General features: G+C 60.3%; 4 protein-coding genes across 13 annotated transcripts; 2 read left to right on the forward strand and 2 right to left on the reverse strand.

The window, feature by feature from the left end:
• Positions 1 to 5,288: 5,288 nt before the first annotated feature.
• Positions 5,289 to 26,478, reverse strand: CTBP1 (C-terminal binding protein 1). Of its 3 annotated transcripts, none has more exons than XM_081147950.1 (10): positions 26,339 to 26,478; positions 20,035 to 20,230; positions 18,149 to 18,303; positions 11,516 to 11,660; positions 9,582 to 9,788; positions 8,710 to 8,924; positions 7,908 to 8,038; positions 7,095 to 7,222; positions 6,469 to 6,586; positions 5,289 to 6,152 (listed from the first exon to the last, which is right to left on the reverse strand). In XM_081147950.1, exons 2-10 carry the CDS (start codon positions 20,039 to 20,041, stop codon positions 5,969 to 5,971), a joined length of 1,290 nt encoding a protein of 429 aa, XP_081004076.1. In that variant the 5' UTR covers positions 20,042 to 20,230; positions 26,339 to 26,478; the 3' UTR covers positions 5,289 to 5,968. The 3 variants fall into 3 exon arrangements, with proteins under 3 accessions (XP_081004076.1, XP_081004075.1, XP_081004077.1); XM_081147949.1 differs by having other exon boundaries at positions 5,289 to 6,155; positions 26,339 to 26,429; XM_081147951.1 differs by lacking the exon at positions 26,339 to 26,478 and adding an exon at positions 26,116 to 26,162.
• Positions 26,479 to 36,068: 9,590 nt separating this feature from the next.
• Positions 36,069 to 58,482, forward strand: MAEA (macrophage erythroblast attacher, E3 ubiquitin ligase). 8 transcript variants are annotated; one of them, XM_081120321.1, is made up of 10 exons: positions 36,069 to 36,169; positions 47,520 to 47,702; positions 49,289 to 49,492; positions 50,628 to 50,750; positions 51,392 to 51,505; positions 53,783 to 53,859; positions 54,268 to 54,376; positions 56,470 to 56,603; positions 57,363 to 57,558; positions 57,707 to 58,482. In XM_081120321.1, exons 1-10 carry the CDS (start codon positions 36,101 to 36,103, stop codon positions 57,800 to 57,802), a joined length of 1,305 nt encoding a protein of 434 aa, XP_080976447.1. In that variant the 5' UTR covers positions 36,069 to 36,100; the 3' UTR covers positions 57,803 to 58,482. The 8 variants fall into 8 exon arrangements, with proteins under 8 accessions (XP_080976447.1, XP_080976448.1, XP_080976450.1 ...); XM_081120328.1 differs by lacking the exon at positions 36,069 to 36,169 and adding an exon at positions 36,303 to 36,369; XM_081120323.1 differs by lacking the exon at positions 36,069 to 36,169 and adding an exon at positions 46,471 to 46,667.
• A 3,836-nt stretch (positions 58,483 to 62,318) lies between these two features.
• UVSSA (UV stimulated scaffold protein A) lies at positions 62,319 to 84,619 on the forward strand. The gene is made up of 13 exons (XM_081148319.1): positions 62,319 to 62,786; positions 63,988 to 64,318; positions 65,036 to 65,156; positions 65,947 to 66,300; positions 67,087 to 67,199; positions 67,283 to 67,411; positions 73,881 to 73,980; positions 78,493 to 78,637; positions 79,000 to 79,125; positions 79,561 to 79,744; positions 80,082 to 80,193; positions 82,640 to 82,814; positions 84,366 to 84,619. The coding sequence occupies exons 1-13, from the start codon at positions 62,689 to 62,691 to the stop codon at positions 84,457 to 84,459; spliced, it is 2,082 nt and encodes a 693-aa protein (XP_081004445.1). The 5' UTR covers positions 62,319 to 62,688; the 3' UTR covers positions 84,460 to 84,619.
• A 9,613-nt stretch (positions 84,620 to 94,232) lies between these two features.
• On the reverse strand, positions 94,233 to 97,297 carry NKX1-1 (NK1 homeobox 1; the record flags this gene model as incomplete). Its single annotated transcript, XM_081141273.1, has 2 exons — positions 94,233 to 95,059; positions 96,844 to 97,297. 2 exons carry the CDS (start codon positions 97,295 to 97,297, stop codon positions 94,233 to 94,235), a joined length of 1,281 nt encoding a protein of 426 aa, XP_080997399.1.
• Between the last annotated feature and the right edge of the window lie 40,290 nt (positions 97,298 to 137,587).

Below are 137,587 nucleotides of genomic sequence, written 5' to 3' on the forward strand. Positions count from 1 at the left end.
ACCCACACATGGCAGATAAACTTCAGGAGGGATGTGTTGTCTGCAGAGGTCCCCCCCTGAGGAGTGAGGGGTCCCAGCCCCATGCCAGGCCCCCTAGCCTAGGGTCCCAGTGCCATAACTTCTGGCTGTGAACCAGTGGGAACAGAGGCTGACAGAGGCTCGGGCTGCTGGAGTCCCAAGTGTTCCTCTTAAAGGGCCCACACACAGACTTACTCGGACTCACGCCCTCTGAACTCCAGCACTGGTGCAGCAGGTCAAAAGGCACCAGGGACATATGGGGAGGAAATGAATTGTCCGGCATCAGGTCAAGAGCTCAAGGCAGCTTTCTCCTAGACAGAAATGCTGGCAGAGGCCACAGTTCCTTTGATGAACTGTTCCTCCAGCAGAGCCAGGAGGCGGGGTACCATATGTCAGTCTTCATCAACCTGGCTAATGCTGTTCGCCCTGCCCTAGTGATTTCCTGAGGCCCCGCCCTACCCAACTTGCAGGCCCATCCAAGCTGCTTTCAGTGGCTTTACCATAAGAATGGCCTATCTTGGCTCAGGCTTCAGATTTTCCTAAAATCTCAAATGAGCAGCATCTGGCCTCAGCAAGCACCATACCTCTCACTAAGTGGCCCCAGGCCTGGCGCTAGTGCAGTCTGCCTTGGTTCTCAGTTTGGCCTTACCTGGGCACCTCCAAGCCCGGCACAAGTAGCAGCCATCTGTAGATCGTTTTGTAGCTCGTGTCAGGTGGCCCCAGACAGAAGACAGGTGGTGGCTGGCCTTGGCCTGCACCTCCCAAGAGGCCCCAGAGCCAGCGTACCCAGTGGACAGCCTCAGACCGTGTCGAAGCAACACCACCAAACCACCTCCACAAGTAACACTCCCAAGGGGTGGACTCAGCGAGCACCAGAGCCCCACTGAAGTAAGTCCTGCTCTGTGGGGTGGACCCTTGCACAGCTGATCCTCCACAGTGGTCAGAGGTCAGTGGTCAGTCGTCGCAGCCAGTCCTTGCAGCTGATCGGCCTGAGGGAAAATCCCTCCCATTGATGTACCAACAGCAATTAAGGCTCAGCTACAAGAGGAGGGTGTACACAGCCCACACAGGGGGCACACCTGGAATGCCCAGCTCAGGGGATCAGGGAGGTTGTGCCACTGGACCCTGCAGGGCACCCACTACATTGGGTCATGCTACCAAGCCTGGGAGACATAGCAGCTCTACCTAGCATATAAAAACAAACACAGGGAGGCTGCCAAAATGAGGACACACACACGTCCCAAATGAAACAACAGAACAAAACCCCAGAGAAAGAACTAAAAACAGAGACAACCTACTAGGTACAGAGTTCAAAGGACTGGTTACAGGGATGCTCAAGGAACTTAATGAGACCCTCAACAGCATAAAAAAATGACATGGAAACCATAAAAAGTAACCAGTCAGAAATGAAAGCTACAGTAACTGAAGTGAAAAATACTTTACAGGAAGTCAAAGGAGAGTAGATAAGGCCGAGAATCAAATCAGTGACTTGGAACATGAGGAGGCAGAAACGCCCAAACAGAAGAGCAACAAGGAAAATATCCCCCAAATGAAAATAGTGTGAGGAGCCTCTGGGACAACTTCAACACACCAACATTCACATCATGGGGATGCTGGAAGGAGAAGAGAGAGAGCAAGAAATTGAAAACCTATTTGAAAAAATAATGACAGAAAACTTCCCCTACCTGGGGAAAGAAATAGACTTACAAGTCCAGGCAGCACAAAGAGTCCCAAACAAGAGGAGCCCAAAGAGGCCCACAGCAAGACACATCATAATGAAAATGCCAAAGGTTAAAGACAGAGAGAATCTTAAAAGCAGCAAGAGAAAAGCAGTTAGTTACCAACAAGGGAGCTCCCATAAGACTGTCAGCTGATTTCTCAACAGAAACCTTGAAGGCCAGAAGGGAGTGGCAAGAAATATTCAAAGTGATGAAAAGCATGGAACTACAACCAAGATTGCTCTACCCAGCAAAGCTATCATTTAGAATTGAAGGTCAGATAAACAGCTTCACATATAAGAAAAAGCTAAAAGAATTCATCACCACCAGACCAGCACTACAGGAAATGTGGAAGGGTCTTCTTTAAGAAAAAGAAAAAAGATAAAAATATGAATAAAATGGCAATAAATACATATCTATTAATTTAAAAAACAGAACAAAAATGAACCAAGCAGAACAGAAACAGACTCATAGATACAGAGAACATTTTAATGGTTGCCACATGGGAGGGCAGTTGGGGGCGGGGGGTAGGGATGAGGGGATTGAGTACATATTGGTCATTACAGAATAGTCCTGGGGATGTAAAATCTAGCACAGGGAATATAGTCAATAATATTGTAATAGCTGTGTGATAACTATGGTGTCAGATGGGTACTAGATGGCTACTAGATTTATTCGGGATGGTCACTTAGTAAGTTATATAATGTCTAATCACTGGGGTGTACACCTGAAACTAATATAATAATGTTGGTCAGCTGTAATTGAAAAATAAAAATGATATATATTTTTTTGTTAATCCTCGCCTGAGAATATGTTTTCCATTGATTTTCAGAGAGAGTGAGAGGGGTGAGAGAGACATTGGTTGCCTCCAGCACGGGCCTTGACCAGGCCGGGGATCAAACCTGCAACCCAGGTATGTGCCCTTGACCTGGACTCAAACCTGAGACCCTTTCGTATGCAGGCCAACGCTCCAACCACTGAGCAACACTGGCCAGGGCAAAATAAAATGATTTAAAAATGAGCCCTGGCTGGTGTGGCTCAGTTGGTTGGGCATTGTCCCATGCACCGAAAAGTCACCGGTACAATTCCTGGTCAGGGTATATGCCCCAGTTGTGGGTTCTGTCCCTAGTTAGGGTGCATATGGGAGGCAACCGATTAATCTCTCTCTCTCTTGAAAAATCAATAAAAACATAGTTTAAAAAATAATAAAAATGAAAAAACACACACGCCTGTACACGTTTTTCACTCACTGCACGTCTGCCTATTTGTTGGGAATATACCTAGGAGTGGAAACGCTGGGTTTAGGCTGTCTCGGTTGGGCTCCCTGGGAAATGGTCTCTAAGACGGGTGTTAGTGCAGTCGGTTCACGACAGAGCAACCTCAGCAACACCCTCTGAGGCCCCAAGGGAGCATCACTGGGCAGAGGGGCCTCTGAGCCGGGTCAGACTTTCCAAACTGTCAGAGTCAAGGGGCCAGATCTTTGTACCACAGTATTAGCTCCATGCTGCGTGCTGGCTTCCCCAGGAGTCAGCTCTGCTTGGCTGAGGCCAGTGCCCAGAGAGCACCCATGGGAGCCATCAGTACCCAGCACCTCTAGTGGCTACGGAATGAATGCCTTGGTCCCCAGGAGATGTGGGGTGGACGTGGTCGCGCTGCAGGCTGCGATTTGCAGAGGGCGTTTGCCCGTCTAGCACGTCCTGCAGGGGACTCTGGGCAGCCTTTTTATTTCGAAGGATCTGGAATCAGGGTTAACGTAACCTCACAATGTGAGTTGTAGCCTCTGGAAGTTTGTGTGAAATGAGTCATTTCTTCTTCGAATATCTATTAAGACCCACCACTGAAGCCTTCTGGATTTGGGATTTTCTTTAAGGGAGTGTTTTTTGGGTTGTTTCTTTAAAGCTGTAGAGAGCGGCCGGGCATGGCTCAGCAGTTGAGTGTCGACCTTTGATCCAGGAGATGGCGGTTCGATCCCCGGCCAGGGGTGTGCCGGAGGCAGCCGATCAATAACTCTCATCATTGATGTTTCAACTCCCTCTCTCCTTCTCCTTTTCTCTCTCTGAAATCAATAAAATAAAAAATAAAAGAATTATAAAGCTGTAGAGCCATTCTGACCTTTTACGTTTTGGGTCACCTTGGCATGTGGGGTTAGTTCCTCTAAATTGTCACCTGTTTGCCCTCTCCTGTCCCTCAGTGACCTCGGGGGCTGCAGCGGCAGCCTCTTCAGTCCTGATAGTGGGTATACTTCTTTTCTCCATTTATGTCAGTTTTTTAAATTCACTTTTTCAAAGAACCAGCTGTTCACTTGGCAGACCCTCTCCCGTTTGTTTTCTTGCCAGTTCTACTCTTAGACACTACTTCTGTCCCTCTGTGATTTTACATTTCATTTTGCCATTCCTTTTCTGGTTGCTTCAGACGTATAAATTTATCGTAATTTCAGCCTTTACTCTCTTCTACTTGTCCCTCAGTCTCTCACGTTTCTCCGAGGTTGATCACTTCAGCTATTTTCTGTCATCAGCACTGCCAAGGGGGGACAAGGGAAACAAGTGAGGACAGAGGCCGAGGACTCTCCAGAACCGTGTGAAGACACAAATCCACGGGCTCACGAAGTCCAACGAGTTCTGGGAGTAACTGGAAACAGACCCACCTGCAGCCACCAGCTCCAGCGACAGGACAGACGCAGAGCCCAGGGGTCTGGGAACAGCCACAAGAAGGGACCTCAAAGGGACGTGAGCAGGCCCGAGACTGAGAAGTGACAGAAGGCATGTGTGGAGTGGGGACAAAACAGCTCCTAACCTGGAATTCTGGGCCCAGCCAACAGCTAACCAAGTGTGTGGGCGAAACCAAGACATTTCCCCATAAACTTCCCACAAACTCTTCCCCCAGCAGAACACTGGAAAGACCACTAAAGGATGCGCCCGGAGGCACAGACAAGGGAGCAGAACCCAAGAGGTGACCCCAGGCACCACAGCCATGGCGGGGAGCTGGGAGGGAAACGCCAGGCCCGGAGGGCGCGGGCTGGCCGTGGCCCTGTCTGGTGGATGGATGAGTGAGCACGGCCCAGAGTCAAGGCCATGCCGGTCCACAGGAGGGCAGAGGACAGGAACGGGGTGGGGTGCAGGCCACGCGTGGGAGCTCATGGGCCTCCTGAGGTCATGGGGTACAGGGAGGGGCTCAGAGGGGTCGGGGTGCTCCCACATGCACGGCTCTGCTCGGCACACACGTGGTTTCTGGGGGAGCCGTGGAACCATCTGCCGTGGTTAGCAGAAAACAGCCGAGCTCGCCTTGCGCTGTGCGTCTGTCGTGGAACCGGGGCCTCTGCTCGCCCGGGTCACGGGCAGTCCGAGGGAGCAGCACTGAGCAGGCGGCCGCCGCGCTGGCCCCGGCTGGTGCTCAGACCACTCCGGCTCCCAGGCAGCAGTGGCTCCCCTCCCTCCCTCATCCCACGCGAGCGTGGGGACCACGGCCGCTGCCCGCGTCCCCAGGGCTGCCCGCTCCAGCCCTGAGTCCCACCAGGGTCCCGTGAGAGAAAGCCACTGAAACAGAGGCTGGGTGTGCCGGCTCTTTCTGGGACTTTTATTTCTTTAAAATAATTCATACAAATGGTTACAGTCACAAACATGATTTTAACCAAAATATTGCTAGCCTACCACATCAGCAGGACGGCACCCCCGGCGCCCCGGCCGAGCGCGCCGAGCGCTCCCGCCTCCCCAGCCGCGCGGTGCCGTCATTTGGAACAGGGGGGGTCATGCCAAAATTAGGAAAAACAGCCTGTTTTGTTTTTCTAAATTATTCTAAAAATAAGACAAGCAGGTAGAAAAAACAATGCACTGTGTGGCGTAAAAGAAAAACGGGAAGGATTCGTAGTCCTGAGAAGTTCGCCAGCGGCCCACTGGGCCTGCTCCGCCGGGCAGGGGGCTGAGCGGCCTGGCCGCCTCGGGGCTGGGTGGTGACAGCTAAGCAAACAAATCCTTGGCGACGTTCTAAAGGCTGCACACAGACGGGACATTCGTGATAGAACAACTACTAACTTCTCTTGCTTAACCAGGACGCAGGGAACACGGGCAGCGCGGGCCCTCAGGACGGGACTAGTCAACGTGGGGGAGGCCGGCGCCACCGCGGCCGCCGCCCGGACAGTCTCTGGAGCGCCGCCGCCACCCAAGGGCGCCTCCTCCGCAGGCGCCTGCCCAAGGCCGGGTGCTGGCACCGAGGCTGCAGAGCTCCGCCCCTCCGCGCTACAACTGGTCACTCGGATGGTCTCTATCCGCCTCGGGCTTGACGGTTTGGCCAGGAGAAGGGGCGTGGGGCGGGTGGGACACTGGGGGCAGGCCGTGGGACAGGGACATGGCGCTGGGGACAATGCCTTCAACTGCGGCCGGGATGCCGCTGGGAGCCACGCCCACCACACCTGGGGGGTACCTGCTGGGAAGAGGGAGGACTCGTGAGACCAGTGGCAGGGCAGGGAGCTGCTCCCCAAGGCTGCCTGCTGAGAGGGCCCCGCTCTGGCCTCCCCCCACCATAGCCAGGCCCCTGCTCCCAGGATGGCCTCCACCCAGATGGTCTCCTTTCCACCAGGCCTGAAGGCCACCCCTACTCAGACCTGGACCTTCTGTGTTCTCTGGGGCCCATGGGAGCACAAACATCCAGAGCCCCTGGCTGGGCCTCGGTCCCACCCAGAGTCATCATGGGGACCTCCCATGTCCCCCTGGCCCGCTGTCCCCACCTGCCCACTCACCTGTAGGCGGCCCCATTGAGCTCAGGGTGCACAACAGCTGGGTCCATGCTGGCCCAGTGGGTGGCAGCTGTCAGGTGGTCCTTGTTGACACAGTTCTTCAGGCTGTCGGGAATCCGGCCTGTTGATGCAGGGGACACGGCAAGGACAGCATCCGTGTTAAACAGCTGCCACTGAGGGGACCCCAGGAGTGTGGTGGCTCAGTCGAGAACACAGGGTCCCGCCGGTCTGGCAGAGTCACCCTCACAGCTCGGTGCCCTCAGCTTGCTGGTGCCCCCACCCCATCTGCTAGGCCTGGGGACTTCAGAGAGCAGCAACGGGGCCCAGGCCAGGTTTATGAGTGTCACACAAGCTGAAGCCCCTGGTGCATGACAGCAAACGAGGGTCATAAACAGGACATAAGAGAGGGGCCTGAGCCGCACATGCTGGACCAGAGGAGACCAGGGCCGACCTCCTCAGCCTCGGCCATGACCTCCGCCCAGGGCGGGTCTCTCCTCCCAGCCCAGGGCCAGCCCAGGCCGGACCTGGCTGAGTGAGTGAGAGGTGGGGGTGCCCCCCGCCACATGGTGGGTGCTCACCTCTGAAAGCCTCAGAGGGGCCCTGGGCCTGCTGGCGCCCACCCCGCCCACCTGTGATGGCTCTCCGGATCTCCCGGGCCGCCTCCTCGCGCATCTCGATGGACGCCTGCTCACTATACCAGGCCGCGTGGGGGGTGCAGATCAGGTTGGGGGCATCCTTCAGGGGGCCCTGGCTGAAGCTAGGACAGCACACTGCAGGTCAGTGCCATGCCCAGGCACCCACCCCTCCGTCAGACCCAGTGGGGCCCCAGGATGGTCACCCCTGCCCACGGCTCCTGACAGCAGCGGGAGGGGCCTCACCTGGAGGGAACGCTGCCATGGCCACCCCTGCAGGGGGCCCTGGCCCCGGGAGCTTCCATTCTCAGACCCCAGGCCCTCCTGTCACCACCATTTCCAGGTGGAAGACCCACCAGGGCTGGCCTCCTGCCCCAGACTAGTTTCTCAGCTGTGGGGCCCCTGGACACTACCACATGGGGGCCAACAGCCTTGCATACCTGGCAACCCATCAACATGGTGCCCTGGGCACTGGGCATGAAGCGCATATCTGAGCCCTGCCCCCTCTCCAGCAGGTACAGGGCACTGAGTTGTCCTGGCCCACATGCTGGCCACCTGCCTGTTGAGACTTGGCCAGGCCCTGGGGGAAGGTCCTGGAGCAGGATCATGGGCTGGACAGGGAGCCCAATTACGCCCTGCCCTTGGATGGTCAGCTGCTGGAGGCTGCAGCCTGGACATGCATGTGGGCACTGGGGCCTCACTTCCTGGGTGCTGATGCTGGCTGGTGGGCGGGGCGTGAGCCTGGGTGAGTGAGAGCCCGGCCAGGGAGAGGTGCTGTCTCGGGACCCCCAAAGTGCTGCCAGGAGTCACCTAAAGGGCTCTGACTCGTGCACGTCCAGGGCTGCACCGCGTATCCGCCCCTCCTTCAGGGCCTGGGCCAGCGCCTTCTCATCCACCAGGCCACCCCGGGCTGTGTTCACCAGAAAGGCCCCTTGTCTCATCTGGAAGATACCAAACAACGCCAAGAGCCCGTCAACACATGCCTCCTGCTGTCCCCTGGCTGGAGGAGGGCAGCAGGGATGGCGTACGCAGGCACTTCCCAGCCAGGCCTCCCAGGCTGCAGGCTCTGCCAGGGAAGGCCTCACGGTCCTGGTTCCCCTGGTCTGGCTGAGGGCGCAGGGCCTGTGTGGGCCCCACTCCACCACTGTGGGAAGTGGCCCTGGTTCCAGCTCCTGCGGGACACAGGGCAGCTCAGGAAACATGGGTGAGCGTGTGTGCTGCAAGCCCCATGCCAGCTGCCCAGTGCCAGCACCTCGGCTGTGATGTAAACCTCAACCCTAGGGCAACCCAAAGGCCCTCGGTCACTGTGTCCATCCCATTTGCTGGGAACTTGAAGCTGAGCGGCTCTGCCTTTGCCACAGGCACACGGCCTAGGAGCTTCTGGGGGACAGTCCAAAGCAGTCTGTGCGGTTGGCTTCTGAGCAGGACCAGGAGCTCGGCCATGGGAGGGGAAGGGAGCTGGCCCAGGCCCCAGACACAGCCCTGGGACCAGGGGGGACCTTGGTTGAGGAGAGACAGCCAGCAGAGCCCTCCTGTCTCACCAAGTGTGCCTTGTGCTGGCCAGAGCGGGCACCCCGCCGCCCGGGCCACAACCTCTGACCCCGGGCCCCACCTGCTTGACGGTGAAGTCGTTGATGAGGTGGTGGTTGTGCTCGTTGAGGCCACAGTGCAGGGTCACGCAGTCACTGTGGAACAGCAGGTCCTGCAGGGTGCTCACCCTCTGCAGCCCCAGCGCCCGCTCCGTGCCGTCCGACAGGTAGGGGTCATAGAAGAGCACGTTGAAGCCAAAGGCCTTGGCCCTCAGCGCCACCGCCTGCCCCACGCGACCTATGGGAGACTGGCGTCACCTCGGCCAGGGCCCCTCGCCGCCTAGGCACACACTCAGAGTGGGAGCAGACTCTGGGCTCCAGGGCTTCTGTCCCCTAATACTGAGCGTGGGGCCACCAAGTCAGTAGCCACAGGACCCCCAGCCGGCTGAGCGGGGGCTGGGGGCAGCCTGCAGGAAGCACAGATGGATGCTCAGTGGACACAAGGCACGAGGGGACAGTACTTGGGGTGGGACTGTGGTCAGGCCTGCTCCGTGTGTGTGCTGGACCCTGGACAGCCACCTGCCACTGAGCCAGTGGGTGCATGAAGGAAGGACTGTGTGGCAGGGGGTGGGCACTTTCCTCTACCCATGGCAGCTGTTGGTGACAAGCCCTGATGGGCAAAATGGGAAAGGGACCCCAGGGCCACCCGGCCCTCACCTAAAGGCCATATCCACTCAGTCATCGCCACAGGCGGGGGAGGACAGCAGGGTGGACCATGTGTGTGGGCATGTGCGTGACCTGTAGGCACCTGTGTGACGTCTGTGCGTGTGGCCTGCCTGGTGCTCCTGAGCACATGGAGGCCAGCACAGCCTCTGTGGCCGAGTCCCCTCCACCCCACGCTGTCCCTGGGTTGGAGGTGCCCTCATCACGGAAGGTAAAGGCAGAGCTAACTCACCTAGTCCGATGATGCCCAAAGTTTCCCCACGGATCCTGGCTGCTCCGGAAGCCACCTCCCGGATCTGCTCGACGCTCTGGACCCGCGTGCCCTCCCGCAGCGCCTGGTGCAGCCAGGTGGTCCTGCGGTACAGGTTGAGGATGTGGCACATGGTGGAGTCGGCCGTCTCCTCCACGGACGCCGCCGGCACATTGCAGACAGCGATGCCTGGGGACACAAGACACGCCTGGCGGTCACCACGGCACCCTGCTGCTCCACTGTGAAAGGCCGAGGACATGTCCCCAGGCCACCAGTAGACTACAAGACAAGCGTAGGTACGTGCTCCAGGCCATGTGGAAAAGCTGCTCACAGGCCCACTGGGTAGACAGGGAGGGGACAGGACGACCGGCCACCTGGGCAGATGTCATACCTGGTTCTGCCCTCGCTGGACCATCTGCCCCTCAACCTTCCAGGAAGGGGTCGTGGTCAGGATAGAATCCGGAGCCAGCCCCACAGTCACCCACACCTACAGGTCTGTCTCTATTGTCTTCCTGGGCTCCCCAGGCCAATGGTGGCCCCCATCTTCCCATCCCCCCAAAGCTCCTCATGGCCCTCCTCCCACTCCCCACGCTCCCATACCCCCCATCCTCCCAGCCCCTGCCCGGTCCCCTCAGCAGAGGTCACCCAGCAATAGAGTGACCCTGGAAAGGGAGCCAGCTCAGGCTTCTCCAGGCCGAGCCTTGGTCCCCAGTTCTCTGTGCAGCCCTGGCACACACGGGTTGGCTCCCACCCTGAGCTGACGCTGCCCCTGGGCTCCTGCCCCAAGGAACCTGCGCCCCCCCTTCCTTCTGAGCCCTGGCCCCTTTCACCCTTGTCCCCGACACCTGCATGACTGTCTCTGCAATGAGGAGGAGGCACCTGGTGGCCAGGCTGGGGCCTGGCACACAAACGGCTGCATGAGGACCCAGGAGGGCTGCACCCCGGCTCCCTGTGAAAGGCAGGATGGGGGGGCACAGGGAGACCCAACAGGAACCAAGCTGCCGCCCACTGAGAGGGCAGGACAGGTCCCTGGGACTTCCGCGGCCCCACCTGCCAGGGCCGAGGGGATGACAGCGGGGGGCCCCAGACTGTCCCTGGCTGCAGGACAGAGCCCAGCCTGTGACGTGGTGAAACGGGCAGACTCTGCACAGGCACGAGGCCCCGAGGACGCCCGGCTCGGCCAGTGTCTGGGCCGCAGCCCCACACTGCAGGGCCTTCCTGGAGACACGACCCAGGACGGTGTCCGCAGTGGGCACGAGGGGATCGCATGGCAACAGCGGCCCCAGGACGTGAGGTCAAACCCTCGGCTGCTCTGACCTCGTTCCCCAAGTGCACGGGGGGCCAACGCCAGGCGAGAGACCAGCCACCGCTGCAGCCTGCCCGGGCGTGGCCTCGCCTCCTGGGCTGGGGAGAGGCGGCACAGCACCGAGGAGACAGCAGATGCCTAGCACGGTACAGCTGGCTGTGTAACACTGCTTCAGTGTCACACGTGCGCACATGTACACGTGTATATGTATGTAGTCAGTGTGCACACACTCAAGCACGTCCTAAGTCACAACACACGGCCTCTCCACTGTGCCTGATGGGCAGGGCCGTGTGAAACCCAAGGATGTGCTAGCCGCAGGCTGGAGCTGACGTCCCTTCCTTCCCTGGGCCCCGGGAGTGTGGGAAGCCGAGGCTGGAGTGCCGGCTGCCCACAGCCAGGACACATGCCCGGCCAGGCTGAGGAAGGCTGCCGTGACCGTGGCCTGCAAGGGAACCGTGGGGCCCGACGCTGCGGCCCCAGGGTGCCAGCTCCTGGGTCACCGTCAGCCACGCCAGAGGCAGCGGACTGCAAAGCGGAACCAACTACAAAAGGAACGAGGCAAAGTCGCGCCAGGGACACAGGACGCTGCATGGAGAAGGGGACGTCTTACCTAAGTCCCCGGCTGACTTGATGTCAATGTTGTCGAAGCCACTGCCGATCCGGACGATTATCCGGAGGGCTTTGAACTTCTCCAGGTCCTCGCGGGTCAGCGTGATGGTGTGATACATGAGCGCGCCCACTGCCTCGTTCAGCACCTGCGGGGGGACAGCACCGTCAGTGCCCCAGTGCCCCAGGCCAGCCACCGGGCCCAGCGTGGAGGCGCCTGCTGCCCTGTGGTCCCGACTCCGGCCACCCAAAATGAGAGGCCACATGGAAACACGGCCCCCAAGCCCAGCCCTGGCTGGGGTGGCGAAGGTCCCGCAGCCTCCCGTGTGCGCTGCAGGCTTTCTGGGGTTGGAAGCCCCGACCTGACCTGACCTGGCAACTCAGCTCATCAAGGAAACCAGGGGTCCCTGTCCCCCTACCCCCTGCCACCAGCACAGAAGGGCACAAAGAAAACGCACCAAGGGCAGGTGTGGGCACCAGACGCTAAGTAGCTGGGAAATGCCAGGCGTTGGGAGGACATGCGTCTGGAACCCCAGCCCCACTGTGGAATGGAAGGACCCGGGCCCCTGACAGACTGCTGCCAGGAAGGGCGGGAGGCACGGTGCCATCCAGGGGCGTCGTCACTGGGGGACGGGCTTGTCCTTCCCTGAAGAACACGGCAGTGGCCGTGTAACTGAGGACACCTGCCGCTGAGCGCGGGGCCGATGGACCGTGGCTGCTGTCTGCCCCTCCCCAGAGCCTCCTGTGCTGACCCTGGGTCTCCTGCATGGGAAGGGAGGCCAGCCGTGGGCTGTGCTGACCCTTGGTGCCCAGCACAGGGAGGCCGAGACCCACTGCGCACAGCCCGACGCCGCCCAGGCGCCACGTGTGAGGAAAAAGCAGGGAGAAGCCTGTCCCAGCCAGAGGCCCAGACCTTGGGCCCGTTAGTGAGCACGCGGCGGTTCCCAGGTGTCGGATGCAGTGCTGCCACCTGCCTGCCTCCTCCCCCCAGAGCAACAGCCTCCGCCGCGGCTGGACGTACGGCCAGCCAGAATCATTTTCCCCGCGGTGGCCTAGAGGACGCCGCCCTGGGCGCCACTCTGACGGGGCCAGACGGAGATGGCTGGGTGGCCGGGCAGGGGCCTGGGCCCAGGACCTGCAGGCGCCGGCTGGCCTGGACTCCGAGATGGAGTGGCCCTCCCTCCACTCCTGCGCTGAGGACCCGGGACCCACTCCTGGAGGCAGGGCAGCTGCTGGGTAGCTGTGTGGCCGGGGGGAGGCATTAGGCGGCCGGGCACACAGACCTCTGGTGCCAGGACTGGACTGGGTGTAGGAGGGGGAGGAGCACTGTGTGACCGCAGAGTAGCCGCCAGTGCCCATGAGGGGCAGAGGGGCCTAAACAGGAGGGTGTGGGGAGGTGGACAGAAAGTGAACATGGCTTAGGCAGTGGGCATGGCGAGGGCCACAGGGTGCAGGGGATGGGGGAGGGCTGGGCCGGTGGGACCCCAGGAAGACCGCTCTGGACTCCTGTGCTGTAAGGACTGGTGGGGTAGCCACAGAGCTGGTGAGGAAGGGCCCTGGGGGCGAGTCAACTGGGCAGATCTGTGGGTGTCCACTGTGGGCAGGTACAGCCGGAGAGGTGGACACATCGATCACGCCTGAGGAGCAGCAGCCCCGGCCTCAGAGACGGGTCATGGAGGGAACAGCACCAGAGAGGTCCGGTGCTGGCCTGGGTGGGACACACGTGGGCCCCTCGCTGGGGTGAGCACGTGGAGGCGGCCAGACCGACAGGCCCTGGAAGCACAGCTTGTGCGCGGGCGGCATCTCGTTTCATCCCAAGCACTTACTGGTGGCAGTAAAGCCCCCAGCCTGTGCAGTATCACCCGTGCTCCATCCCAGCAAGGACAGTCCAGGGGGTCACAGGCTCCCACTGTGGGTGCTCAGCTGCCTCCAGTCTGTGCTCCTTTCCTTGATATCCATCCTTAGAAACGCAAACTAGAGGGTGGGCTGCAGCCACCCCAGGGGACTGACTCCAGGCACCTACCATGAAGTGCTGGGCACTGTTTAAAATGGTGAGTGTGAGCCTGGCTGGCATGGCTCAGCGGTTGAGCACTGACCTAGGATCCGAGAGATCACGGTTCGATTCCCGGTCAGGGCACATGCCCGGGTCGCAGGCTCCATCCCCAGTCGGGGGCGTGCAGGAGGCAGCCCATCAGTGACACTCATCATGGATGTTTCCCTCCCTCCCTCCCTCCTTCTCCCTTCCTCTCTCTGAAATCAATAAAGACATTTATAAATAGATAAGTAAAAGTAAAATAAAATGGGGAATGGGATGGATGGTAAACTGGTGTCTATGGTTTTAGCTTTAATTTGCATTTCTGAATGTGACTCGCCCACGTTTCTTGGGAAATTCTTTTTTCCTGTCCTAGTTGTTTCTCTAGCATATCTGTACCAGTGAAGTGCTCAGAATTAGGATTGGGCCAGCCGGGCGTGGCTCAGCGGTTGAGCATCAACCTAGGATCCAGGCAATCGGGGTTCAAGTCCCGGTCAGGGCACATGCCCAGGTTGTGGGCTCGATCCCCAGTCGGGGGCATGCGGGAGGCAGTCGATCAATGACTCTGTCATCATTGATGTTTCTCTCTCTCCCTCTCTCTTCCTCTCTCTGAAATCAGTAAAGACATATTAAAAAAAAAAAAAAATTAGGATTGAGACACTGCTCAAAGCCACTCCCCTGCCCCCACACCCTGTAGCAGGGAGGCCACGCTCAGATGCAGATGAGAGCCCACTGCAGTGTCAGTTCTGTCCAGAGATTCCTGGGCCAGGGCCACCACAGCCACACTGTCTGGCCTCCAGGTCCACTCTCCTTGCAGGCTCCCATATTCCCTTTTGTGGTTGCAAAGTGGCCGCAACACCCCTGGGTATCACATCAACCTCCCAGGGGGAAGTCTGGAGGGAGCCCCAGGACAGTCTGTCCCTGAGGTTGGGGGGGCTGTCAGCCGGCCCAGGAAGTGCCGTCAAAACCATGGTGTGTGTCCACTTCCAAGTGCCCAGCTGCCTCGGGCCACGGCCCCTTGTGTTCCCCAGCATAGGGTCCCTGAGTGCCTGGGGTGGGCGTCACCTGCTTCTTGCAGATGCTGTGTTTGCCTCCTGCCCATTTTCTGCTGGTCTGTCCTTCCTGTGGACCTGGGCATCATCCGACTGTTAGCGTCAGCCCTCCGCCCTGCAGGCCCTCCGTCTCCACCATCTCAAGGCAGCTCCTCTGCAGGTACTATCTCCCTGCCACCCAATCAAACAACCTCTCTCCCACCTGCGCTTCCTGCAGAGCGTACCAGTGCTGTCCCGCTCGCACCCCATGGGCATGGGACCCCTCGGGCGTGACTCCAGGGCTCACCAGTCCTTTGTCCACAGACTGAAAGCCATTTCCCATGTCCCTGGGCCCCCCAGGAAGGGGGCTGTTTCCGGCTCCTGTCCTGTCCACTCAGCACGGAGGCCGCCTGCCCAGCAGCCGCCCCACCACTCACTACAAAGCCCACGCCTGCGTTTCCCCTAGATTTTTATCTCATTTCTGACACCACCCAGCACCTTGCTCCCGGGACTGGACTCTTCACCACTGATCGCCCCGCCCGCACAGGCAAAAGGCCCCTGGGCGCGGGCCGGCTCCAGGCCGGCGGGCTCTCCCGGAGGGGGGACGGCGCCCCCTGCCGGCCCCTGGTGGAAGCACGGTGTCCTGGTTCTCCTTTCCCAGGGTCGCCTCTCAGCCCACAGGGGGCGTCTCTAAGGACCTGCCCCAGAGCGAAGGAAACCTGCCTCTGCCGCAGCACCTGCAGCCCATCTGGTGCAGCCCTGCACTCTCCCAAAGCTCTGCACACCCACCGTGGGCTGGGCTGGCTCTTGTCTCCGTAGGCAACACCCACCGGCACTGGTAAACCTGAACGTGCCACGGTGGAGTGTCCCAGGTTGGTGGCAGGGAAGCTGGAGTCTCCGTTAGCTCTGAGGTTTCCTTCACCGTATTGTGGGGATGACTGCAGTCTCTCCTTCCAAAGCACTGAGATGATGTCGGCTCCCAGCCGGCTGTGACGAGACGGAATCCCCGAGCCAGTGGCACACGAGGCAGGCTGTTTCCCTCCCACGCCAAAGCCTGCAGACGGGGCCCAGGGAGCCATCAGCTCCACAGCCACCAGGGTCCTGGGCTTCTGACTTGTCCCGTGCCAGCCCCAATGCATGGCTCCCTCCTGTTCCAGGTGGCTGCCGAGGATCCAGCCATCACGTCTGGTTTCCAGAAGGAGGGAAGGAGCTTTGCGCACGAAGTCCGCTCTCCTCTCCCTGGCTGGACTTGGTCACTCAGCCACCCCTGGGGGCAAAGCTTGGGGAAGGAAGTGCTTGCCCAGGACCGTGTGTCCACTGGGAAGGGGACACACCTGAGGGGACTTGGGGCACAGAGCTCAGGGGTCTGCGGGCCCCTCCTTCCTTTCCATTTTTCTTCTGGGGTTCTCTGGACTGTGTCTTCCAACTTTCCCACTAAACGTAGTTTCCCCACATTTTTAATTGCTAAGCTCGTCCTGGGGCAGGCTGGTCCATGTCTCGCTGAGCAGTGCTTGCTGCCCAGGCAGGAGTCTTCAGGTCTGAGGACACTGCTCAGCAGTCCCAGCACACCGGCCGGCAGCTGTGCTTCAGGGAGGCCGGGTGGTCGAGGGCAGAGGGGTGCCATCTGTCCTCTGCCGGGGGCGGGGCAGCGGGCTGTCATGCCGAGGGCCCTGTCCCTGCCCTCCCTGGTGGCTGTTCACGCGCTCACGTGGTAGCTCCCTGAGGTGGTTTTGCTAAATTACGATTTTAGAAGAATCCACCTGTTTTGTAGTCAAATTTATCGGGAAAACCTGTTTTAATACTCTCTACGATCTTTAAAAATTTCTACCTGCAGGACTCTTTTCTGTTCCATATACTAACTTTTTAAAGAAGTTTCTTAGTTTGATATAGTTTAAGGTTCACAAGAAATTGCCAAAATTGTAGAAGGTTCCCATGTCCCCTTGCCAGCTCCCTCGGGGACAACCTCGCACACGACCAGGACACTGCACCTCACCCACTGCCCCAGTTTCTGTGCCGCACGTGCGCACGCGCCCAGCTCCGTGTGATTTTACCACCTGTCCCTCAAGCAGCCACCACGGACGCAGGGCAGGGCTGCCAGCAGCACAGACACTGCTGTCAGATCCTCAGTCACGCGAGTCCCCACCACCAGCATCTTGTCACCAGAGAGTGACCGGCATCCACCCACACGACCCTTAGACATCACCCTGCCCCAGCACCGTGGCCTCAGGCCACGCACCCGGTCAGCAGTGGACTGATCAGCAGCTGGTTCCCTTTACTGTGTCCCCCACACGGGGGACGGCGTCCGAGTCTCTCTGGGCCCAGACACCAGGAGCGAGGCTGCTGAGAAGCTCCACACGCAGGCTCTTCTGTGGACGTGAGTGCGTTTCTCTGGGATAAACACCAAACTTGTGACTGTGTGGGCGAGACAGGCATGTGCCCAGCCTTGCAGGAACCACAGGTGTCCTCCAGGACCGCAGTGGGAGGCTCTGTCCACGCGGCACTGTCCTCCCACCTGCATCGTGTCCGTCAGCTCTGGGAACTGTCAGCGGCACCTGGGCGGACGTTGCTTCTGGCCACCCCCTACACCCCCGCAGTTCCAAGACTCTGTGAGAAGCATGTGGACTCCACACCACGGCCCCTCAGGTCCCCCGTCCTGTCTCCATCCTACCCACTGAATTCTCACTTTCAGCTTTGCTCTTTCCAGGTCTCGATCTTCTAAAGTGTTTGCCCGTGTCTGCGGTGCCCCTTCAGTCATGAGTTCCTTGTCAAACGTCACACTTCGCTCTCCTTTGGCCGTGGCTGTCCTGAGGGCCCAGGTTTTTGCTCAGCTTCTGTCTCCTCCATGCCTGGTTACCCTTGATTATGGACAGACACAGCACTACAAACGACTCACAGAAATGACGAGGCCTGGGCCAACAGCGTCCCTCCCGAGAGGATGGCACCATTTGCCGGGACAGGTGGCACAGCGTGGCCGACAACCCAAGTTCAAGGCTCAGTGAGTGCTGGGTTCCAGTTCGTGCTTCTCCAGGGTCTCACCCAGACCAGGGGCAGTCGGCATGGCCCCACCTCGGCAAGGGTGCCAAAGCCGCCTCAGCCCTCAGCTGCCTCTTCCCACACGGCAGGCTGCCCCGTGCAGACTCGGGCCTCTCCAGACCCACTGGCTCTTGAAGGCTGCCGGGTTTCTAAACTGTCCAGCTCCCCTCCCCTGTCTCAGTGGAAAGGCTGCTCTGAAGGACTTAGTCGGCCGAGACTACAAACAGAAAACCAGGTTAATGCACTTCCCATCGTGGGGACCCCGTGACCCCGAGCAGACACAGTGCTGACAGCTGCCACCAGCTGCCACCGCCCACCTGCAGGCTGCTGGGGACCTGGATGCTGCGGCCACTTCCCCAGGCTCCACTTTCTGGGGAAAACTGGTGGTAATGGAGGTGACTCAAGAAGCCGCAGAGTAAATCCTGTCTCCATTCTGGACAGCACCGGGTGCCCTGTTGTCCACTGAACCTGCCAGGTCCTGCCTGGTCGGCAGCTCCGATCCCACCCGCCTTCCCCCACCCAAGCACCGCTGTGCTGTTACCTTCTCGTGGATCTCCTGCGTGGACTGCGCATCACAGAAGGCCACTGTGGCCACGTCCTTCAGGATGGGCATCTCCACCGTGCAGTCCCGGCCATCCAGCAGTGCCACCAGGGGCCGGGGGTGCAGGGGCCCGTTCATGATCGGAGGTCGGACACCTGCAAACGACAGACAGGGCAGCTCAGCCTCCCTAAAGCTGGCCCCAGGACACCCACTGCCCTGCTGCCCCTACCACCCGACACTGCGGACCCGGGGATGAGCGCACTCAACATCCAGTCACTGGACCCCCATCAAATGTAAGTGAAAAACCCGTAGGAAAAGTGAAAGACAGCCCGGTGTTTGCGACAGCTCCTGACGCCACAAGGACACAGGCCAGTGGTGACCGGCACTAGCGCAGGGGGCAGGGCGCAGAGACAGCCTGGGGGGGAAGGGCGGGTCCCTGCAGCCCTGCAGGGTCGACACCGTGTGGCACTGGGACACTCCAAGCTTGGAGGTGCCCCATGTTTCTTCTCTGCCTCAGGCTGCAGCCCAGCTGCCCCAAACCCCGACAGGGACGTCCCCCAGGGCATCACCTCCCTGCTACAGGTGACCAGGCTAGAGAGTGCCGAGGCAGAAAGGGTGAACACAACAATGCAGCAGGACCTCCCTACACGGGACAGTTCAGAAGTACGAAAAACAGCTTCTTCCGGATATGAGGCAGCTACACCTCACTCTGGACCAAGATGGACACGGGTGTCACAGATGCCCCCGCCATGCTGGGCCCCACCCACCCTGTCACCACACGGCCTCGCAGACTCACTGGGGCCCCCCCCACAGGCCAGGGCGCGGGGCAGCTGCCAGGCTCAGGATGCGAAGCCAGAAGCAGGGTGACCATGCTAGACCCCCACTGCCCAAACCGCCTGTCACGGCCACTCCTCCCACTAGTGCGCTGCTGACCGACTGCCTTCGAGAACAGCAAAGATGCGGAGATGCTGAGACCCACAAGCCAGTGGCCCTCAGTGTGGGGTCTGCAAGGCCAGACCGCTGTGCCCAGGCCCGCCCGCCTGCCCGCCCAACAGCAGAGCTACGGAACGGGACCACGCCTGGCCTCCCTGGCTCTACCAGAAGAGCAGCCACCTTTTATCCCAGCATGAATCAGGTTCGTTCCCGTTACTTTTAAGTGACTTGATAAGTGCCTACTTTCATTTCCAGTAAATAAACCAATCGACACAACCACCTGACCAAGCGCATGGTCCTTGGTGGCCGCGGGCACAGGGCAGGTGGCAGAGCCAGAACCTCCTGCCAGGGACCTGACGCAGGCAGGCAAGGGCGCAGGGTGCTGGAAGCCCCAGCTGGGACCCAAGGGGAACCTCTGCCGAAGACCAGGACACCACGACTCAGGAGAAGCAGACGGAAATCCCACCAAGGGGCTACCCTAGCTCAGTGTCAGGGCTCCTCGCCGAGGGCCCTGCCGGGGTGGGTGGGGGTGTTGAAGGGCAGGCGGGGGGGGGGCAACTGCAACTGCGCAGTTGGTGCAGGAACAGGTCTTGGCAGCGAGATCCTAACCCAGCACCGAGTTCACAGCACGACCAGAGCAAATGTGACCTGTGGGCTGGGTAGCCAGCGGGGACTGCGGGCCTCCATCTGGCCCCCAGGACCCACCTCACTGCCGCACACGGGGCCTGACTGAGCACCCACCTCCCTCGACTCCTCTTGGCAGCAGCAAACAAGGGCCACTGGGCTCTATCCAACACCAGGAAACCTCGCTTGGGTGAGGGCAGCCTCACCCCCTAACCCAAGCACGCAGAGTGTGCCAGCCTCGGACGGCGCCAGAGGACTCTCCCAGGTGCAGCGCCTCCTGGTGGTGGCGGGGGAAGGGTTCACTGCCGGCACTCCTGCCCCCTACCAACCTGACATTGCCTAAAATGGGCTCAGCTTCCACGACCATGAATTCGACTTTTCAACGCGTTCTATCTTCAGAATCCCCAGGCAGAACCGCGTCCTGTCACTGGATGCTCATCCCACGTCTGTAATTGTCTCGAACCAAAGCTCCTAGGCTCTCGATCCACAGCAGCCACTGAAGCCTGCACCGGGCTCAAAGTCTGACTAAAAATTAAACACAAGAGACACGTTAAAATGCCATCGAGGGTTAACCAGAACTCAGACTCCAGCACGTCCACGAGGGCAGAGCTTCTCACGTGACCCCATGCCCACAGCGGCAAGGCTGGGGCTGGCCCGGAACCTGGGGCCCTGCCCTGGCGTGGGAGTGACCGCAGGGACATGGCCAGGACAGAGACACAGCGAGATGCCTGCCCTACAGTCCAGCACCAACATCCCGTCCCCTCCATGTCCTCGGGACCCCAAGGGCTCTGTCCCCACCCAGACGCCCCCAGTGTCCACGAGCCAGAGAAGGCACCGGGAGCAGGTCTGCAGCCCATTCTGGAAGCTTCTAGCTCTGTGACTTCCTGCAAGGCCACCCTGGAGGGGCTGCAGGTGCAGACCTGACAGGGACGCCAGTTTCCTGCTTCCCACAGGCGAGCCCAGGGAAGCCTTCCCAGGACCAGCACTCGACGCAGGCACAGCTCCCCCAGTGCTGCGCAGCTCTTCCCAAGGGCAGGACAGGGACAGCAGCCAGGGCCGGAACAGGCTCTCCATGGGGCAGGCGGGCCCAGGGCGGGCAGGGGCTTTCCCAGCTGGCCAGGAAGGGGCATGCCACACCCTGCCCAGGTCAGAGGCACCTGTCCCCCGCCACACCCACTCCGCATGGACAGCGGCTCCAATGTGAAGGACTCATCACAGGAGGGACCCGCCTCCTGAGCTCTGGACAGACTCACAGCCACCTGGCCCTCAACTCTGTGAAGTGCGCATTCCAAAAACACAGAACACGGGACACTGAACGTTTGGGACATTGAACGTTTTCCGTTGCAAATGACGGACCTCCTTTAACTGCATTTCACAAAGTGTTCAGTGAGCCACAGCACAGCAGCTATCACCCCACAAACCAGGACACGAACGCCCGGGGACTGCTTTGGGACAGGGCAATAGACCAAAGAGCCCTCGGGGGCCCTCAGGGAGAGTCCTCAGGCCCCTGACCAGCGGTCAGCAGGTGGCGGTGGGTCAGGATGGGACAACAAGGCAGCTTCACCCTCCACTGGATCTCCACAGGAGGAGCCCGGGGACAGCGTGGGGGGGTGGGGGTGGGCAGGGGCCTGGGGCAGCGCACCGTCCCCCAGGACACACGACACAGGCCGCCTGACGCAGCCGCCCAAGGACACAGGCCACCGGAGGATGCCAGGTGCCCCAAGGACACCTGCCTCAGGTCAGCTGATGGTCAACAGCAGTTGAACCAGCCCCCAGGTCTCAGCTCGCCCAGCAGGGCTTCCTCTGGGCCCCTAGGCCTAAGCGTCCCAGCAGCAAACTCGAACGCTGGGGGTGGGTGGGTGGGCACAGGCCTGCGCTGAGTTCCCTCCTGTGATGTGACTTCCATAGACCCCAAAGACCTGCAGCCCAAGTCGAACTAATTCCTTCACTTCTCGTTCCCGAGATTCCCAGAGTTGCCACTAGCCTATTCCAAAAGGCAGCGCCCCCTCCCGGGGTCACCTTGGCTGTCACCAGTGAGTAGCGTCCTACACATGGGCTACACGCCCGATGGCCAGGATGGGGCCCTGCCCTCGTGGGGCCCAGGACTCAGCCCCACGCATGACAGCTGGCACTGTGCACAGGTCCCATGTCCTCTCAGCCCTGGGAGGTGAACCAGGCCCCTTGGGAGCTCGGGCATCGCGCCCTGTGGTCTCCTGTGCCCATCAATTTTTCTGTGAAAACAATTTCAAAAGGAAGCTCTGCTCCGTCAACAGCTGGCCAATGGTTCCAGACCCAGGAGTGGCTCTGAGGCCCTGTGTGTCCCCTTCATTAGGTGGCTGGGATGGCCCCAGCCCCCCTGGTGACCCTGGTTCAGGAGTCCACATTGGGGAGTAGGTGGCCAGTTCCCCAGGACACCTTCCAGGGCAGTGACTCGGTCCCCTCAGCAACAGGGGCCAGCGGGGAGCATGAATGGGTCACCTCACTCACATTGCATTAGGGTGCCCAGGGCTTTTAGGTGTGAGGCCAACCTGGTCAGGCCGACCCATCCAGTCTCCCACCAACTCACAGCAAAGCTGAACTACCCTCACCCACACTCCCACTGCACAGATGGACTGGGTGGGAGGGGGGCTGTCAGAGTGCCTTCACCCGCCCTGGGCTGCACCTGCCTGTGGGCTGCACCTGCTGAGGCTACATCTGCCCAGGCTGAACCTGGGGAGGGGGACTGCACCTGCCAGGCTGCACCTGCACTCTCAGTACTTGAAACTCCCAGGCTCCCAGCCTCACCTCCTTCCAGTCCCCAGTGTTCACCTCTGTCGGCACTCCCAGGACAGGGGTGTCTGTGTGCACCCACCTCTGCACCTGGCAGGCGTCCCACACACGGGGCTCTGGCGTTCAGAAAGCACGTGGGGAGTGAATTCTCACAACCACCCTGACACGCACCTGCTGACCCCCATCACATGGCCAGATCTGGTCCTCCAGGGACTTGTGACACCATCCACACACCTGCATCCAGTGACTCAGCCAGGTGACAGAGCTGCAGGCATGTGCCAGGCGTCCCACACAGAACTCCAGGACGGGCAGGTGACATGCTTGTGCCCTGTGCTCACCACGCGGCACCCATGAGCTGGCCCGACCAGGACAAGAGGCACGGCAGGGTCTTTAATTGTGATGCCAGCACCACACTAGTAGGACACCAACAAGGGGCCTGTGCAGGGGACACGCCGCCCACCATCTCCCTCATTTCCCAGCAAGTCTGAAAATGGCCTGAAGTCATTTATTTTAAAGGAAATGGAGGAAGAGGAAGGAATGCAGGAGGATGACCAGGACAGCTCTGGCCAGTGTGGGTGTCACACAGCTGTCTCAGGTGGGGCCTGAGGCTGCAGCTGGCACACTCTGGGGTTACAGGAGGCGCTGAGCCCCCAGACCAATCGCAGCAGGTCCGTCGCTCCTTGCAGTTCACCCAGAACTCAGCCCCGAACGTCCTGCTTCTTCCCCAGCCTCAGTAACCGCAACCCCCCAGACCCTGGAAGTGAGAACTTCATGCTCATGGAAAAAACACTGGGGCAGCAACTGCCCCCCCCCAACATGTTATAGCTGCTGCAGGGACACACCACAGGATTCTCAAGTCAGACTCAGAAAAACCTTGTGGTTAAGGGCCAGCCAGCCAGAGTCACAACCTCTGCCACAGACAGTGCCTAACAAATCACCGTGGACACCGAGCCGACCTACAACAGGCCACAGTCCACACCTGGGGGTCCGGAGGGCTCCCCTCGGGCTGCAGCACTGGCCCCCGCCCCCCACCAGCCAGACCAGCTGGGATTTCTTCCAAACCACCCCAGGTTCCAGTCCCACCAGGTCATCACCCTTCTCCACCGAGTAGATGGCAATGCCAGGGCCACCCAAGGCTTTGAGCCACGTGTCTTCACAGAGTGAGGGCCAGGACCCGGCCCAGCAAGGGTCCTCCATGCCACCAGGAGAGGGAAACTGGGTCCTCTAGGAGAGCTGTCCCAGGATAAAAGCCTCACAGCGCCATGCCTTTGACCACCATGACCACAGCACCAGCTACCGACCAAATGCATCAGAGCACCAACAAGCAGATGGCATCGCTGGTGGGCATCGCCCCGACGCTGCTCACACAGGAAACTCAGCAGGTGAAAAGCCATCAGCAGAGAAGTCCCATCAAGGGCCCAATGCTCTGGATGCAGCCAGCTGGCCCCCAAAAAAGGCCCCAACAAGCATCACCGGCCAATGGGCTGGTGGGGAGCTGAGGCAGACCCACCTCTGAACCCTCTCCTGCTGGTCTGTGGCTGGGGTTGCTCAGGGAGACATCTGGGGACACTTACTACATGACAGGGTCTCTGGGATGCCACCACGCAGGGGGGATGGGCTGCAGTTCCCCTCAGGGGCCCAGATGCCCAGCTCCCTGCTGTGTATTTCTATACAAATGAAGGTGCTACCCTGAAGAGAAGGGTGGGGTAGTCCTGGGGAAGAGAGAGAAGGCGCACTGTCCAGGCCGTTGGCCCTCAGGAGGAGCCCGACCCTAGCCCTAGGGGTGGGAGCGGGTGAGGGCTGGTTCAGCACACCAGAACAAAAGCCATCCTGTTCCCCTCTCCATGGCGGTGCCCACTCCCCCAAGAGAAGGGTGAGCCTGCCGAAACCCTAACGAATCACAGAGGTCATCGCTGTGAAGGGGTCTGGCTCCTGGCCGGTTCCGGCTGCTCCAGGAACTGCCAGCTTAAAGGCCAGTTCTCAGGCACCCTGGTTTCTCAGCAGGCAGGCAGAGGGCAGGGCCGGGCACCCCGCCAAAGAAAGCTCCAGCCTCCACCTGCTGGCTCAGGTGTGGCGGTGGCCCCTCCCTCCCAAGGGCCAGAGCCCCATCCACAGCCTCCAAGGGCACGGGGAAGGGCAGTGGAGAGGGAGCCGCAGACCCTGCCGGCGGAGGGGGCCTCCCTGCCCCACCCTCCACGCCCCTCCCTGGAGGAGGCCCCAGCCCGGGCGCTGGGCGCCGCCAAGGGCTACAGAGGGTGCAAGATGGCCACTGACAGCCGGGCGGAGAGCAGGCTGCCTCAGGCCCCCCGCCCAGGGGCGTCCCACCCGGCCCCAGGCTCAGGTCCCCAGTGTGGCCTCCTAGAGCCCTTGCGTCTGATGCAGACACGAGGGGAAGGCGCCTGGTGGCAAACAGGACCGGGCCCAGCGCTCTGAATTATTAAGGTGGAAAGAGGCCGCTCCGGGAAGGGGCTGCGGCCGGCGGCCTGCTGAGTTCCGTGGGCAGGGCGGGCGGCCGCAGGGCTGCAGGGCTGCGCCCCAGCTGGACACTGTAATTTTATGCATTTTCAGATGTGGACAAAACACCCCCCCCTGGCAGCACAGTCGGCTCTGGAACAGCCCCTGCGGCCCACAGGCCCGCGGCCCAGCGCGGTCACCCTCCCCCTGAGCCGGTGCTCGCCCTTCATCTCGTCTGTGCCACTCAAGTGAGCGACATGCCCAGGCCACCGACGCCCGGGCGCAGCCACGACGGGAAGCGAGGGGCACGGCCGGGCGCTGAGGGCTGCGACCCCGGCCAGGCCCTGGTCCGGGATCTCCCCGGGGACCGGACACCCGAGATCTGAGGGCAGGACGCCCGAGGGCTGGGCAGAGGGGACATGGGGGTCTGGGAACCTCAGGTCCAGGCGTCGGGACAACCAGGTCTGGGGAGGGACACCCGGGATCTGAGGTCTGGGGGAGGGACACCCGGGGTCTGAGGTCTGGGGAGGGACACCCGGGGTCTGAGGTCTGGGGAGGGACACCCGGGATCGGAGGTCTGGGGGAGGGGACACCCGGGATCGGAGGCCTGGGGGAGGGGACACCGGGGATCGGAGGCCTGGGGGAGGGGACACCCGGGATCGGAGGCCTGGGGGAGGGGACACCCGGGATCGGAGGTCTGGGGGAGGGACACCCGGGGTCTGAGGTCTGGGGAGGGACACCCGGGATCGGAGGCCTGGGGGGGGGGACACCCGGGACCTGAGGCCTGGGGGAGGGGACACCCGGGATCGGAGGCCTGGGGGAGGGGACACCCGGGATCGGAGGCCTGGGGGAGGGGACACCCGGGATCTGAGGTCTGGGGAGGGGACACCCGGGATCGGAGGCCTGGGGGAGGGGACACCCGGGGTCTGAGGTCTGGGGGAGGGGACACCCGGGGTCTGAGGTCTGGGGGAGGGGACACCCGGGATCGGAGGTCTGGGGAGGGGCACCCGAGATCTGAGGTCGGGGGGGGCCGGACAACCGAGGCCTGGGAAGCCGGGCACCGCGGGTCTGGGAGAGGCAGGGCCGGGGCACCTGACAGGCCCGGGGCTAGGGGCGCGGGGCCCGGATGCCCGCGGCGGGCGGCGCGCCGGGTCCGAGGGGCCAGGGCCCGCGCCCCTTTGTGTCACCTGCGCGGGCGGCGGGCGTGAGGGCGGCGCCGGCGCACGCGCACTCGCGCGCAGCCGCCCGCGCCCGGGCCCCGCGCTCCCCGCCCGGCCCCGCCCCGGCCCCGCCCCCAGGCCGGCGGCGCGCGGACGCCGGCGCGCACGCGCACTCGCACACAAAGCGGCGGCCCCGCCCGCCGCCCGCCGCCCCGCCCCCGCGGCCGGAAATGCGCGCGCGCGGCCTTACCGAGCGGCAGGCCCTTGTTGAGCAAGTGCGAGCTGCCCATTGAACGGCGCGGCGGCCGCGGGCCCCGACGAGTCCGGCGCGCTCCGCCGCGAGCCCGGCGCCTGGGGCGGCCGGGGCGCCGTCCGCTGCTCCGCCCGCTCGCCTGCGCCGGGCGCCGCCGTGCCGAGCCGCGCCGCGCCGCGCCAGCAGCCGCTCCACCGGGCGGGCGGGGACAGGCGCGCGCGCGCGCGGGCGGGGCTTCCGGCCCAGCGGCCTCCTGTTTCCCGGCGCGGGCGCCGCGCAGCACCACGCGGGCGGCTGCAGAAGGCGCCCGCGCGCCCCGCCCGGCCCAGGCTGCCCACGTCGGCGGCGGCCCCGCGGCGGCCGGGTCCGCGCGCTCCCCGTCCGCTCGCGCCGCACCTGCCGCCCCGCACGCCTCGCCTCCGCGCCCCGCACGCGCTCGCCGCCCGAGCGGCGGCCTGGACGGGCCCCGGGCGAGCTGCCCTCGCGCGCTGCGCGCGGCGCTGGACACCAGCCCCCAGCCCGGCGCAGGGGTCCCGGGCTGGCCCGGGGGGGCCGGGACTGGCTGCAGCGGGCTCCCCGCCCCAGCCCGAGAGGGTGGAGCGGCCGGTGCTTAGTTCAGATGTCCAGGAGGGACCTGGCCCCAGGCGAGGTGCCCGGTGATGGGACGCACCGGGCCAGCCCCGGGGACCCTTGCGCCCGGACGGGGCGCACGCGGAGCTGTGGGGCAGGTCCGCGGCCCAGGCGGGCAGTCCTGAAGTCCTGTCTGCTGTCCGCTGGTCTTTGTAACCTGTAGGTCAGCGAGAGCGTGGGGGGGCCCTGGGGGCGGCGGGGCACAGGGCGTCTGACCTTCCCGCGGCGCTCACCGATGAGAACACCGCCCAGGTTGGATTAATCAGAACATTCGGGTCGCGAGAAAACGGGATGTGCGTGAGCATGAGGCAGACCTCTTGGAGAACCTTCCTAAAGACAGACGCAGAAGGAGCCTGGAGGGAAAGGTTAAAATCCCAGAGCAAGGCGCATGTCTCAGCACATCCATCTTCTCGGGGCAGGTTACTCACCGAACTTTGTGCGGGACCAGAACCCCTGACCTGCTGGGACCAGCTCCTCTCTTGTCCTGCCCCAGCACCTGCAGGGCTGAGGCCCAGGGTGCCCCCCCTTACGTGCTTTTGCCACCTCACAGCCACACCGTTTTGTCCCTGTGAGTGGCCCTAGAATGTAAGTCAGATTCTGTCATCCCCGCTCAAAACCTAACAGGCCTCCCATCACGAAATCAGGGCCCTCCCCGGGCAACCCCTCTCCCCTGGGCCTCCTGGTCACTCTCCAGCCACGTGGCTCTCCTTCCCACCTGTCAGGTGTGCTGGTGTGCCAGGTGTGTGCTGAGGTGCCAGGTGGGTGCAGGTGTCCCTTGGTTTGACCCAGTGTGGCTGAGAGCAGAAAGTGGCCAGGTGTTCCATTTGCCGGGTGTAGAGCCTGGGGAAAAGCAGAATTCGAAGGACAGTGACTGAGGGTTCCACCTGATGGAAGGCGTGAGGCCTCACGTTCAGGAATAGTGCGAGCCTTACACTGGGGGGGAAATGAATCTAATTTCCACATTTGGGAATGAAGCCACAGAATACAAAAGACAAATTTAAAGGAGAAAAAGAAAACCCAGATTACCTTGAAAATAGTGCCTCTCTCACATTGATGTTTCTTTCTCTCCCCCCTCCTCTCTCCCACTCTCTCTCTAAAAAAAAAAATCAATGGATAATGTCCTCAGAGGAGGATTAACAATAAATAAATTAATTCATTAAATAAACAAATTTAAAATTTTGCATTGAAAAAAGAAAAACAGGGTCTTGAGATACTGAGGAGCTAGGACAGGGGAGGTGATGGGAACTGAAGCGCTGAGTGAGCTTATACTCGAGTCAAATATGTGTTGTTAAAAGGTGAAAGGTAACCACTCAGATAACACAGAGCTTCCAAATCCGAGGGGGGTCAGGAAAAACCTGACCGGTCAGCAGGGGTCAGGCAAGGGGATAAAGGAGCCAAGATAAAATGTGGGAAGGAGAAAAAGTAAAATGTGGGAAACTCCACCCTAATCACAACAAAGTTTAATACATTAAACCAGCCAGTTTCTTCTAAAAAATATGTCTTCATTGATTTCAGAGAGAGGGAGGAAGAGGGAGAGGGAGACAGAAATATTAGTGGTGAGAGTCATCGATCGGCTGCCTCCTGCATGCCCCCTGCTAGGGATGGAGCCCAAAACCCCGGCATGTGCCCCGACCCGAATCGAACCAGGGCCCTCTGGGTTCCTAGGTTGACGCGCAAGCACGGAGCCATACCAGCCAGGCTAAGCTAGTGAGTTTTTAAAAAAATCACTTAGCAAATTGGATGAAGAAAACCCAGCTGCGTCCTAATGGGAAGGACACAGTTAAAGCAGTAAGGACAGAGTATAAGGAGCTGCTAATCGGAAGAAAACTTAGAATTTCATTAAACCAGGTGACCCAGGCTTTAAGGCAAATGGCGTGGTCAGGGACCCAGTGGCCCATGCTGTGACCACAGAACAGCTTCCTGGGAAGGTTTGTTGACTCTGAACTTGCGTGTACCAAACACATAGCTTGAAGGTCGGAAAAGCAAACGCTGGCAGAACCACAAGGGCATATGGTCAAATCCACAACCACGGAGGACAGCGAAGCACACGTCTCTTAGAGTCGAAAAGGCAGGCTTCAAGTTAACAAGTTCACGAGAAACTGAAAGCACGGTGAACAGGCGTGACTCAGTAGACAGGTACAGCCCTGCATCCCTGATTAAAATTTCATTGTTTTCTAGAGCTCGTGGAGTGTTTACCAGCAATGCACACCAAATCCGAACAATGTACCAAAAATCTATACCGATCAGGTTCGCTGACCAAACTGGGCACGTGTGGAGGCAGCTAGTCAACGGGTCTCTCTCACATTGATGTTTCTCTCTCTCTGTCGCTCTCTCCCTTCCTTCCTCCCCTCCACTCTCTCTAAAAAATCAATGGGGAAAAAATATCCTCGGGTGAAGATTAACAAAAAGCAAATAAAAATGCAATGACCATAAGACTAAGACGTGATCACCAGCCCTGGCTGGTGTGGCTCCGTGGGTCAAGCGTCATCCTGTGTGTTGAACAGTCACCAATCTGATTCCGGTGAGGGCACATGCCCAGGTTGCAGATTTGGTCTCCAGTCTGGGTGCCCATGGGACGCAACCGATTAATGTTTCTCTCACTCTCTCTTCCTCTCTAAAATCAATAAATGCATATTTTTAAAAAGGTGATCACCAAACATTTGTAAATGTAAGACCGTAAAATTATATTTGACCAAAATTTCAAAGAATGAGTCCGGAATGGGAGCTTAAAACATTTAGAGTCCAGCCCTTGCTGGTTTGGCTCAGCGGTCGGAGTGCTGGCCCGAGGGCTGAAGGGTCTTGGGTTCAATTCCAGTCAAGGGCACACATGTCGTTTGCAGGCTCGATCCCTGGTTGGGGGCACATGTGGGAGGCAACTGATCGATGTGTCTCTCTCATAGCGATGTTTCTATTTCTCTCTCCCTCTCCCTCCACTCTCTATGAAAAGCAATGAAACTATCCTTGGGTAAGGACTAAAAAAACACTGAGCCCGACAGTGAGGAAATACTCCACGTAAATGTTTGGGGTGCAGCCAGGCTGGCACTTGGAAAGGAGTTTCTCATCTGGAAATGCATGTACTGCGTAAGGAGAAAGGTGGGAAAGCCGCCATCTCACCTCCAACTCAAGAAGCTAGAAAAGGAATCACAGAGAAAACCCTAAGGAAGAGAAAGGGAGAAGACAAAGATTACAGAAGGGCGTGTGCATTAAAAATTAGAAGGAGCCCGGCTGGGCGTGGCTCAGCGGTTGAGCCGTCAACCGAGGATCCAGGAGATGGTGGTTCAACTCCCGGTCAGGGCACATGCCCAGGTTGTGGGCTTGATCCCCAGTGGGGGACGTGCAGGAGGCAGCCGATCAATGATTCTCTCATCATTGATGTTTCTCTCACCCTCTCCCTTCCTCTCCCTGAAATCAATATATATATATTTTTTAAAATGAGAAGGAAAAGCCCACATTAGGGTTCACAAAGCCAAAAGGTGGCTCTTTGAAAAGACGTGTGCTCGGGCGGCCTCACACAGGCACTGTCCCATTGCGTGTGACCTGGACTCACTGACCATTCAGATGACCAGAACATAGCAGAAGGTGTGGATGCCACTCCCAAGATGGGCTACAAGAATGTTGTGACCTGTTTCTCTCTCTCAAGGCAAACTCAGCCCAGGACCAAAAAGAACCCTCTGACAGGAGCCAGAGCTGCACCCCAGGACTGAAGCCCCGATGCTGGCTTGCTTCATCCCTGCCCCCCACCAGAGGTTTGGGGTGCAAGCGCCCAGCACTTGGCTCTGGGGACAACTTAGCAATCTCCTGGGCAGGCTGCACCTTCAAGGTGGAGGTGAGAGTAGGGCCAATCCCTGGGGAGGGGTGGCGGACACACCACCAACAGGACGGAGAACCATCACCACAGCAGCAGACGTGCCTCCTCCCGCAGGACAAATCCAAACCGCTCACAGGCACATTTAGGCATCTACCAGGAGGGACAACGGCATCTCAGCCTTTAAACTGTGTTGGCAGGAAATCGGATCCTGGCAGCCTGAGGTGGGAGGACAGACCCTTCTGAGCCAGGCAGGCCTGGGGCACCAAGGTGCAGATGCTCACCTGGTCACAGCACCCATCCCCAGGCCCCTGTCCCCACCTGTGCACCCCGAGAACCCCCCAAGCCCTACTGAAAGCAGAAAGCTGCTCCACTCATCACCCACCTTTAAAAAATATGGTTTCTGTTGATTTCAGAGAGAGGAAGGGAGAGAGAGAAACATCCATGAGAGAGTCATTGATCGGCTGCCTCCTGCACGCCCCCCACTGGGGATGGAGCCCCAAACCCAGGCATGTGCCCCACGGGAATCAAACCCTGACCTCCTGGTTCATAGGTCAACGCCAACCCCTGAGCCACACCAGCGGGGCCATCACCCACTTTTACTCATGACACGTGCTTGGCACCGACTCCGTGGGAAGCGAGGGGCCGGACACCAGGATACGGGGGACAGACGGAGCCTTGACGTTGACCGTGGCCCGAGTCTCAGCGGGAGAAACACTAGTCTCGGCGGTTAGAAGGTGGAATCGGCCAAGAAGTACCCAGACGACTCGGGGGATGAACCGATCAGCGCAGGGCCCTCGCCTCGCGGCCACAACTCCCGGCCCCGCAGCTTCGCAGGCGCTTGTGTCCCAGGCAGGCCCCGGGCCAGGAGGCTGTCGGGCGGCCCCTGCACCAGCCCGGGGTCCTCAGGGTCTCACAGTTGCTGCCACCGCCCCTCGTGTCACATATTCTCCCTGCTGAGCCCCGCCTCCCCCTCGTTTGGAGAAAGACGCGGCGCCTCAGGGCGCGCCCGCCCCGCGGGCCCCCGCGCGGGCCGCGGGCTGCAGCTGGGTCGGGGCTCCCCCACGCGCGGCGGGCCTAGCGGGGGGGGGGGCTGTGGTCGGCGGGGCGCGCCTCGCCCGGGCGCGCGTGGGGACCGGGGCCCTGCTCGTTCCCGGGCGCAGCGCTCTCCGGCGTGGGACGGAAACGCGCGCTGGGAAACGCCAGCGACGTCGCCACGGGGGTCAAGGACCCAGCGTCCGGGCGTGGGAGGGGGTCTGTGGGTGCGGACGCGGGAGAAGATGGCGGCAGGGCGCGGAGGCCCGGCAGCGACGGGACTGACGCTGTCACGGGCGGCGATGGCGGGGACGGGGGCGGGGGGCTGCCCGGCACGGAGTCCGGCTCCCGGGCGGCGGCGACTCCCCGCGCCCGCCCGGGCCTCCGGTGCGACCCGGCCGTCCCCGCGGGGTCCCCGCCTCGTCCCCGCCCCGGGCGACCCGCGCCCGCCAGCCCCGCCCTCGCACCTCTGCCCGAGGGCGCGGGCCACCGGAAGGGAGGAGCCGGCGGCGTCGCGCCCGGGCGGGGTCACCATGGAAACCCCTGCGCCGGGCCCGCGCCCGCGTCGCCCCGCCCGGCGGCTCCAGGGACACGCAGGCTCCGCGCCCGCCCGCGGACCTGGCGCTGCAGGAGGCGAAGCGGCGCGGCCCGCGCGGTGGGGCGGGGCCCCCAAGGGCCGTCGGCGATTGGCTGGGGCGCGCTGACGTCATGAGGAGGCGTGGTGACGCCGGGGCGGCTATAAAAGCCGCACGCCCGCGGCGCCGGGAGGGGATGGGCGGCGCGCTCCCGCTCCTTGGGTCCGCTCCCCTGGTTCCCGGCTGGGTCCTGCGGCATCCTGCGCCCCGCCTTGGGGTGGTCCCCCACCTTCGCGCCCCTTTGCGGGCCCTCGGTCCGCGCACGCGCGCCCCGCCTGCTCGCTAGGCGCCCCCATTGGGCACCGGACGGTGGGGCGCCTCCAGGATCGCCACCGGCCCCGCCTGGGTGGGCGGAGTCCCGGGACACTCCGCCGACCCACCGTGAGCCCGCCCGCCCGGTGCCTTTTCTCTAAGGCCACGCTGGGCAGAGGGCAGCCGCCAGCCCCAATTCTGACATCCATCAACCAACCGTGGGCCGCTGCCTGACCCCAAATCCGAGGTCTCCCCCTCGGACCTCCTGCCCCTCAAAGGGCAGCCGCCGGCCAACAGCAGATGCCCTGGGCCCCTGCCCACCTCCACGTGAGCTCTCGGTGACGCTACTGAATGGAGGGGAACCGCACACCACCACTCAGCATCGTGGGCCCTGGTTCACCTGGGAACCTTAAAACCAAGGTCTGCCCCTTGGACTTCCTGCTCCACACAGGGAAGCTACCCATCCCTGCGCCCCACCTCCAGGACTCCACCTCCAGGTCATACCTTTGTAATAACCTAGTTATTAATAACTGGAAAGGAGCAAAGGCACACCACTTGTGCAGCTTTGCCAGGAAGCTACAGTTTAGACACACGCCTAGTAAAGTCTGGCTGACATAGAGAAGGTACTTCCCAGTCACACCTGGGAACAGGTAATTGGCCAGAGTAGGCGTGGCCACTGTGAAGGAATATTTGAGATACATACGCTCCTAAACAAAGGAGTTTCATCTCTTGCCCTTAGGCCTCTTGTTGCAGGGGGTGTAGTCGCATGCTGGGCACTCGCCCTTGTGGCCCACAGCCATGTGGACCCCACACAATGGACCAATGGACTGCAACTAGCGTGATGCTACACTGGACCCAGCTCCACCATGGAAGGGAAACTTTGGACACTGGCTTTGCTTCTAGCTTTGCTGAATCCCCAGCTGCACCTCTTCCAGGGCTGGATGAAAGGAAATGGGACTTTAGAAACTAAGGGATATAATTCCATGCAGATAAAGCATTCTACCACATCTCACATCTCATCCTCCCGCGGGGGGGGCCTCGGGAATTCTTCCAGTGGTACCCCAAGAGCCCCACTCCCACTGGCAACGGAGAAAGATCATCCATGCATTTCTCTGATAACACAGGGACACCGGGTGTGCAACCCCAAGGTGTCCCTCTACTTTTTGTGAGTCATCATCTGCACGTGGCCATCAGGTGAGGTGGCTGGAAGAGGCTGCTATCTGGTAGAGGAGAAATACCTACCCATCCTCATTCACCTCATTATCAAGGTGTCCTCCAAGAGTCTGAATCCAGAAGGTGCAGGGAATGAGGAGAGCCTCCAGGAAGCCTTGTCCCGTCATGTCGCTGGCTTCCAGGCGGTGCCCCAACCATTAGAGAGGGAAGAACTAGTCCCTCCCATCCCCACCATGACTCAGTTTCTCTCCAGAGATGAAAGGCCAGGAAACAGGGCAGAAAGAACAGCCTGAACCCCAAGGCTACCAGTCCAGGTAGAAATCCATCTTCCAGGTCAGGGGCCGGCTGTCAAGGCAGAGGTTGCTGCCTCTGTTAGAGGTGGGCTCTGGGACACCAGAGTGTCAAGGCCTGGCCAATGAGCTGCTGGTGGGCCCTTGGTTGGGCACCAACTCCAGCCTGACATCCTGGTGGCGTGTCACATGGGGAGCCTTTTTTCTTGTGGGGAGTTCTCTTATTCAAAGGGAGCAAGACATGCCATTCCTTAGCAAGACCAAGCTTCTGGACACAGCCCGAGATGGGGGAGGGAAGAAGCAAGTTCTGAAGGAGACCCAGGCCCCGCTGGTGTGGCTCAGTGGTTGAGCATCAACTTATGAGCCAGGAGGTCAGGGTTCGTTCGATTCTTGGTCAGGGCACATGCCCAGGTTGGAGGCTCGATCCCCAGTAGGGGGCATGCAGGAGGCAGCCGATCAATGATTCTCATCATTGATGTTTCTATCTCTCCCTCGCCCTTGCTCTCTCTGAAATCAATAAAAACATTTTATTTTATTTTTTTTTAAATGAAGGAGACCCAGGTCCGAGGGCAGAGGCATTGCTGGCCAAGCTGCTCCAGGCAAGGACAGGTGCTGTGTTCTGGAGTAGGAGGTGGCAGCCTTACAGGAGTGGGCCAGGTAGCCCTATGGCACCATGTGCTCAGGTCCCACAGACACAGGCTGAGGACAAAGTTCCCCCTTCAGGTGCCATGGCCGGTGAGCCTAGCTGCCATAGCCCCGGCCCTGTGTGCTCCTTCAGTGCCAGTGCAGCTAAACCAAGGACAGTGAAGTCAGGGGACAAATAACAAGAACCCCATCAAAGCCAGACAGACCTAAGATAAAAGTAAAACAGTAAAAGAATAACCCCAAACTCCCCTATATGGGCATTTTGCTGCATCAGCATTTTTAAAATGCACTTGGAACCAGTTGATGAATATTCTGCTGAAATCCCTAAGATTCTTGACTGCAGGGGGTGGGGGTGGGGGATAAAAAGTCCTCTGGACAAAGACGCAATTCAGGCTCACTCTGGAGCAGGGGTGGGGAATGTCCGGCCTGCTGGCTGTGGTCTGGCCCTGCCAAGGCCTCACCCAAGAGAAGCAGTTCCAGCCATCACATTAGGGGCGAGTTCATTAAATGTTTGACCAAAGACAGCAGGCTACTTTTTAAGCTGATGGCCCTTGGCATAATAAGGTTCCCCACCTCTGCTCTAAAGCATGCCCAGGCTGGGCCCTGGGCATGAACTTTTAATTTTTGCTTTGAGAGCTGCTTTTCCTGCGAATGAGTTTTAAATACTCCTTTTCTCCACCAATAGGAAACCTGGGGTTCCACATGCGGACCCCAGCAGCTGTTAATCTGGACATGGGGCCCAATGGCTGACATGCAGCCCTGGCCTGCAGACATTCTGGCCAGTTGCCAGAGTGGTCACTTCCTGGAGGGTCACTGCCACCAGGGGGTCACTGCCCCAGGGGTTACAGCCTATAAGGGCGGTTCCGCGGGAGACCCCACGTCAGTCGCCCCCACAGCCGCGCCCCCCGCGGGTCCCAGCCGGGCAGACCTCGGTCCCGTCCATCCCGGTCCTGGGGCTCTGGGCGGCGGGCGCACACACCAGGACGGGAAGGCGGTGGGAGCCACCGGGGGCCAAGAGGCCATCCTGCCCCGCCCCTAGTTCAAGGAGGGGACCGCCCAACTGGTCTTCCCGCTGATTGGCTGGGTGAAAGACAGGCCGGCGGTGATTGGTCGATCCGGACGCCTCTCGGCGCGCTTGCCGTGGCTGTGCCTTCTTCCGCCGCCAGGCCGATGGGCGTACACGATTGGTGCGAGCGCCCCGCCCCGCCCACCCGGCCCCGCCCCGCCCCGTGACGTCACTACCCGGCGTGCCGCGCGCTCCCCCTCCGCCCGCTAATGTTTTGGCCGACTCAAGATGGCGGTGCAGGAGTCGGCCGCCCAGCTCTCCATGACCCTGAAGGTGCAGGAGTACCCGACGCTCAAGGTGCGTCTGCGGGCCCGGCGGCCGCGCCAACCGGCTCCGCGGGCCGCGGGGGGCGGGGGCGGGGGCGGGGCGCGCCCTGGGGCGAAGGGCGGGGCCTGGGGGCCGGGCTCCCCGGGTCTGCGGGTGCAGGGTCTGCGGGGCCGGTCTGCCAGGTCCGGGCGTGTCGGGCTTCCGGAGGCGGCGGTGTCCGGGGCCTGCGGGTCTGTGGGGTGTGCGGGGTCCGGCTCCCCGAGGGCGGCGGGGGCTGCGGCTGTGGGGTCCACGGGGCGGGGTCTGTGGGTCTGCGGGTGTGGGGTTCGGGGGTGCAGGTCTGCCAGGGCCGTGGGCCGGGCTCCCCGGGGCGGCGGGGTCCGGGGTGTGCGGGGTGTGCGGGGCCTGGCTCCCCGGGGCGGCGGGGTCCGGGGTGTGCGGGGTGTGCGGGGTGTGCGGGGCCTGGCTCCCCGGGGCGGCGGGGCCCGCGGGGCCTGCGGCTGTGGGGTCCACCGGGCCGGGTCTGTGGGCTCTGCGGGTGTGGGGTCGTGGGGCTCGGGCCTGCGAGGTCCTGGGGGCCGGGCGGCTGGGCCTGGGGCCTGCGGGCTTGCGGGGCCGGCGCGGCGGGCGTGGCTGCGGTCGTGGCTGCCGGGCCTGCGGGGACTTCGTGGCAGGGCGGGGAGCGCGTCGGCCGGGCGCCGGCTTCGCCCTCGGGGTCCGCGTCGTGGCCCCTGCGCCTGACTCAGCCTGAGCCGCCCGTCTGACAGCCCTGGCGGCGGGCAGGCCGGGTCCGGGTCCGGGGTCCGGGGTTCCGCCTGTGGGGTCCCCGGCGCCCCGCCCAGTGCCCCGCGGCGGGTGACCAGCTGCCCTCCCTGCGCTGAGCGTCAGAAGGTGCCGTGTTGGCTCCCAGTCACTAAGGAGGGAAGCTGTAAGGAGAGCCCCGGCATGTGGTGGAAACCCATTTTGCGGGGTGTTACCAAACCTGAAATACAGCCCTGGCCACTCCTGGGTTGCCGGTTGGGTGACCTTGGACGGTCGCTTAGCCCAGTCGCATTCCATGGTGTTCCTACCTAGCAGGGCGCTGTGCTGCTGCTCAGCTCGTTGGGAAAGGGTTTGATGATTGACTAGAGCAAGGGCCTGGGGAGAAATTCCTTCACGGTCAAGGTCACAGCATTCCCGGGGAGCCCTGGCTGGGCTTCAGTGCTTCCGGATTTCTTCCCTGGGGGCCCCACCTCTGTGGTGGCTGGTGGCAGTGGGTGCAGTGTGGCCAGGTGGCTGTGAGTCCAGCCCCCTGTGGTCACCACTTGCTGGGAGACCTCAGGCTCTGACATGTTTACTCCTGTCCCGAGTAGGCACTATGAGCTCTGATGTCCCCTGAGTGCGAAATGGGGGAACCTCATATTAGAAGATGCAGGACTGGAGCTGGAGCCAGGCTGCCTCGCTGCAGCATCGGCACAGGCTCAGGTGCCCTGCTCTTCCTTAACCAGTGGTTGACGAAGGAGGGGGCCTGGAGCAGGCGCCTGTTTGCGGGACCCCTTCAGGCTTAGGTGGTCAGCGGGTGGCTCACAGAGGCCATGATACCAAGCTCCTTGAGGCGCCAACATCAGTGGGGGAACTGTTACCTGCTGGCCTGTGTTTGGTTCAGTCCACCATCAGGTTGTCATTTGAGCTGACAGACAAGGTTCAAAGGTCAAAACTGGTGGTCATTTTTGGTCCTGGCTGGAGAATGTGACAAACATCCGACAGGAAATGGTTTCTCCTTCCAGCCCTCCTCTGTGATTTCATAATTACGAGTGTGGCTTGAGTTCCACAATTAAGTAGCCGTTGATTGAAGTAGTCACACACATATTCACACAGGTAAAGGAATGTTGTCATTTTAAGTGAGCTTGCCAGATTTAATGACTTTACAGGCAGAATTTTGCCGTCAGACGCTGCCTGCACCACTTGCCTCCCAGGCTGTTCAGGTTTCATAGTAATTCCTGATCTGTGGACACATGTCACTGCTGAGTTAACATTTTTTTCCTAAAAGTTTTCAGGACTGATACCTCATGGATAATGAGGTTTCACTGGGGATCTAGGGGTCCTTGACTTGGACACGTTTGTTGAGAGATCTATTAGTATTATTGTTTTAAATATCTCTTTATTGATTTCAGAGAGAGGAAGGGAGAGGGAGAGAGAGATAGACACATCAGTGATGAGAGAGTCATTGATCGGCTGCCTCCTGCACGCCCCCGACTGGGGATCAAGCCCACAACCCAGGCATGTGCACTGACCAGGAATCGAACCGCAATCTCCTGGATCCTAGGTTGATGCTCAACCGCTGAGCCACACCTGACTGGGCTTGTTGACAGATTTAGCAGGATGTTGGAAGAGCTGATGCCTCAGGAGCTGTGCTGTGCAGTCCTGAGCAGGTTCCAGACCTGAGGCACAGGGTGGAGGCACAGCATCAACGTCAGGGAGGGAGGACTGAGCACTAGGATCCTGGATGGTGCCACTGTGCTGCTCTTATCCAAGGTCCGGTGTCCTGCAGGGTAATGGGGACAGGCATGTACTGGATCAAGTCCTTAGACATGATGGGAGTCCTCACATTTGCAGCCCTGGGGCAGTTTTTCACACCCTCAGGCCTGGGGCTCCTAGGTACCCAGAGAATTGGGAAGAGAATGAAGCTGCTGTGAGGTGCTCCTGCCCTGCTCTGATCTAGGTACGCTGCCCTCGCTTTACCCGTCCTGGGTGGGGTTGATGGCATAGGCCTCTCTACCTTGTGGACATTTGGGCTGGATGGTTCTTTGTCATTGGCTTGAGCACTGTAGGATGTATAGCAGTACCTCCGGCATCCACCTACCAGGTGCCAGGAGCTTGACCTCAGAATGTCCCTGGACATGGTCAGATGTGCCCTGGGGGCGAAATCACCACCATGAGAACCACGAGACCTGATCTGGCTTCACAGAACTGGTTTTTATGTTCTTATAAGCTGGGGCAGGAGGTGATGGGGGGGTTGGCAGCCTCATGGTCTCGCCCTGGCTGTGTCCCTTACCCTTGAGTACCCTCAGGTATCGGGTGTAGATCATGCCCTTCCAGCCTTCATGGACAGAGAGGGGAGAAACTTGGGTGCCTGTTCCACTATCTTGAACTAATTTTGTTTTTAATAGTTTTTTCTGACTATGAAAGTAACTTATTTATTCTCCAAATTATTCTGCTAATCGTCCCATTAATATTTTGGTGTGTTTCTGTCTTTTCCCTTTAGATAGCTGAAGTCAAGAAGTATTTTAGAGACCTTCCTTATTATCACCCAAACCGGGGAGTCTGCACAGCCCAGGGGAAGGGGTCTGGCATTGGTCACCCAGCCACCTGCCTTCAGGGCCTGAGGTGGCGCGATAGCTGAGTGTGTCATGGTCTGCTCTCCTGTTATCAGACCCAGGCAGGTCCTGTTTGTTGGTGCCTTTGTTTTACAGTGCCTGACTGTGACGCACAGGGCACAGGCTGAGGCCTCATGCACCTCCCACAGCTCTCGGGCACTGCTAGGGGCATTGCGGTGTTGCAAAGAAAAAGACAAGTAAGGTTCTTGTCCTGGTGCAACTCCTGTCAGTGGGAGGGAGGCACTGAACACGTGGACAGGACATTTCAGGTCCCTTAACGACCAGGATGAAGGTGAGGCAAGTGAGGGACAGTGGGAGGGCGGGGGACCTGCGGGGGTGGGTGTGGTGGCTTCAGTGATTGACCGTGGACTTCTATTTTGGGAGGACTTTGTGGCCATGTTGAAGTGTTGACAGACCCTAATCTGTCCGCACCCAGTCCCGTTGGAGCGATGTGACTCAGGACATTCCCAAGCCATACAGAAGTTATGATTGCAGGCCCACTGAGTGCCTAGACCCATGGGGTGCCACGGGTGCCACGGCTGCAGGTTAGCAGGAACAGAAGCAGGCCAGGAAGACAGTGGCCCCAGAAAAAAGTGGTGGCTGGCACACGTGGCAGTGCGTGAGCCTGGCATGGCCAGCATTCTTCCTGGGGCTCTGGGTGGAGTGGGGTGTTGGGTGCTGACCTGAACGTGAAAGCTCTGTATCTGCCAGGTGACTGTCGGGTATTGTCAGGTGTAAAGTGTTTTAGAGTTTTTATACCTGGAGACCATTATTTTGAAAACTGAGAAAAAGAATTACCTACCATTTCACTAACTACAAACTAATTGTTAATAACTAAACATCCCTGGAGAGTTTAACACTGGAACTATTCAGCCAAATGGCTCAGTGGAGAAAAGCTCTGGCTGTGCTCATGGGCTCACTGGCAGCAGTCCTGACCTCGGGCCGCGTGCTCCCAGGTGGTGCTCAGGCCCTCCCCGTCTCAGCCTCCTCAACATGACCTGCCTCCCTGCTGTGCCCCACACCCTTATCCCTGTCAGCTTGGGCTTGGAGCCCACCCCTTGCCTACTGCTGCAGCACTCAGTTCTTCCTGCTGCCTCACTTTCCCCCTCTGACGGCTCTGATTGCCCCATCCTGAACATGTCCTCCTCCAGCTGCTGGTCCTCTGTGCCCTCCACCCCAGTCTGGGAGCTTCTGGTCTTATTTGGGGTAAACCTCAGAGTTGTTGGAGTGGCCCCAGGCCCTCATGACTTGGCCTCCTGCCTCTCCTTCCCTGTCCCCTCCCCTCTCCCTTCTCCCCCCCTCCACTGCCCTCGGGACTGAGCCACAGTGGCCTTCCCACTGCAGCAGGATGTGCCAGCATGGTGGGTCCTCAGCCTTTGCATTTGTTTGCTTTGTCCAGAATCCTTTCCCCCAGGTGTCCATATGGCTTATTCCCTCACCTGATTTGGTCTTTGCTCAGGTGTCACCTTCCCAGTGAGGTCACTTTATTTAAACTGGAAGCCCCACCACCTCCTTTGCTCCATCTTTCTTCTTGGCTCCTACCTCCACCTGACAGTGTGTTTTGCTTCATTGTTTCTAACTGTGAGTTCATAAGCTCTGGGAGGGCAGAGAAGAAATAATTATTCAATTAAAAAATAGACTATCCAGCCTGGCTGGGCATAGCTCAGTGGTTGAGCATCGACCTAGGATCCAGGAGATGAAGATTCGATTCCCTGTCAGGGCACATCCCCGGGTTGTGGGCTCGATCCCCAGCACGGGGTGTGCAGGAGGCAGCCGATCAATGAACTCTCATCATTGATGTTTCTCTCCCTCTCCCTTCCTCTCTCTGAAATCAATAAAGGTATATTTAAAACAAAACAACAACAAAACACTATTCAGTGTTATTTTGGCAATTCTGTCCAAAGCAGTAAGAATTGAAATAGAAGTAAATGTAACTATTAGAATGGATGAGACATAACATGTTTATGTGCCCGTTAAACACAAGCCAACTAGAGAGGGTGGCCAAGACTGTGTGAAAAAACACACAACACAGCCGACTAACTGGGAAGTGATTACAATGACTAAGAAAGGCCAGCACAGCGACTGGGCACTTGATAAATGCACAGAACCCCATCCCTTTTCTGTGACCCAGCAGCAGCCGTTAAAGCAAGTCATTCACAGTCACCTAACAGAGCAGCAGGTTACCCAGCGGCACGGAGACCTGGCTCCTCAGCAGCCCTGAGGGAGGTGCGCCACAGAGACTGTGCCTTCCTGTTTGACAGTAGTGGCAGCTGGGCAGCACCCCTGCCTTTGTGCGCTTGCTCAGAAATTCCTTATTTATCACAGGAACCAGCAGGAGGGGCCAGACCCTGTTTGACCCCAGAGTGGTATGAAGTGCTACAGTAGCAACCTTGTTGCAAAAACGGCTGCCTGCTGTTTATATTTTTTATCTAAAAAGTGAGGAAGTGCCCCAGCCTGTGTTGACCTATGAACCAGGAGGTTATGGTTGGATTCCTGATCAGGGCACATGCAGGCTTGATCCCCACTAGGGGGTGTGCAAGCGGCAGCCCATCAATGACTCTCGCATCATTGATGTTTCTATCTCCCTCTCCTTCCTCTCTCTCTAAAATAAATAAAAACATATATTTTTTTGAAAAGTAAGGAAGTGAGCTGTGCTGGTGTTACTTATGACACGGGACACAGGTGCCCATGTGCTTTGTGTTGGGTTTGGTCAGTGAGCCATCCCAGGCAGTGGGTTGAGGCCCTGGAGGATGGCTGGGTCCCACCTGCAGCGCCAGGCTGACTCAGGATGTGAGGCTTGTTTTGTTTTACTTTGCTGCCCTTTCTGAAAAGGACCATCTCATGACTAGTTTTCTGCAGGTAACCAGCGGATTTTGATGAGATGATGCACCAGCACCGGGAGGAGCATGTGGAGGTGCTGACCACTCTTCCCTCCTTAAACTGGTCTCATCCTACCCCCAGAGCTGACCAGAAATGTCATTTTTTCAAGGAGCCTATTTAAAATGGAGGTTTGGACCACTCCTGCCCGTGGTGAGCGTCCTTCAGGGGTGCCATGCTTGGGAAATCAGCTGGGGTAACACAAAGCCACCGTGGCTGGGAGGCTGTCCCCTGCACACCCTGGGACAGACAGCTCTCCAGGACGCAGAGGGACGTGCACCGCCATACAGGGCTCAAGCAGTGCCTTAGAAGGTGTTCTTGGCTTTATGATAAATAAATAGAAACCTCTTCTGAGGTTTCTTAATTGTCCGTGAAAGATAAGAAACCTCTTGCCAATGGGGAAACCCTTCCTTCCTGTGCTGGTAAAAGTGGCTGAAAACATCGTGATGACAAATGAAATGCATTTCTTTGTCAGCAGATACCATCAAAGCCTATGGCCAGCACTGCAGAGGCACGGGAGCTGGGCACTGGAGCAGACAGCCCTGGGTGGGAGGGGCGTGTGGAGCTGGTGGGGTGCAGATGTTCCCTGCAGGTCTTAGCTGTGCTCGCCAGGTTTGTTTCAGGTATAAAAACAGGAAAGGCTTTTTTTTGAGAGTCACTGATGGGGAAGGAAGTGCTGGAGGAACCACATCAGCTCAGTGACTGGAGAAAACCCATGATCTTAAAGGCTGCTCGCAACCAGTTACTAAGGAAAAACCAAGTAGATACAGACCTAAGTCTCTGGTTTAGCAGATAAGATAGAACCAGAATTTAAAAGCAAATAACAAACTTTATTTTTTTTAAAAGGGAAAGTCACTTATATTTTTAGAATTTTTTAAAAAAATATGTTTTTATTGATTTTTTTAGAGAGAGAGGGAGAAAGAGAAACACTGATATCAACATTGATTGGCTGCCTCCTGCACACCCCCTGTTGGGGATCAAGCCTGTAACCCGGGCTTGTGCCCTGACCAGGAATCAAACTGGGAGCTCCTGGTGGGTGCATAGGTCGATGCTCAACTGCTGAGCCACGCCGGTCGGGCAAATAACAGACTTTAAAAACCCACCAAATATGGACCATAAAGAGCCGATTCAAATGGATGAGAAAGAGCCAAGACCGCTCTTCCTTGTGGAGTGTTGGACATGGCCACAGACAGAAAACGTGTAGAAGGGAAACTGTTGAGTCATAAAATTGCTATTTTGTAGGTTAAAAAATGATGCCTGGATAGGCCTGTGACATTTAAAGAGATTCAGAACAACTTTGCATAAAGAAAAGCCCAGGATCAGATGCTGTCACTGGTGAACTCTGCTCTGTGTTTAAAGAAGAAAGTGCAGGACCTTGACAGGCTCTCTGAAGAATAGAAAGGAACTTCTCCCAGCTCTGCATTCTATGAAGTCAGTGCTACCCTGATGCCAGGACCAGACAAAGACATCTCGAGAAAACTGTCAGCCATTATTCAACATGAATGAATATAGGTGCTAGGAACCGTCAACAAGATGCTAGAAAACCGTGTCTGACAAGCTGGTGAAGGGAGTGTGAACAGCGACTGTGGGGTTTACCTGTACCGCAGGAATGCAAGGTTGGTTCAACATGCAAGGTACCGTCCTCATAGTGCAGAGGACAGAACCACTCCATCTTCACCTCGCTGACACATGCAAAGGCATTCAACAGAATCTAACCCCTTTCCACGATGAAAACACTCAACCAACCAGGAACAGAAAGGAACTTCCCCAGTCTGGTCAAGGGGATCTGTGAAAGCCCACAGTTGATGCCATGCTGCTCCCTGAGATCAGGCACAGACACGGGGTCCCCTCTCCACTGCTGTTCAGCACTGTCCTGAGGCTCCAACCGAGGCAGTGTGGCAGGGAAAAGAAGTGAGGCATTCAGGTAGAAAAGGAACAGGCAAAACTATCTGCAGATGAAATGCTCCTATCTGTGGGAATCCTAAGGAACACGCACACACCTGTTAGAACTAATGAGCAAGAGACGGGATCCATACGTAAGACATTGTGTTTCTGTACCTTAGAAATGAAAACCAAGAAGGAAATCAAGAAAATTTTATTTATAATAGCACCAAGAATAATAAAATACTTAGGAATAAGACTTACTGTTAAGATAGCAGTGCTTCTCAGATTGATCTACGGATTCAGCACAGTCCATAAGAAATTTGTAGTTGTCTTTTTTGAAGAAATTGACAAGCAATCCTGAAATCCTTATGGAAATGCACAGGACCCAGAATAGCCAAAACAGTGATGTGGGTCAGCTCAGGCGGTTGTAACAAAGTACCAGAAACTGTTCGCAGTTCAGAGGCTCGAGTCCGAGGTCGGGGTGCAGCGTGGCCGGTTCTGGTGAGGCCGCCTCCAATTGCAGAGGGCGACTTGGCAGAGATGAGAGCCCTTGGGCCCCTGCTAAGGGCACTAATCCCATTCATGAGGCCCCACCCTCGTGACTTAATCTACCTCCCAGAGGCGCCATAACATTGGGGCCTTTGTACCCCCATAATTCATGATTTCAACATAAGTTAATGGGGGCACAGTTGGTCCATGGCACCACTGAACAACAGCTCCCACCCCTCCATCGACCCCAGCACCCACATCTCCTTTCTGTCTCTAGGATGTGGCTGCTCTAGGGACCTCATGGAAGGGGGCTCCCACAGGGCTGTCTCATTAGCACCATCCTCCAGGTCTATCGTGTATGGCCTCGCGTGCTGTCCTGCATTTTAAGGCTGAGCTATACTCCATGTGTGGGCCATGTTTTCCTAACCCTTTCGTCCAGAGCTGGACACTCAGCTGCTTCTGCTCCTCAGCTCTTGTGAGGGTGCTGCAGAGGTCTCCTTTAGGGATTCAATGACCCTCGAACAGACGGGTTTGATCTTCACAGGTGCAACTTACCTGTGGTTTTTTACGGTAAGTATACAGTTGGCCCTTTGTATCCCTGGGTGTCACATCCACAATTTGACCGACCACCAACTGAAAACAGGAGTTTTGCTCTGAGGTTGGGGATCCATATATATGGAGGGCAGACAAGTATTTGTGGATTTTCGACTGCGCTGGGGTTGGCTCCCCTACCCCCCTTTTCTATGTACCTGGAAGTGGGATTGCTGGGTCATGCGTGTTTGAGGAACCTCCATCCTGTTTCCACAGCAGCTGCACCATTCACATTCCCGCCACAGTGTGCAGGTGCCAGTGTCCCCGCATCCTGCTGGCACTTGGTTCTAGTCTGGGTGGTGGCCATCCTAGTGGGTGGGAACTGGTGTTTCTCCGTGGTGTTGATGCTACTCCCTGAGCACCTTCAGTCCGTGTCACCTGGCAACGTAGTAATGTCTGCGGAAGATCTTTGCCCGTTCTTTAGGCAGATTACTTGGGGGTTTTGTTGAGTTTTAGGAATTCTTTGTGTGTTCTGGACATGAACTCGTGCATGGTGTGTGGTTTGCACACACTTCTCTGTTCCTGGGCTGCCTTTCCTGTTGACAGTTCCCTTTGTTTCACAGTTTAAGTATGATACCGCCCACTGGTCTTTTGATTTTGTTGACTGTGCTTTTAGGGATATATTTTTATTTACTTTTATTTGAATTCTTCCAGTTTATTACATTTCTAGTCATGTTACCCATTTATTTAGACAATATTTTTTTCCCTTTAACTACATTTTTTTAGTCTGACTGTATCTTTTATTAGTTTCTTTCTTTGCCGCTGTTTATTGTACCTCCCGTTACCTTACCTCGTGGACTGTATATTTTTGTTTGGCTGAGGCCTTTTGCTGAGTCCCTTTCCTCCCAGAAAGTTTGTGGGCACTAAATGTGGAGGCCCTGAGCATCTGAGATGACCCACATTCCCTCCTTCTTCAGTGATAGTTTGGTGTGGTTTAGAATCTTCAGCATTTCTGAAATTCCATTCCTTCTTTTGGCAAAAGCCCTTTGGGAAAGAGGAGGCAGGGAAGGAGCTGTTGGTTACCAAACAGCAGGGTGGGTTTGGGAAGGGCTGGAGCCAGCAGGAAGGGCTGGGTGCCCTGGGCGGAAGGCTGAGGAGCAGCTGGCTGGAGAGGCTGCCACGTGGCTCAGCACCACACACTCTGAGTACACGGAAGTGAACTCTAGGAGCTCCTGCTGGGGGCTGGGCTAGTCACACCCCTGACCTTGGACATACCCAAGGTCCTGGGCTCTAGCCTGACTGGTGGAGAGGGTGGGGTGGCCAAAGGCAAGGCCTGAAAGCTCAGCTCTGGGGAGCGTGCAGCGGGCTCAAACCCTAAGGGCCAAGTGCAGGTGAGTCCTTGTGTGGGAGGGATGGGGGCAGGAAGTACAGGTCAGGGCCACTTGGAGGTGAGGTGAGTGGGGGTGTAGGGGCTGGCAGGGCCCCAGAGGCAGTACTGAGGTGATGGAGTGTTTGCAGCTGTAGGAGTGTGGCTGTGCCAGGGTGGGCCAGTGCAGTGTCTGCCCTGTGGACACTGGTCCCTCATGCCTAACCACGATTCTGTGCAGCATCGGCTACCTGCACCCCAGACAGGTACCAGGTCCTGAGTTGGTTTCTTTCATCAAAAGATTAAGTTCTGACTATAATCTTACAATATAAATTGTTGGGACTGGGTACTGATGATGGACTGAAGATGAAATTATAGCATCGCCTGCTTCCTTTGGATAAAAGTTAGAAACAGACATCCATGCCCAGGCTATGAAGCTGGCCTTGGCATCTCCCCTGTGCTTTGTCGGCTCTGGGGCTTGGGGATGGTGTGCTTTAAAAATTTACTTTTTAGCCTCACCCAAGGGTATGTTTTATTGATTTTAGAGAGAGGAAGGGGGAGAGACATTGATGTGAGAGAAAAGCATCAACTGGTTGCCTCCCATATGCATCCCAACTGGGGATTGACCTGCAGCCTTTTGGTGTACAGGATGATGCTCCAGCCAACTGAGCCCCCCCCCCCCCCAACGGCGGGACGGTTTGCATTTTTCTGTTGGTCTCTTTGTACAGGAACATTTGTGAGCCTCTGTTCGTGCCATCTTCCGTGGGGCTCAGCCAGGTTTTATAGAACCTGGACCCTAAGGAAGTGCTGTGAAGGAGGCCACACGTCCCACGTGGGACTGTGGGTCTTAGCCCTCTCTCCCGTTTCCCCTCTCCAGGTGCCCTATGAAACACTGAACAAACGCTTTCGAGCTGCTCAGAAAAACATCGACCGTGAGACAAGCCACGTCACCATGGTGGTGGCCGAACTAGAGAAGACCCTGAGCAGCTGCCCTGCTGTGGACTCTGTGGTCAGCCTTCTGGATGGCGTGGTGGAGAAGCTCAGTGTCCTCAAGAGGAAGGTCGGTGCTGGTTCCGGGCCTGCCTGCCCAGGTTGTCCTGAGAAAGGGCTGTCTCCTGTGGGAGCTGGGACGCAACTGGGCCATGTTGTCCTGAGAGGGACTGGTCACGACCGGATGTGGGAGGGCTGTGCTGACAGGTGGCCCCTCCATGCTTCCTGCACTCCGGAGCCTCAGCACAGCCTCCAGTCCTATTCTTCCTCCTGTGGGCCTTGCCATCCTGGCTCCAAAGTGTCCCAGGCCCACATGGGCAGGCTGGATGGGGAGGGGGTTGGTATATTATATTTAGAATTTCACCTCAAAACAGCACATAGGGTTTTTTGTTTCTGGGAATGGTAGATGGCGCATTTGCACAAATATGCCCACTGAGAACAACCCCAAAATTGTGATATTTTAAAATACCTTGCTGAATGTATCAAAGAACTCCTGAGAAGAAAGGAATCACCAGGAGGGCAGGGGTCAGAAAGGAGCAGGGGAGGAGGGCATACTGGCCACTCCATGCACCGAGGAGCCCCTCCAGGGCCTGGTGTGCCAATGACCTGGGCCCGGATGCTGCGGCCCTGCAGCTCTGCCCCTCTGATGAGGGTGCCCCAGGAGTGGATGCCCCAACAAAGCATTGCAGCCCTTCAACCTGGTGCAGTGGTCCCAGCAGGGCAGCCTCTGGGGCCAGGCAGAATAAATGCAGTTCTGCGGTGTGCGGCCCATCACGTGGTGTAGTTACCAGGTACAGGGAAGGTGACTAGACACAGAAGAAGCAGTGTAAGGAGGGCCGCAGGGACTCAGACACAGAAGTGGTCAGAGACTGTAGTTCACTGTGCTTAACGAGTCAATAACAGCTTGAAAGTTTCTGCAGAAGACAAAATATAAAAAGTGATTCAGTTTAAAAAGAACCAAAAAACACAGCAACTGGAACGAAAAACTGTGCTTGCTTGTAACAGACACTTTAACAGCCTCAGACAGCTATGTGAGAGTCAGTGAGCCAGGGTGAGCACAGGGCAGGGTGCAGGGGGTGTCGAGAGGGAGAGCCCTGGCAGGAGCTCTGCCCTGTCTGCCTGTTTGTCTGGGCCTGGGTGGGCACAGAGACCCAGGCCTGGGCCAGGGCCAATCCACACCCTAAACAGGGCAAACAAAACAGAAAGGCAAGGAGATGCACATTAAAGTCAGTGAGAGAGAAGGGCCGCTTGTCAGGAGCAGCAGATATCCCACGGCCAGCCCACTGCCCAGCAGCCGGCGGCCCGAAAGTGGTGCGGCCAGAGCGCAGGGCCTGCCGTCCTGCGGGGCAGCGCCTGCTTCAGCGCGCTGCTGGCCGCAGGCGGGACCCGCGGTGTGGGACGCTGCGGAACAGCTGAATTAGTTTTGAACAAAGCTGACTTTAAGGGAAAAAGCATCGTAAAAGAGCAGCTCAGGGTGTAACGATGCAGGATAACTGCGAAGCTGTACCAGATTAAAAATGCACGAACGTGGCAGCAGCTGCGGAAGGGCTCAGCCGTAGCCAGTGCGGACCGAGGCGCGGGTCCAGACTGGCCGCACCGCGCCGCGGGTGGGGCAGCCGGCGCGCCCGGGCCGGGCCTGACGCGTCTCCGTCGCAGGCGGTGGAGTCCATCCAGGCGGAGGACGAGAGCGCCAAGCTGTGCAAGCGCCGCATCGAGCACCTCAAGGAGCACAGCAGCGACCAGCCGGCGGCCGCCAGCCTGTGGAAGCGGAAGCGCATGGACCGCATGATGGTGGAGCACCTGCTGCGCTGCGGCTACTACAACACGGCGGTGAAGCTGGCGCGGCAGAGCGGCATCGAGGTGGGGCGCGTCCCGGGCCTGCCCGCCCCGCCCCCGGCCCGATGTGATGGGCGCGGGCGCCGGAGACCGCCCCTCCCGGGCCTGGTCTCGCTGGTGCCGGGACTTTTTCCAGCACAGGGCGCGCTCTGGTCTGTCGGCGGCGCCGGACGGTGCGCAAAGGAGCGTGCTCTTGCCCCCGGCCAGGCGGCCCAGAGCCGAGCGCGCCCCTGCCGGATCCAGTGTCCAGGGTGAGGGTGGTGTCCATGACCCCCAGTAACAAAAAGCGCCACGTTTTGAACCTCTGGTGGCAGAAGCTCTGCAGAGAGCAGTGTCTTCACGGCCGCCGTGTCCTGGGTAGACCCCCCGGCTGCTGCTCTGCCCGGTGCAGGGACCTCCGGCCCCGGCCCCTCAGGGCGTCCCTTCCTGTCCTCAGCAACTCACTGCTCCCACCATGACCCCACCCTCCGTGGCTTAAATCCACCCACGTGTGGCTCCCACCTGGCGCTGCTCCACACCCCAGGCCGGGCCTGGGGCCTCGGGTACCCTGGTGCCGAGCTTGTCCCCGGGCAGGCGGTGAGCCTCTGGTTCTCCGGGGTCGGGCCCTTGTGTTGGACGTTCCACAGGCGCGCTCCAGGCGGGGGGAATTTGCCCGGCGCAGCGTCCTTCCCGTGCAGCGCCTCCGCTTTCCTGCCGCCCGCGCGTGGGCGGGCCCTTGGCACCTGTGCTGCGGGGGCTCCCCAGGCTGTGCCCGCCCTCTTGCGGAGCCTGGTCCTGGGGGCCTTGCCCTGCCGGGATCCCCCAGGGCTCAGCAGCTGCCGCCCTCCCCCCTGGCCACCCCTTTTCAAAACCCTCAAGTTTAAGTAAATCCTCAGAGGAAAAACAAAATGAGGGGATGGATTGCTGGGGTTTCCAGGTCTTCGTGTGAAGGGCGAAATGGGGGCAGGCCTGGCGCCCTCTGGTCCCAGAGTCCTGCTGGGGCTGGGCTCTCCCCTGCGGGACGGCCTGGCCCCGTGCAGACCCTCGGTGCCCCTGGGAGCTGTCTGGCAGGGTGCACACGCACGTTCGGAGGTCCCGGTGGGGCGGGCTGTGGCTCTGTGCGGGGGTCGAGGGGTGCAGGGTCCAGTGCTCTGAGCGTGCACCACTTCCTTCCCCCAAGGACTTAGTGAACATCGAGATGTTTCTGACGGCCAAAGAAGTGGAGGAGTCTCTGGAGAGGCGCGAGACCGCTACCTGCCTGGCCTGGTGCCACGACAACAAGTCCCGGCTGCGCAAGATGAAGGTGCACCTCGGTCCCGGAGGGGCGGGGCTCCCGGAGGGGCGGGCGTGGGTGGGCGGGGCTTCTGGGATGAGTGGGGTGAGGCTGTGCCACCTGCACTGCACGGGAACCAAGGCACCTTCACCTGCTGGTTCAGCTCTTTGGTTCTGGTCATCTGCTGGGGTTGCTAGGTGAGGTATGGGTTTTGGGTATTTCGGGTGGTGCATCCCCTTCTGCGTAGGGTTTGGACCAGTGTTCTCCTTAAGCATGAGGTTCTGAGGGAGCAAGGTGTCAACCATGTGTAAGCAGCCCGTCCATCCCACCCACCTGCATCTCCACCGGCACAGGGAAGCCCTGTGGGGAAGCTGTTGTCCACCTGCAGGGGTGCAGAGTCCAGGCCGGGGTATTCTTGAATACAGCTTTTTTTGAGACCCACAAGCAGCTTAAAAAATGGACACCTAAACATAATTGCAGAGACTAAATATGCTTTCGGGAAGGTGTTTCCACCAGGGGCTTGCAGGGATGTTTAACATATATTAACCCTCCCGCCTCCGTTAGAAAACTTTGTTTTTTGTTTTCTAAACTGAGCGCCTTTAACCCCTCCCTGGTTGAGTTTGTCGTGTGCACATGGTGACCAGCCAAGGGTGACACTCTCTGCCACTCAGGGCCGCCAAAGCGAGCATGACGCGAAGCCGGGACGGAAAAGTAGAGTGGCCAGTGGCTCCCCTAAAGAAAGTGAGGATCTTGGTATGGAAACCATAAAAGGAAAGCCAGAATTGGTACGTAACACCCGCCCCACTCCCTGCCCCAGCCCCCACAGCCGTGCTGCTCGCTGAGCGGGAACTGGGTCGGAAGGAAATGGGCTTCCCGTCTTGACAGGTTGTCTCCGCAAGCCCGTTGCCTCCCAGACCCACGGCTGCTTGGCGAGGGCATGCCCACTCGGGTGCTCTCAGAAGGGGCCTCGCAGCCACGTGTGGGCAAATGGGCCAGGCCGAACAACCAATGGCCGTTGAACTTGAAAGAACAGTCACCCAAAACTGTGCTTGGAAGACGCCCTAGTGACATAGCAAGGTGTTCATAAAATATGGACCGGACACATCAGGGCACTCGACTGCCTCCACAGTATGTGTGTGTGCGTGTGCGCAGTCAGGAAATTAGAGGAGGGAAGAAGCTTCGAGACAGAGTTCACATAGTTAGAAGGAACTTCTGAAGTAGGCGGTCGTGCCAGGTTAGTGTCTTGTGAGTTTACTGGAGTGGGATGTCCATACACTTGAGGACATGTGCACGATGACCTGTGATGTGCTGCGTGTCTGGGAGTCACAAGTACTACAGAGCGTGGTGAGCGTTGATCACCTAACTGTGTGCCTCCCTCTACACGTAGCCACCAGTGGGTGGCCTGCAGTATGCCTTCCCTCCCCTGTCCATGGTCCTGACAGAGACTGGTTGTGCCGGGGAGACGGGTGTAGAGGAGAGTTAGGGTCCTGTGGCTCCTCATCAGCACTGTCATGAAGAGATACAACTTGGGACCTGCTGTGTCAGAGGGAACCTGGGGAGCACAGCCGGTGTAGACAATAGGGCATGTCAGTGCCTGGAGCTGTCCATGGAGTTCACGTAGAGCCCGGGGAGGCAGGCGGGTCCCTCCCCACTGGTCTGTGCCATACTTGCCACTCAGCACATGGCATCTGCCCCACGGTCAGGGGTGGGAAAGGTCCGCCTGGAGTGGAGAGTGAGGGCAGGGGGACCATCTTGCTGTGAGCACCCAGGGTGCGGGCGTGTGGGGCACCAGGTAAGTGGCTCTCTACACCTTTGCCTGGCTAGCCCCAGGGTCTGGGCAGCACGTCTGTGGCATTCCAGCCTCGTCTGTGGCATGAGGATGGGGCCTGAGGAACTTCTGTGGAGCAGTGGGGCTGTACAGCCAGGAGGTTTGGAAGTTTGGGGTTGACTGTACAGTCTCCATTGTGCCACCTGGATCCAGGTGCTGTGGAGCTCGAGTGACAGAGAGGAGCCCTAGGGTTTGTCTCCTGGTCTGTTAGTCCCACATAATTCTGTTCCTGGTTTGAAATACTGAGTGTTATCTGGAACCATGGGGAAGATGTTACAGTTTAAATGACTGCATTTGGAAAAAGCAGCCCAGCTTTTCAGCTCAGGTTACAGAAGTTACCTTTGCCTGCTTACCCTCCACCCCCAAGCACAGCATTTTAGCCCAAATCTGCTTGACATCGCTGAGGTATCAGACTCGTTGTGGGGTGTCCACACGGGGCCTGGCTGGTGGTGGTAGCGCCCCAGACTCATGTGCAGTTTCATGCTGGCGCCTATTAGACACGCAGGGCCTCAGCCAGTCCTGGCTCCTGACCCACTCACCGCCTCTGCAGGCTCTGCCTGGTTCTGGCTGGCCACCCATTCCCAGCCTTCAACCAGGTGTCCATGTGACCCCCACCCTGGTCTCTGCACCTGCTTACACCCCTGTTCCTGTAAGATGCCACCTGGCCTCTCCTGCCAGGTGCCAGATGCTGGGGCCTCGGCACAGGGACTGGCCTGCCTCCCCCAGCAGCCCTGGTGTGGTGGGACAGACCAGCAGGTCAGGGTGGGTGTGACTGATTCTGTGACTCTGAGGCCGGCAGAGACGAGGCCCCAGTGGGCCTGGTGACCGAGGAGGAGTTGCAGTTAGAAGGGCTCACAGTGCAGAGGGGCCACCTGGTTAACTCAGGGCCTTGTGTCCCACACACTCTGAACTGTGATGGCCCCAGTGGCCTTGTGGTGACTCCTGGCTGCTTCTCACTCTTGGCCACACCTGTCAGGCCCACCCAGCCGCCTCCTAGGGTCCAGCCCCATGGTGGCCATGCTGCCCTTGCCTGGCTTCACCAGGACTTTACCAGAAGAGGCTGGGCAGATGAACTGCAGACCCAGGAGCGAGTGGGCTGTGGGCTGCAGGCTGCAGTGAGGGTTGGGGCGTCAGACCTGCCCGGGAGTGCTGTGCACAGTATCCAGCTGATTTGTGGGGTCAGCCAGGCTCTGTGGTGCTGCCATCTAAGCCGTTGTCTCGTCTTTGCCCTCAGAGCTGCCTGGAGTTCAGCCTAAGGATTCAGGAGTTCATTGAACTCATCCGGCAGAACAAGAGACTGGATGCCGTGAGGTATGCTGGTGACCAGACAGGCTCAGGGTCTTGGTGGAGGGTGGTGTCCTCAAGCCCACTGGCCCCTGGGGTCAGAGCGGGGAGCTGCACTGTCTTGTCCTCGTGGTCCGGGTGCAGTGTGCGTCCTTGGGGTTTGGGTTCGTGTAAACCAGGGTCACTGCAAGGCCCCGGGCAGATGCCCCGCACAGCCGGGTAACTCTCCAGGTGTTTCTGTGTGGGATCCTGTACCTGGTGCATCTCACACTGTCCCTGTCCTGTTGCCCTTGGGGCGCTTCTGTGCATCTGGGTGGAGGTCGGGCCCCTGGCAAGCTGGGCTCTGGGCAGACCCTGAGTGTCCAGGTGTATACTGAGCTCAGACCCTTGAAGGTGAAAGTGCAAACTTACAAGAACCAAAACGCTGTCTTCTAGACACGCCAGGAAGCACTTCAGCCAGGCCGAAGGGAGCCAGTTGGATGAGGTCCGCCAGGTCATGGGCATGCTGGCCTTCCCGCCAGACACGCACATCTCCCCCTACAAGGTAACCTGCACCTGCGGGCCCGGGGCTGTGAGGGCCACTCACGATGAGCATGTCACCAGCAAGTCTAGTGGGCCTTTCCCCATTTTGTTTCCATTTTATTGCTGAGAATGGATCACAGGATTTCTCTGTGTTTGGGCCTGGCGAGCACAGTACCTCCCCCAACTCCTCCTGCTGGAGGCTCGCAAACCATGACCATCTCTGCACGGCCTGCCCTGCCCTGCCATGCCATGCCCAGGGTCTCGGTACAGGTGTGCTGATGCCCTCCCAGTGGGTCACACTTGTCTCCTCCTCGGGGTTGCAGGGCTACACCCTCTGAGCTCTTTCCCAAATCCTTTAAGCTCTGCTGCCTGTCCATGAACAATTCCGACTTTAGTCATTTGTCCCGTCTCACACGTTATGTAAACACTGGGGAAGCCAGCTGCACCCTCAGCTCAGAAACAGCTTCCGCCTGGGGCCTCCAGCACAGAGTGGCTGGGTTCTGCCCATAACAGGGCCGTTGTCCCTCCAGTTTTAGTGACAGGTCCTTCAGTCCAGCTCAGCCACCACTAGCCTTTCCCAACTTCGTTTACACTATTGTCAGACTGAGGCTCCCCTTCCTGCCTCTGCTGCCCTCACCGGGGCTGCTGCCTGAGGCTTGTGCAGCGCCCACCTTGCACTTGAGTACTTCACCCCCAGGGGCTTGTGGAGCAAAAAGGCCTCTTCATCCTGGAGGCTGGGCCTGTGCCATGTGGGTGCTGCAGCTAGGGAGGGGCCGGGTTCCTCCCAAAGGCCCCCTCCTATCGCAGGGTTTAGGGTTCACCATGGATCCTTAGGGGACACGTTCTGACCACGGCACCCCCGTCACTGTGCCCGAGGACTGAAGGAACCTCCTTCCTCATGGACTAAACCAGCCTTGCTATCTGGGCCTTGAAGCTGCTGTCCAGGGCTTCCCCTGCAACTTACCCCAGGGCTGGGCCTCACCCACGTGCCCTCACAGCCCCTGGTGGGACCCACCCCCACCCCTGCAGTGCTTGGCTGCAGGCCTCTGCATGGCATCTGGGACCTTCCCCCGACTGAACTCCCACAGTTCTAATCAGTCTTGAGGTCGTGGTGGTGACCCAAACTTAGGTCTTAACTTGTGCATCTCCCTGCTCTGGAGAAGCTTTGTGGCAAATGTAAGAAAGGCCTGCCTGCCCTTTAGAGCTAGATGTTCAGCTCAGGGTGGTCCTGGCACCCATGTCCCCCTCCCTGCGGGGCCTCTCGAGGGCACTTCCCAGGCAGGTGCTGCCTCCACCACCTCCAGGGCAGCAGGCTGGGCAGCCAGTGTCTCCTCCCTGAAGCTGAGCCCTCTGCCTGCCTGGGGTTCCTGGCAAACAGCTGTGCCCACCCCCTCACCAGAGTCAAGTGAGAGGCACAGCCCCTGGGCACATGGAGAACCTTGGCTCATAGGAAGCGGGCAGTTTAAGGCACAGGAAGCGTAGAGCTGAGATGCCCTGTCTTGGATGGAGCCGAGGACCCGAGCGTGTGAAGTGCGGCAGCTCCCTCATTCCCGGCAGGAGTCTTAGGTGGCTGTAAGTGGGTCACACGAGAAGCAGGACGAAGCCTGAAGCAGAGGGTCTGGGCAGGAGGGCTTGGAGCTGCCTTTCCAGAGCTAGCCTCGACTGTGGGCTCAGCCCGCCGTGCACTGTTCAGATGAGAGTAACGTTAGAACAGTTTTGTTACTGTTGGAGTTGGGCGTGACGTGCTCCCTAGACTGGGGCTCACACAGGGTGGCTGGTTGCGCTCTCCTCCCCAATTGGTGTCAGGGATTTTGCTTCTGCATCTGTGCCCCCCCCCCCCCACCTTTGAGTGTAAACCTGGTCATTTTAAGGACATTGACCGGATTTAGCCTTTATTTTCTGGAGTGAGGCTTTTCCACTCAGATCTCCTTGCTCCCAGCAAGAGGCTCCAGACTTGCTCAGCTGAGCTGTCCTTCCAGCTCATGGAGTCCTGTCCTTGTCACAAGACTACAGGATCCCACCCGCCGAGCACCCAGTGGGTTGGAAGGGGTCTTGTCCTGTGGCCCTGATCTGCGTGGGTGCTGTGTTTCGTCCTAGCTCTGCCTTTTCTTCCAGGACTTGCTGGACCCGGCCCGGTGGAGGATGCTGATCCAGCAGTTCCGATACGACAACTACCGGCTGCACCAGCTGGGGAACAACTCTGTGTTCACCCTCACCCTGCAGGCCGGCCTTTCGGCCATAAAGACTCCGTATCCTTCTGTGGCGTGTCTGTGACCCTGTGCCTCACGGGCCCTGGCACTCATCATGCTGTGCAGGCCCTGTGCTGACCCCACCCGGGGTGATGCCCCAGCTGGTCGTAGAAACCGGCCCTGGCACTGCCAGCACACCACATCCATGGAGAGCAGGCGTTTGTGTGTCTTCTGGCAGCTGGGACTTAGACCAGTAGAATATCTTCCCTTTGGCTTCCCAGAATCCTGCAGAGTGTCAGCTGGTCTGAGTCCTTGCTGTCCCAGTGGTGGTCATGTCTCCGCATGTGGCCAGAGAGCTGACAGTCTGACCCCGCATCTGTGGGTTCCTCTTGAGTGTACTGGGCGGTCCCTTCCAGGACTCCATCCAGGTTGTCTGCCTCTTGCTCGTATTCTAATGCTGGGCACATGGGTCAGGCCCTGCCTGGGACGGGACGAGTGGCTGTCCTGGGCCTGTGCTGAGTGCTCTTGAGAGGAAGTGCTTGTCTTTAGGCTTCCTGATGTCCAGTGTGGTGAGGGCCTTGTGGGGCTGGGTGAGCTTGTGCGTCCCCTGCTCTCTGTGGTGAGAGGGGCCTGGGGGCTCTGGCCTCTGGTTTCACTCAGGCTTCAGGCTCTTTTCCTGCTGAGCACAGCATTTTTTTTGCCTTGAAAGAGAATTGCTTGTTCTCAGCCTGGTGGCTGTGGGGCAGTGAGTGGCCTCCACGCACCTGGCCTCACCCTGGATCCCTATACCCCGTGACCCTTCCTTAACCTGGGGCACAGACAGTGCTACAAGGAGGACGGCAGCTCCAAGAGCCCCGACTGCCCCGTGTGCAGCCGCTCCCTGAACAAGCTGGCGCAGCCACTGCCCATGGCCCACTGTGCCAACTCCCGCCTGGTCTGCAAGATATCGGGCGACGTGATGAACGAGAACAACCCGCCCATGATGCTGCCCAATGGCTACGTCTACGGCTACAACGTGAGGGCGTGGGGACCATGGGCAGGAAGCTTGGGGTTTCTTGGATGGGTGCACCTTCCTTCAGGAAGTGACTTTGGCTAAACAGGATGGTTTATTTCCTGATGTTCATCATGTGGTTTTTCCTGATGTGTCTTGTCTTGTTTTGCAGTCTCTGCTCTCTATCCGTCAAGATGATAAGGTTGTCTGCCCGAGAACCAAAGAGGTCTTCCACTTCTCACAAGCTGAGAAAGTATACATCATGTAGGCCCCCGCCTGCACCCCTGCCTGCGGCGGTGTTCCTGTTCCTTGCGACCAAAGACCCGTGAGCAACAACAGACACTTGGGAGCAGAGGAAGGAGGAGAACAGCTTGTACTTGAAAACCACCTTTGGATTGCAGGACTTTGTAACGCGAGTCAACAGCTGGTGCTTCTGGGAAGGGCAGTCCCCATCCAGCCTGGAGACCCATTGGGCACCAGGGAGACTCGAGACATTTCAGAAACAGCTTCCTCCCTGTTGCTAATGATGGGCCCTGGGAACAGGTGTGTCCTGCGTGGTGGCCCAGAGCATTGGTGGCCACCCCGGGTCTCCTGCTGCCACGGAAGCACCAGGAACATGGACTCTGCAGAACCGCTCCCACATGCCCAGCGCCCTCAGGTGGACTGGCTCTGGTCTCTCCTCCTGCATGGCCTGTGCGCCCCATGGGACCCACTGGACCGAGTCTGCAAGGCTTTGCGGTGGTTCCGCCACTCAACTCTTAACGCTGTTGATCACAGAAACGAACAGTCTGGCTGAAGTAACTGCGAGGACTTGGGATCAAGTGAACCGTGTAGTCACACCGCCGTCCATAGAGGTTTGTACTTAGTGCTCATCTTTGCATGTGGATGTTGCTTAGCTAATAAACTGTAAATGTCAACCATGTTAATAAAAGGGTTTTCTATTTCTCATTCCGTGTGAGGCGGAAGCTGCTGTGCGTTTCTGACACCTCGGCCGGCCCATCAGTCAGCAGCATGCAGGGTGGGGCCCCACCAGCTGCTTGGCACTCCTGGTGGCTCCGCTGATGGGGATCCCACTGGGTCCTCTGGGCTCCTGAAGGAGAGGGTATCCCCTGCTGAGCAGTGTACCTTCCCATGCTCAGAGGCACCTGCTGAACTTGGGAGCCAGCGGTGGCCTCACCCCCTCTCCACAGCTGGTGAGGCCTCCCTGGAGCCGCACTCTTCCTGAGAAGTTGCTGGGCAGGGACTGAGTGCTGGGTCACACACGCGACCAGGGGGCCACAGGGCTGGGCTGTACGGAGTCTCAGGTAGGACTCAGGCCCTTTTTGAAGGGCCTCTGCCCTCTGCCCTCTGTGTCAGCCCCCAGGAGCTGCCCACCTTACTTGGGTAAATTTCTCTTAATTTGTGTAGCTTCTGTCGCTGTACCAAAGTGGGGCTCAGACACAGCTGGAGTCCATGTGCCCCGGTTCCCGACCCTGACACATTCAGTGCTGTTAACTTCTGTCCCCATTGCTAAAGCCGCAGATGGTCCCCACAGCTCCCCCTGCCTACTCTCCACCTGGGCTGCACCTCCTGTTCTGTGGACCCCGCCTGCCTGCACTTCTCCCCTAGCCCCCCTCCCTGGGTGCTGGAACCTGTGGCTTCCTGACTGGGTGCTGGTTGTCCTCTGTTCCCAACCCATGCCTGGGACCACATCCCGGATATAGCCTGCAGGCCGGCACCATGTTCTGCTTTAGGGGAGCAGAGCGTGGCAGTACCACCCAGTGTCACTGGGTGAGAACAGGCATGCACAGCATGGTCCCTGGCAGCTGGCCCTGCAGCAGCCGCCTCAGCTACAGGCTGCTCTGCGTGCGTGACCCGCATGCGTGACCCGTGCATCTGCGTCTATGGACTTGCCTTTCTGGACATTTCATACAAGTATAACCACAGTATTTGGCCTTTTGTCCAGCTTCTTTTATTTATGGTGGGGTTTTTTTTTGTTTTTTTTAAAATATATCTTTATTGATTTCAGGGAGAGGAAGAGAGAGAGAAACATCAATGGTGAGAGTCATTGATTGGCTGCCTCCTGCACGCCCCTGACTGGGGATCAAGCCCACGAACCCGGCCTGTTCCCTGACTGGGAATCAAACCCTGAACTCCTGGATCACAGGTCGATGCTCAACTACTGAGCCACACTGGCTGGGCTATGGTGATGTTTTAAGGCTGAAGGAGACACAATGTGTTCATCACCTCTCGATGGACACTTGGGTATTCCCACCTTTGGCCACTAAGCACAGCACTGCTGTGGACAGGCATGTCCAGGCTTTCGTGTGGGCCTATGTCCTTAGCACTTTTATCCCATTCTGCCCCTGCCCCAGGTCCTAGAAAACATCCAGTCTGCTGCTTGAGCACTTGTTTGTACTGGTGCCATGTTGAGCACCATGCTGAAGACGCCCCAGAGAGACCAAAGCACCTGGGCATCAAGCAGGCCTTCCTGAGGAAAGGCTGCGGCAAAACCTGGAAGAGGGGTGAGGCAAGGGCAGGGCACACAGCATGTGCAAAGGCCCTTAGGCCCAGTACAGAGCACCAGGCGCATGGATGCAGGGGCCTGGCTGTGAATGGCGTGAGAGCGACCTTCAGGGTCCTCCTCTGGGGTGCTCACCTGTAGCCCTAGAAACAGGTGATGGCCAGGTCGGAGTGCCTGGGGAGCACCTGGGTGCACATATCCAATGTGGCTGGACCCTAGTTTCCAGGCTGCACCAGGGAGTCCACACCCCTCAGCCTCCCAGGATAGGACTGGGGAAGTGGGGGTGTGGGTTGCAGGGTGGGCAGACCCAGGTCCACCCAGACGATGCCCACCGCTCAGCGGATGCCCACCGCTCAGCCGTACAAGCCTGGGGCAGGGGAGTGAGTCCTGGAGAAAGATGAGCCCAGGGAGGGTCCGGGCCAATGGGCTGGGAAGGGTGGTCCACCTGCACAGAAGCGGCTCCACAAAGAAGTGCGGCGGGGCAGGGGTGCCTGTAGGGACTACGCAGGCCCAAACCTTTAGGGGGTTCAGGGACCTGGCCATCCCGCCCCTCCCAGCGGACCTCAGACCCTCCTCCCCCGGCCGCCGCCCAACCGCCCCTTTCCACCTCCGAACCGGGTCTCATGGGCCCCCCATCCCGGATCCTTCGGGCAACGCGGGGAGCTGGAGAAACGCGCGCCAGCTCCCATCCGGCCAGGCCCGGCCTGCCTGTCGCAAGGGCAGGGCCCGGGCACCGCGAGCCTTCCGAAGGCCGCGGCGCGCACACCGAGCTCGCACTCCTCCGGCCCGGCCCGGCACGCGCACGGGCACGCGGCCCCTTTAAGGACTTGCTGCGCCCTCCCGCTTCCTGATTCCCGCGCCTCACCCGGGACGACGCCGGGTGCGCGCTTGCGTCAAGGCCCAGCCCTCTGCCCCGCCCTCGCCTCCACGGTCAGAGCAAACCATTGGCTGCGAGCTCGAAGACACGTGATCGGAGGCAGGTTCTCCGCCGGAATAGGCGGGGCTAAGGTGAGGGCGGCTGCGTTGCGCCGTAGACGCCGTGGTCGCCTCGCGGACCGCGCGCCGCTCGGGCCAGGGGAGCCAATGACTGTAGCGGCCGGGGGCACGTGACAGGAGGCGGGCCCTTGGCCGGAAGGGGCGGGGCGAGGAGGGCGACTTGGAGGCGCGGTAGGTGCTGAGGTGACCGCGTAGCCGGGCGGGGGTGCAAGTTCCGCTTTGGGGGCGACGGGGCGGGGGCGCCGGGGCGCCGGCTGGTCCCGGGGCGCCGCGTCTCCTCTCCTGGGGACACCGCCTCCTCCTCCCCGGGACGTCCTCTCCCTGCTCCCCAGGACGCCGCCCGTCTTCCGACGAGCCGCTTTCCCGCCCCGGGAGCCCCTCTCCCTCCCGGTGCCCCTCTCTCCCCCCTCCCGGGTGCCCCTCACTCTCCCCTCCCGGGTACCCCCTCCCTCCCCTCCCGGGTGCCCCTCTCCCTCCCGGTGCCCCTCTCTCCCCTCCTCCCGGGTGCCCCTCTCTCTCCCCCTCCCGGGTGCCCCTCACTCTCCCCTCCCAGTGCCCCTCTCTCCCCTCCTCCCGGGTGCCCCTCTCTCTCCCCCTCCCGGGTGCCCCTCTCTCCCCCTCGCGGGTGCCCCTCTCTCTCCCCTCCCGGGTGCCCCTCTCTCTCCCGCCCCCCGGGTGCCCCTCTCTCCCTCTCCCGGGTGCCCCTCTCTCCCTCTCCCGGGTGCCCCTCACTCTCCCCTCCCGGGTACCCCCCTCTCTCCCCCTCCCGGGTGCCCCTCTCTCCCCTCCTCCCGGGTGCCCCTCTCTCTCCCCCCCCCGTGCCCCTCTCTCCCCCCCTCTCGGGTGCCCGTTTCCCTCCTCCTCCCGGGTGCCCCTCTCCCCCCCCCCCCGTGCCCCTCTCTCCCCCCCTCTCGGGTGCCCGTCTCCCTCCTCCTCCCGGGTGCCCCTCTCTCTCCCCCCTCCCCCCCCCGTGCCCCTCTCTCCCCCCCTCTCGGGTGCCCGTCTCCCTCCTCCTCCCGGGTGCCCCTCTCTCCTCCCCGAGAACCTGCCCGGCCGGCCCTCCTCCCCCGTGTCGCCGAGCCCGCAGCCACCCCGCGCTGTGCTTCGGCCCCCCGGTGGCTCCCCGGGCGCACGTCGGGTCTCCCGCGGGCGCGGTGTCCAGAGGCCGAGCCCCGATGAGAGGCCTGATGAGAGGCCTGCGGGGGAGGCCCACTTCTCTGTGATGCACTTACACAAAGCACATTTTCCTTAACATTTCCGCCTTTTCTCTTTTCCTCTGTTCAAGTATTACAGACGGCCCCCTTTCCCAGCGAGCCCTCTCCGCGCCCGGGCCTCGCGCGCCGCCCGCGGGGCTTGTGCCTAGAAGGTCTGGGGAACCTGACGGGCGTGTCCTGCCCACGCGCGCCCACGCCGCGAGTCTGCCCTCCGCGTGCAGGCTCCGGAGCCGACCTTCTCTCCTCGCACTTCGCCACCGAAAGCGCCCGGTGGGCCCCGCCTGGCCGCCGCCTTGACCGGTTCCGTTTCAGCGCCCGGGAGGGCATCTCGCAGGCCCGGGGCGAGGACCCAGCCCCACCGCCTGAACCCCAGCACCCGGTGGGCCCGGGACGGTGAAGCGCTAGGCGGCCCCTTGGGGTCTCTGCTCCGCGTTTCCAGTTATGGATCAGAGGCTTTCGGAGTTGGTGGAAGACCTCACAACTTCAGGAGAGCCGCAGCTGAACCCCGAGAAGATGAAGGAGCTGAAGAAAATCTGCAAGTATGTCTTAAGGTTCAGCATTTCATGGTGACCGGCTGGCCCGGCAAACCCAACACCCCTGGGATGTTGTACAATTGTGAGGCTTCCCCTGGGGCCAGGCACATCTCAGCTCTCCAACGTCACTTCTGCTGGGAAAACCCCCGAAGGAACACGCCAGGATGTTACCCCAGGGCCCCGAAGTGTTCTGGGGCAGTGGTCCCAGGTGAGGGGAACATGTCAGGACTGGGGTTGAATCGCTGTTCACTCCCATGTGGGTGACGGAGTGTGGCCCTGGAGTGCACATGTGTGATTTAGGGGGAGTGTACGTCTGCTGCTTTAACTGTTAGAATGTGCGGTGGAGGAAGGTGAAAGGTCACGGGTAGGCAGGTGGCCTTCTGGTGCTGCAGGACCTGTGTGTCCACCCGCCCTTCTCTCCCACTGCAGGCAGGTGAGCTGGGATCCACTGAGAGCCGCTCAGACCCTGGGAACATAAGCAGAGGTTTACATTGTGTTTATGAAACAGGAGATTTTAAAGGATTATTAAGTGATGAAAAACTTACATTTTGACTAAAAAATTTCAGCTCAGATCAGGTTTCACTGTATGCCCAGAAAACCCCCAAACAGCGGTGGCTTACAGGGCAGGGGGGCACTTTAGTCTGTGCCGAAGCCGCTTCCCTGAGGAACGCCGACCGCGAGGTGAACAGGCAGCGAGGCCATCCCAGTGAAGCTATGGGCGCTGACACGGAAACCTCACGTAACTTTTACGTGTCGTGGCGTATCACTCTCTTGATTTATTTCAACCACTTAAAAATAAAACCACTTCTGGTTTGTGGGTTTTTGCTTTTTTTTAAACCTTGCTTGAAGATATATTTAGAGAGAGGAAGGAAAAGAAATGTGGATATGAGAGAGAAACATTAATTGGTTGCCTCCTGGATGCGCCCCGACCAAGGGTCAAACCCACAACCCAGGTATGTGCCCTGACCCAGAATTGGACCCAAAACCCTTTGGTGTATGGGGTGATGCTCCCACCAGCTGAGCCACTTTGCCAGGGCTTGGCTTGTGGGTTTCACAGAAGCAGGAAGGGACCAGGCTTGGCCGTGCAAGGGGGAGTGAGGACCAGGACAGGGCACGTGTCCCTGCCTCTGTGAGCACTGCCCCCATGGCACTTAACTACCGTGTCCTCAAGTGTTGGGCGCTTGGTAAGAACAGCTGGCATCCCCAGGTCGTCGGAGGAACAGCTGAGCCATGCCTACCACCTGCTGATGGCCCAGCTGAGCCAGGAGCACGCCGAGATCCGCCTCTCTGCCTTCCAGATTGTGGACGAGCTCTTTGCCCGGTCTCACCTGTTCAGGGTGCTGGTCGTGTCAGACTTCCAGGAGTTCCTGGAGCTCACTCTGGGCACCGACCACAGGCAGCCCCTGCCGCCACCCAGGGAGGTGGCCCAGAGGCTGAGGCAGGCTGTCACCCGGGCCGTCCAGGGGTGGAATGAGAAGTTTGGCGCGGCCTATAAGAAGCTCGCCTTGGGCTACCACTTCTTGAGACACAGCCAGCAGGTGGGTAGGCCTTGGCAGTGCCATCTTGGTGGGCAGACTTGCCTGGACCCTTGGCTACTGGGGCAGGGTTGAGGACCGAGTGGGCCTGAGAGTAATCAGCAATGTGGGGGTCAGGGGCTCCAGAGACGGGAGGAGCAGCTTTGGGAGGAAGCTGGGAAGCTCATCCCTGGGTGTGGGTGGAGCTGAGCCTGTGGACCTAGTTCCCACGGGTGTACAGGTGAAAGGACAGTGAGATTCAGCTTCTCAGATGCAGCCCTTCTCTGGGACAAGTTTTCCCCTCTGGGACCCGTCTTACACTTTGTGTTTACCTGGGTCCCTTCTGCACTGGTCCCTGCTCTCCACCTGCGGGTGCTGCCTCTCCCGCTACAGGTCTGGGGTCCATGCTCAGGTGGTGGTCTCAGGCTCTTGGGTCTGGCCAGCAGCTACCCTTCCCTGCTGATTGGAGTGAGCAGCCCCCCCAACCCCCAGCACGCTTGTTGCCATGGTCTTTTTGTCTCTTTGTTGGGAGATGTTGCTGGCTGTGCTCTTTCCAGGGACCAAACACGCAGTCCAGTGTGTTCCCTTGTGTTTTGAACACTGAACTGGAGAGACCCACTGAGGTCTGGCTGGGTGCCGGTGACAGTGCTGGTGCGGGTGCCCCTTCTCTTTGGCCTGTTTTGACTTTCATTTTCTTTGTGTTCTGTTCATTTGGGTCTCATCTTTATCTCACTTTCTCAGGTGGATTTTCAGGATGTGAGCGCTAGGACTCTGGCAGAAAGAAAGCGAGAAGAGGAAAAGCAGAGGCGCTTAGACAGAATCTACCGGGACAGGTCTGAGCAGGCCGTGCGGGAGATGGAGGGTGAGTCTCCAGGACAGGGGGGCAGCAGGTGGACAGCCAGCTGGGCAGGGACCCCCGCCCTGTCCTGCGGAACCTCTCCTGGTCGGCAGCTGGCGGGGCCCTGTGTGCTGTGCAGGCCTCTTGGTGGTCATGCTGGCAGCGACCCCTCCCTGCATCATGTCGTCCAGGCAGGGGGAGATGAGATGTGCATCCTTTGTTGGTCTGTGGTCTGAGCTTCACCCTGCATCTCCTGGCCTCACTTGCTCTTGCCAGCCCCTTCCCCAAACCCTAGCATTTGTTTTCTGGCAGCCAGGGTGTGAGGAACAGGAATGCGGCTCTGCCTCAGGTGCTTGGGGGAGGACCAGGCCTTGAAAAGGCACATAGGCCCCTGGGCCCAAGGAGAGCAAGCCATGTGAGTGGGTGCAGGTGCACTCAGACTGGAGGACTGGGACGTGGCGGGTGTCTTCATGGCCCTCAGCTGGCCGCTCCCTCCCCCAAGTTCTGCCTGTGACAGTGCATCCCACGTGGAATTCACAGACATGCCAAGTAGTGGCTGTCGCAGCCTGAGACAGATCCGTGGGGTCAGGACATGGGAGGAGGGCCCCACAGCCGCAGCTGCCAAGCTAGCTCTCCAGCGGTCACAAACCCTCTGCTGACACTCGAGGCCAGGGCGCTGGGCTCTGCAGGGGGGAGGTGGGCTGTGGACAGCCCACCTGCTGCTGGACAGGTCTCCCTTGGACAGGGGTCTCTGCCCTCGGGTGGGCAGTGCTGTCCTGTGATGTGACCCAAAAGCAGGTCTTGGTCTTTGCAGAAATGTCTGAGGAGATCCGGGGCTGCCTTACAGAGGTGGACAGCTGCTTCCGGCTGCTGGTGCCCTTTGACTTGGGGCTGAGCCCCGGGGCCGTTCGGCTTGCTGTGGCCTCTGCTGCACCCGAGGAGGGTACCCCTCTCCCAACCAGCACCCCCGTTGGGGATGAGGAGCGGCCGTGCTGCAGCAAGACCCTCCCGGCCTGTGCACTGCGTCCAGTGGCCATCCGTGGGGAGGGGCTGCCCCATGCCACCCAGGGGGCCTCCTCGGACGACGAGGACAGTGACCAGGAAGAGTTTGTGCGGTGCCATGGGCTGGGCTCCCACAAGTACAGCTTGGACGTGGAGCTGTCCTCAGGTGACGCACCCCTGCCGCAGCTCAGGGCTCTCCCTCACTGCCGACCAGGCTGCTGCCTGAACCAGGCCCCCTTGGCCACTGGCCTGCAGGACACTTCTGACAGCTCAGGCTTCTTGGCGCCGTGAGCAGGTCAGGGATCCCCCAAGTTGGGGTTAGGCTGTGGGTCCCAGGGCCCTCATTGTGACATGTAGGTGAGGTGACCAGGGTGCCTGTGGAGCATGTGCAGTGGCTACAGGCTGCTGCCCAGTCCATTGGGCTCAAACAGTGGCTGCCAGGGCCTGGGAGAAAAATGAGATGGAGAAACAGCTTCTCACCATGTTTGCAAAGATATAGGTGGTGTCTCTCAGAGCCCCATGTGGCCCTGGCCTCCCAGCCTCGAGGTTTCACCCCATGTGCCGGGCCCCCTGGGCCTAGCTTCTACATAGGTGCCCGATGTCCATGTTGGGTGTGGGTGGGGTTGGGGCCCTTCAGGAATTTTCTTGGGAGGAGAGCAGCCTGGCTGGAAGCTGCAGGAAGCCCTGGGCACACAGGCACACATGCACCCACCCACCCAGAACCTTTGAGCCCCAAGGAGCTGCCATGAGATAGGCAGAAGCAGTCTCGGGGCCAGTGTGGAAGGAGCGTTGGCATCAGACTGAAACGGTCTTTGCCAAAATCATGAAGCAGCAAATCTTGGGCATCAGGTTTGGGGTCCCAGGCAACCAACCTATGGCGGGGTGGAGATGGAAGTGCTGTGACCTGCCCTGGGCCTCTGGTCCCTCTGGTGACTGGCGTGCCCCTGTGCAGACAGCCTGAGGGTGCGGGAGGACGAAGACAACTGCGCTGTCATCCAGTCAGCCCGGGACGCGCTCAAGCTCATCCAGAACAAGTTCCTACCAGCTGTGTGCAGCTGGGTCCAGGTGAGGCTCCCTGAGTGCCGGGCAGGTGTGGTTGCCTGGGGAGGGTGCCCAGCCTGCTGGATGACAAGCCCCCTTGCTGGCAGCTGTTCACCCGCGCAGGTACACATGGGGGGCACTTGGAGGCTGCCATCGGTCTGAAGGCAGAACTGGAAACGGCCCTGTGGAAATCCCGGGAGCTGAACATAGAGCCCGAGGGGCCGCGCAGGAGGGAGGTGAGTGGTGGCGACTGGGTGGAGGTGGCTAGGGTTCCTCTCTGGTCCGAGTTCAGCCCTGTGAGCAGAAACGCTGGGCTCTGGAGCAATCCAGGTCCTCCTTCACTAGGCCTTGGGGTTGAGGACCAGTCCAGCTGGTCCAGGAGGTGGAGCGGCTGGGCCAGGGAGTTCCAGGTCCCTAGGGTGGGAGGGGGCCTGTGAGTTTCTGAACTGTTGGGCCCCACCTTAGGTCCTTTGACTTTGCCGGGTGTGTAGCCCCCGGGGACCAGCAGAGGGCGATCTTGTTTCTCTCCTTTGAAAACGGCCAGTTGGGGAAATTCACAGCAGGTGCAGCGCAGGGTGCGATGTGGGGATCCTGGTGTGTCTGCCGGTGTGGCCGTGGGCTCAATTCCTTACAGAGGCCTGTCAGGCCCTCAGCCACCTCCAACCCCTCCGAACTCACGTGAGACTTGGACCTCTCACTGTTAGAAACCTGGGTGTTGCCCCCAGGTATCTATCTGTAGGATGACCTGTGGGTGGGAGGCACGGAGTGTCCAGGCCTGGTTGTCCAGTGGGGGCCTCCAGGCTACTTGTGGCAGGAACAGGCTTGGGGAGTTGGAAGCCGTTGGTCAAGGTTATGCCACAGTTCACTCTGAAGGCTGGAGGGCCTGGCCAGGCGAGGGGCTGACCTGGGGCCATGTCTGTGTCCACTGAGTTAGGGGGGACAGGGTAAACTGAGGTGGGCTCTGTGCATGCTACACCAGGCAGTGGGGGCCATGGGTCTGACTGCGTGCATGGAGCAGGCTGGAAGGTGTCTCTGCCTCATCTCTGCCTGTCAGGGAATGAACAGGAGAGCAGGCGACTCGGAGAGGCTGCTCCGGGAGCTGATTTAAGAGGCACTGCTCTGAAGTCCCTGGAGACAGTGCTCATTCCTCGGGCTGTAGATGGAGTGATTGGCCGCAGGCTGAGTGGCAGTGCCCTGTTCAGGTGAGCGCGGTTCCCAGAATAGATACCAGTATCTGCACATCTGTTCCCGTCTGTGCAGGGCGGCCGCCAGTGGGCTGGTAATTAGAAATTGGGGTCCCGTTGTTCTTGGCTGGTTTTCACATAAGGTGCCTGGGGGTTAAACCCCGGGCCTTGGTGTCTTCCCACTTAGCTCAGGTCTTGGCTGTGGGAAGAACAGGCTGAGCGGGTGCTAACTCAATAAGAGACTTAAACATCTGAGAACTTGTCACAGATGTTTGAGAGGCTCCCCTGGTTCCAGAGACCATGAGGCCCAGACGCCGAGGGGCGGGAGCCTGTCCCTGGACGGTCCGGGCCGCCTGGGCCTCTCCTCTTGGCAGCTGCACAGGACGTGGCCCCTTTTTCTTTCAATTTCCTATTTCCGTCTGTGTTGCCACTGGTTTCTACATATTGTTTTCCTTTGATGTAGATGTTCTGTCTTTAAAAAATATTTAGGCCAGTTTAAGTAGGTTTAACTGTTTGCTTTATAGAGCGTCTCGCCTGCGTCTGCTGGGAAGCCGGCCGGGATAAATCTCACCTGGATCGATAGGAAGCATCACGGGAGATTTAGTTCCCAGCCTGGCTGTTCCCGGGCAGGGGTGATAATCCGCAGGGCCGCATCCGTTACACTGATAAACATCCTCTGGAAACTTTTAAATTGCATGCTGTTTAATTATGTAGCTAAGATCACCAATTTGTGTTGTGTAATTAACAAAATAGTAATTTCCCACTAACCAGTAAGTCAGAAGAAAATAGTTTCAAGCATCAGTCTGTTTAAATGATCAGCAGTGGGGTTTTTATTTTCTAACCCTCACCCGAGGACATTTTTTCCATTGCTTTTCAGAGAGAGTGGGAGAGGGAGAGAAACACATCGATTGGTTGCCTCCCGCATGTGCTCCCAGGGCCAGGGATTGAACCTGCAACTGAGGTATGTGTCCTTGGCTGGAATCGAACCTGGGACCCTTCAGTCCATAGGCCGATGCTCTAACCTCTGAGCCAAACCAGCCAGGGCAGCAGTGGGCTTTTTAAACTAATACTAGGCTTATGGGTTTAAGTGGCTAAAATACCCACCTGGATGCCCTTGTCTCACCCATCACCAGTCTCGTGTGGCAGCTGCATGGTCTTAATGGCAACACCTCCCTGCTCATCCGCTGGACTCCGCATGAGGTCTTCCAAGTCTGTTGGCCTCTGTGGAGGGAGGCCTCGGCCATGCAGTGTCGGGCCCTGTGTGCCCGGCTTCCGTAGGTGAAAAGGGCAGAGCAGGAGACGCAGGGAAATGAAATGTTGGATGCTCCAGGCTCCCAGAGAAGCAGGGAAACTAAATCAGCCACGTGGGGACCTTGTACTCGGCAGGGCCAGTAAACAACCTTCCTGGTGACGGGGCCCCTCCATCATGCTGAAGGCCAGGCCGCTGCCTCCTGCTTTGAGGGGCTGAGAGCAGGGAGGGGTCTGCATGCTGATCTCGAGAGGACTAGGGAGCTTCGAGGCCCAGCACCCCCACCGCTGTTTGAACACCTGCCATCACCTCACCTTCCCCAATAGCCCTGCCCTCCAAACACCTTCACCTATTGTCTCTCTAATTCCAAAAGCTGCTCCACCAGGGTTTATTCTGTAACCCCATTTTACAGGTGAGAAGACTGAGTCAGGGCGGTTGTGTGAGTCTTGCCTTCCTCCCAAGGCTGAGCCACCCAGTGAGGGTGCCACCCACAGCGTCACAGGGCTGGAGTCCTGCCTCCAAGCATGGAGGAAGGCAGGCTGAACTGGAGGGTTGGTGCAGCTGGGCAGCTTTTGTGTTCCATTGGGTGCCAGAGCCCAGGTGAGAATGCTCTGTGCCCCTGCACACCTCTTATGGGCTGCAGACTCCAGCGCACGCCCCATGTGGTCACCGGAGGAGAGGGCTGTCCATCTGGACCGAAGCACAGGCTCCAGTGCCTGGCCCGTGTCTCCTGGGCTGCCATCCCACCTCAGGTTCACGGTTGCGCCCTTACCTGTTTGCGGGCTGCCCGCCCAGACCCAGCAGAGCCCTGGGCCCCAGCCTCACCCTAGAGATGGACCTTCAGGCGGTGGCAGCCTCCCACCCCCAGCACCCCAGCAACTCGACGGGTGCTGGAGCAGCTCCCACAGTGAGGCCTGTTCGAAGCTCACTCCTGCTGCGATTCAGTCAGAACAGCAGGGAGGAGGCTGCCCTGCCACTGGCTTCTGATTCTCCCTTGGGGGGTACGTGCTCCACAGCCGCCCTAGCGGGCTTTGGGGTCCGTGTGCTTGCCATGGTCAGCCTGCCGCCCTGGCTGCCCTCTGAAGGTGCTGCAGCCGAGATGCTTTCGAGATTGCGGCCTGGCTGGGCAATTTGCACGGCCTTCTGGGAGGGCATTAGCATATAAATAGCCGCCGGATGACGGCCATCACAGCTGAGCACGTTTAATTTTTAGTTTATAAGATAGAATGGGCTTTTAAATGCATAGCCATCAAGCGCTGAGAGACAAATGCAGGTGGGAGCTCACTTGTCTGACGAGGCCTTACATCATTTTTTTTTAAAAGGGAAACACACATAAACTGAACAGAAGTGATTTCTTGGGTGAAAAGTAATTGAGATTGTGCACCAAGTTAATTAGATCACACAGAATTTATTTAATGGTCCCAGCTGTATCTCGGGCACGCGCTGGCCGGTGGGTGCTCCGTGCGAGGCCTCCCTTCCGGCCCTTCTCAAATAATTAGCAATCTCTCTACCCTACTCCTGTGAACTGATTGCATTGTATATTTTAGCTATTTTATTGCTTGTTTAATTATGATTGTGGAAGCTCATTTTTCTAAATCCTTTTAACTGGGTGAGAATCAGTTTGTATAAAGCCTGCTGAGGCCGAGGCCTACTCTGGGCCTCCCTGGTCTCGGGTGGGATGGTGGGCTGAGTGTCTGGGAGGGTTTAGTATAGGGGCCTGGCCAGCTCCCAAAACCTTGCAAAGCACTTGGAGGTGTCTGTGGCCACAGGTGCTGACTGCCTGCCCAGGACTCACCTGTTACAGAGGTGAGCACATGGCCTAGCGTGACCTCGAGTCCCCCAGACGAGGGGACCAGGTCTGGTTTTGTTGGATCAGGAAGCTGCTCCCAGGGAAACGGCACTGGGGAAAGCCCAGTTTATAGGTCTGACTGGTTCTGAAGATGACCTGCCTTCAGCTGAGGCCGCCTCAGGGCGTGATCGTCCTTGGGTGTCCTCTGGGCTGCTCTGACCCGCCCTGCCCCCAGCACCTCCCTACATGTGTCTGGGTGCTGGGTGCTGGCTTCTGTCCCATCTGTGACCTCTGACCTTGTGGGGAGGTTGTCCCTGCTGCCTTGATCGCTGGACTGGCCCCAGGAGCTCAGGCGTGGGCCTCAGTGGCCCAGCTGTGCTGTTTCCCAGTCCGGGTGGTGCTGTTTTGAACAGGTACTTGTGGGAAGGCAGAGGTCAGGGAGGTGTCTGGGCAGTGGCAACCTCCCGTGAAGTGGAGCTTTCTAGCTTTCTCAGCCTCAGGAGGTCAGCCATCACCGCCCTTCTGTGTTGCACAGTCGTCGAGCCCTCCTTGCGGGCTCACTGCCCACCGAGCTCCCCTGGGACGTCACACTGGGCAGTGGGAGCTTTCGTGCTGGGCGCGGTGTTGGCCGGAGTCTGGCTCGTCTGGTGCAGTGAGCCGAGGCCCAGCCGCCAGCGGTCACAGCCCAGGTGAGCTGCTGGCAGCACCCGGGAGCCCCAGTCCTGGCTGGCAAAGCTTCGCCTGGGACCTGGCTGAGGGGACCTTAAGGGGGCCGTTCTTACCGGCTCAGCCCCGCCCTGAGCTTACAGAGGACCTGTGTGCATCCCTGGCCTCTCCCTGCTAGGTCAGGAACAAAGAGCCTGGGGTCCCCACTTAGTGACTTGAGCAAACACTTAGGGCGAAAGGAGGTGTGGTTCCTGATAGTTAGCGAAGCAGCTGAATATTTTTTAGGAAATGGAAATTTAATACAAGTCCCCGGTGAAATTCGTTGGCGGGAGCAGTAAGTGTAATATTTTATGAAAATGACCCCATATTTAAACTCTGGCGCCTGTGGTATGCGTCGTAGCTCCCGGTCGGTCCACACCTACCTTTTAGAAAATTAAAACACATAAATTCTGCTTAGTGTTTGGTGCGCACTGCGCAGGCCTGCAGCGCAGTGCCCTAAAACCTTGGGCTGCTCGCCACCTTTCATAAATTCCTGGGGAGATTCTGTGCAAAAATAATTTTCAGGTCCGCGGCTCATTGTTATTCAAACGTGATTGATGGTCGTCATTTGCTCAGCGCTGGAGTTAAGTGCCCCTGTCATTTCCAAAGAGTATAATTGGGACGTTTCACAGGTCAGCGGTGGAGACAGGCTTCCCTTTTGATCAGTGTTAGACTGATAACAAAAATTACAGTTTCCGTGATTAATGTCTCTGCACCTCCCGATGCAGGGCTGCCGGGCGAACCCAAACAAAGTGCATTTGCATCTGATTATGCCTCTGGGGCTGCCCGCGAACCGCAGGTACTGACACCCACAGGCTGGTGTCCAGGGTGGCCCGAGGGTGCCGCTGTCTGGTGGCTGGCTGAGCTGGTGTGGGGCCAACCCGCGGCCGCCCCCTGTGGTCAGTGTTCCTCTCGGGGATTGTTTCAGAAGGACTATGTCAGATGGTCCTGTTTCCTGAAATGTTTGTCTCTGACAACCTCCCTAGGCCCGATCACTGGTGGTCACCCCACAGGGTCTCCCTTCTGGGCCTTTCCCTCAGGTGAGCTGCAGTTGGCGGTGGCATCCAGGTGGGTGCTGCCATTCTGGGGGCAGTGCCCACTCCTTGGGGCAGGGCCACCAGGCCACTGTCCTGGCCTGAGGGCCGGAAGCCAGAAGCAGAGCCCTGGTTCCTCGGTGGTGGGCAGTGGGTGGGGCTTCTGGGTGCCTCCTGCTGTTTGTGGCCCTGGCACGTGGCGTGGATGTGGCCATTGGTCACCCAGCATGGAAACCCTCCTCTGGGAGGACCGTTCACTCGCCTGAGATGAGCCTTTCGTGTGCAGGGGCCTGGCTGTGCAGCACCGGGGACCCTACCACGCTGGTCTGGCAGAAGTGGGCTCATCCAAAGAAAACCCTTTCTTTGGTGGCTTAACGTCATTGTTAAGAGCGGAATATTCCAGAAGTGCTGTGGTCACGTCAGTACCACCCGGGCCTTAGTGGGGAGCGGCCGAGCTGAGCCGAGCGAGGCCCGGGGCTGGGCCTGGAAGGGGGCTGGCACCTCACACGGGCCTTTGGGCGAGATCTGCTCTGAGACTGAAGCGGTGCCTGTTCCGCACGCCAGGCTTCGGGCAGCTGGGCCGGTCCAGTCGGGTCTGAAGTCGACGCTGAGGAGCGAGGGCATCGGCTGGGAGACAGCTCGGTGTGTCCCCCTGGCAGCGCTGACGCCCAGCCGGAGGGACAGCCCCACAGGGGCCCCGGCTCCGCCTCCTGCTCACACACCGGTTTGGGGGTGTTCCCACAGGCGGCATCCCCCGGGAGCGAGAGTGAGGACGACGACTTTGTGGAGGTCCCGGAGTGGGGGGGGCACGATGCCTGCGGCCCCGACTTACAGCCCAAGGATGGTAAGTGGCGGGGAGGGGCACTGGGAAGTGGGTTCCCCTCAGACAGTGCCCCTTGGCGGGGACCTTGGGTGTGGGCCCTGCCGCCCACTGATGGGGAGCCGGCCGTGGTCGGGGCAGGTGGTCCTGAGGTTCTCTGCGGCTGCCAGTGACACAGCTGCTTTCCCTGAACCCTGGTGGCTCCCCTTGTGCCCGGGCCATCCCTGAGGCCACCCGGTGGGTTCCTGTCGCCAGTTCCTGTGGGTGCAGCCAGGTGTCCACAGAGCAGGCCCTCAGAGGGCCCCTGCGCTGACCTCCGGTGTGGGGAGTGAGGGCCGGGGTGGGCCTGCTGTCCCAGAGCCGAGGGAGGGTCCTGCTCTGGGGCGGGGGTGGGGCGGGGCTTGGCGTTGGCTGCTGCCTCTCGTAGGTGAGAGGCAGCCACCCCACATTCTCCAGGCTCCCCTGCTCCCTGGTCACCATTTCTTGGGGGTGTCACAGGGCAGCGATCCTCCTTACAGTCAAGGAGTCAGACCCGGTGTCTGACCCAGGGTGTCTTGACTCCCTGACACGGAGCGACGGTGACCTTGGGGAGCACACCCCCACCTCTGTGGGGTCTCCTGTCTGGAAGACTTTCCTTTTCCAAAAGTCCTCTACAGGCCATGTCTGCACCCCAGGACTTGGCCCTCCAGGGGGGTGTGGGCCCACCTTCAGGCGGCCTTGCACGGGGCTCTCCTCCCGTCCAGAGCAAGGCCGTGGCTTCTGTGGGGAGGCAGACAGTTGACCTGGGTGGAGCGCGGATGAGATGACGGGTTCAGCGATCTTAGGGGTTGGACACTCGAGTGTGAAGGCGTGACTATTGGGGGTCACGTCAGATTAACCAGACCTCACAGCCGTCCGGGTGTCTGGTCCCTGTTCATACCAGGTGACCGTCCTGGGTGGTTCTGTTTCCTGGGCCCCCTCCAGGGAAGAGATGGGTCTCCCTCTGACCGCTGACCACACCCGCTGCTGATCCAAACCTGACCTTGGGCCAGAGGCCTCACCGACACGCACGAGGCACCCCAGAGCGGCTTCGCCGGTTCACGAGGTGCAGTGACCACCTTCCTGGGCCCAGGGTGGTGCCAGCAGAAGGCTGGCCATGCCTGAGGCTGCCAGTGCAGGTCACACAGTGGGCTGAGGGCAGGACTGCAGGGAACAGCCTGCTAGGCCCCGGCCACTTCTCTGGTTTCGGCAGCCGCGGGGCCGGCAGCCGCAGCCCTGCCTTAGCACCTGGGCCCGGGCCTGGCAGTGCTGCCTGCAGGTCTTCTCAGCCTGCGGGCTGCCCCCTCCTCCTCAGTCCTGGCCCGGCGCCCTGCACCTCGGTGCCCGCGCAGTGCCTGGCTGTGGCGGGTGCCTCACGAGGAAGGCAGGGACCCTGTTGCTTTTGCGTGTGTTTCTGCGGCCGTGCTCCACCCCTCTCTGGAGCTCACGTGTTCTGCTGGGGCCTTGAAGGTAGGATGGCTGGTGTCTGGGCAGGTGCTGGTGACTGATGTTCTCTAAACGGTGGCAAACCGGTGGAGGAGTGTGCTGGCGGCCCAGGGTCCAAGAGGGGTTTCAGGTCCCGTGGAGGACTGGGGAGGGGGCCTCTCCTGGCGTCAGACTCCCCCTGGTGACATGCCCTCCCCTGTGGAGCTATGAGGCCCCAGGTCACAGAGGGGCCTCTGCCCCATGTTTCCTCCAAGCTCTGGGCTGTGGGTGGCGGGTGGCGAGGGTGCTGCAGTCCACTCAGAGCCCAGGTCTACCCGGGGCTGCTTTTCCAGTTGGCTCGCGCGGGTCTGTGGCCCTTCAGTCTGAGCCCCTGCCCAGGAAACGCGAGCTCTCATTTTCTCTGAATTTTCACAAGCGGGGCTTTTATCTTCCCCTTAATCCTGCGTCTGTCAGGACGTAATCTCTTTCTCAAATTTACATTTTAATTACAAGGCCAGCTGAACTAGGCAAAATCAATAGTGTCAGGCGGAGGCTGACTTTGCGAGAAGCCCCAGCCTCTCCGTTTCCTGCATTGATCGTCCGGCGCCCGCCTGCCTGATGCTCCAGGCAGATCGGGCCCCTTGGTCAGTTTAAACAAAAAAGTAGATTTGGGCATTTCTGTGATACCTTCTAAAAGCAGCCGTGGGAGTAAGTTTGCACCCAGACCTGTGCTGAGTCAGATGCCCTCTGGGGGGGGGGGGGGGTCTTGTTCTCAGGCTCCGCTGTCCATTCTCCCTGCAAACTGCCGGCTGCGCGTCTGCTCTCTGGGTTTTCACTTTGAAAGTATGTCAGCGAGATTGATTTTCTACCACAGTGTGAAAATGGTGGTGTTTTTTAGTGCCCCAAGTATTTACCCCGCTCTAACACGCTTACCCATCTTTTTAATGGTTTAAAACAACAAATCAATGAAAAATATATTTCATTCTTGTAGCTCAGGAATTCTCGTATTGATCTTTGGCTGTGACTGTATCCATCCAAACGCCAGTGCCCACTCACCAGCCTCTCCTGCGCGTGAGGCGCGTGCGCTTGTGCGGGCACTTGCCTGTCCTGATGGTATCGTCAGATCCCAAGTGGGCCTGTGGACGCGGTGCTGGTGCCAGCATCCAGCAGGGCCCAGCCTCCTTTGGTGTCCCTGGGCCCTCACAGCTCGTGCTCGGGTGGCCAGAGGTGGATTCAGTCACCTCTAAGTGGCTCTGTGCAGTATCCCCCTTCAGCATGGGCCCCCAAGAATCGGAGCTGGACCCCATGCTCACGCGCAGAGGAGCGGGTCCTGACGGGCTGACCTGCTGTGAGCCACACCTGAGCAGAGGGGCCCTTTCAGGGGCCGGGCCCTTCCTGGCCTTACCCTGTGTCCTCCCCTCCGCCCCCACCCCCCTCCTGCCCTGGAAGCTCTTTCCTGTGTCCAGTGCTCATGCCGGTCAGCCCCCTTCTGACTGCCCCTTCCAGTCAGTGTTGCTCATGAGCCTGAGGTGGACGGGTGGACAGAGGTACGTAGTCAGTGGCCCGCACGGCCAGTCTGCACCTGGGGAGTACGCAGAAGCGCGTGTGCGTGGCCTGTAAGCTCCCCGCCTCTGGGGTCACCGGCCGCCCTTCACTCTGCTCCCCTCACTGCCGTGTGCCTCGAGGACGCAGTGTGGGTGACGGGTCTTCAGAAGGGCTGTGGTCTCCTCCCTGGTCACCCGCCAGCCTGCGTGTGCTCGGCAAGGGTTTCTCAGATGTGAAACCTGCGGCGCTGCTGGGCCGCCCCTGGGTCTGAACCCGGATCCGCTCGTCTGTTCCAGCCTCCCTGTGAGGTCCCGGGCCCGCAGCGCCCGCAGAGCCCGCAGAGCCCGCGGTGGGGTCCCACCCACCCCTCGTTCCTTTGGACCGGAAGTCCGGCTCCTTGCGTTGGCCATGGCCTCAGCCTCGGCTCCCTGGCCCGTCTGCGTGGTGATCTCGTTCCACCCGTGTCTGGCCGTCTGTCTGAGGCGGGCCTCACGCGGGTAACACGGTTTAAACGCTTTTGACCTCAGTGGCCTGTCAGGTTTCCGTCTCTTCGTGTACTTGTCGCCGTATTTCAGACGCTTCTCTTGCTGCTTCGCTTTCTTTTCCCACCTTTTATTTGCTAGATTAACTTTTCTTCTGCTTTTTTTTTTTTTTAATATGTCGTTACTGATCTGAGAGAGAGGAAGGGAGAGGGAGAGAGGGAAACACCAGTGACGAGAGTCACTGATCGGCTGCCTCCTGCTCGCCCCCGACTGGGGGTCGAGCCCACAACCCGGGCCTGTGCCCTGACCCGGAATCGAACCCTGATCTCCTGGACCCCAGGTCGATGCTCAACCCCTGAGCCATGCCGGCCGGGCTCCTCTGCTGGTTTTTAAAACTATTCATTCAGTAACAGGATAAAAACATGGTTCTTTCCCTGGCCGGGTGTCCAGTGGGCTGGAGCCTTGTTCCGTCCACCACGGAGGCCGCAGGTTCCATCTCCAGTCTGGGCACATACGGGGCAGCCGACCAGCGTCTCCCTTCGCGTTGGGGTTTCTCCCCCCCCCGCCATCTCTAAAGTCAGTCAGCGTTCTCAGGTGAGGGTTAAAGAAACATAAACGTTCTTCTGGCAGCCTCCCTGATTGTTAAAGATCTGTACTTACTTTGCTGTCCACCATAAACTTCTGTAGTTTATTGGCGTCTGCACGTGATGGTAACCTGGCTCCTGGGGACGTGCTGGGCGCCCACGTGGGTAGTGGCATCGGCGCAGCCGGCGGCAGGTCTGGGGAGGGCAGTGGGTTTCCCTGGTGCCCTCGTCTGCCCCAGGAGTGTGGGGACGGACACCGGCCTGCAGAGGTCAGGGCATGTCAGCCTCATCTGTGGCCGTGCCCTGGGAGGACGTGGGGGAGACGCCAGCATCGGGCTTCGGCGTAGCTCCGTGGACGGCACAAACGTGGGCCACCTCCTAACTGCCCGGCCACCACCTTCCCTCCCCGTGGGATGGGAGCACAGTGCCCCCCATGGCGTCTGTCCGGGGGACGGTGACCAGGAGTAGGAAATGTGTTTCAGGGCTGGAGAAAGACCTGGCTGCACAGGGCTTGCAGGCGAGGAAGAGCATGAAGATGGACGCGGAGGCCAGCGACCCCACCTCGGCTGCCGCCCAGCTCCACCGCCTCCGGGGCCGCTTGCCCCCAGCCCCGTGCCCGAGCCCCAGGTGACTCCCCGCCACCGTCTGCCCAGAGCACGGCCTGCCTCCCTGGCCCCTGAGGCCGCCTTGGCTCCTTGAAGGCAGCCCCAGGTGTGCACCTGCCAGCACCTGTATCTAGGGCCAGGGCCAGTGGGAGCAGGCAGGAGAATGGCCGAGGCTCTGGGGCTTGGGGGTGGACATTGGGCACCCAGGCCCCGGGTGAGGACCCCTCACAGCCTCAGCATTGCCCTGGAGCCCAGCCCGAGTGGAGGTCATTGGTCACAGGTGCCGACCCTGGGCCTGTGCCCAGGAGAGGAAGAAGCGGGTGGCTGTGGCTGTGGCTGGCCTGGCACACAGAGCGTCCTGTTCTGTTCTTGTGGCCCCTGCAGGACACCACTGGGACCAGAGGAGGCCCAGAAGCTGGCAGCAGAGCGGGCCCGGGCTCCCGTTGTCCCCTTTGGGGTGGACCTATGCAACTGGGGCCAGGAGCCGGAGGCCGTGGGGAGGATCCTCAAGTGAGTGCAGGCGGGTCTCATTCGTCGGCCCTGCTCCCTCCACCTGCACCCGCCCAGCTGTGTGACACAGTCGTGCCCCGTCCTAGACCTTGGGCTTTCCTGAGCCTCTCTGTCCCCTAGGAGATGCCCCGTGTCATCTGGGTACCAGGGCCCAGGGCGGTTCCTCACCCTTAAGGCTCCTCCAGCTCTTGTCACCACTGTCCCTGTCACAACTGCCCTTGCCCCCTGACCTCCTCGGACTCCGAATGAGCTGGGCCTGGGCTCTGCGAGTAGTGTCGGGAAGCCACCCCTCACTGCGCTGGGCTGTGCTCTGGCCCCACAGACCAGGGGGCGCGGCTCTGCCCATGTGAACCCCATTGGGGCAGTGTCCCTGCGTGGCTCTGACCGTCTGGGCAGTGTCCCTCGGGGGTTCTGACCGTCTGGCCCGCGCTGCAGGGCTGAGTCTCAGCACCGCTTCTGGAAACCCAGCGAGGTAGAGGAGGAGGTGAACAGTGCCGAGGTCCTGGAGGTGCTGCGGAGCCGCCACATAACCTTCGCGGGGAGGTTCGAGCCTGTGCAGCACCAGTGCCGTGCCCCCAGGCCTGACGGCCGGCTCTGTGAGCGCCAGGACCGGCTGAAGGTGAGGCAGCCCTGGGGCCTGAGGGCGAGCCGGGCTCCACGGGGCTGCTGGTGCTGGCCCAGCGCCTGGGGGGCTTGTCCTGGCTGCAGCCACCGCTTGGCCGCTGGACTGGGCCTGGTGCCTTCCCAGCCTGAGGGCAGCATTTGGGCCTCCAGGCAGGACTTGGCTTGTTCCTGCGTTTCTCTCCCTGAGCAGTGCCTGGGCTGGGGGGAGGCCTGACTCAGGCAGATGCCCCTCACCCAGTCCCAGGATGGCCACACCCTGGCGCCTTCCTTTGAGGGTGGTGAGGGTGGGTGGCAGAGACTCGGAGGGTGATGCCCACGTTGCTTTGCCGCAGTGCCCGTTCCATGGCAAGATCATCCCCAGAGATGACACGGGGCAGCCCCTCCACCCAGAGGACAGGGCCCGGGAACAGAGGCAGCAGCTGCAGAGGCAGGCCCAGTGCCCAGGTGGGTGCTGGGAGCTTGGGACTTGGGGCGGGGGGGGACACAGCCAGGCCCCAGGAGCCCCTGGGGTGGCTCTGTGTATCTGTGTGTGATCACCTACCGCCCCCGCTGGGTCACTGGGGACCACACCGCCTGTGGGGTCTCAGGGACACTTGATGCGTGACGTGGGCACACCCACTGCCAGAAACCACCTGTTGTCACTGGTTTGGTGGGTTCTGGGTTCTGAATCATTTTTTTTAAGCAGATGAAGAAATCAAGGCGAGAAAAGCTAATTGGGCGAGCCCGTGCTAGTGAGGAACTGGCGCATTTCTGCTGCTAATGCCTGGGGTCTGGCCCTCGCCAAGCCTTGCTCTCTGCAGATTGTGTTTTTTCTGTGCATGTGATATGTGTGTGTGTTATAAGTGTGTTGTGTGTGCACGCATGCGTTTGTGTGCTGCGTGTGTTATGCATGTAGTGTGTGTGCGTGTCTGGGCAGGAGGCGAGGGGCACTGGAACAGCTGAGCCTCAGGCATGGAGGGCGCTGGGTCAGGGCTCCCATTTTCTGGCAGTGGCCAGTTTCAGATCAAGTGGCCAGTGGGTCGCAGCCACCTAAACGCCATGCTCAGGACCATTTTGGAGCTTATCTGGGGTGCGAGTTGGTGTGGTGTGGGGCGCGTGGAATGGGCTGGCAGCCTCTCCGCCCCAATGGGGCCTGAGCAGCAGGGCCGGGTGGTGGTGTGAGGAAGCGGCCGTCATGGCTGGGCAGCACGTGGGCCACTCAGTGGACTGGAGTCTGAGGGCCTGGCCACCAGGTGCCCTCTCCCCATAGGCACCCGAGAAGGCAGAAGGCGGCTGTGTCTGGGGCAGTGCTGGCCAGCGTGTGGGGTCCCAGCTGGGCTGTTGGTCATCATTAGTGGGGTGTCTCCCTTTGTCCTGAGAGACGAAGATTAGATTTAGCCTGACTCCCGGTCAGTGCCTGGGCCCAGGCCCTGGATGGGGCAGGAGGTCGGGACCTGCTAATCCGCAGGCCGAGGCTCCCTGGTGGTGCCCACTCAGAGCAAATTAAGTGCCTATTTTTTGTGTCAGCCTGAAGAGTCTCTGGCTCCCCAGCCCGCGGTGACTTGTTAACAACAGGTATGGGCCGCGGCTGGGCCGGTGCTGGCCAGTCAGATGTGAAATAGCATCTCTTCACTAACTACAGTATCGATCCCGCCTCCCTGCTCGCGGGGCAATTTTCTTTCCCAGCGCTCACCTCGGTGACAATGCGGCGGAGCTCGGGCGTCCGCGCAGGAAGGCCGCGCGCCCCAGCATCTATTGATTTTCTTCAAAGGCTTTTAAATTGCTCCTTCATTTTACTGAGATGCTCATTCCATCTCGAGCTGCGCTGCGTCTTCCCGTTGTGTTTAAACAATTGCTCCATTCACTGGGCTCCTAAACTGTGACGCCTTCTTATTACTGGGAGATAAACTGTTTAGACAGTTTTCCTTAATCTTGGATTAATCGTCTCTGTATCTGAGCTCTGCAGCCCGTTTTCCTTCACTTCAAAAAATCAACTTGGGGAGGCCTGGCCATCTGTCTGTCTGAGGCGCGGCCTTGCCTGGTGCTGGACGTGCCCACTCACTGCCCCCCATGGGTTCCCGTTTGTGTGGCGGGTGTCAGCGGTGGGGTGGGGGTCCAACACCTCCTGCAAGCCAGGGTCTCTGTCTGGGTGTGTCAGGGGAGGGGTGCTGTGTTCTCGTTGCTGACTTGTGTGGCCCTCCAGGCCGGCTGGCTGGGCCGACGCCTTGTCTCATGGACCCCACATGGCTGGGGATGCAGGAGCAGGGATCCAGGCGGGAAGTAGCACTGACGGCCTGAGTTGGTGCCTTGGCCTCTGACCTCAATGCCTGCCCCCTGCCCTGGCTGGAGCCCCCCTTAGAGCTCTCGGCAGCCCTGGTCGTGGGCACGGGCCTGATCTGCGGCTGTGTGACGTTGCTTCCCCTGCGCCACTTCTGCTGCCCCAGGCCTGGCCGTGAGGGAGGGTATGGGGGGAGCAGGGCTGTCTGGGTGAACTAAGCCCTCACTGCTGAGACCTGTCGCCAGGTTACCTTTGGACCAATAGAGAGAGAGGCCAGCCTGCCCTGACCCTTGGCCGTGGCCGCCCCTGCTTGCACACCCTTGGCCGGCAGGCGGGTCAAGAGGCCATGATTTGGGGCCGGATGGAGCACAGTCCAGCCTGGAGTCTAGGAGGCAGCCTGTGGGTGGCACTGTCCGCAGCCTGGCTCTCCTGGCCTTGTGGGTGCAGCGTCCTGGGTGCAGGTGGTGGGAGGAGCTCTGCCTTGCCCTCAGCCCCAGGGAGTGGCCAGCCAGCCTCCCTGCCCCTCTGTCACGTGGGTGAGCTGCGTGGCTGTGTCAGGGGGAGGTTGGGCTTGGACGAGAGGTGCTGGGGTTGGTGCCAGGTGTTTTCTGAAATCTCGAGGTCTGTTTGCAGACTGGCAAGACCCCGAGTTTATGAGAGACGTGGAGGCGGCAACAGGGGTGGATCTTGGCTCGTCCCGGGTTGGCAGGAGAGGCAAAGGCAAGAAGAGGCGGCACCCTGGACTCACTGACCTGAAGCAGCAGGCGGACACCGCCCGCACGCGCATCGCCAAGAAGGTCTTTGCTAAGTAAGAGCCCTCACTAGCCCCTGGACCTGTGGGAGCTGGAGGGGAGCCGACCAAGCTCCCAGCCGTCCTGAGACCCCTGGTACCTCCTCTGCTGCACATTTCTTCCTGTGACCGCTGGCCCCCCGGTGGATGGTTGTTTCCAGCCAGTGGAGGGGGGAAAGCAGGCTGTCGGGTGGAATCTGGAGTGGTTACCCCGTGGTGAGGGATGAGCGTCTTATTTAGGGGGTGCTGCTGATGCAGAGCCAGCCTGTGTCTCCCCTCGTCCGACTAGCCTGGGCTGGGCATGGCCTGGAGGCCCCTCAGGGTCAGTGCTCAGGGGTGTCCACATGGTGACATCAGGTAGGCCAGTTACCTCCAAGTCGGCCAGGACAGGTCATCACACAGGTCTCAGCCCCAGCAGAGCTCGGTGGTGCCACCAGGACAGTGGACATTCCGGGTGCTGCTCTCACAGCCGGCTGGGGGGTTGGTCAGGGCGTCTCCCCACCTGGCTGGTGGGCCTGGGCAGGTTCTTAGTAGAAAGGCCTCCAGCCCAGTAGCCCCACCACCCATCCTACAGCGGTGGTCAGACAGCGGCTCCCATGTTCAAGGCATTGCCAGAAAGCATTTAGGGCTTTTGTGTAGGAAACCATGTAAGGCTGTTGCCTCCCTCCTCAGATTTATGCCAAGACCATGCAGGTCCATTAGGGGGCCTCTCACTCGGCCCCCAGAAGGCGCTCAGCTCAGCGCACTGGGCAGAGCAGGCCCTTCCTGCCCTCCTTGCCGGCCTTCCTGCCTCCCTGGTCCGAGTGGGGCTGAACAGGAGGGCAGCTTCCTGGGTGCCCACATGGAGCCCCCATGGGCTTTGCATTCCTGGTCTGTTGGTTCTTCCATGTCCAAGCCTGTAGGGCTTGGCCCCAGGCTCTGGGCATGAGGCTGGTTTCCTAGGGTTTAACCAGGGGTAAAGAGCACCCTGGGTGCTGACCCGGAAGCGTGTCTCCCTGTGTCCTCCATCGGGCCCATAGCTGACTGCTTGGGGCAGCCGTGCGGCCAGGAGGTCTCCCTACAGGAGTCTGTGGGTGACTGGGCCCTTTGCAGGGCAGCAGAGCCCCTGGGCAGTGTCAGCAGTCACTGCTGTGTGGCCCGGATGGCTTCCTCCTGGGCACAGGCCCTGCTGAGTCCACACCACCCTCCCCACAGTCAGCGGGCAGGAGCCCCCGGGGCTCGTCCGCATCTTCTTGCTGCTTGTTCTCAAGTGTCTCCCCACGAGTCTGGACGTGGAGCACCCTGCAGGCCCGGGCACAGCCTGAGTCCCGAGCTTCCTGACAGTGTGGCCTGCATCCCCCCCCCCCCATTGCCGGGCAGGCTGTGCCCATCGGGAGCACAGTCCGGCATTGCCAAGGCCACCTCTGGGTCGCGGCTACCCAGTGTGGTGTCCGGCGCCGCTGTTTCTGAGCTGTGTCCTCGTGAGCTGGAGTCTGCGAGGGGCCTAGGGCAGCATCTGCCCAGGACCGACGTCCCGTCCCAGCCAGGCCTGGGCCTCCCTGGTCACATCTTGCTTTGCTCTCCCCGCAGGGCGGCCGTGCAGAGGGTGGTCACAGCCATGAACCAGGTGGACCAGAAGAAACACGAGAAGTTTGCAAACCAGTTTAACTACGCGCTGAGCTAGAGGCTGGGCCAGCTCTGCTGTGGTCCCCTCTGCTCCTCGGCTCCTCCCGCTCTGCCAGTGTCCCCGAGGGGAGAGGGCGGGGACTGGGCAGCAGCCGCCGTCTCCACTGTGTTAAATGGGAGGAAATGGCATATTCTGATTAAAATGCTGAGGGTGTGGTCATGGGGGCCACTGCCACCTGTGTTATGGGTCTGGCTGCCTAAGAGGTCCCTGGAGCACCAGGGGTGACCTCGGCAGCCATGTCTCCATTGGGCAGCTTGCGGAGCCTGCACACTGCGTGACATGGTTCAGGCAATGGAAGGGGCCCCCACTCAGCATCGGAATGTGTGTGGCCCCACCCACCTCCGCCTCTACAGGGGGCTGGCCGCTCAGGAACTCTGGGAAAATCCATATTTTTGTGTAAATGCTGTTTTAATGCAAACACAAAGGGAAGCGACCGTCCACCTGTCGCATGTCTCGTTTCCAGCTCACGGCCTCGGTGACGGCTCCGTCAGGGTGCAGAGGACCACCGTACCCTGCTGCTTAGAAAACGACTTGATCAAGATGTAACTCACATACTGTGATGTTCACTCTTCTTCCAATTCAGTGGCACCACGTACGTTCCTGGTGTCGGGCACCCCCCACCCTGCGTGGCTGCAGAGCTTCTCATCACCGTGAAAGGCAGCCTGTCCCCATTAGTGGCCACTGCCCACCCCCGGGCACCTCTGAGCTACTGTCTCTGGATTTCCCTGTCCCGACACAGCCTTGACTGGAGCCATGACAGCCTCCGTGTCTGGCTCATGACAGCACAGTGGCTGTGAGGTCCTGTGTCATTCCCCTTCATTGCCTCACCACGCTCATCCTGGGGAGGTGCCACCTTGTCTATCCCTCGCCAGTGACGTGGTGGTGGGCACATTTGGCTGTTGTGCGTGCCAGTGTTTGTGTGGACAAGTTCACTTCTCTGGGCGTAAACTAGGAGCAGAGTCCCTGGGTCCCGTGGTGGCTCCTTAACCTTCCTGGGAACCGCTGACCTTCCCACAGCCTCTGCGCCCGGGGCGTCTCCAGGGGCGTCCTGGTGGGAGAGGTGCTTCCCCTGGTTGATTGCGTTTTCCTGATGCTGATGATGCTGAGCATTTTTTCATGTGCTCATTGGCCGTCTGTACGTCGTCTTTGGAGAAATGCCTTCAGGTCACCTGCTCATTTTTAACTGGGCTGTTTGTTTTGAGTCGTAGAGTTCTTTATATATTTTGGATAGCAGACCCTTCATCTGGTTTGCAGGTTTTCTCCCGTTTGGTCTTTTCACTTTCCTGGTGGTGTCCTTTGGCTCACAACAGTTCATTTTGACGATGTTCCGTCTTTTCTTTTGCTGTGTATGCTTTTGGTGTCGTATCTGAGCAACCGTTGCCTGAGCCCAGGCCACGAGGTTACCCCTGTGTTTTCTCCTGAGGGTTTGCAGGTTCCAGGCTGATCCATGTTGAGTTAATTTCCTATATGGTGTGAGACAGGCTTCCAGTGTCGTTCTTTTGAGTGCAGATGTCCCGTGGCATGAGCACCATTTGTTGAAAGATAATTCTTTTCCCCATCAAATTATCTCAGCAGCTTTGCTGACCATAAACATGAGTTTATTTCTGGGCTCATTTCTATTCCAGTGGCTGCCCTCTGCCGGTGCCGCGTTGTGGTTGGTGGCACCTTGGGGTAAGCTTGAAATTGGAGAGCATGAGTCCCCCAACTTTGTTCTGCTTCAAGACTGTTTTGGCTATTCTGGGTCCCTTTATTTCCAAGGGAGTCTTAGGGTCAGTTTCTGCAATAAAGAGCAGGTATGAGTAGGGATCACACTGAGTCTGAGTGTCACGTTGGGGAGCGTTGTCATCTTGATGTTGTCTGGTCCGTGGGCCTGGGCTGTCCCGTGGGTTTGGACAGTCTCTGCTTCTGCAGCATTGTGTAGCTTTCGGTGTACAAGTTTTGCACTTTTCTGTTAAATTATTCTAAGTACTTTATTCTTCCTGGTGCATTTGTAATGTAACTGTTCTCTGAATTTCATTTTTGGATTGTTTGTTTCTAATGTACAGAAATGCAGCTGACTCTGTACATTAGTCTTGTATTTGCAGCCTTGCTGAACTCCCTTTAGTTCCCTTAGTGTGTGTGCACACGTGTGTGCATGTGTGTGCCTGTGCATGTGTTTGCATGCATGTGTGCGTGCCTGGGTGTGCCTGTGTGTATGTGTGTGCGCCTGTGTGTGCCTGTGTATGTGTGCGTGCCTCTGTGTGTGTCTGTGTGCCTGTGTGTGTGCCTCTGCCTCTGTGCGTGCCTCTGTGCCTGTGTGTGTGTGCGCCTATGTGCACGCCTGTGTGTGTCTGTGTGTGTGTGCCTGTGTGTGTGTGCGTGCCTGTGTGCGTTCCTCTGCCTCTGTGTGTGCCTGTGTGTGTGCCTGTGTGTGTGTGCACGCATGCGCCTTAGGGTTTCCTGTGCACATGACCATGTGATCTCCAAATAGAAATGTTTTATTTCTTCGTTTCCAATTTGAGCTCCTTTGACTTCTGTGTCGCCCAGGAGCCCTGGCTGGAACCCCCAGCACAGTGTTGACCGGGAGGCGGGAGCGGGCGCTGTCTCCTTCCTGGTCTTGGGGTCACACTGAGTGACCTGTGCTGGGTGGGGTTTCGTCTGTGGCTTTTGTGCGCCGCGGTAGTGCTCTTCTGTTTCTGGTCGTTGGGGGATTTGCGCTGAAGGGGTGTTGGGCTTTGCCAGGTGCCCCTCACGTACTGAGATGCTCGCAGGGCTTTGTCCTTGATCCTGGCGACGGGACTGTCGCATCGAGTGCTTCTCGTTGCCGAGCCAGCCTTGCACCCAGGGCAGAGCCCACTGGTCGTGCCGTGTGACCCTGTCCTGTGTCCCTGCCTTTGCTTCACTGGTATTTTGCTCCTTCCACTGGCCTAGTTTGCTGGTGTTTTCTTGAGGGTTTTGCATCTGTTTTCACGGAAGATGTCAGTGTGGGGTTTCTCTGGTGGCGCCATGTCTGGCTTTGGTGTCGCGCGGGCCTCGTGGGCGGAGTGGGGAAGTCCTGCCTCGGCTGTTTCTGGGGGAGTTTATGAAGGGCTGGCGTTAATTCTCTAAACATGTGGGGAGTTCACCAGTGAGGCTGGTCCTGGGCTTAGTTCTGTGGGAGGTTTTCATTGGTGTTTGTTTTATTACTAATTCAGTGCTCGTGGGTCTGTGCAGATGTCCTTCCTTTTCGAGTCAGCGTCCGTAGTCTGCATTGCTAGGAACTTGCCTCTCGTCTGGTCTACAGTTGTTGACAGTTGTTCGTAGTGTTTGTTCATCGTGTCTTTACTTCTGCAGGAGCAGAAGAAGTGATCTTGGAAACTTGAGGGTTTTTTAAATTTTATTTTCTTGGTCAGGCTGATGAAAGGTTTAGCATTTTACTGATCTGTTCAAAGACCAGCTTTTAGATTTGCTCCTTTCCCATCCCTCACCCACTGACTCCCGCGCGGCCTCTTCCCTCCCGGGCGTGTGTGGGTTTCGTCTCCTTCCTCTAGTCTCTGAAGGTGGGAGTCAGCGCGTCGACTTGAGATCTGCCTTCTTTTCAATGTCGTGTTTGCAGCTGTCAGATCTCACCCCATACGCTTGGTATGTTGTGTTTTCATCTTTACTTAGCTCTAAGTATTTCCTAATTTCTCTGGTGATTTCTTCTTTTTCCCAGTTATTTAGGAGTTTGGTGCTTAATTTCCACATAGTTGGGAATTTCCCAAAATTTTCTGTTATTTGATTTCAAATTTCATTCCATGGGGCCAAAGGACACGTTCTGTGTGACTCCAGTCCTTTGAAACTGAGACTTGTTTTGTGGCCGAGCATCGGCTCTGTGCTGGAGCCGCCCTGCGTGCCCGCGAGGAGGCGTGTCCTGCTGCCGGGCGTGTCTGTCGGCGTCGCCGTGCAGTGCGTCTCACCCTAGGGCCAGGCATCGCCTTGGTGCTGGGGGAGGCCCTGCCTTCAGTTTGCATGAAGCACCACATCTGTGACGTGCAGCAGAACAAGGTCGGCCTGCGTGTTTCGCTGTCATTTCTTCCTGGTGGACCAGCCCCTTCCTAACGGGCCTCCTGTGTCTCTGCAACAACCTGTCTCAGGCCTTGTCTGATACTAGTACAGTTTTAGTTGTTTACATGGTGAATCTTTCTCCATCCTTCCATTTTTCATATTACCTCTGAATCTAAAGTTTCTTGTAGACGGCATCCAGTTGATCCTGTTTTAATTTGTTCAGCCAGGCTCTGCTGCTTGAGTGGTGTGTTTAACCCCCTTGCCCGTAATGCACTGATAAGGTGAGACGTGCGTCTGCCATTTTCTGTTTGTTTTCTGCGTGTCTGCTTTTCTCTTAATTCCCCCATTGCTTTCGTCTTGTGTGTTCAGTGGGTGTTTATAATACAGTCTAGTTTGAATCAGCACCCGAGTAGTTTCAGGAATGTACAGAAACAGCTCTGATGGAGCTGTCCCCTCCCAGCTTCTTTGTGCTGGTTTAAAAAAAAAAAAAATTTTAATGTTTGTACTGATTTCAGAGAGAGGAAGGGAGAGGGAGAGAGAAGCATCGATGGTTAGAGAGTCATCAGTCGGCTGCTTCCTGCAGGGCTCCAACTGGAGGTCGAACCCGCAACCCGGGCACGTGCCCTGACTGGGAGTCGAACCGTGATTTCTGGGCCATAGAGGCCGATGCTCAACCACTGAGCCGCGCCGGCCGGGCGCCTTTGTTTTTATTGTGCAAGTTACATCTTTATGGACTGTGAGCCCATCAGCACAGTTTTGTGATTATTGCTTTATGCAGTTGTCTGTTAAATCAGAGAAAAAAGAGAAGATTTACAAACAAAAATACACTCATACTGTCTTGTATCTGGCTGTGTGGTTGCCTTTGTCAGCACCTTTTTTCTTGTGGGGAAGGTCTACTGGCAGTGGGTTCTGCATTTTTGTCTGGGAAGGACCTAATTTCCTTCATTTTTAAACAGTTTTGCTGGATATAGAATTCTCACTTACAGTGTTTTTCTTTCAGCACTTGGACTGTGCCATTCTGGCCTCATGGGCCTGATGAGAAGCCGCTGTTGCTGTAACGGGGAAGCTGTGCCCACGAGGCGGGTTTTCCTGCTGCTTCCAGGAGGCTGCCTGCTGTGGACAGTTTACCCGGGAGGGTCCAGGTGTGGACCTTTTTGTGTGTGTCCTGCTTGGAATTTGTTGAGCTTCCTGGATGTAGAATGTGGAAGGTTTGGGCCATTTCTTGAAGGAGTCTTCCTGCCCCGTCTCCTCTCCGCTCGGCCCCGTTGTGTGCGCCGGTTTGGCCGGTGGTGTCCACTCGTCTCTGAGACCCTGTTTGTTTTTCTTCACCCTTTTTTCTGTCCCTCAGACGGGACGATGGCCTGTCTTCAAGGTCCAGTTCTTCTGCCACCTAAAATCTGATGGGCCCTCTAGTGACTTATTTCACTAGAGGAAGGTCTGGTACTTCTCAGCTCCGGAGTTTGATCTTCCAGGCGACATGGAGAAGTGCGGCCTGTGTCCAGTTGCTGTTCTCTGGGGAGTGAGACTTGCTTCCCTTTTCAGTAAATCGTGTGTCCCCTCGTTGCTCATTTCCTGCTGGCTTATTGGTTTACTTCTTATTAAATTGCAGGGGCTCTTTGTTCACTGAGAAACGAGCTCTCCATGCACATTGCGAACGTTTCCTCCACTTGTCTTCTGGTTTTGCGCGTGTTTTCCTGTGGGCTTTATGTAGTTGACCCTAATCTGCCTTTCACAGCGTCTGAGGTTTGTGTTTCTTCCCCACTCAGATTATATAAAAGTTCTTCCATGTTTCCTTCTGTACATCTGTGGGTTTCATCGTACATTTAAGTCACTGATTTACATCTCATTAATTGTAATGTAAAATATGACCCAGGAAGCCTAATGTTTTGTTTCAGTTGGCTTCCCCCCGTTTATGAATGAAGCCACGACTTGCGATTTGAAACGCCACCTTGTGCGGTGCTTCTGTTTCTGAACTTGTTCTGTCCCGTCACTCGCGGGCCTATGACATTTTAACCACTGTAGCTTTGCAATATGTTTTTATGCCAGAGACCTCTTACATTTCTGTCCACCAGAGATGGAAGAGTGTTTATATAAATTTAATTCAGGAGTAATGTTACTGGTGCTCTTTTTATCACACCTTTTAATGATTCTCCACGAGTGTTTATTAAAAGAACTGTGGGTCGCCCGGCCGGGTGTGGCTCAGCGGTTGAGTGTCGACCTAGGATCCAGGCGATTGGGGTTCGATTCCCGGTCAGGGCACATGCCCGGGTTGTGGGCTCGATCCCCAGTCAGGGGCGTGCAGGAGGCAGCCGATCAATGACTCATCATTGATGTTTCTCTCTCTCTCCCTCTCCTTTCCTCTCTCTGAAATCAATAAAGATATATTAAAAAAAAAAAAAGACCTGTGGGTCAGTGTGTTTCTGGCTGGCGGGAGAGGGCTTTGTGGAGGGTGGGATTGGCTGGCGTTGTGACTGGTGGGTACTGTGCAGGTTCCATCATGCTGAGTCCAGGATGTCAGGTACTAGGCGCTGGGGGGCCCGGGGGACTCCCCACTTCCCTCAGGCCCCAGGTGACCCAGAGGAGGCTGACCCGCTCCCTCAGTGTCAGCACCCTCCCCTTTCCCACCTGTACTTGTCACGATGTGGTTTGGGACTCCCTGAGTCAGGGAGGGTCAGGGGGGGCTTGGGAAGGCCTGGCCAGTAGGTGAGTTTGGTGCAAGAGGCATGAACCCACCTGTCGGAGGGGGTGCCCCTTACCTGGAGGGGCCACAGAGACCAGGCAAGAGCTGAACAGCTGGGAGGGCACAAAGTCCCAGCAGCTTCTCTTCCTCCTGCCCCACCCACCTGGGACTCAGCCTGTCCAGCACCTACCACCAGTGTGAGGACACGTGGGCACCGGCTGCTTCAGAGGGGCCACCACACGGGACTGGGCTGGGCTGGGACAGTGTCCTGACTTGCTGCCTGCTGTGGGGTGGGGCCCTGAAGTGGAGCGAGGTGGGCTCCAGGGTTCACTGTGAGGTGCCGTGGGGCAGGGGCCACGGTCCCAGATGGAGGAGAGGTGGGCCTGGCCCTCAGGGCTAATCCGGCCACTGTGGGATGGGGACGGGGCAGGAGGGGTCCAGGATCCCAGGTTCTCTATGGTTTCAAGGAGGAGGAGGGAGCCACGGAAGAGCCCCACGGAAGGAGGGCAGAGGGGTCATGAGAGGTGTAGGGGAGCAGGCTGCTGGCCAGGTGAGTGCCCCTACTTGAGGGTGTGGCTGTGGCTGGATAAGGCCCAGGGTCCCCAACATGCCAACGGGAAGGGGGTGGGGGGGGCAGAACAAAGCTGTGTGGGTGGGCAGGGCAATGGGCAAAGCTGCAAGGGCTCTGCTAGCAGCCCCCATGCCAGGTCCCCCTTTTACTAGGACCGTTGCTTGACCAGCTAAAAAACTACAATTCCCAGCCTCCTTAGGCCAGGAGTGGTCATGTGACTGCACCCTGGCCAATGAGATGCGAGCAGCTGTGTTCCCGGCTGCCCCTGGAATGGGGATGTGAGGGCTGGAGCCCTGTCCTCCATCTGGGTCTGTGAGGATGAGGCCAGCACAGGGATTGTGTGGGGACAGCTGGACAGAGCTGTGTCTCCAAGGACACTGTGAAGGTGTCATCGTTGTCCAGGGCCACCAACGACCAGAATTACCTCCTTTCAACTCTGTTCATTTAGATTTTCTCTTTCCTGCGGCCAGAGCCAATCCTAACACACAGTGAGCGGGCTGGGTGGTGGGCTGGGCTCCGAGGCAGAGGAGGGCAGGGGTGGTGCCGGGAGGGGGCCCCAGGGAGGGGGCCGGGCGTGGGCTGTACCTGTGGGGGGCAGCGCCTTGCTCAATGACAGAGGCTCCTTCCACGCGGTGGCTTTGTTGTGGACACTACAGGGGTACGATTGTGGGGTTGTGGGAGGGATGCTGTCTGGGCCAGGATGCTCAGATCCTGGGGCAGTGACAGCCCCTCAAGACACTGACACCAAAGTGGGACCATGGGGAGAAGGGACAGGGAGAAGGAGCCTGCAAGGTCACCTCTCACCTCTGCCTCCAGCTCAGCCCTGGGGCGCTGGGCTCTGAGTCAGACACAGGAGCCCCTGGGAACTGGGCAGGCAGGGGGGCCCCAAGCCTAGTGGGAGCAAGAGCGGTGGGGCCAGCCTGGGGGCCCGACTGCAGAGCCAATGGGAGAGAGCCGGAGAGCTGGGGCTGGAGCCAGGCCGCAGGCGGGCTCCTCCGGGAGGGAGCGGGGCGCTGGGCAGAGCCCGGGTGGGGCCACCCCAGGAGCCCCGTGGCCTCCCAGGCCTCCGTTTCCTCCCGTGATGTGTGGACAAGCACAGCTCAGAAACCCACGAGGTTGCCGGGAGGCCGGGATGGGCTGATACAGGTTGGTCCCCGCGGGGCCTGGCACATGCCAGATGTTCACCAGAGAGACCGCAGGCCCCCAGCTCCCCAGCGGGCCCAGCGGGCAGCCGGAGGCGCGGGGCGCGCGGTGTGGGACGTCCGCCCTGGCCTCGTGGCCTCCAGCCGCCCCGCGCCTGCCCAGCTGGGCTGAGGGAGGGCCCGCGGGCGTGGCTGCTGCCCCGGGTGACCGCGGACGGTCGGGAGGCCCTGGCGGTGAGGGAGGGAGGAGGCCGGAGCGCAGGCCCGCGTCCCCAGCGCCCTCCCTCCCGCCCGCTTCTCTGGCGACGCTGCGGCCGCCTGGCCGGAGGAGGGGCGCCCGGGCGGCAGGGAGGCTGGGGGCCCTGGTCACCACCCAGGGGCCGGGGCTGGGGTCCCCATGTGTCTGTCCCTGACCGTCGAAGCCCAGCTGAGCTCAGCAAGCGGGGCGGGGACCCGGGGAAACCCCCGCTCCTTCCAGCGCCCCTCACCCCCTCGGGCAAACGCACAGCAACGCCCACGAGCTTCCACGGGCCAGGAGCCTTCGGGAACTTCTGGGGGCGCCTGGGGCTCCTGGCTGCCGACACCCCGGGGACGCGGGTCCCGGCGGGGAAGCCAGGGACGTGCCGCCCTTCTCCTCCCGTCACCCTCAGGGCAGGGCGCGCGGGCACCCGGAGAGGGGCGCGGCCGGGGGCGCGGGTGGGGTGGGCCAAGGTGAACGGGGGGGCACAGAGCTGGGGGGCCCGGCTGCCCCTGCCCCGGGCGCCCGGCTGCCCGCACCTGCCCTTTGCCCACCGGCGTGGGGAGGCCCGCGCGCTCTCCTTCACGCCCGTCGCGCCGCGCGGCCGCCACCGCTCCGGGCACGGTGCCCTCGCCCCCAGCCGCGCAGCAGTGTTGGCACCGGGTGCCCAGCGGCAGGACCCCCCCCCCCGTGCCAGGCTCAGGCGCACCCCCACGGCGCCCGCGTCCCCTCCCATCCCGGCGGCGCTGCCCTGGGGACCCCTCGCCGCCGGCCCAGCCTCCGGGTCTCCACGGGCACCTCGCCCTCGGGCGAGGCCCTGGACTCCCACGCGTGGGCTTGGCGTCCGGCGGGGGCTCCTGGGCTCCCCCCCAGGGCCCCAGTGGAGGCGTGGAGGGGTGAAGGCGGCGCTGCGCCCCGCACCCCGCCCGCGGCGGGACTCCCCGAGGCTGCGGGAACCGGGCGGGAGCCCCGCGCGCGCCGGACCCGAGTCCCCGCGGACGGCGGCGAGGGCGACGGGCGCGGACCCGAGGAGCCTGAGGGACGCGGGCGCGGCCTCCTGCGGTTTATTGATTGAACCGAGCTCGGCAAAGTGCTTCCGGCGCCCCCGTGCGCGCGGGGCTCGCGCGGGCGGGCTCAGAGGTGCGGCGCGTAGAAGGCGGGGCCGCCGTAGGTCTGCGAGCCCAGCACGAAGGGCGACAGCACCGCGGGGCCCGGCAGGAAGGGCAGCGGCGCCGCGCACACCAGCCCGCCCGCGCCGTGCGCCGGGTACCCCGCGGGGCCGTGCATGGCGAGCGGCGCGCCCAGCGGCGGCGACGGGCTGAGCGGGCTGAGGCCGCCGGGCAGCCCCGCGCCCGGCCCCGCGCCCGGCCCGGGCCCCGCGCCGCCGCCCGTCGGGGCGCTGGTGTCGGCGCCCGGGTTCTGCTTCTTCCACTTGGTGCGGCGGTTCTGGAACCAGATCTTGACCTGCGTCTCGGTGAGGCTGAGCGACAGCGCCAGGTTGAGGCGCTCGCACACCGACAGGTAGCGCGTGGCCTTGAACTTGTTCTCCAGCGCCACGAGCTGCTCGTAGGTGAAGGCGGTGCGCGCGCGCCGCGGCTTCCCGGACTTGGCGTCGGAGCCCGTGCGCTTGCGCTTGGGCTTGGCGGCCGCCGGCGGGGCCGGCCCCGCGCCCCCCGCCGCCTGCGCGCCCGGGGCCCCCGGGGAGCTCGCGCGGGCGCCCGGCGCCGCGGCCTCCTCGACGGTGCCCGGGGCCGCCTCGGCCTCGGCCGCGCCCGGGCAGCCCGGCCCGCGGGCCGCGAGCCCGCCGCCGCCGCCTCCCGCCGCCTCCGCGCCGCGCGCCGGGTCGGGGTCCGGGTCGTCGTCGTCGGGCGCCTCGTCCGCGCTGTCGGCGCTCGGGCTGCGGCCGCCGCTGCTGTAGCCCCGGGGCTCCGCCTCGTCCGCCGGGTGGGGGTCGCCGGCGTCTGCGGGGACCGGGCGGGAGGGACGTTAGGGCCGCGCCTCCCCGCCGCCCCGCAGCGTCCCGCCCGCGCCCGCGCCCGCGCCCGCGCCGTCCTTCCCTTCGCTCCGCGCTCCTCCCGCCGCCCGGAGCCCCGCGCCTTTGCCCGAGCGGGACCCGCCGAGCTTCCCGCGCGGCAAAAACTCAGATCGATCCCCGGGGCAGAGACAAACTTAATTAAACTCATTTCGTGTCGTGCACGAACTAGTTAAGGGCCGTTTCATTTCTCTCGGCCTCCATCGCCCTCCGATGCCCCGGGCGTGCGGGAGCCTCGGGCCAGCGACGGGGCGGGGGGTGGAGCTGGCCACGCCGAGGGGACATCTGGGGACCAAAGTCCGCTGCCCGGTGCCCCCTCTGCCTCGAGCCGCGGGCCCGGAACTGGGCCGCGCTCGGCTCCTCCGCGGAAACCCGGCCCGGGCGGCGGGGTCCGAGCGCAGAGACCGCGGAGCGGGAGTCGCCCCGAGCGCAGCCCCGAGCCGCCCAGCAGAGGCCTCGCGGCGGCTGCATTTCCAAACCCGAGACTGGGAAGAAAGCGTCTGTCCTGGGGGCCGGTCTGCGCAGCTCCCACCCCCCAGGAGGCCCCGCAGCCGCGAGAGGAGCCGGGGCAGGTGCCCCGCGCGGCGCCCTTGGTCCCGCCGTGGCGCGGGGCTGGCACGGAGCCGCCCGGGGAGAAGCCACCGGTTCAGCCCTGGCAGATTCCTTCGGGGCAGCCGCAGGGGTTACCAAAGCCAGCGGGGCAGGTGCCCTGGCGCCCACCCACCCTCCAGCAGCTGCAGGGGACCCGGGGCACCCGGCCACCCGGCCTCGCCCTGTGCGCCTGGGCCGACCCAGCTCCCCCGGGCCAGCAGGAGGCCGGGCCTTTTGCCCGCGGCGGGCTCCCAGCGCGGGGCGCGCTCCGCGGAGACGCCGGAGCCCCGGGCGGGCGGAAGGCAGGAAGGGTCCCCCCGGCCGGCCTGGGCCGCGCCTCCCTCAGGCCCCGTGGGCGGCCGCGTGCCCGGGGCTCCCCTCGCCCGGGACGGCGGCCCCTGTGAGCAGAGGGGCCGGACGCTGGGCGGAGGACGGGCTTGGGGAGGGGCACCCAAAGCAATCAGGAGCCGGTCGAATGCAATTCTCGATCAATAGCGGCCCCTAATAAGTGTAATAGGTTTTAATCGAGTAATTATCCGAATTTTGACCCTATAATTTAGATGTTCGGGGGGGAGTTTGCAAGGTGCTTGAAAGAGATATGCACGCGGCCGTAATGGGATATCGACCGCCCGGCGCGGGCCGCCCCATTACCGGCCGCTTTCCGCCGCTAAGCACATTTCCCCTTAACTGTAATCGAAGGGATTTAATTGTTTTTCCAGAGATAACCAGCGTTTTGTCACAATTAGTCTGATTTGTCAAAAAAAAAAAAAAGGGGGGGGAGGGAAGGCCTCAGGCGGGCGGCGGGGAGGTCACGGGCCGGCCGCGCGTCCGACCCCCCAGCGCCCGCTGCCCTCCGAGGCCCGAGATGCGCCGGCCGCACCCGGCGGCCCTGCAGCCCCGCGGCCCCGGCCCGGCCGAGCGGAGGCAGGCGCGGTTCGCTGCGGGCCCCGGAGTCCGGGTCGGGCGGAGGCCGAGCCAGTGCGGGCCCCGCGCGCTGCGAACTTCCCGCCGAGCGCTGGCCCCAGGCCCGCCGGCCGGCCCGGGGGGCTCCGGAGGGTGACCGCGCGGCTCCGCCCGTGTCCCCGCCCCCGGCCCGGCCCCGCGGGGTCCTGTCCTACTCACGCGGCGGCTCAGCCCCGGCGGCGGCTCCGGCTCCTCCCGCGGCGGCGAGGGCGCGGCGCTCCAGCTCCTCTGCGCGCGGCGGGCGCCCCGGGGCGGCGGGGACCGGGGCGCACGGGCCCGGGGCGCACGCGGCCGGCGCCACGGGGCCCAGCAGGACACAGCGGCGTCTTCTGCTGTTGAACTTGTTGGGGTCCAGGATGTCCAGCACCGAGAAGGAGGTGGGGCGCGGCGGCGGCGCAGGGCGGGCCGCCCCAGCGCCCTCGGGCGCCGCGGGCACCGTGTCGCTGGCCGCGAGCGGCGGGGCTCCGGCCCGGGGGAAGGCGGGCGGCTCGGCGCGCCCGTCCATGGCGTCCCGGGCGGCGGCGGCGGGCGCCGGGGGTGCGGGCCCCGGGCCGGGGCCGGGCGGCGGCAGCGCGGGGCCGTCCCCGGGAGCCGCCGGGCCGCTCGCGCTCATGCCGGCCTCCGGCCGCTCCGGCCGCTCCGGCCGCTGGGGACCCGCCGGCTACTGCGCTCCCATCTCCGGCCCGCGCCGCGCTCCGCTCCTGTCCCCGCCGCGCCCCGCGCCCCGCGCTCGCCGGTGCCGCCGCCGCCTCAGGCGCCCGCCGCGCGCAGCCCGCACATTTATGGCGACCCACCGGCGGCGCCCACGCGCCCGCGACCCGCACACACGTGCGCCCGCAGGGGCTCCGCCGCCCTCGTTAGCGCGCGCGCCTAATTGGCTGCTAACGGTCCCGGGCGGAGGAGGCGGGCCTCGCGCGGGACGCGCGGACCGAGTCCCGGCCGGACGGACAGACGCGCCGCCGGCCGCCGGAGCGCAGTGGGCCAGCGGCCGTCACGGTCGGCGGCGCGTCGCTGCGCCCCCGCCGGTCCGCAAGCGGCGGCCCGCCTCCCGGGCGCGGGGGGCGGAGACAGCGGCGTTTAAATAATTGCGGGATCCATGGGCGGCGCGGGGCCCGCGGCCGGGCGCGCGCCCGGAGTCGGCGGGGACATCCCCGCGCGGACGCGGGCCCGCCGGCCTCTCCTCTCGGGCCGCCGCTCCGCGGGCGCCCCGGGCTCCTGCGCCCCCCCGCGGCTGGGGCGGGGAGCGGGGCCCCGAGGGCTGCTCGGGGTCCTCGCCGCGTCCTCCGCCCCCTCCCGCGGACCCTCAGCAGCTCGTCCCGCCTCGCCCGGCCGCTCCGCTCGCGTCTCCTCTGGAGCCTCGGGGCTTCCTCGGCCCAGGCCTTTGCCCCTCCATCTCCTCCCGCCCCCGACGCCCCCGCGACGTCAAATTAGGGCCCCGCCTGGTGTCTGGCGGGGGGGGGCCGGTGGCCCCGGGGTCGCCCTAGAGAAGCAGAACCGAAAACGAGGAAGGCTGGGCAGCCCCCCGCCCCCCGCCGCCCCAGGGTGGCGACCCAAGGACCCTACCCCAGCCGGAGACCTGCACGGAAAGAAAAGCGGCGCCCTTCAAGGAAGGGGAAGCATCACGGCAACTCCCGCCCCACGCGCGGAGATGAGGCCGCCCCCGTCCCGGCCTCCATTGTGCACACCCGTCTCCAGCGGCCCGCGTCCGCCCAAGGCCCTGCGCCGCCGCCCTCGCGGGACCGCGGCTCCCCCGCGGGCACCTCCCCCCCGCGCCCCTGCTCAGCCCACGAGCACGCCGGCCGCGGGTGGGACCCGGTGGGAGTCGCGTGCGCGTGCCTAGAGCGTGTGCGTGCGGCCGCGACGGCGTGAGTGCGCGCGGGCCTGTGCGCGGGCGGGGGGCGCGCCCCGCGCGCGGCGGTCCCCGGAGCCTGCTCCGAGCACAAGGACGGGTCCTTTGCAATTACCGCGGGCAATGATCCTTTGGAAGCAGAAATTAAAAGTTGGGAGAAATAATGGGGGACCGATCAGCTGTAATTTGGGCCAAGCTCGGACGCGCGGAGCCTCGGGGAGGCTGGGACCGGGGTCAGGCCGGGCCGCCCCTCCCCCAGCCGGCCCTCCCCCGCGCGGGCGTCCGAGATTCTAATCAGACCCGCAACACTGTCCTCTCCTTGCCAGGACTTGATTTTTCCTTTATCTTTAAATTATAAATCACCTCTGGGGGAAGGAGGGTGGGTAATCTCTCATCTCAGGGAGGTAATTATCTCCTTCCGCCCCCACCTTCCTGGAGGGACTCTGAGGCTCCCCCACCCTCCCCCAGCCAAGTTTGAATACAGATTTGCGCACCCCATTCACGCGCGCGCTCATTCACCGCAGGCGCCGCACAAGCGCGATTCATTCACCACACACAGGCCCACCGCCCGGGGCGCGCGGCCCGCAGCCTCCCCTCTGCCTCAGCCCCGCGCCCCTGCGCCCCGCAGGGCTGCCACCCTGCTCCCCACAGTGCAGAGCTGCTGGGCACCCTGGGGGGCAGGTCCCGGGCAGACCTCGGACCTGGCTCCAGGTGGTCTCGGTGCATCCCAATCCCTCAGGGGTGCCTCAAACCCCAGCCACGGAGCGTCCGTCCCTGTGGACCACAGCAGCGGGGCGCACAGGGCAGTCCCCGCCCCGCACCCTGCTGGGCTGGTTCCAGGTCTGCTGTCGCCCCCGCAATACACCGGGATGCTTGCGGGTGAGGGAGCGAAGTCAGCCCTCCTGGCACAACTTTCATTCCACACGAACACAAACACACATAAAACGACGTTTTGTGTGGGTAGATGCAGTGCCGTGTATGGTGAGCGCACCGACGCACCGTAAGTAGAATACAGCATATTAAATATGATGTGTAATAAACACAATGAAATAAAAAAATCCTAACACACAACCACACGGTGCCCCCCCCCAGGCTCCACAGGGAGAACCCTCTTCCCACTGAGAAGGGGCTGCTGCTTCGGGGTGCAGTGCTACTTGGACGAAGCGCTTGAGTTTGGAGGTGCTGAGATGCCCCTCTCTGGTCCCCTCCCCCCCCCGCCCTGCAACTTTGAACTGGGAGCTGCAGCAGGCAGGGAAGTGAATGGCAGAGTCTGCAGTCCTGGACAGTGGGGTGCGAGGGGGGACCTCCAGAGCGACATAGGGGACCTCGGGTCACTTTCCCATGGTAAGGGGAATGCTGTGTGTGGACAGGGCTCAGGGAGGTCATGGCATCCTCTCCTGCCCCACACCCACCCCATCCTTAAGGAACAGCCAAAGTCAGAGAGATGCACAGCACCCCTCCTCTCCCAGGTACCCTGAAACAACCCTGCCCTCCCCCCAACTTCAGCCAGAGGGTCTGGGGCAATGAAGACGTCCTTTCACTCCTAATCACAACTGATTGTCAATTAGACCCTCATTTGTGCAGTCTTTGCCCATCTGCCATATCTGGTTATCGCCAAGCCGCCAGCTCCATTGCGGGGCCCCAGGTGGGCACTGACAGGTGAAATCAGTGCTGGAGATGGGACGGCCCTGCCGACCCGGTGGACAGAACACGCCCCTTCATTTCTACGCCCTCACCCACTGCGCCTCAGTCAAGACCAGATGGAGTCATTGGTGGGGCGGGAGAGGGGTGTCAAGTTGGGGACCAACATGGGACAGGGACAGAGATCTGGGGGAGGGACTGGTGGTAAAAGGTCTTAGAAGTGGACCTGGAAAAGGGTGGGTGAGGGCTGAGATTGTGCAGAAGAGGAAGGGGGTGTTTGGGCTCTATCCTCTCACCAGCATTGGGGCTTTGGGAAGTTTTAGAGACAAGGGCAGGAGGGGCACCCCACCACCCTTGCCGCTAACTCACGTGTTTCTGAGGCTCCACCTCAATTTTTCATATATCAGTTGTCAAGGTTGGATTCCACGTGACCTCTAAGGTCCCTGTACCCTCCCCTCGAGGGTCAGATGATGACCAGATCACAGCCTTCGTTGTACCTGGTGGTGGGGGTGGGGGCCCCCCTTCTTCTCTTGCACCCAGAGAGCTTTACTGGACAAGCCGGGAGGGCAGCAGTGTTCAGGGGGCTCCAGGGGCACATGGATAAATAACCCCCGCTTTGTATAACGCTTGCTTCGTGCAAGCCACCCCCCACCCCAGGGCGCCCGGGTCCTCCAACAAGCGCTGCGACGCATGCAAGGCAGGAACCACCATCCCTACCCGAAAGTTAGAGCCCGGACTGAGTCGTGCCCTCTCCGAACGGGCCGCCTTCCTGCGCATCTGTGGGGAGGGTGCAGGAGGCAGAGCTGGGGAGTGGGGAGAGGCTCCTGCGCCCCCCTTCTGGCCTCTCCGCCCCTCCGCCCGCGATGAACACTTGCTCACCCAGAGACTGGAAAGTGGCCTTTCCTGGGTGTTGGCTTCCTCCGCGTCTTCTCTAAGGCGCACGTCCCCCGGGGTCTGCCCCCCGCTCACGACACCAGGGAAGAGAGGGAGACGCGGGCTGCCACCTGCCCCAGCGCCACGGGCCCGGCCCCGGCGGCCGCGATCGGGACCACGGACAGCGCCCGGGGCGGCGCCCGGCAGGACCGCGGACAGCGCTCGCCCGGCCTCCCCGCAGCGCTCGCGCGTTTTCAGCACCGCAAACCCGACAACTGCCCGCCGTCCCTGACACCCGCACCCCGTCCTCGGGCTCTCTCCCCCAAACTCTGGGTCACCCCGGAGGGGAAGAGGGCGGCGGGCCGCGCGCGTGGCCGGAGAAGCTGCGCCCGGTGGGCAGCCGGCCCAGTCGCGGCCAAGCCAGGGCGGGACTTTGACAAGGTTTTCGCTGCCCGGGTTTGTTCTCCTGCTTGTAAGTGGCGCGAGTTCAGGGATGAAAACAGCACACGGCGCCGGCCCGGCTCACGGCGCGGGGTGGGCCAGATGCCAGGTGCGGTTGAAACGCTTTAAACTTAAAAAACAAAACAAAAAAGCAGCTGGAGCAACCGGAGCGGGGCCAAGGGTGCTGGATGTGCAGGGGGCACCCCACTCCCTCACCAGGGCGGCCGCGGTGTGGGCCGGCCCCCTCCGGCCTCAGCGGCGCGCGGGCTCCAGGGCGGAGTGGGACTCGCCACCCTGCGCATGGGGTAGCCGCGGCTGGAGGGGCTCAAGGTCACCCTGAGGACCCAGCACGGCCCACCCGCCCCTCAGGCGCAGGCGCTCTCCCTGGGCATCCTGCAGCCGCCCAGGCGCAGGTGCCAGGAGGAGCTCACCCCTCCACTGGCCGGTCATCGGCGGCCGTCCATGGCAGGCCTCGGCCGGGGCGGGCCGTGAGGAGGACGGGGCAGCGAGCGCCAGCCGGGCAGGGTGCCCGCGGGGAGGGCCCGGGGCTCGGTTTCCAGGGGGGGCCGGAGGTGGCCTGACAGGCTGAGGGAGGGAAGAGGCGGCCGGTGGGGAAGTCAGGGGGGCGGGAGGGAGCTGGGTGGGCTCAGGGTCCGAGGGGGCAGGAGGGCGAGCCTGGGGCCCAGGGGGGCCAGCGGGGACACAGCGGGGCGGCGCCCGGGACGCACCCGGAGCTCGCCCGCGGGGCTCGCTGGGGTCGCGAGGGCACGAGGGGGGGTGACGCCGCGTAATGAGCTTAATTGAGGTTAATGCCTCTCGCGCGGCTCCCTGATTATTGAATTATTATTACCGCGCGATGAATCATAATTAGAAGGTTGAGCGAGGCTCCAGGGGAGCCTCGGAGGAGCGATTCTGGTGCGCGCCGCTGCCTCCCCGCCCGGGCCGCCCCCGAGGGGTCTGGGGGGCGTGGGCCTGACGGGGGGCTACGTGCCCGCAAGGGGCCGGAGGCGCGTCCGCGGGGTGGGGGACGGGGGGGGGGAGCGAGGCGCGGGGGGCCTGTGCGAGGGGCCGAGTCCGCTGGGGCATCGCCCGCGGGCGGGGGGCGCGTGCGTCCCGCTGCTGTGCCCTCGGGCGCGTGATGGGACCGTGATGGGGGCGCCTGGGCGGGAGGGCCTCGGGGTTGTGCGTTCCCTCCTCTCAGGTGGAACTGCAGCACCTCCCGCCTCCTCCCTTCCCAAGGCCCCCTCCTGCGGACAGAGTCATTGTGACCCCCACCCGTGTCCAAGTCCTCGCAAGGAGCGGGCTCCCAGGCACCTCGGTGCGTGCACGTGGGTTGAGGATGTGTCCACATCCCGTGTGCACGTGAGAGTGTGTCTGCTCCTGTGTGAGTGTGTCTGGGTGTCCACGTGTGTGCATGTGTGTGCACGGTGTGTGCATGTGTGTGCAGGCCTGTGTGAGTGTGCACGGTGTGTATGTGTGTGCACGGTGTGTGTATGTGTGTGCAGGCCTGTGTGAGTGTGCACGGTGTGTATGTGTGTGCATGCGTGTGTGAGTGTGCACGGGTGTGCATGTGTGTGCAGGCGTGTGTGTGGCTGCGCACCGGCCTGGGTCTGACTTCGTCTCCGCAGCCGGGTGCCGCGCGTGCGGGTGGGCTCGGGGTCGCAGGGGTGCGGCCAGGGGCGCCTGGTCCGTGCGCGGCGCTGAGCCCCTGGGCCTCCCCCTGCGCAGCTCCGCCGGGAAAGTCCTGGGAAGGGGGGGGCGCAGGGTCCCAGGGCGGGCGACGAGTCGGTCTCCGCCCCCGCCCCGCCCGGCCCCGTCCCCTCCCCGCCCCCTTTCCGCCCCGCCCCGCCCCCCATTCCGTCCCCCCGCCCTCCCCGCCCCCCATTCCACCCCCCCCGCCCCTCCCCGCCCCCTTTCCGCCCCTCCCCGCCCCTCCCCCTCCCCCTCCCCGCCCCCCATTCCGTCCCCCGCCCCCCGTTCCGCCCGAGGCGGGAGGAAGGACCCCGGGCCGGGCCGGCGATCTCCGCGAGCGGCGTCGGGCGGCAGGTGACGGCTAAAATTACCCGGAATCAATATTCTCACCGGGTGTCCGGGGCTGATAAGCGCCGCCAAGACAATGTTGACTATTAAAGTCGACAGCTTGAGATATTACACTATTAGTTATGCTATTTTTAATAATCTATAATATTTGGGCTATAATTAATTAATTATACGGGTCAGATAATATCTCGGGCGGGAATGAGGTCTGAAGGACCTATTACGGCGGTAATGAGAAAGGAGACTCGGCTCTGGGGACAGGTGCGGCCGGGGCGGGGACACTGCCGCCGGGGCTGCGGGTCGGGCTGCGGGTCGGGCTGCGGGTCGGGCTGCGGGTCGGGGCTGCGGGGCCGGGGCTGCGGGTCGGGGCTGCGGGTTGGGGCTGCGGGTCGGGCTGCGGGTCGGGCTGCGGGTCGGGGCTGCGGGTCGGGGCTGCGGGTCGGGCTGCGGGTCGGGCTGCGGGTCGGGGCTGCGGGTCGGGCTGCGGGGCCGGGCTGCGGGGCGGACTGCGGGTCGGGGCTGCGGGGCCGGGGCTGCGGGTCGGGGCTGCGGGGCCGGGGCTGCGGGGCGGACTGCGGGTCGGGGCTGCGGGGCCGGGGCTGCGGGGCCGGGGCTGCGGGTCGGGGCTGCGGGTCGGGGCTGCGGGGCCGGGGCTGCGGGGCGGACTGCGGGTCGGGGCTGCGGGTCGGGGCTGCGGGGCCGGGGCTGCGGGGCGCCGGGAGAGGGGGAGTCTGCGTCCTGCTGGGCCCAGGTGTCCAGTCCTGGCCACCCCCACCTGCTTTCCCAGCGCCCCTGCTTTGCGAGGTTCAGGGGTGCCCCCCAGTCCCCACCGCGGGTCCCTCCAGTGTCTTCCCAGCGCAGAGAATGAAACCAGTAGCTCTGGTCTGAGCGGCTCGGCTGCCCACCTGGCTGCCCACCTGGCTGCCCACCCGGCTGCCCACCGGCACCCTCGCTGCCTCTCCCTGGGCCGGGGCACCCCTGCCCGGGGCCTTCCTGCTGCTGCGGGAATGAGCCAGGCTCACTCCTGGCCCAGGGCCCTTGCACTAGCTGTTCCCTTGCTCTGGGCTGGACCCCCGTCCTCACACATGCTCATTTCTCTGTTCCAACAGCACCTCTCTGAGGGCCTGGGACTGTCCCCAAATGCATTATTTACTCACCCGCTGGTGGCAGGAAGGAGTGACAGGGGCCGGGCTCTGCGGCTCCCAGTGGAGTGACCTTCTGCAAGTGCGGACGTCCTGTATGTAAAACCAGGACACAGGCACAGCCCTGAGTGGGGGCTGCCCGGGTGGGACGTGGGTGTGTCGTCCACAGTAGCCGCCCTCCCACCCCGGGTCCTGCTGCAGGAGAGGGCACTTGTCCCTCACCAGGACCCTTTGCTAAAACGGCAGAACCAGGTGGTGCTCAGGAGGTGCCCCCAGAGGACAGAGGACCCTGGGAAGGGTGGGGCTTGGCACCCAGGAGTGGGCTGGTGGCCTTGGGCTGTGGCTGCAAGCTAAGCCCACCTGCCCAGGGGCCTTGGGGCTCTAGCCGCCTGGGTCCTTGACCCTCTGTGATGGTCCTGACAGGGCAGGGGACCTCTGCAACCTTGGTACCTGCCCTCCCTGCCAGTCAGCCCCTAGGCCTTACCCAGACCACCCTGCTCCTGTCTCCACATCCTCGGGACCTGGCCACTCCATGCCCTGGAAGAAAATGACCACGAATAACACCGGCTAACAGGCCGTCCACTCCCCACTGCCACAGAGCTGCGGTCTGAGCCATGTCAGCGATAAATATTCCTGCCTGGGGAGATTCAGGGAAAGTCGGTCCACGTCCCACACAGTGGCTGTGGCTACTGTGGAGTTTATAGAAATGCAGAGAAACGCCAAGTCCACACCTGCCGACTTCCCCTTTGCAAGCACGTGCCGCTCATGAAGCCGACCCGGACCTGGGTTCTGGGGCAGGGGCGAGGGATCCAGGCCAAGAGGGCACCTCCCGTGGGTCCCAGTGCCTGCGTGTGAACCGCAGAGCCCAGATAAACACAGCAGGACCCCGGGACCTCACTTCTGTCCTGGTTGAAACCCACCCCACACCTCCCAGAGCAGACTCCACGGGACGTTTCCTCCTGTGCCTTTTCCCATTAAAAATGTATTAATGCCGATCTCCAAGGGGTGTCCTGATCCTGGAGCAAACAAAGGACATTATTGGGAAAAAGTTGGTGAAACTGAGGAGAGTTTTACTTAGTCGTTTACTTCCCAGTGTCTCGCCGGTGCTGGGGCTCAGCTGTGATGTGTGTCGTGTGGGACACTGAGGACTGGGGGGGTGGGGGTGGGCTGGGGGGTGCAGGCTGGAGCTCTGTAGATCTAAAACTGTTCCAGGATAAAAAGCTTACTAAAGTACATTCGTATCACCTAAAATGATATGAACCCACTGTCTTTTGCCTTCTTTGCAGTGTAATATTTAACTGGTTATTTTTGTACTGATGATAGAAAATTTCAATGAAAGAAAATGTTCACTGCTGCCACTCATTGTCTGTTGGGGTTTTGTTCCACGGTGGCTGCGGACAATCACTGTGTCGAGGTGCTCAGGGGCCGACACTTGAGGGGGTCCCGGTGGCCGCCTGCTCTTCAGCCTCCAGTGCAGATGCCCCTCGATGTCCCCGGAGTGCTCTCACCCCTCTCCCAGGTGCCCCCCGTCACAGGTGGGTGTGGGATCACGTCCCGGCTCCCCTGACACAGCAGGTCTGGGTGCTGGAAGCTGAGAAGCAGGGGGCGGCACAGCAGGCCCCGCGGGGAGCCCTGTGCCTCGAGGAGGACACCGTGGGCTCCCGCCCACCTGGCCAAGCCCCGCGGTTGCCCACGGGAAGGCTCCCGTTACGGTGTTCTGAGACAAGCTGCACCTTTTTTGATGATAAAAGTAGCATTTACTGCCCGGCTGGTGTGGCTCAGTGGTGGGTGTTGACCTAGGATCCAGGAGATCACTGTTCAATTCCCGGTCAGGGCACATGCCCCAGTTTGGGGCTCGATCCCCGGCAGGGGGCGTGCAGGAAGCAGCCGATCAGTGACTCTCATCATCGATGTTTCTCTCTCCCTCTCTCTCCCACTCGCTCTGAAAAGCCATGGAAAAAATATCCTCTGTGAGGATTAGCAACAGAAACCACCACAAAAACATTACAATAGCTCCAGGTTCAGGAGGTAACTTCCTATTTCTAGTTTTGTGGGTGTTTTTTTTTTGAGAGTTTTTATCACAAACGGATGCTTTCGAGTATTTCATCGAACGTTTGGGACGGCGAGGCGTTTCTCCCGCGTGCTCCTCCAGTGGAGGGTGGAAGGCGGTCGCGGGCCCCGCTGAGCCGCTCTCGCATTCGCGGGTCAGCCCCCCTGGGTCAGAATGTTCCTATTCTCCGCCGTGTGGCTCGATTCCGTTTGCTAATATTCTGTTGAAGGTTTTGCATAGATGCTCAGAGAGGCTCCGCAGCTTCTCACCCTGTTCTGTCCTGTCTGCTGCTGGGATCAGGGTGATGCTGGCCTCGAAAGATGGGTCAGAATTGGTGCTATTTTACCTTTAAATATTTTGTAGAATTTGCCAGTGAAACGACCTGTGTTTGAGTTTCTGTTTGGAAAGGTTATTAAGTATGGATTCAATTGCTTCAGGAGACAGAGGGGAATTCAAATTATTAGTTCTTCTTGGGTAAGTTTTGATAGTCTGTGCATTTCAGGAATTGGTCCATTCATCGAAATTGTTGAGTCTGTGCATGGAGGGTTCCCCAGTCGCCCTTCTGGGGTCTGTGGTCTTTGTGTAGCAGCCTCCCCTTATTCCTATCGTTGGTAATTTGCCCCCCCCCATCATTCTGACTAGACATTCATCAATTTAATTGACTTTTCCAAAGAACCAGGTCTTGATTTTATTGATTTTTCTCTGAATGTTTTGTTCCAAATTTTGTTGACTTGGGCTTTGTCTTTATTATTTTCTTCCTTCTGGTTGCCTGGGGTTTCTTTGCTCTTATTTCTCTAGTTTCCTAAGAGGAAGCTTAGACCATCGATGCCATGTTTCTTCTTTCCCAATGTAAACACCTAATGCTATAAATTTCCCTCTAAGCACAGCCTTAGCTGCACTCCACACAGGACTGTGATAATGAAAATCTTTGCCTTCATTTTGTTCAGAATGTTTTCTAATCCCTCCAGGATCCCTCGGGTTACTCAGAAGTGCATTAACTTCCAAGCATCTGGGGTTTTAAAAGAATCTTTGTGGTATTGATTTCGACTTTGATTCCAACGTGGTCAAGAACACACTTTAGGAGATCCAAGATGGTGGCGGACTGAGTGGAAGCTACACTGACACTCTCTTGGGACCAATCTGGATTTACAACTAAAACACAGAAAAACCATCCTGGAAACCAACTGAAGACAAGCTGGAGAGCACCCTCAAACCCAAGGAGGAAAAGCGGGGACCCCATAGAGATGGGTAGGCAATGCGGACGTGAGAGGGCTGACCGGGCTCCCACAGGCAGCAGCTGAAGGTCTGGAGGGAGATCTCAGCTGTGGGGGGCTCCCATTGAGGTCTCTGGGGCCTCAACCCCAGGCTGGGCTCCCCAGCCCAGAGCCCCAGAACTGAGAAAGGTGCCCACATAACATCTGGCTGTGAAGAACACACTTTACATAATTTGACTTATCTTAAGTCTGTTAGATTGACTTTATCACCCAGGATCTGGTCTCTCTGGAGACGCCCCAGGTGCCCTTGAAGGAGCACGAATTCTGCTCCTGTGGGATGGAGGGTCGGTACCGTCCCGAAGGACTACAGGTGGGGCCACCCTTCTGCTCCCTGTTTCCTGGCTGATCACCTGCCTGCTGGTTCTGTAGATGCTGAGCCAGGACCATTGAGGTCCCAGCTAGAACTGCAGGCTTGTTTCAGCTTCCAGTTCTATCTTCGTGTGTATTTTTTTTTTCTTCATGTATTTGGAGTTTGCTATAAAGCAAATATACATAGAAGCTTGTTTGTTTTTTGTTAATTGTCCCCCGAGGATGTTTTTCCATTGAGTTTTAGAGAGAGTGGAAGGAAGGAGGGGGGAAGAGAGAGAGAGAAACAGCAACGTGGGAGAGACGCATGGATTGGCTGCCGCCCGCTGGCGCCCTGACCGGGGCCGGGGAACGAACCTGCAACCGAGGTTCCTGCCCTTGGCCAGAATCGGACTCTCAGCTCTTTGGTGAACAGGCCAACGATCTAACCACTTAGCACACCAGCCAGGGCTCACAGTCAAGTTTTCCTGTCTTCCTCATGAACTGTCCCTTTTAGCCTAAGGAATGCTCCTGTTTTCCCTGGTAATTTCCTCTGCTTGGAGGGTCTCTTCATCTGATGCTATTGTAGCCCCTCAGCTGTCTTTTGGTGACTGTTTCCACGGTATATCCTTCCACATTTATTTTATTATTTTATTTTATTTTTTATTTTTTGCTGCAAAAAAGCTTTATTGTTTCCATTTGGTCCCAGACATGGAGAGGGCTCCAGTGTGGTTAAAAGGATGGCTGGGGGTTTCAGGGAGAGGCTCAGGCGAAAGCCAGACACCAGGGGATGCAGAGGGGCCCCTCAAAGGCCTCTGGGCTCCAAAGGCTCCTAGTTGTGCTTGAGGGAGAGCCTTTCGAGATGCTCACCCAGCCCAGCCCGGGGGCCGGCAGCCTGCGGAGGTGAGTCAGGTGTCACCCATCTTCTCCATGAGTTTCACCTGCTCAGCCAGGATGTGGCCTCTAGGGAGTCACAGAGCTGAAGGTCTGTGCGGACAGAACCCAGGGCAGCAGACCCACAGGGCCCGGTTCAGGTTCCTCTCCAGGACCGTGGAGGCTTCCGTGGCGCCCCGAGTTGCGCCCCCTCTTCCCGGGGAGGCTTCAGCACGTCCTGAGGAGGACCCGCCACCGCGCCGGTTTTGCGTCTTTAAGGTGCTCGGGGCCCTCGCACTTCTCAGCCAGCTCTCCGGAGCGGCCCACGCGCCCAGAGCCACGTCCTCAAGGTGGGAACGGACGCCCAGAGAGAGGCAGGCGAGGAGCCCGCGTGCAGGTTGGCAGCAGGCTGACCGCACCGCCGCCTCGGTGGCCTAATTCCGACGAGTCTGGGAGCTCAGGGTTGTCCGGCCATAAGGAGCTACGGTGGGAGACGGTGTGGGCCGGTCTCGGAGGCTGAGGAGGCTGAGTTGGCTCCGAAGGTGGGGCTTGAAAAGAGGCCGGAGGGTGGTCAAAGCTGGAAGAAGGGGCGCCTTGGGTCTGCGCCGTCCAAACACTGTTGAGGCAAGAGGCAGATCCAGGGCCCCCAAGGGCTCTGCCATCCTTGACTTTCCGATTCCCCTGTTTAGTGATATCTAAAGTGGATTTGTGTAGACAGCGTGTCACTGGGTTTTTCTTAATCTCGTGGAAGAATTTCTGCCTTTCAGCCCTGGCCGGGTTGGCTCAGTGGTTAGAGGCCCTTCCTGCGGACTGAAGGGTCGCAGGTTCGGTTCCCAGTCAAGGGCATGCACCTGGGTTGCAGGTTCGATCCCGGGTCCCAGTTGGGGTACGTTCGGGAGGCAACCAATCAGTGTGTCTCTCTCACATCGATGTTTCTCTCTCTCTCCCTTTCCACTCTCTCTGAAAAGCAATGGAAAAAATATCAGGTGAGGATTTAAAAATAATAAAAAAAACTTAGCCCGGCCGGGCATGGCTCAGCGGTTGAGCACCGACCTAGGATCCAGGAGATCGAGGTTCGATTCCGGGTCAGGGCACAGGCCCGGGCTGTGGGCTCGATCCCCGGGAGGGGGCGAGCAGGAGCCGATCCATGATGTTTCATTGATGTTTCTCTCTCTCTCCTCCCCTCCCTTCCTCTCTCTGAAATCAATAAAATAGATTTTTTAAATATAAAGTTAAAAAATAATAATAAAAATAAAATTAAGGAAAAGTTTTTTTAAAAAAGAATTCCTGCCCGGCCGGGCATGGCTCAGCGGTTAAGTGTCGACCTAGGATCCAGGCGATCAGGGTTCGATTCCCGGTCAGGGCACATGCCCGGGTTGTGGGCTGCAGCCGATCAATGACTCTCTCATCATTGATGTTTCTAGCTCTCTCTCTCCCTCTCCCTTCCTCTCTCGGAAATCAATAAAGATATATTAAAAAAAAATAAAAGAAAAGAATTCCTGCCTTTTAGCTGGTGGCTTGGAGCCCTGACGTCTAACGGGATCGTCTGTGTTTGGATTCGGGTCTGTCGCCCTCTTACTCAGCCAGCTCATCTCCTTTCTGTTCCTCTCTGTCCCCTCGCCTGCCTCTTTATAATATATATTTTTTTAGTTTCCCACTTTATCTGTTGGGTTTTTTACTGTCTCCTTATGTAATTTTTTTCAGCGATTGCTCTGGAGATCGCAATATAGATACCGAGCTCGTCACAGTCTATTTAGAATCGATCTTTTACCACTTCAGGTGGAAGCAGAAACCTCAGCACCCAAACTACCTTTATCCCGCGTCTGTGGCTGTTCTTGTCTCATTACTACGTCTGCATACATTCAACCCCCCCTCCCCGGGATGTTATAGTTTTTGCTCTCAACCGTCATATATATTGTAAAGAAATGGGAAGAAAAAATAGGGTTTTACCCAGACGTTCGTGACTTCCGTTGCTTCATTCCCAAGGCTCCGCGTTTCCTTCTGACGTTGTTTTCTTTCTGTCCGAGGAAACCCCGTGAACCCCTGTTTCACGGCAGGTCTGCTGGTGACGATTCCCTGGATGTCCCTTTGCCTGAGAGCATCGTTGCTTTGCCTTAACTTCTGAAGGGTTTTCGCTGGGTGTGGGGATCTGGCTGACAGCGTGACCTAGGTCTTGCTTCCAGGCCCCGGCCTTTCGAACCCGCGTCTCCCTGTGCGTAGTCAGGGTTTTCTCTGGCTGCTCTCTGGGTCTCTCCTTAGTTTCGTTTTCGGTCGTTCGAGTCCATTTCTGGGCACTGGTTTGTTGCTGTTGTTTTTTTAAATTCATCTTCTTTGGACTCCACTGAGCTTCTTGAATCTATACATTTGTCTTTTACAGATTTTGAAGGGTTTAGGCCACTATTTCTTCAGATATTTCCTCTGCCTGTTTTCTCCTTCTAGGGCTTCATGTTGTGACACGGACTTCATTCCACAGGCTGGTAATAGTCCTCCGTGTGTCTGGACCGCACCTAGCGGGTCCACTCACCTGTTCATGCGCACGTGGGCTGCTCCCAGCCTGTCCACCTGGGGGACATCTGGTCATGTGCACATGTGGGACCCCTGGCGGACGGCAGCCCCAGTGCCCACCTGCTGTCTTGGAGCCCGGGGCCGGAGCCTGCGTGGACTCGGGGTGGATGCTTGGGAAGTCAGAGAGTCTGAATGGCCGCTTGTGGCGGGAGCTGGCCCTGATCCGGGCCAGGAGGGTGGCCAAGAGGCACGAGGGCAGGGCCGGCCTCCCTCACGTTGTCCGCTCAGGAAGAAACAGAACCTCCTGCAGGGTTCCAGCCTGTGCTGGGCTCTGCGCCTGGTCCCAGGGGCGGGTCTGTGTCAGCTGGGGTCAGAGCCCACGGGGGCCAGGCTGTGGCTGCTGTGGGGGCTGAAATGTGGGCAGCAGCCCAAGAGCCCCAGCTCCCCCAAGGGCCTGCGTTGCTGGGAGTGATCTCCCAGAGCCTCTCACTGGCTCCGCACCGGGATCTCGTTAGTGCTCCGCAGAGCACATGGCACGTGTGTCTCGGGGACCATGGAGCCTGTGCGACGGAGAAGGAGCTTTACTCGAGGTCCCGTGTCCACACTGACATGGAACAGTGTGGCTCTAATTCTACAGTTACTGGAGGGACAGTAACTGGACAGGAGTCAGGGCAAGGGCTCTAATCGACGGAGAAGCCGCTCAGAGTCTATTCCAACATATTGATTCTGCGCAGCGAGCGGTCTGCGGGCCTTCGTGGTTACCGCCTTCTGTGGCAGCCTCTGTGGGGCTCACAGCCAAGGCTGGTGGGCCCTGACCGCCCTTGGCGACAGGCCAGGCTCTAGTGTGCACGCCAGGCAGGCTCACACACTCGACGGGCTCACACACTCAGAGGAGCTGGCACAGACGGCTGGCACACACACGGACTCTGGGTCAGGCCCCTGGCTCTGGCTCTGTCCTCTTCAGGGCCTGGTCAGGCCTGCGCAGTCTTCTGACTGGGTGGCCAGGACAGACCACTGGTGGGGTCCAGGCTCTCAGGGGTGACTGGGCTGGAGTGGCTCTAGGTTGGGGTGGGGCCCAGCTCAGGACTGGGTTCTTGAAGGGCTGGAGCCAAGGGCTTGGGGCCTCGCGTTGACCCCATGCTCCTGGGAATTGGCCCTGCTCTGCCCCCCCCCCAGCTTCCAGGGGACCGGAAGCCCCCGCTGTGGCCGGGCTGCGTGGCACCCCCTCCGGGAACAGGGCTCAGCGAGGGTCAGCCACCTGTGCAGAACGTCTCTATACAACTGGGGCGCCAGGAACAGGAGGCCAATACTTGCTGTTTTTATTACTGCTGCTGGGAATAAAATAAGGCCCGGGAGACAGGGCCACTGCTCTACAGGGGCTGCGAGTCCCCTTCTCAGCCGTAAGTGTCTGTCACATTAAGGGAAAAATACAGCCCTCCCGCCATGGCCTGCAGCTGAGCTGGCCAGTCCTCCCCAGACCTCGGGCCTGTCTCCAGCCCCCTCCCTCCTGCCAGCGGGGGATGGGGGGACGGACCTGGAGTCCAGGCAGCTCTGGGTCAGCCTCCAGCCCAAGCAGGGGCCCAGGGAGCTGCGGGCTGTGGCCCGGAGGGTGGGTGTGAAACACCAGCTGGTGGCTCTGTGGGAGCTGGGGAGACCCGGCTCTGAGGGACAGCTCCTGGAGCACAGGGCCCCGGGTGGACAACAGGCAGGTGGCCTGGACCCCAGGGTCCTCCAGAGGTCTGGGAGAGCAGTGCCCAGTGATCCCTGGAGGGTCTGGGTAACCGAAAGCTGGAGTGAGCTGGGTGGAGGCCCTGGGTGGATTTAGGGCTTTGACGTGATGGGGTCTGGGATGGGGTTTAGGGAAGACGCCGGGCTCCGCCAAGGAGACTGCTTCCTGGGGAGATGCCGTCAGGGTGAGCGCTGGGACTCTGCCCCACACCCTGCAGCCTGGACATGGGAGGTGGAGGGTCAGGACCGGGTCCTGCGGACAAGAGGGGAGAGGCTGAAAAGATAGAGGTACAGCTGGGAGGAGCTCTGCTTGGAGGGCAAGGGGGGGCACTAGGAGGCCTGGCCTGGGGATGCAGGAGCGGAGAGGCCTGGGCATCAGTAGCCTTCGTGGTTATGGTTCAGGGCAGGTTCCCCGAGCTCAGCCGGCTTCTTGCTCCATCTATGGCACCTGTGGGCTGGGTGCACGCACTGTGTTAAACACACTCAGAACCTGCGGCTCAGAAGGAGACCCCCCCCGAGGGAAGCTCCCCCGATGCAGTGTGTGTGTGTGTGTGTGTGTGTGTGTGTGTGTGTGTGTGTGTGTGAGCTAACGTGTGTGAGCGTGGGGGGCAGGTGTGTGGACATTTATGTGTCGGAGGAGACACTGCTTTGCCCCCACCAAGTTTGTCACCACCACAGGCCCTGTCCAGTGGAACCAGAGGAGGCTGGTGGCCCCTCCTGGTCTCCACCCTGCAGCTGGACAGGGGGAAGCATAGCTTTGGCTTGGGGAGGCCCTCACATCTGGGAGGCTGTGTTCAAGACCCGGTCCCAGCCCCTGGCCGTCCCCTGCCATTCGCAGGATGTCAGCATTCCCGGGCTGGGGACAGGTGGACATAGTCACAAGACATAGGTGACAATGCCAGGCTTCCTTTCCAGTCAGGCTTGTCCCTCTCCAGGGTCTGGGATGGGGTTTAGGGAGGATGCTGGGCTCCGCCAAGGAGACTGCTTCCTGGGGAGATGCCGGCAGGGTGAGCGCTGTCTGGGTGACTCCGGGCTGTCTTCCTCCACGTGTCCCGGATGCAGCCTCGGCCCTGGGTGCACAGCCGGCCCTGTTCCCGGGACAGCCCTGCCTGTCAGGCAGCCACAGGAACTGCCGAGGGTGACACCTGTGTGGCAGACCCCCTGCCCCCCCCCCGGCCATCCAGGTGGCCCAGCAGAAGCCAGTGTAGAACATGCCCCCTGGGATGTTCCTTCAGCACTAAGTGCCCCGTGTTCCAGGGCCTCGGGGTGAAGGGTGGAGGGCCTGTCCCAGAGCAACCCCCACCCCTGGGCCTGGGCAGGGCAGAGCTGGGGGTTCTCGTTCTCACTCCCCAGGAGGGGCTCATGGGGGACCCTCACCAGCCCAGCATCCCTGCCTCCCCGCCAGTTGGCATGAGACCCTAGGTGCATTTATGCTCTGGGGGCGGTAGCTCCCTGGGTGGAGCGCGGGAGGCAGAGGACAGGCGCCTGGGCCTCCTGGCCGTCCCGAGGGAGCTGACCGCGGGCCACGGGGGAGGCTGGCGGGCTCTGGGAACCTTCCTTCCGAGGCAGGAGGAGGGGCGTCTCCTGCTCCTGGACCGGCTGGCAAGACCCCGCCAGGGCCAAGGGAGCGGACAGACCGGGCTTTGGAGGGGGACTGCGCGCGCGTCACCCACGGCCAGCCCGCCTCCCGCACTCATAACTATTGTTAATTAAGACTGTCTCCATTATAGGGCTAATTAACAATTAGCATAAACATAATTAGCCAGCGCTGACATTTAACTCATTACATTGTTTAAATAATTTTCGGAAATTGCCCCAGCGGCATTCTGTCAGCTCGCAATAATGGTGCCACTTTGTCATGTAAATTAAATGACATTTGTGTTGTTGGTCCCGCTCTGTGGGAGATAGGCACCCTCGGGCTGTCCGGTCCCGCTGCCTCCAGCCTGACAGGAGGGCCCCACTCCTGCGGGGGGGGGGGGGGGGGGGCAGCTCCAGGCCTGTCCCCTGACCCCAGACCACGGCCTGCCAGGGACCAGGTGCCTGCAGCAGGAGGGGTGGTCGGATTTCCCACCACCCTGTGGGCGCTGGCTGGTACCCGGGCCTGAGGAATAGCCCTTCATGGTGTCCTGGGACCGAGGAGGAACTGAGTTCTGGGGCCTGCAGAGATCCGACCAGCAGCTTCTAGCAAGTTTCCCGAGACCAGCGAAGTCGGGATACCCAGGAAGCCAGGGGCAAGCGCTGGCACCCTGACGGAGGCCTCCTGGGTGGAGCTGCCTCCGAGGCCCTTCCGTGCAGGGGCCTCATGCTGGCAGGTCCCGGGTCCAGAACGGCACCAGGTCCCTGAGGAATGGCCGAGGCCTTCACCACGGAGGGTGCCTCCTGCAGGCCAGGACCCTGGCAGCCCGGGCCGGGGATCCTCCGGGTCCCTTGTCACCACCTTCTCTCTGATAGTCCTGGAGGCCTGTGGTTGTGGGGGGATCCGGTGGGGAGCTGGGTCCTTCTCATCATGAGGGCGCCCATCAGGGGTGTGGGACCTGGATGGACAAGGTCCCGGCCGCCAGGCTCTCCCTCAATCCCCAGCCAAGGCCCCAGCTCAGAGTCATGGCCTGGGCTGGGTTCCAAGAGAAGGTGATGCCCCCGTGGAGCTGGTCTCCTGGTGACCAGGCCCAAGGGCAGTCTCCCTCAGCCCCCCCAGCTGGGTCCCCCACCCTCACGCACTCCTCCCCTCCTCCCCCTGCCTTGGCCTCGGCCCCTGTGCCCAGAGCCCTGTCTTGGGAGGTCTCCATGGGGAGAAACAAGGTGCCACCAAGGGGTTCACCTCCAACCAGTTCCCAGACCACCCTCCTCCTCCCGCCCCTCAGATGCCCCTCTGGGCCAGGTGGGTTCAGAGGCACCTGAGAATGGGGGGGCTCTGAACCTCCTCTCCAGCCTGGCCCTCACCTGGGCTGTGACCCTCTCACATTTTGCTGTGACCCTCTCTGGGCTGGGCTAGGGGAGCCCCCAAACCCTCCCCCCAGAGGGTGTGCAGCCACTCAGCAAGCCCTGTGCGGGTGCCCACTAAGGCCCTGGTGCCCGCGGCCCGAGGACAGCGCAGCTCGCTGTTCCCGGTGGGGACGCGTGTCTCCACCTCGAGCATGACGACCAGGCCGAAGGTGAAGTCCGTGACTCCAGGAGCGCCCGCCTGTCATCTCGGCTCCCCAGGCAGAACGGGCGGCCCCGTGCCCCTCGGCTAAATCAAGTGCCCGGCGAGCTGTTGGGGCCGGTTCTGGCTGTTAAGTGCTTGTCAGCATCCACGGCCTCTCCTGACTCTATAAAATTCCCGAGAATTATAGGAGCGCCGGGGTCACATAATTCACTGTACAGCAGATTTAACCTGGCGGCCAGTAATTCATATTTGTGGCGATAATATTGTTTTCCACTTTCCGAGAGTTATCACCGTGTCTCCCTTCCAGGTCACTATGGATATCAAAAATCAATTTGGAAAGATGGATACTGTCAGGAATAAAGCATGGAGGTGGCGGCCTCCCCCTCGCCTCCCCTTGCTCCTGAACCTCGGCGGGGGCTCTGATCCCGGCCAGGGCACCTGCCTCGGGAAATTTCGAGGGTTGCTGGCTCACCGTGTCAGCTACCCCCGGGCTTGCCTCCAGCCCCCACCTCCCTCCAGACCCGCCCTGGCCTCGGGGTTTAGGCTCTGAAGCTGCCCCCCTTCCAGCTTCTCTAGACCTTGTTCCTCGTGGGCACACGCGGGGTGACCGGCTCTGGTATGTGCCCGAGGGGCTCCGGGCCATCTCAGGCGGCTGCCCCAGACCCCACTGTGGTCTGCCCATGCCCACCCTGGAGTTTGTGGATTAGGAACAAGGACATTTGCTCCCTTGGGAGGCCCCAGGTGTGCAAGACCCCCTGCCTGGGGGAGCTGCCCTGGAGGAGGCGTGAGGCCCCAAGCCGGTGCCAGGACAGGAAGCCCTGGGAGCACCAGCACAGGGAGCGTGGGGATGAGGGGTCTGCGTTCCAGCCCTGGGAGGGGTGGAAGGCCAGAGGAGCAGTGGCTGAGGATGCCTGGGAGGCGGCTGGCAGGCCTGAGAGGTGGGGAAGGGGGTCCTCACGGAGGCAGCAGCCTGCGCGTGGCCACCTGGCCCAGCCCCTGGCACGTGGCACATGCTGGGAGGGGGAAGGGTGGCGATCGTGAGCCTGTGTTCTTGCAGCTGTCCCGTGGGCCCAGCCACGAGTGTATCCTTTGCTTCAAAGCCCTTGTGTGGGGCCCACACCTGCTTGCACTTGGGAGTCCTGGGCACAAGCTGGGTCTCAAGGCTGTGATGGCAGGTGGGCCCTGAGGATGGTCCTGCGGGGCCCACTGAGTCAGGCCTGCCCAGTGTTGTTTGGCCCCTGACTTCAGAGAGGTGGGTAGCTTTAGGCACTGGACACAGCCTGCAGGCCCTCCTGGGCGGACCCTCCACCCACCTCCCTTGCACCCCTGACTCCCCACCCCCTCTCCCATCTCCTCTCTGCTTTTTCTCCCCTCCCCATCCCACGCTCCTCGTGCTCTGGCCATGCTGACTTCAGCGGCCCTCTTGCCTCTGGACCTCGCAGCCTCAGCTCAGCATTACCTCTGCCCGGAGGCCCCTTCTCGCTGAGCTAAATCCCTCCTCTCCACCTGCCCTGGCGTCCTGGGCCTGCCGTCCACATCCACCAACACCGTCTGCTGTATGCGGCCCTTTCTGCCCAGCAGACTTCCCGCTCCAGCCGGGCAGGGACCGGCCCACACAGGCCTGCCCGAGGAGCTGCTCAGCAGGGCTGAAGAAGTGGGCCTGGGTTCAAGTTCAGATGGGCTACGTCAGAGGAAGTTTCTGGAGCCCCAGGAGACCTTCATTGTGATTGGTGGGCTCTGGGCCCCTCACCACAGCAGGCACAGGGCAACTATCTGGCCATGCTGGAGGCAGCTGCCGCTGTGGGGAGCAGGGCTGTGGCCAGCTGGCAGCCCCCTGGAGCTCGCTACTGGTGTCTCCATGCCCTGGACTCCTGCAGGCCCCTCTCAGGCCCCGGCCCTCCTCCCCGAGCCCCAGCCCCTGCCACAGCCTCACCAGGCCCTGGCTGTTCTTCCAGGGGACTCGAGGCGATTCCAGAGACTGTAGCCAAGTGGTGGAATTCCCAGCACTGTAGGGCCAGAGGAGACACGGGTGGGCCTGTGCAGCCCCGGAGCTTCAGAGAGAAGCGTGCCCCTCCCTGCTCCGGGTGCCTCATTGGTGGGAGGCCGACAAACAGTTAATTACAAAGCAGCTAATGATGCTCTGAGGTCGGCTGCCGCATGGACACCTGAGATATTGGCCCATAGATCACTGTCCTGTGAGGGCCACCTGCCAGCCCAGTGGGAGGAGGGGCCCCTCTGGCTGCTTAGCACGCCCCGCTCGGCACAAGCAATGTGATGCAGGTTACCTTTCATTTTCACAGGGGCTCACAGAGGGCCGCCCAGTTGAACCGCCTCTTTAGAAAGGACTTAAGGTCGGTGAGACCCAAAGACAAGCGCTAAAGGGCCGTGGAGGCTCGGGAGCTGCGTGGGGGCGGGGCAGGCTCCCAGGCAACCTCAGGCTCACCCCTCCAGAAGGTTGGGGCCTTCAGACCCCCGTCCTGCCCTCCTGCTTGCCTGTGGGGCCCACAGTAGCACTGGGGGGCCAGTGGGCTGGAAGGTGTGCCTAACAGGGCACAGGACCCTCCCAGCGCCCTGCTTGGATCAGGGCAGGAGCAGCTCCTGATGGGGTCCCGCACCCTGGGGTGCTCGCTGGCTCCGCTGCGTGCTCTCAGATGCTGTGAGCAGAGGCTCAGGAGCAGTGCTGCCGCGGCCCACCCCGGGAGCCAGAGGCGGCGTGCCCAGCTGGGGGCCGCAGCAGCTGCTGCCCACCGGAGCTCCCCCCCGGGCTGAGAGTGACTTTCCTGCCAGGGGCTTCACCGGGCTCCCTGTGTGTCTGACTCCCCTCTTACAAGAGCTGTGCTTGGTGGACGGAGGCCCTGAGCTGGACCCGAGGAGCTGCCACAGTGAGCACACCGGCGGCAAGCACGAGGACTGTACCCTTGAGCCAGCCTCACCTGAAAGCTTCCCGGGTCAGAGAGACATGGTGCACAGCACAGAGCCAGCTCCTGCCCAAACCACAGGCAGCCTGAACCCCACCCCTGATGTCACCCACCCTGTCCGTCCCCACCAGCCGGGCTTCGCAGTCCACAGGCTCTCCTCTGCCTCCAGGATCATTGGAGCCTTGGTGTTGAGAGGGAGCTGTGATGCCTGAGTTCTGCCTCCACCGCCGGCAGTAAATGTCTCATTTCCACCCCGTCTGAGGGGCCTAATTGCTCCCAAGCTGGACTGGGGAGTAATTTTCCCTGACGTGCTAAACTCGGCCACGGGAGCCTCAGGTGTTCTGGGGACACCTGAGCCCAGAGGCGGCGCCTTTCTCTGCCCAGCGATCCGGCCACCGCGAGGAGCAGCACTGAAGAATGGAGGGTGGGGGGTGAGCCCGCGGAGCCCGCGCTGGACGTGACGATCCCCTCAGTTTCAAAGCAGAGGTGCAGTTACGCTGGAGGGCGAGAGCTCCCAGTGCCGCTAGGCTGAGAGGCGTGTCTGAGCACTGTGAGGGCATGTGTACAGGTGTGGGCGTGTGTGCACGTGTGTATCTGTGTGCATGTGTGTCCTTGTGCATGTGTATCTGTGTGCACATGTGTCTATCCTTGTATGTGCACACATGTGCTTGTGTGTGCGCACGCGCCATGTCCTTGTGCGTGTATCTGTGAGCACCTGCACACACATGTTCTTGTGTGTACACACGTGTACATGTGTCCTTGTGTGCATGAATCTGTGTGTCCGTCTGAGCTCAGGCCAAGGCACACAGTTCTCTCCTGGCCTCCAGCCCATGGGGTGGGGACTGTGGTTGTAGTTCACTCTGGCGGCCTCGCACCCTCTGCCCTTCCAGTCTCCCTGAGCCACTAGAGAAACTTCCCACCATAAACTCCTCACCCGCAGGCTCCCCATCCTGCCCCTCGTCCTCATATCCACACTCAGTCTCCAGGTCCCCACCCCTGTTCCTCCACGGCCACCCTGAAGCATGCCGTGGTCTCCAGGGGTCTTCCTGTGCCAGGCCTTGCTCTGCACAGACCCAGGTTGCTCCACACGCAGCGGCCAGACTCACTGGGTGTGAGAGCAAGACTCATCCGCATCCAGGACTCCCAGGGCCCCGGACAGGCCTGGCCGAGGCCACTGGGTGCTGAGGGGCTGAGTGAGGGTCCTGCAGCTCATGCTGGCCGGAGACATCGTGTGGCCTCCCCGGGGCTGTCCTTGGGACAGGCCCAGGATGAGAGATGACTGCTGGGCAGGGCTAGGAGGGGAGCCGAGGCCCCATGAGAGCTTGTGGGTCCATAGAAGTTAGATAGAGTGAGGGGAGGCAGGTCCCAGGCCAGAGTGGGGAGAGCCCTCTGACCCTCCTCATGGACTCTGAGCCCCTCCTGGTTTGGGGGTTGTGCCCTCAGACACTGACCTCCCCGCCTGCCACCCTCTTTCCACCACCTCTGGGACAGGCTCACAGGGAGGGCGCAGACCAGGAGGGACCTCGGCTGGAGCTGCGTGTTTGCTTGTCTGACACCTGGCAGCCCAGCCCTGAGCTCTGAGGAGCTAAAGAGGTCTGCGAGGAAGGCCCTATTGATTTTAATTACCCACAAACAGCCCACAGGGACAAAGGACTTTGGCTGTTTATGGAGCGGCCGTGCTGCACTATTGTGGAAGGAGATCAAATCAGCCGCCTCATGATTCCTGTAATAATGCGGCCAAGATGCTGCTTGGGGCTGAGGGCATTTTTTTAAAGCAATAACCTCCCCGCTCCGCCCCCTCGCCGCCCCTCCTAGGCAGCAAGGAGCAATTACATGCTGTCGATATTAATTCAATTACATCCAGGTTATTTATTGGGTATTATGGAAAAGGGTCCTCCAGTCTCCCAGAGACGGGGTGCGACTGAGGGAGTGAGCAGGGACGCGGCCTCAAACAGGGCTGGTGGTGGGGCTTGAAAGTCAGCAAGTCCCCGTGAGAGCGGTGGGAGGGGCCGGTCATGGTGAGGGCTGCCTGGGTGGCATTTCCCCTGGGGCTGGGATACAAGTCAGGCTGGATGGTGTTTCAGTTTGAGTCCTCGGCTCTTTTACAAACTGGTTGAGTGGCCTTGGGCAAGTCATCCGATGCCTTTAGCCTTTGACTTTGCAGCTAGAAATTGGTTTTGGATGATGATGGTGACAGTGATCATGTTGACAATGGTGGTGGTGACGGTAAAGATGATGAAGGAGATAATTATGGAGTTGATGGCAACAACAATAGTGATGATGGTGGTGGTGATGGTGATGATGGTGACGGTGATGATGGTGATGGTGATGATGGTGGTGATGGTGATGATGGTGATGGTGATGGTGATGGTGGTGATGATGGTGATGATGATGGTGATGGTGGTGATGATGGTGATGGTGATGGTGATGGTAGTGATGATGGTGATGATGATGGTGATGGTAGTGATGATGGTGATGATGATGGTGATGGTAGTGATGATGGTGATGATGATGGCGATGGTAGTGATGATGGTGATGATGATGGTGATGGTAGTGATGATGGTGATGATGATGGTGATGGTAGTGATGATGGTGATGATGGTGGTGATGATGGTGATGGTGATGGTGATGGTGGTGATGATGGTGATGATGATGGTGATGGTGGTGATGATGGTGATGGTGATGGTGGTGATGATGGTGGTGATGGTGGTGATGATGGTGATGGTGATGGTGGTGATGATGGTGGTGATGGTAGTGATGATGGTGATGATGATGGTGATGGTAGTGATGATGGTGATGATGATGGTGATGGTGGTGATGATGGTGATGGTGATGGTGGTGATGATGGTGATGGTGATGATGATGGTGATGGTGATGGTGATGGTGGTGATGGTGGTGGTGATGGTGGTGATGATGGTGATGATGGTGGTGATGATGGTGATGATGATGGGTGGACATGGGCGATGATGAGGGTGTGATAATGGGAACAATGCCTGTCTTGCTGCCCTCACACTGTTGCCATTCAATTAAATGGGACACAGGGTTTTTGATAGCTTGGTGGTGCGCACGAGTGCAAGAGGCTGTTGATCAGATGCGAGTCACTCACTGGATGAACATCGGTGTCTGCGGCAGGAAGGCAGTGAATGACCTACATTTGGGGCTCAGCTGCAGGGGGAGAGCAGGCCACTTGTGCTAGTGACACCTTCCACTACAGGCTGAGGGTGTAAGGCCCTGGAGGAGGCCCTGGGTGGCTGCCAACCCCAGGGCAGGGAGAGTAGTGTCTGCTGAGCACCTGCTGGGGGCTGGGTGCTGTGCTGAGCGAGCTTTCCTCACTGAATGCTCATAGCAGCCCTTGGAGCTGGCAGCATTTCGGTGGTCAGATGTCTGGTTGTCCTGCAGTCCCTGTTCACACGGGCTGATCAGGGGTAGTTATCACACTGTCACTTGGATGGTAAGCTATAGGTGACCTCAGCAGTGTGAGTGTCTCCCCCATTGTACAGCTGCAGACAGACTCAGAGAGGCTGAGGTGTGACTGGGTCTGCCAGTGGCTTCCAGCTCCATGCCCCCTGCCCCGTGTCCTCTCTAGAGTGGGGGTGACTTTGGTGAGGGGAGAGGTGTGGGGCCCCTGGTCCCTGAGGCTGGAAGGGTACCATGGATCCCTGCTGAATGGTTTTGCAGAGGCCCCTGTGGGGAGATTGGGACCACAGGGGACAGCATCTGCTGACTTGGCTGGGATTGAGGGTCCAGGGTGGGTCCGATGGGCAGAGAGGACAGCTGTGCCAGGAGGCAGGGCACAGACAGGGCCCCAGCACAGCAAGGTGTGGAAATGGGGTGGGGGTGGGGGACCATGGGAGGAATGGGAGGCTCAGAGGGAGTGGGACAGAGCCAGGAGTTTCACCAGGACACCGTACTATTTGACTCCTGTGGCCACATGACAAATGCCCCGACTGGGCAGGATGAAGACAGACGTTTCTGTCTTATGGTCTGAAATCCAGGCCTTGGTCTGGCAGCGGCTCCACGGGCCCCCCGGGGAGGACCCCCCCACCTCTTCCATCTGCCATGGTGGCTGCAGTCCCCGGTGCTCCTTCCAGCCTGTGCCTCATCTCCACGTGGCCGTGTTCTCCCGCTTGTGTCTCTTACCTTCTTATAATGACACTGCCTTTGGATTAAGGGCCCACCCACTCCAGCATCATCTCATCTTAACTAATTGTATTTGCAATGACACTGTCGGCGCAGGTGAGCTGCATTCCCAGTTCCGGGGGCACAGGAACTCAGAGGGATGCTGCTATGGCCAGGGAGCAGCTGCTCGGTCTCTGGTGACCTTTCTAGAGGACTTTCTAGAGGTCAAGTGTATACGCGCCTGACCGAGCCCTGCACCCTCAGACCAGAGCCGGCACCACTGAGGGGCTGGTGGCCACTGAGAACCCCCGGCCGGGAACGCTGCCTCTGGCTCCCGGGGTGGGCCACGTGCGGCCTGGCGTCGGACACCGTGTCTAACCGGCTGAGATTGACCTGTTCGGGGCTCCTCACTGCAGCTGAGCGATTTGATCCGAGCCCCAGACAGCAGCCGGGCTAGTAATTGGATGTTATGAGATGGGAGGGCCACTCTCTGAGGAAGGGGCAGCTCCGTGGCCGCAGGCAGCTGGGGGAGGGGCTGCAGCCAGCGGGTGGGGGCGGGGCAGCCACTGTCCGCCCGAGATAAGCCCCTGTTCCTCAGCCCCTAATCTCCCAGCTGGGGTCACGGACAGAGCCCAAGGGGAGACGGAATGCGCATGGCCGCTGTCCGGCCGCTGCCTGGCCCGGCTGCCCGGAGGGCACCGTACAATTAGTTTTAAATATCAATTTCATGGCTGCTCGGGGAGGAGACAGCAGGCCGGCGATGCCCGCTGCAAGCCGCGTGTCTCTTGCTGGCTTGAGCTTCGTAAGAAAAGGCGGGAGCCACTAACGACGCATCCCGGGGACTGGAAGCCAGGCCCTTCCAAGATCTGCCCAAGTCCCCGGTCCTGCCCTGGGCCCGCCCCATCCTGACCCCACTGCTGTCACCTGCCCCCCTCCAGCCCCACTCAGGAATCTCTTCCTTTGTACCTTGTCCATGGTGGCCCCTCCCAGCCCCCTTCTCCAGGGAGCCCTCAAGGACAGCTGCTTCTCAGACCAGAGACCAAGCTCCGCGTCAGGGCGTCTGCCTCCTTCCAGAGACTGGGTGTCCCACTTCCCCCCATCCCCAGGCCTCGTCCTGTCCTTGGGGCAGCTCCAGCCACTAGGCCCTGATGCTGAAGGGGCTGACGCAGTGCCTGGAGGGTCTGTGGGTGAGGGGGAGACCGGCCAGGACCAAGGCTGCGGTGGGCAGAGGACAGAGGGGACACTGGGGGGGGGCAGGCTCCACCCCAAGGACAGGTGCAGCAGAGAGAGCAGAAGGGGTGCGGCCGGCACTGGAGGTCCAGTGGGTGATGGGGTGGGGGGGTGCCCTGAGGATGGCTCCATGGGGAAGGGCTTTGACCCTGACCTTGAGTAAGGGCTAAGCCAGCTTGGAGGAGAGGTCGGGTCCCTGTGACTGAGGACAGGCAAAGCCTGGTGAGGTTTCCCAGGGGGCAGCCTGCGTGCCCTCCCCTGGGCCTCTGACAGGACATGACCAGCTCCCAGCCCACCTCTCCCGGTCCAGAGGCTGCTGAGCCATCCTGGGGGCTGCAGAGGTGGGTGTGGTCCTGGGCCTGGGCCCGAACTCTTGAGCCGGCCCCGACCTTCTAGGACCAGGACCGGGACCAGGACCGGGGTGGAGAGACACCTACAGGGCCCTGGGCACAGACCAGCCTGCACGTAGGGGTGCTCAGGATATTTTGCTGAATGAAGCCTCCCCGGTGGAGGTGACAGTCAGGGGCCTCCTTCCTTATCGCGTCACCAGCTGGTCGGATGCACCACTATGGGGCGCACAGGGGTGCTGGCCGGCCGGGCGGGCTCACTGCCCTCTGGGACCCCAGCAGGGTCCTGCCAGGGTTGATGTCATCGGGCTCGCTGTGGGAGCGGCTGGCGAGGGCGACCTGGTGTCCGCGGGCTGTCACCCGGTGGTGGCTCGGCACAGGCAATTTATCTCCGTCTCCCGGCTCTTAAAACACTTTTATCAAAATTGGCGGTCACACCGCGCTGAACCGTGGTGGCCTCAATCTTAAACGCCGCACTGCAGATTTTAATTTGGGGAAGATTAATGCACTCCCAGGGTTGGTGGCGCCCGTGCCCGTTATCGGGCCTGACGGGTGTCAGCAGTCCCCGCTCATGTCCCGCGTCCCACTGGGCCACTGGCACGCTGGCAGCGGGGAGGGGGAGGGGTGCGGGATGAAGCCCGGGGGCTGCTCCCCAGGCCTGGTGCTTGGCCCGCCTCCTCCACAGAGCCCTGGGTGGTCCCGGGGCCCCTGCTGATTCCCACTCCTCCTCAACCTCAGACTGCACCCCCTCCCAACCCTGGGCCCAGGAAAGCTGGAACTCGGGCCGGCCTCTCCTTGAACTCCAGACTCCTAAGTCCAACGTCTGGGACTTGCTTCCCTGGCCCCCAAGTCCTGTGGCATCTCCACTCCACTCCCCAGGGCCCCAGCTGGCTCCTGGCTTCACCCCCAGTCATCCCAGCCTTGGACCCTGGGAGCCCCGTCCACCCCGCTCCTGCCCACATCTGTCGGCAGCAGCCCCTCCTGGCTCCACTCCCGGGATCTCTCTGGAGCTGGTCTCTGGTCAGCAGCCTGTTTAACCCTGAGTTGCCCTTGACCCCACACGGTCGGCTGCACAGAAGCCAGACGGCCTGGTCAGCTTACGCCCTCTCCCGGTTGGCGCCTGCAAGGACGGGGCCTCCCTGCGCCGGGACTGTCGCCTGCCGCCCCTCCTCTCACACCAATTCCCGACCCCACCCACCTGCAAGCCCCGGCGTGCCCCTGGCACAGACTCCCGGCCCCGGTCTCTAGTCCCCGGGTACCCTAGCTCTTCCCGTCCTTCATGGACAGGAGGCCTCCCCGCCTTGTGACCCCTACCCCACCACCCTCTCCGTCCCCAGCAGCCATCGTGGTGCCCAGGGTGGCCGCTGGGAAGGGGACCTGCCGTATGACACCTGATTCCTAGGTCTGATACCTGGAGTTCAGCCGGGGCCTCCCTTTCTCTCCCTCCCAGGCCACCCGTGCTGGGAACCTGGTGTCCAGCGTGCACCCCGGGAGGCATCGTGGGCTCAGTTTGGGGAAGAAAACCTGTCTGGGTTTTTCCAGAATTACTCACGTACAGTTTGGGAACCTGATAACTCACAGTAAGTCATTAAATAAGAGACCCATAAGCTCCGTGAAGCCCCCGGGCTCAGCTATCCGGCAGGGCCAGACCGGGCGCGGGGCAGAGACGGCGAGTGTGGCAGAAACACATTCGGCATCTTCAGGGAACAAAGTCATTGAGCTTTCAGACTAAATTTAACAGCCTAATAGAAATATGCAGGTGAAGGTACAATTAATTTTAATTACCAGCCTATACACTGTTGGTTGCACAGCCATGAGTAAAATTAAAATGGCAATCACAATTAGAAAATTGCAACCTCATTGTGCAACAAATTAGTCACAAATTAAAAGTGCGGCGCCAGGCTGCCTCCCGGACCGCTCGGCGGCCGCTCCTGCTCCGCGTTCCCCAGCCCAGCGCCTCCTGGACCGTCTCCCAGGCCCCTCGCTCTGCAGAGGGCCCCCTGCAGGCTCCTCCAGACATGCCCTGGGGTGCCTGGGGACCCCGCTAGATGTCCAGGCAGGTGAGCCAGGCAAGGCAGGGGACGCCCCCTTCATGTCTCCCACCCCAGGGAGTCCAACTTGGCCCTGCCCTGGGCCCGGCGCCGTGGATCTCAAATTTGCCGCCATAAACGGGATCGCAGCTTCATCAAGGTGGCTGCCAGCCCTGCAGAGGAGGACAGGGCGTTCAGGGATGCCCTTGCTGCCCTCCCTGGGCTTGGGGACTGGCACCCATGGGTGCACCGGTGGCCTCTTCTCTCTCAACCTTTCCTGGGTGAGCTCGGCTCTACCACAAGCCGAGATCGCCTCACCCTGGCTGAGACCCCACTGTCCACTTAGTGCTTCCACCTGTGGTCTCCAGATGCCCCAAACTTAATCCCAACACTGAACGCAGGGCCTTCCCCTACAGTCCTTTCTCCTCCTGGGTGCCTGACCCAGGCACGGACCCGCCACCGAGGTCCTTACTGCCTCCATGTCCTCCTAGACTCTCAGCTTGCCCCCACCCCACTGTCCCCTCCCCACCTCAGCCTGGACAGACACCTGCCCAAAAGGAGACCTGAGCTCATCACCCCTGCTTGGGACCCTCCAGTGACTCCTTGTGCCCCTAGGACAGGTCACAGCGCCCCCTCACCAGGGTCCTCAGGGTCTTGGTCACTCCCCGACCCCCTTGACCCAGGGCCCTCTATTTTCTGCCCCTCAGCCAAGCTGGCCCTGTCCAGCCCTGGTTTTCACAGCTCCCTCTTAGCATACTACTTATGTTTATGCTGTTCCCTCCATGGAGATGCTGTTCCCTTTGCTTGTAGTCGAGCGAACCCCATGGACCCTTCAGTGTCAGATGGGTCGGCTGCCTCAACAGGCCTCTCTGCCACCTGTGTCCCCTGGAGGTGCCTGCTGTCCGTCTAAATTTATCTCTGTGGTTCGCTGCTGAGGCCAGGACCCGGAGGAGGCTGGTGTGGGGTGAGAGGGCGGGGGACACAGTGGGTCAGAGCAGCACCCAGGCCAGGCAGGAGGGTGTGGGAGCCAGTGAGGAGGCTGAGCCCAGCCTGGTACGTGGAAGGTGCTGGGTACACTGAGTACGGCCCCACCCCCACCCCGGCAGTGAGGGTCCCAGCCCAGGACGCACAGCTCTCTGCTTTCACTGGGAAGCTCATTCACGCTCTGGTGTCTGGGGCACGGCCACGCCCGCACCCCAGAACTAAGTCATAACGGAAGGGAAGATAGCAGGAACCACTGCCTCAGGCCTGCGTGACCCGATGGGCTGGGGACGCCCCGGGCCCCCCTCCCCTCCCTCCTTCCTCCCTCACTTCTGGGCCCAGTGCGGCCACCAAGGCTCAAGGGGCTGGTCTCTGTGCTCTCCAAAATCCCCTTCCTTTAATCTAAGTCCATGGGCTGCCTGCCAGAGAGCCTATCTCTGAGTGTCCATCCTCCAACCTGGGAGGCACCGGGCTGTGGGGAGGGGCCATGTGAGGTGTTTGCACCGCCTCCCCCACCTCTTTGTGGCCACCTGCCCTCCTGTGGGGCACTTCCTCCTGATTGCTCCTCCCCACGTGACTTCCAGGGAAGGCTTAGAGGGTAGCCCTTTACACCATAGTATGAATTTAAACCACTAGGTGCCATCCCCTAGCTCCCCCAGAGGACAGGGAGTGGTGCAGGGGGAGGGGCTGCTTGTCCAAGTCCTGGAGGCAGGGTCACTCCCAGCGAGCCCCGGACTCTCTCCAACCAATTCACTGAGTCCTTCCAGGGCCTGCGGGGCCACAGTGGGGAGCCCCTCCTGCATTCAGGCAGCCTGCTCGCCTCCGAGGACAAGCCAGTGCCCCCCACCTTCTCTGCGCACTTCCAGGAGGGTGCTGGGTGGGGTGGGGGGCTTAGCCAGGGCTCTTGTCCAGTGATTGTGCTGAAGTGAAGGGCAGGGGGCTCAATGAGGGAGAGCAGGCGGGGGTGTTGGCAGGGCGACAGGGGGCATGGAGGCCACAAGGAGCGGAGGCCCACGCGCTGCGGGTCCCGTGGGTGGGGTGGCTAAGTGAGTGCCTGTCCTTCTCATCCCGCTCCACTGCCCCTCGGTACCAGCCACCTACTCAGGAGCTCTTGCTCTGTCCCCGGCACTCGCTGCCAGGCCCCTTCTCAGGAGCTGTGGTTCACTTTTCAAGAGCATCACCTGGCTCCAGGGGGCAGGGCAGCCGCTACTGTGCCGGGACCTGCACCCCAGTGGCTGATGGGTGGGCCCGATGGCAGCCTGGAGGGACGACTTCGCTGGGCATGGCCTGTACCCTCAGCAGCAAGGGAGGTGGGAAGCTGAAAGAGGCCTCAGGCAGGGGCAACGCTGGGGGGTCATGCTGCCTGGCCAACTGCGGGGTCCACAGCAGACCTGTCACCGAAGCTTGACACCCGCCCCCTCCTCCAGCTCCCTCCTCTGGTCAAGGTTTGGACCTGTCGGGGACAGGTGTGTGGGGTGGCTAACTCCAACCCTGGACACGGGCTGAGTGCAGGGCCTTTGCTCCCCACCCGTGGACCACAGACCTGATCTCAGTCCCTGCTGGAGTGAGAGTGGAGGTGACTCACAGACCACAAACTGCAAACCTCCCAGGTCCCAAAGGGCAGCATCCACCCCGAACAGAGAAAGGCTGGCACCTTCTGTGTGCCGGGGTACCAGGGGGTCCCTGCTGTCCCAAAGTGATGCTCCACGAATGCCAGCTCCCAGCCAGGAGCCACTGGGGGTTGCTCCTCCCGTGAGGACAGTGCCTGGTGGGTGACCCACAAGTGCCCTGGATTGGGGGGCATCCTGGGGTTTGGGGCTCGAGCCAACCCTAGACAGGGACAGTCCTTGATATGGTGTCCAGGGGCCACTGGGTTCTCTTGCACTTGGTCCATCTGGTTAGTGAGTGCCGTGCTGGCACAGGGCTGTGGATGCAGGGGCCTCTCTGACCCTCGGGCAAGGTGGTCTCGGCCTGAGGCTTCCTCCCGCCACCATGTTCTTCCTTCTTACTGTTTCCTTTGCCTCAGTCATTTGCGTCTCATCTGTGTGTCACCCGTTGTCCCCACTAGCCCACACTCACCGTGAGGGACACCTTGGTCTTGTTCCCTGGGGGACCCAGCCAGCCTGGACCTGTGGCGAGGCCGATGCAGACACTGTAACAAGGTGGTGTCTTCTGCTCCATGAATATGGTATAGCTCACTGTCATTCAGGCCTTTTTAAAAATACATATTTTTATTGATTTCAGGGAGATGAAGGGAGAGGGGAAGAGCGATAGAAACATCAATGATGAGAGTCATTGATCGGCTGCCTCCTGCACGCCCCCAACTGGGGATCGAGCCCACAACCTGAGCACGTGCCCTGACTGGGAATCGAACTGTGGTCTCCTGGATCCTAGGTTGCTGCTCAACTGCTGAGCTACACTGACCAGGCTATTTAAGTTGTCTTTGATTTCTCTCAGCAATGTTTGGTATTTTTCAGTGTTCTGGTCCCTAGGTATTTCATATTTTTTATGGCATTGCAAAGTCTGTATAAAATTTTAAATTTCCAATTGCTGGTTGCTATAGTTTACAGACATGCAACTGATTTTAGTATCAAGATCATGTATCCTGCAACCCTGCTGAACTTGCTCAAGTATTATTCCTATTGGCCTGTGGGTGGATCCCATAGGGCTCTCCACGCAGATTTCATGCTGTGGGAATATAGACTCACCTCCTCCTTCCAGCCGGGTGCCCATTACAACGTGGAACAGAAGGATTGGGAACAGACCTCCTTGCCTTTTTCCTAATCTCGGGGAGAAGCACTCAGCTGTTATCATTGCAGGGTGTTGGCTGCAGGTCATTCAGAGATGCCTTGTATCACACTGAGGAAGTTCTCTTATGCTCTTATTTTACAGAAGGTTTTTATCAGAAATGATGGTTGGATTTTGACAAGTGCTTTCTTTCTATATTTATTTAAATAGTCCTAGGGTTTTTCATTTTTAGTCTGTTAATATGGTGAATTACATTTTTTCCCCCGGAGGTTAAACCAACCTTGCCTTCCTTAGATAGATCCTTTTAAAATACTGTTGGATTCTATTTGCTAAATTTAAGAATTTTTTGCATTTACTTTCATAATGGATATTGGTCTGTGGTTTTCTTTATTTGCAACCTGGTGTTGTCAGGGTAGTGACTGTCTCACAGAATGGGCTGGAAAATACTCCCTTTCTCTTCGGTTTTCTGAAAGATTGTAGAATTGGTGTTATTTCTTCCTTAAAACCTGTTTGGGCTTGGAGTTTTCTTTCTGAGAAGGTTTTTAGCTACAAATTCGGTCTTAATAGCTACAGGACTCCTCAGATTTCCTGTTTCTTCTTTTTTTTTTTTGGTTAATCCTCACCTGAGGATATTTTTTCCGTTGATTTCTTTTCTAGAGAGAGTGGCAGGGAGAGAGAGAGAGAGAGAGAAACATGGATGTGAGAGACGGTTCTTAGGTTGCCTCCCACACGCACCCCAACCAAGGTCAGGGATCGAACCTGTAACCCGGGTACATGCCCTTGACCAAGAATCGATCCCGCAACCCTTTGGTGCACAGGCCGATGCTCTGACCCCTGAACCACACCAGCCAGGGCTCCTGTTTCTTCTTGAATGAGCTTTGACCGTGGTGTCTTTTGAGAAATCTGTCCGTTTCATCTCAGTTGTTCAGCTCACTGGCATGAATTGCACAGAGCATTCCTGTATTACCCTTTTAACATCTGCAATCGGTCATGATGTCACCTCACTCGTTCCTGAAATTGGCCATTTGCGTCCCCCCTCTCTGATTTCTGATTGGTCTGGCTTGTCGATGTGTTGATCTTCTTGAAGAACCAGCTTTGGGTTCCGTTGACTTTATTGTTTTTCTGTTTTCTAACCCATTGATTTCCTCTCTGATGTTTATTTTTCCTTTCTTCTGTTTACTTTGAGTTTTATTTGTCTCCCCAGGCCCCCACCCCCAGCTCCTTTAGGTGGAAGGTGAGGGCATTGATTTAGGATCTTTGCTTTTTCCATATAAACATTTTAGGGCTATCAATTTCCCTCTCAGCTTTAACTGCATATCAAATATTTTTTGACATGTTGTAGTTTTATTTTCATTCAATTAAAAATACTTTAGCCCTGGCTGGGTGGCTCAGTTGGTTAGAGCGTTGTTCCGATATGCCAAGATTGCGGGTTGGATCCCTGACCATGGCACACAAAAAAACCTGTATATCCCTAGCCTGACCCTCCTCCCCGCCGGCTGCCCCTTCCAGGCCCTGTCATCTCTCAGCTGGCTCACTGGGGGATGTCCCACCTCTTCTCCCCGCATCCACCTGGGCCCTGGAAGTCTGTTCTCCACTCACTAGTCAGCATCGTCACTTAAATACACACAGCAGATCCTCTCTTCTCCCTCAGACCTTCCAGTAGCTTCCTTCCACAGCAGGTAAGTCAAAGCACTTCCATGGTCTTAGATCCTGTGCCTGCCACCCCACAGCTTCTTGGGCCTCAGCCCCTTGCCCCTGCCAGCCACTCCTGCCTCCTCCTTGCTGTCCTGAGCAAGGCAGGCAGCACTGGCCTCAGGGCCTTTGCACTAGCTGTTCCCTCTGCTGAGAATGCTGTTCCCTCCCTCACCTGCTTCAAGTTGCCCTGAACACCCAGCTGGTGGGTGTGCTCCACTCCCCACCGCTCCCACCCTGACCCAATTTCACCTCCCACAGCAGCTGTTACCTTCTGGCGTCAAGATTCCTCGTTTATCACGTGTGCCCATCCTCTCTGTCCCTGGGATGTCAGCCCTACGAGGGCAGGATGCTCACCTCTGCTTCCCTGCTGCACCATCGGCACCCAGTGCAGTGCCGGGCACACAGTAGGTGCTCAGTAAGGAGTTGCCGGGAGAACTGAGTCAGCTCTGCCCCGGGTGGCGGGGACCATCCAGAAATCAGGTGTGTGATTGCCGGTCTAAGCCACACTGTTTTAACAGCCAAACGTGACCAGGAACATAAATCAGCTCAGGAGTCATTAAGGAACAAGGTGGGGAGATTTGGTGGACATGACAGGAGAGAGACAGGCCCCTTGGGGGTGAGGCCTCTGCCAGCAACCTCTCCCTCTCCCGGGACGGGCGATCTGGGGGGTGACGCCCCCGCCCCCACTCGCCCTGTGGCCTGGCCGGAGCTGATGGTCAGTAGCCTACAGTGAGGTCGACCCGCAACAGAGGAGGCCAGGCCCCCCCGCCCGACCGTCAGGGCCTCCGCTGTGGTTACGGCCGCGGGTGCCAGGCCTGGGCTGTGCGCAGGGCGGGGGGCCCTGAGGTGCTGCCTCCCCAGCATTCAGTTGTGGCTGCGACACCAGCCGGGGCATCGGGCTCAGGACGCCTTTGCCGAGTGAGGAGGGCTCTTTACAGAGGGGCTGCAGCCCCGGCTGGCGCGGCTCAGTTGGTTGGGCGTCGTTTATGGGGGGCTGGGGGTGGGGGTGCCAGTTCGGTTCCCAACCTGGGCACATGCCCGGGTTTCAGCTCGATCCCCAGTGGGGGGCATGTGGGAGGCAGCCCATCGATGTGCTCCCGTTGGTGTTTCTCTCGCTCCCTCTCCCTTCCTCTCTCTCTCGGGTCTGTGAAATGGGCCCATCGCACCAGCGGGTGGGTGCGGGCGGGCGCCAGGCCACGGGGGGGGGGGGTCCCGACCGCTGAGCTCACCCGCTCCTGGCCCTGCCAGTGGTTCAAGAGGGCCCCCGGCCGCAGCCCCGAGGAGCCCACGGCTCCTGCACCCGCTCGGGCTGCCCTTTGTGGGGTGAGCGAGGCCCGGCGGCCGGCAGCCGAGCCGGCCTCCCCGCGAAACTCCCTCCTGCCTCCCAGGAGCCCGGCCCCCGCCTGCGCACACGCAACTATTTAATTTTGCTCTGGCAAGGAGTAATAGGGCCTGTGTATCTATTACAGATGTGGAGAGATTGGGCCACCGCGGGCTGCGCGCACATTCAGAGCCCTAACAAAGCTGGCTCCAATCGCCTCGCCTGCCATTATCCATTCAGCGGGGGTAATGAATGAGCCCGCACAGCCTGCCATATACCACCCGGCCCAGATAACAGCTGAAAGGAGAAAATTAAATTTTGCTTTTGTTGAAACATTATGATTTATGTATTTGTAATATAGGCTGTGGTGGGCAATTGGGGGAGAAAAAGATTGCTGAGCATCCCTCAGGTTACTGATGGCCCCGCCGGCCATTCAGGGCCGAGCCCCGCCCCTCCTCTTCGCGGCAGATTCCCACCTACCTGTTCCTCCGCAGGGAGGCGGGGGAGAGGGGCTGGGTGGCCCCCAGCAGGCGGGCTGTAGGGTCCTCCTGGGCTCCGTCCCCGGGTCAGCGTGATGGGCTGGGACCCTGGACCCGGCAGCCGGGGGGGCCCCATGCCCTAGCGGGGCCTAGAGAAATAATTAACTTCTCCCGCCCGGCCCTGGAGAGACAGACACGTGAGCTCATCCCCGTGATTCATAATCTTGCGGTCTTGTCCTAATGCAGCAATCAGACCGGCTTATCCTGTCACAGGAGGTAATGAACTTACGCCTGGCGCGCAAGTTCCCCAGCCGGGGTCTGGGTGGCTCGGCTCCCCGCGGACGGCTGGGAGCTGGTGTTGGGGAACAGACTGGAGTCCCCGCCACCAGCCACCAGGGAGCCGAGGGCCCTCCTTGGATGGACAGGGCAGGCCTGGGGCTCTGGCCCATGTGTCCACCTGTCACGTGGACTCCTGCCCTTTCGCCTCCTCCCGTGACCCCTGTGGTCTCACAGGGCAGCCTCTCCCCCTCCATCTGGAGGCCCGGTCCCAGAGGGGAGCAGGGAGGTTCAACCTATCTGCCCTAGGACCCTGCATGACCCGGAGAGAACTGCCCTCTTCCCACCCCTCTGCTCCCTGCAGGGCCCATCTTAGGCCCCAGCAACCCAGCAACTGGGGTGCAAGCCCGGCCTCACCGCTTTGGCTCCCTCCTCAGAAAGGCCTCTGGAGTCAGTCCAAAGGGCAGAGGAAATCTGCTCTTTGCTGTTACCCTTTGAGCTGCTGGATCAAACCATGCCTGAAGCAGACATGCTTGGCCCTTTTGGCTCTTGAGCCAGAATTCCCCTTGCTGCTTGGTGAGTTGGGGGGTCCCTGTCACTTGCATCACCGGGAGCCTTGATAGGGCCCTCTGTCTCTGGGACCATGCTGGCCACTCACTGTCCACCTGGACACAGGCTCCTCTGCTCAAGGCCCTTTCCCCCGGAGCAGGAATGTGATTGGCCCGGCCAGTGGGAGGTAGGGGTGGGCTGTGCCGGCTCCCACAGGAATGTGGGCAGAGAGGGATGAAGTCAGATGAAGTGCCTGGGGAGGGTCCCGTCGGAGTCAAGGTCTGAGCTCACCTCCTCCCTTTCTTCTCTCTACCGGCCTCTCCAACCCGGGTTGTCCCGCCTCACAGGTGTCCTGGCTCCGTCACTCATCACTGGGATCCAGGCCCAGCTACGAAGCCGCCTGGTTGACCAGGCGAGTGGGTTTGGTCCGTCCATTCCTGTAGGTCTCTGCCCGTGACCCCGGCGTCATCACTGCCACAGCCGCCGATCCGCACAGGTCTGTGGGGGCCTGCAGCCTGGCTCCTGGCGGGGCGGGGCCAGCCCCACGGGCCCTGCCTTATCAGCCCCTCGAGCAGGAGTTTTATTGCATATGCAGAGGGCATCGGGCTGCGAGAGTAATTTTATTAAGAGATTTATTTCGTGTCACACTCTGCTTCCTCGAGTATGGCTGCATCTTCCTTCCCCCGCAGCCGAGCTCAACTGTGAGGGGGACCCTGGGCCTGCTGGGGGCCTCCTAGCACGGCACCCCCTCCACGGAGCCCCCGGGATTGCGTGTGCCCCAGCCCTCCTCCCCGCTGCAGGCTCACGTCTCTGGCCTGCTCCCAACCTCCCGGCCCCTCCACACGGGAGCCTGTCAGGGGGTCCCCAAGGAGCCTCAGAGGTGGGACCCCTGCAAGGGGCAGGGGAGCCCAGGGGACCGTGGCAGGGACCACCAGGAGTGCCGGTCCTCCTGGATTCTGCCCACCACCCTGTCCAGTTCGAGGTGGGTGTGGGGGTGGGGGTCCTTCCTCTACCTAAAGATAAAGGCCTCGCCCACCTGGGGTGGCTCCAGGGATGGACACGGGGAGGCGCCTGCCTCCTGGAAGTCAATGCATGGAACAGCCCCTCCCGGCTTCTCCTGGCCCACTCCCGCCTACCCTCTAGGAGGCCACTTCTGCCCTGACCCCACCCCCAAATCCCCGAAAGCTCCATTCCACCTGCCCCAGGGCTCCCCAAGCTGCCACAGGCTGCTTCTTGGCTCCTCCCTCTCCTTGCCCCCAGGGTGGGTGCAAGGTGGGTGCTGCTGGGCGCTGTTTGGCCAGGACTGAAGTCTCTGTTCATGTTGCTAGGACGCAGGGGAGGTGTGTGGGTCTTCTCCCTCGAGGGGCTGAGAGGTAAGCGTGGGGGCCCAGCAGGGACAGAGCCTCAGGGAAGGGCAGCTGGAGTGGGGGCGGCCCTACCTCAGTGTCCAGCAGGAGGGGACGCTCCCCATGACCACACAATGCACGTCTCAGAATGCCCTCACCAGGCACTGGGGTGCTCTGTGGACCCCATGGGGCACAGCCAGCCTGGGGAGCACCAGCCCAGGGGGCCAGGGGATGCCACCACTCCATTGCTTCCCTGTGCTGGCAGCTGATCACCCTCAGTGTGCGTGGAGTGAGCTTACACCAGGCCGGGACGGGGCCCTCTGTCAGGAGACCAGTGCCCTGAGGTCTGGAGGACAGGACAGCGCCTATGGGAGTGATCCTATTGGAGGGAGGCACCTGCTGTCCCGGGGAGCTTTCCCAGGGACCCCCACCCGAGGCCTCTCTGCTTATGGCCTCCCTGAGGCTTTGGATGGCACCTGGCCCTCCCCCAGGCCTCAGGCTGTGCACCCACCTCTCTGAGCAGGGCCGGCCTGGGCTCACAGTCCCAGGGCGATGCCTCCTCAGAGCACAGCACGTGGTGTCTCCCAGGCTTGCTGAGGGTGGGTGGGTATCTCTGGGGAAGGGGCACAGCCAGGGTCCTGTTGACAGAGCCCCCCCACATCTACACACCTCTGACCCTCTCCTCGGAGCCTGGGGATGGTCTATGGCTGACCCAGGACTGGGGTCCAGGGAAAGATGTGATGGTCGGCAGGGAGTCACCTCCCCAGGGTTACAGGGTGGCCATGGGAGCCCCAGCTCTGGGTTCACCCAGTTCAGGTGCTCACCACCGGTCAGGGGTGCCTAGGAATCCTGGGCTGCTTTCTCCTGGCTGGGCAGGGAGGGTGTGTCTGTACTGCGTGTACTGTGTGTGGTGTGGAAACCTGTGGGTCGACACGGCTGAGGCCTGGCCGCCTGGGTCTGGGGGCTTTTCCATGCACACACCTGGCTCCTTGCCTCCCTCCCTCCAACCCTCAGAGGTGGG

Source organism: Miniopterus schreibersii (assembly GCF_964146895.1).
Source record: "Miniopterus schreibersii genome assembly, chromosome: 1".
NCBI lineage: Eukaryota > Metazoa > Chordata > Mammalia > Chiroptera > Miniopteridae > Miniopterus > Miniopterus schreibersii.

What these genes read in the sequence shown, in the direction of transcription:
- UVSSA (XM_081148319.1), top strand. Translation starts at nt 62,689, where the DNA reads ATGGATCAGAGGCTTTCGGAGTTGGTGGAAGACCTCACAACTTCAGGA. An exon ending in TCTTGAGACACAGCCAGCAG is followed by an intron (nt 64,319 to 65,035) that starts GTGGGTAGGCCT and finishes TCACTTTCTCAG; the next exon opens with GTGGATTTTCAGGATGTGAG. An exon ending in GAGGCAGGCCCAGTGCCCAG is followed by an intron (nt 80,194 to 82,639) that starts GTGGGTGCTGGG and finishes GTCTGTTTGCAG; the next exon opens with ACTGGCAAGACCCCGAGTTT.
- CTBP1 (XM_081147949.1), bottom strand. An exon ending in TTTGGGCATCATCGGACTAG is followed by an intron (nt 8,925 to 9,581) that starts GTGAGTTAGCTC and finishes AGTCTCCCATAG; the next exon opens with GTCGCGTGGGGCAGGCGGTG. An exon ending in CACGAGTCAGAGCCCTTTAG is followed by an intron (nt 7,223 to 7,907) that starts GTGACTCCTGGC and finishes GTGCTGTCCTAG; the next exon opens with CTTCAGCCAGGGCCCCCTGA.
- MAEA (XM_081120321.1), top strand. Translation starts at nt 36,101, where the DNA reads ATGGCGGTGCAGGAGTCGGCCGCCCAGCTCTCCATGACCCTGAAGGTG. An exon ending in AGGAGTACCCGACGCTCAAG is followed by an intron (nt 36,170 to 47,519) that starts GTGCGTCTGCGG and finishes TCCCCTCTCCAG; the next exon opens with GTGCCCTATGAAACACTGAA. An exon ending in CGCGGCAGAGCGGCATCGAG is followed by an intron (nt 49,493 to 50,627) that starts GTGGGGCGCGTC and finishes CCTTCCCCCAAG; the next exon opens with GACTTAGTGAACATCGAGAT.